General features: G+C 41.8%; 1 long non-coding RNA gene across 1 annotated transcript; it reads left to right on the top strand.

Moving 5' to 3' along the window:
* The first annotated feature begins 37299 nt into the window (after nucleotides 1-37299).
* On the top strand, nucleotides 37300-137587 carry LOC122465348. The gene is made up of 4 exons (XR_006290113.1): nucleotides 37300-37330; nucleotides 59541-59634; nucleotides 133323-133489; nucleotides 137560-137587. It is a non-coding gene; the product is annotated as an uncharacterized LOC122465348 (long non-coding RNA).
* Nucleotides 137588-144179: the final 6592 nt, after the last annotated feature.

Here is a 144179-nt window from a genome sequence, read left to right as displayed (position 1 = left end):
GCCATACCAAGATTATCTTTAATCTCTACCCCATCCTCAGTGTTAAGAGGTCCCACTTCTTTCCTTGCTTTATTTTTACTTATATGGCTGTAGAACCTTTTACTATTTATTTTAATTCCTTTTGCAAGGTCCAACTCTGCTTGTTTTTTGGCATCTCACTTTATCCCTATACTTTCTGACCTCCAAGTGGTAGCTTTCCTTGCTGATCCATACCACCATACCATAACTTGTAGGCTTTTTGCTTTCTCTTAATAATCTGTTTGACATGCTTGCTCATCCAGCTTGATCTGCAACCCTTCCCTACAAATTTCCCCCTCTTTCTTGGGATGCAGGTTTCTGATACTTTAAGTCAAAGTTGCAGAAACTAATTACAAACCTCCTTCACATTCAGATCCTTGAGTTCTTCAGTCCAGTCCACTTCCCTAACTAATTCCCTTATTTTTTTTTAGTTAGCCCTTTTGAAAAAAGGACCCTAGTTGTAGATTTATTTTTGTTTATCTTCCATTTAAATGGAATTGGCTCAAGATCTCTTGAGCCAAGGTTGTCCCCTATAACTAGTTCTTCTATGAGGTCCTCACCGCTCACCAATACCAAAACTAAAATGGCATTACCTCTTGTTGGTTCAGTGACTATTTGGTAAAGAAATTTGTCATTCATCACAGCCAGGAAAATCTGGACCTTACTATTATTGTCCTCTGATCTACATCTGGGAAGTTAAAGTCTCCAATAATCACACATTCCCAATAGTATTTATTTCATTAAAATCAGTAAGGAGGTCTCCATCTATATCCAAATCAGATCCTATGGAATCTATAGCATACCTCAAGCACTAGCCCAAGGGAACCTCTACTAGCTTTCTTCTGTAGGACCCATGGTGCTCCTTCTTCATGACTCACTTTCCAGCTAAGTCACTGTAATTCTCACCTTTGGGTAACAAAGTCCCTCCAGAGCAGCTGTCCATTTGGCATCTCTAACACTCTTGTACTACTTCTCACTAGCTGTCAGGGAAACCAGGCCCACTCTCAACACTGGATTACAGACCAGGAACCCTATAACAAGCAGTCAAGGTCTGCACTATCCTACCCCTTGCTGCTGTTTCCCCAGACTTATTCCTAAATAGTCCTGATAGGTTTTCTTTTCCCACAACTTCTCTAGGGTTGACCCTTTTTCTAGGTCTAGAAACTCAGGGCTCATTCTGCCCTATGAGGTCTCACATCCTAGTCTCTCACCTCCCAGAAAATGACTGCAGAATTTCTCCCTGCAGCCCTTTCTGCTACAAACTACCTGTCTTTATAAGCCAGCCTACTCTGGCCCAGCTGAGCCTCTTGTTCAGTTAAACTTTGGTTTAACTCCAGGTGCATTTGGATACTCTAATTAGCCCCTTAGGCCCATATTAACCCCTTAAGGGCCTGTATGGAGTACATACCCCATCACAGGAGAATAAAAAGAAAGACTTCAGATAGCTGAGATAAGTCATTGATTGTGGCATCAATAATTAGCTATTTCTGGGCTTATTCAGGTGAATCTTCTGAACCATATGAGGTCCACCAGCGTCTGCTGAACCTTGCAAGATGATTCATGCTATTCGCTAGGTACTATGTTTTGATTTATTCCTGACACTCTGGTATTGAATGTTAATAACTGCTAAATCATATGTTATACTTGGATTAAAAATACAAACAATACTTTCTTATACATTTTCCTTCCACTATGATTATTTTATTATTTGTAGAGTTTTGCATGCTGCAGAATTTAATAGATTTTTTTTTACCTTCCTGCATTTCTTCTACTGTTTCACTCCCTTTCTGCAGCATTGTGCTGTTCCAGATTTTAATAGCACTCCACCTACTCTGTGCCATTTTTAATGTCAGCTTTTTATTTGATAAGTATTATTAGAAGATTTGTTATGCCCTGATTTTAGCTTATTATGAAAAAAGAAAACTGGCTTTACTACAGGGTATCTTTTAAATATATTGTCACTTTTCATTTACTCTTCAATATGAGGCTACATCTAAACCAGGGTAGAACAATACTTGTTGCACTCAATTGTTTAAATAAATAGTCACTAGCTCCATTTAAAGGCCATGTTCTAAAACCAGACAAATTGTGATTAAACACTATTTTACCATATTTATGTCTAGTCTGTACTGCCCAGGAAGCTGTATAAGGAACAGCATTAGTAGGAACCTGCCACTAGGTGAGCTGGCCCTTTAAGGGGGCGAAAGCTCAGCCTTACCTGTGCCTGGTTTAGCTCACCTCTCCAGGTGAAAGAAATGAGTACAAGAGGCATGTGATAGTGGGAACATGTGACAGAGCCAGGCCTGCTGGGAGATATAGGGGCAACCTGCCCTCACTCAGATAAGAGGGTTACAAGAGTGCAAGCTGTTCCACACAGTGATTATCTTTTTACCTCTAGGTACAGGGGCTGGGGAGTAGAAGATAGCTAGGAAGGCTGGGGTGGTATCAAGCGTGCTGAGAGGAAAGCCTCAATAGGGACAAGATTCAGAACACTGTCCCAAAGTCTGTTAGCTAGTTAAGATTTGTGTTGTTTTGAACTTTATATTAATAAACTAGTCTCTGAAACAAGAATGGTTATTGAGAACATGTCCTTAATTAACTGGGACAAGAAGGGGAAATTGAGTCTGTAGCAGAGTCTGAAGCTAAACCAGCTAAGCCCTGCTACAGAGCTATTTGCAAACTGGGTTTAACAATAAGTATGTAAATATGGCTTTACCCCAAAGAAGATGATGCCTCTAACATAAAGTAAAAGAGAAGAAAGGGGGGAAAAATAGGGTGACTTCATCACCAAGTAGTCTGCAAAAGGAACAAAACACTTATCCTAAATACTGGCATAATTTAAAACCCAACACCATAATGCCAACTTTAGGTTTACTATTCAAAGGGAAATTTATTATCCTTTTTCCTTTACTGGCCATTCCTGAGAAAGGTCTGAATCAAGAAGATCAACATATTGCAATACTGAGCAATAGTGTAACATGCAGAATACCATACCTTCTACCTATCCAGTACGTTTAAATTCTTTGCAGGTACAATTTCAACAAAGTATGATAATGAGTAGCCTAGAATAGCTAGTAAATACATCGGACTTCTATATCCCTATTTCTCCAAACTGTTTGCTAAGGGAAATGGAGAATCATTATTCCCATTTTACAGATGGTGCTGAGAAATACAAGCAAACATTTCCAAACTGGAGTGCTGAAAGTTAGCATATACATTTAAGTGGCCTGCTTGTCACAGTTGCTGAACACCCACAGCTACCTTTAGAAACACAGGGTTGGACTCTTTTTAAGGTTTATTTTTACATAAGTAGTTTGTGGCAAGCAGGGTGTGAATCTACCCCACACTAATCCCATTTCAAAGAGGAATAGTTCAAATGCACGAACAAACTATAAATGCACAATTAGTTTGTGGCAAGCTAGCATGGGTAGATTAAAACCCTAGCTTGCAGCAAATGAAATGTTTGTGTAGACAACTCCTTAGTTTATAATTTCATGCTGGTGAGCTCTATTGACTTCATTGTCTTACTCCTGGTGTGCTTCAAAGCACTAGAGCGCTTGGTCATACAGCACGTTACTCGATGTGGAGAGAATTTTGAGTCCTGACTCAGCCAGCTTTTGCCGAGGCTGGAGCACATGCGACCAAGTACTTGCGCTGACCACATTGTTGAAAATGGCTTCCAGAGAAACTTGAAAACAGGCGCTGTTTTCATTGATCTAACAGCAGCATATGATACAGTATGGCACACTGACTTGCTCATGAAGGTATCATGGGTCTTGCTACCTTGGGTCAAAGGTGTCATTGAACTGATAGGCAGTTCAGAGTCCATATGGGGGAGAAGACGAGTGCTTGGAGATGACACAGCAGTGGGTTACCCCAGGGCTCTGTGCTTTCTCCAACTGCATCCAGCCTTTACATCAATGCCCTGCCAACAACGGAGTCACGAAAGTTCATTTATGCAGATGACCTCTGTAGCAGTACCCAGGCCCATGACATTTCACGAACTTGATGCCACCTTAAACCGGGACATGACAAAGTTAGTTCGCTAATGTAAGACTTGGCGCCTCCAGCCAAGTGTCATAAAAACAGTCTCCAGTTTGTTCCATCTTCATCACACCAGCACAACCTGAGAACTGAATGTTTATCTGAATGGTCAGAAGGTGAAGCATGAAATAGAACTGATCTATCTAGGTGTGACCTTAGACCACACACTGAGTTACCATCTGCACATGAAGAAGACAACAGCTAAAGTTAAGATGTGCAACAATCTTCTTAGCAAACTGGCAGGTTCATCACGAAGTGCTCGTGCTCCGACTCTGCGGATGTCAGCTCTTGCTGCCTTGTATTCGGTGGCAAAGTCTTGCGCACCAGTTTGGAGTTGAATGTCACACACCAAACTGGTGGATACGCAGTTACATGCTGCCATGCATGTCATCTGTGGCACCCTGCATCTGACTTCACTCCCATGGCTTCCAGTTCTGAGCAATATTGCTCTTCCTCATATCAGACGAGAGGTTGCTACTGGCAAATTACTGGAGAAAGTATGTGCTAACCCAAGCCTGCTGCTGCACAATTACCGTTTTAAACCATCAGCTGCACATTTGCCGTCACGTCGCCCATTATGGTCTCATCTGCCACACCAGAATGTTAGCGCAGAAATACTCTGGCGAGAAGAATGGATATCTGTTATAATCCACAACCAGTCCCTTGTCGTTGACCCTGCAATTTTCCCACCTGATTTTGACCTTCCCCGTCTCCAGTGGTCCCTGTTGAACAGGTTCCGGACTGGGCAAGGTCTCTGTGCAGTCAACCAGAATTGCTGGGGCCTTCGTGACAGCCTTTGTGCAGCTGTGGTGCAACACATGATGACGCACATTGTCGATGAATGCCTGCTAACTAGGTTCAGCGGTGGCCTAGAAGAACTGCATCATGCCACTTAAAATGCCATCGCTTGGCTAGACGACTATGCACACACTAAATAAATAACTCCTGGTTTACAGAGGGGCAAATAAGAGCAGACTCAAGCCTCAAAGTTAGTTTTATTAAATGGAAAACAATGTTGCTTGTAAAGTTATGTCAGCTATGTATTGAATGAATATTCAGTTACATCTGCATATGTATTCTTTAGCACAATATGCTGTATAAACTGTTGCTTTATTTTTCTATACTTGTCTTCAACCCAGTTCCTGAGTGCCAAAACCCAGTTTTTCCTCCTTTATATTTATCTCCTGCTTGTCCTAGAGGACAGTGTTGAATTAGAAACAGAATTATGCTATTTACTTGTATCCTCTGGGGACTGAACTATCAACCACTCACTGCATTCAGAAATCTTTACAGCTGTGAGTCAGTGATGACCTTTTCTAAGATGGACTAAGGGCTCCAGCAGGGAATGAATTTGTCCTTGAATTGTGAACCAAACTTTTTTCACTTTGATCCTTTGTGACATTTCTCATGAGGATTATAGTTTTATTTGTGACATGCTGTGGCAATGAAATTTTATGAAGCTTTAATAAAATACAATACTTGCATCTACTAATTATTATTTTCATCTCGTAATATACCTCCTGTGAAGACTATACAAATGGAGTTAATTGTTTCCTATTGCATTGAGCCCAACCCTTTTGCTTCCTCTGGGAGTTTCACCTAAGCAAGGATTGAGTAACAGCTGCATAAGGAACTGAGAAAATAGTCCATAATCTACTGGAGAAAAAAATGCTAACAATTATAAAGATCATCATTGCAATCTGGCTTGTTTGGATCTGTCTTTCTAGACATGATTACAGTCTCACCGGTGTGAAAGCTCAACTCAAGGAGAAGTGGGTGTGGGTGGCAACAAGGAGCTGATTTCAGTGCCCTGATCCTCAGGGCTAGATCTAGCCTTGCTGGTAGGCATCTCGGAATTGTGCCTTCACTTATGTAGGGTGCTTAATGGATCCTTCACCAATGGAGGATTGGTGTAGTAGAACATTGCCCCAGTGTGACCCCTCTCTTCCCAGCATACTCTGTACACCAGCTGCAGTACTACTACACACTTAGGGGAATTCTGATGCCGGGGGAATTCATTGCTGAGGATTTGCGGACAGATTATGGCCCCTTTTAAAATGACCGATAGGCCTGATGCATAGTTGTTTCCATTGATAATTAATTCCTTCCTCAGGGCAAGATTGTGCCATCCTCACTCACTTTGTGAGTATCCCCACTGAAATATACAGGCCTATTTATGGATCACAGAATCGCAGGACTGGAAGGGACCTCAGTAGGTCATCTCGTCCAGTGCCCTGCACTCAAGGCAGGACTATGTAATAACTAGAACCTGTCCTTAAAAACCTCCAATGATGGAGATTCCACAACTTCCCTAAGCAATTTGTTCCGGTGAAGTATGTTAAGGCTCCATGTAAAAAGTTGCACAAAGGAAGCAATTTGTAACGCACAACATGTTTTGTTGGTCCTGCAAAACCCAGGAACTATGCTGTGTGTTCTTCCGAGTAATTTACTGGCTCTTTATCTATTAATTCTTTATTATATGTAAACACAAAGTTCTCTGTTAAATGAGTAAAATGGTACTCAATATGAATGAAAGTATTAGAATCTGACCCACTGAAATCAATGGAACTGCTTACAGAATCAGATATTTGTTCAACATGGTTTTACTGACAGATGGTAAAATCTGAACCTGCAGTAAATTAATGAGCTCATTCACCAACACCTTAAAAAGATATTGTCATTTTAAGAATCATAGAATATTAGGGTTGGAAGGGACCTCAGGAGGCCATCTAGTCCAACCCCCTGCTCAAAGCAGGACCAATCCCCAACTAAATCATCCCAGCCAGGGCTTTGTCAAGCCTGACCTTAAAAACTTCAAAGGAAGCAGATTCCACCACCTCCCTAGGTAGCGCATTCCAGTGCTTCACCACCCTCCTAGTGAAAAAGTTTTTCCTAATATCCAACCTAAACTTCCCCCACTGCAACTTGAGACCATTACTCCTTGTTCTGTCATCTGGTACTACTGAGAACAGTCTAGATCCATCCTCTTTGGAACCCCCTTTCAGGTAGTTGAAAGCAGCTATCAAATCCCCCCTCATTCTTCTCTTCTGCAGACTAAATGACATAGGAAGTGAAGTGAGAAATCTGGGAGCTAGGCACTGCAGGTATGCATTACCATAGCAGTTGAATAAAACAGCTGTGATTTAAAAAGCCTTTATCACACCATCTGTGGACAAGACCACTAGGAGTAATTTGCCCATGAAACTACTTAATGCATAAAGCTTGCATTTATTCATGTTAATAGGTAACTGTGCATGCAAAATGGATAATTCTATAAATCAGTAGATCTACTATTAATAGCTTGGCACATGTAAATGAAAGGTTGGTACACTTAAGACCTGGGTGTGAAAGCTTTGCAAATACAATTCTATGCACACATTTCCAAATGTGACCCACATAGTCTATAGAATATAATTTGTATTGACTTACTCTAGAAATGTCCAAACTTTGTCCAATTTCAGGTCATGCACCCATAATAAAGAAAAGCTGCAAGCTTTTGTAAAGTTTACCCAGCTCAAGATTGTATTGGCAATTGGCCAGTTGCCTGAGCGCTGGACCTAATTTGCATAAATGAGTAAATCATACACATCTTTATCTGTAAAATAGAGGCATGGAGTGTGGAGATTATACTTTTCAGCATGCAATTATCTCTCTTGATCTTAATGCCCAGGCCTCTATTCCTTTCCTGCAGGCTTACTGAAACTGAAAAGTGTTCTTATTTTTTTTTTTAGCAACAAATAACATTCTTCAGACCAGTCCCCTTTTGCTGAAATTAACTGATCTTTTTTTGGAAGAGGGGTTCTTAATGTGAATTAGAATGACTTATTGTCAGAGTATTTCTACACGAGTTATTCTGCTGGAGCCTGTTGGTAAGAAATGAGATATAAGAGACAGTGGATTTCTAGTCAATTACAGATCAGGAAGTAGACTTTAGCACTTGAAGTATCTTCTTAATAACATGACATTGAATTTATACATGGAAATAAAGAGGAAAAAATCCCCATACGCTAAATGGTCATTTATAGCATGGGTATTAAAGCATTGATAGCCAGTCTGTAAACTGCATCAAGTGTTGTCAACAAATCTTTACAAAATTTCTTCATATAGATTGATGTAATAAGCCTGAGTTTAAAATGCAATAATGTATTCAAATGTTGTAAAATGGGCTGTTCATATTCAGCCGGTATAGAGTGCTACTTTATTGACATTATATCCAGAGTGAGATGAAAGACACACTACTATTAAAGAAGAAAATTCACATTTTTAGAGGCTGTTTCTGCAAGAACATATAGCTTCCAGGCATTCAACTTCTTAGGATTATTATACTCACCTTCTTATTGTATCTGACCCCTTCTGTACTGAGCTGTCATTAGTGATCATCAGAAGGCAACACAGAATATTAATGAGAACTTTCCATACCATTCTGAATGTGTCAGTGTTTTTCCAGTGACAGCATAATAGTCTAAGAACAATTTGCAAATGTATTCCTAAAACAGAACAGCACATTTTCTTATCTGTCTCCACACAGGACAATATAAAGAATCAAAAGTGTTTGATTTCATTGACTTTTCAAAGTAAAAGATAGAACCTTGGATAACGGAATGCAAATTACCGAAAGTTGATGAATTATTGGTGAGACAAGAGTTGAAGAAAGGTGTCTACTTTTAGTCTGTCAAGCTTGGAACAACAAATGCTATAATTCATATATATACTTCATATGCTTATTCTAATGATTTAGCATAAATTACCTGTTATGATTTGTGATACTGTTGTTCCTGAAGATTTTTTTCCTGAATGCATGCATACAAAATATCATTAGTTGCTAGTAAAACAAATTTTCTACCTGAAAGAATGAGATATACTATGTTAAACCTAAGAGGTGTGAAATATAGTTGTTTTCCTTGCTGTTTTCCTGCTTGGTAGACGATTCCTTCATTCTCCAGAGAAACTGGTCACCCAAATTGACATGGCAATTTTTTGACTGGGAACTGAGGACAACTTATTTGAGCCCAGCATGACATTTCAATGCTCATTAGTTTAAAAAAAAAAAAGATAATCTGAAATGAAATCACCTAATGTTCGGCATTAGCAAAACTTTGATGGTTATTGGCAATATGTCTTTATTCATTTTATTCTCTTCTTAGTTCTAGATAAATTAAGACACCTATTGAAAATAACTTGAATATAAAGCAGGTTCACACACATTTATACCACAGACAGCAAACTAGGAACATCATTATCCTCATGTGAATTGTCTAGCAAAAACCCTGCAGTCTGGAAAACCCCCTAACGAGCTCTCTTGATAGTTCTTAGGACAGCATGGAGCCACCTACTATGTCTGGGAGTAAAGGACACATAACCTTGTATTACTGCATTTTTGAGGTCAGCATTGGGCCCAATGAAATATTTTAAATTTTCACAGTTGCAAGAAACTATTGGAGCATGATCAGACATAGCAGAGGTCAGACAATAATTATTTAATTACATTAGATGTTGAGATTCAGCAAGTTTAAGCTTTATAACCATTAAAACACAAACAGTCAACATCACATGCAGAATACATAAAATAAATACCGTTAAATCAAACTGAGTTCTCAAGCAGCATTTATTTTTACTTTGCCTGTGTTTACATTTTGATTATTATTGGTGGAAATATGTTTTTGCTGGTTTGTGTGTGTGGTGAAATCGACATTTACTAATAAAAATCTAATCCTTGAAAACCCAATCATAACCTATCCAGCTTTCATATTAAAATGACTACAGATTATTATGAAGGATGAACTTGTCATAATAGCAGTCAATTGGGCTCTAAGGGCCAAATTTAATAAAAACATAAGTGGTATGATCTATTACTTATTTTAAATACAGATTGTCCCACCTACCGGCAAAAAGGAATCCAGCTAATCTGCATATGCAGGGATCTCTTGATCCTGCTAGTTTTGGTGGTGTTAGTGTAGGTTTTGAAGCTCAAACACTTGTAAAAAGTGTTTATATAGGGTGATTGTCTTAATTTGTGGAGGACTCAATGACAATGAAATCCTTTGGAAAGCAGCAAGTGAAGACTCTCTGTTAAAGTGGACTATAGCTGGTTAACATTACTTAATGCAAATTGCAGGTGGTGGTCTCCTAGAAGATTCCAGACTAGAGTAAACCTGCATGGAATTCTGGACCCAACCTGCCCAGAAAAGAATACCCTGATCAGACTTACCTGGAGCACTGTAACTTTGTACCAAACCAATGTAGGCAGAAAAATCTGGGAGTCTTAGGTTGTAGGTTTTTCACTGCTGCTCCTTTTCACTGAGTGTTGGTTTAAGCCTGGTTTAAGTAGATAAAATCTAGTATGTAACAATTCCACTGGAGTCTTCTGAGTTGTAGACTGTGGGATATGCCTATATTCAAACAATTCTGCAATGCAATGTGGCAGGAGTCTTCCATCCTTTTTGTCTAATGCTCATTTCAGTGTTTGCACAAAATGCTCTGCCAATTCATATGATGCTCAGTGATAGGAAGCCAACCTAATATGTTTTACACAATTTTGCCATAGAAATGTCTAAATCCTCAGAAATAAATTGTGGATGAATATCTGAAATTAGCTTCTCAGGTAACCATAGACGGCAAACATATTTTGAAGCAAATTAATTGTTTTTACAGAAGAGGTTAAGTGCACTCTGGACACTGAGATTACGCATCAACCACTACTAAGTACATTCTCTTTTTCTTCCTGCAAAGTCAATGTGAAGCCACTGCCACGTTTTCAAATTATAGACTACAGCCATGCATGATATGGTGCTGTTTCTGGCACATTTCAATGGCTGTTACAGGATTCACGGTAGCTACTTTCCATTTGTATATCTTTCTCTAAATCTGGCCACCAAAAATAACTTCTGGCCACCCCTTTCCTTTTTTACTTCTCTTTGGTGCCTCTCATGTAATTCCACTAGCATCCTTTTTGTGTAAACACTTTGGTTTGTTACTTACAGTCCCCATAGTAAACAACCTTTCTCCATGGATGGCCATATTTCAGAAAATTGAAGTTAGGTTGATCTTTGTTTATGTGATTTGGCCACCCTGGAAGAATATAGGGCATCACCGTAACCAAAATGAGGTTTTTCCTTGTTTTAAGGCTAATTTCTTAACTGTAATACGGAGGTCATTTAGGAAAGTGACTCTGTACACAGACTTTTCCTCTGTATGTTCCCTTTGTAAAGGGGCAAATGGGACAGTGCACCTGCATTAGTTTTTCTGGTGGTCTATAATCAAAGTAATACTGGCAGGCAGCTAAGTTCAAAGCCCATTTCTGTAGCCTAGCTGCTGCTAGCCGTGGAACACCCAGCTGTGGGCCCTGTATTTTTACAAGTGGTTTATGATCATTGGTGTGAATAAGCTTTTTTCCCCACACAAGCACTCACAGAATTCAACAACCTCCAAAATGACGTCTAAAGCCTCTTTTTCTATTTGTGAAGTGTTTCTTTCAGCATTTTCTTCCAGAACATTATCAAAGGCTTTCATTTTTTATCCATAGCCCCAGCTCCTACAGGAGAGAACTCACAGGCTAGTGTTATGAGAGGCTCTGGATTAAAATGTATCAATAGGCTGGAACTGCTCAGTTTCTTTTGCTTCCTAATGACACTTATTATCCTTTTCTGTTCAAACCCACTTCATATTTTTTCCATAACACAGCAGACATCAGACTGACTAATTTGGAATGAATATTCCATAATTAACATTGCCAGAAATGATCTAAACTCTGAGACTTCTGTGGTATGGGGGCATTCTCTGTGGCATTGTGTCTTCTCTTGTAGTGGTTGTGCCTCTGATGCATCTATACAATGTCACAAGTAAGAGACCTGATTTTGAAAAAAAGCACATTTGTTTTTGTGAACCTGAAAACCTTATTTTTTTGCAATCTCTTTAGAACATCTTCTAGGTCTTTTTTAAGTTTCTCTAAATTCTCCCCATTTACTAATACATTATCCAAATAACAGACAACCCCATTTACCCCCTGCAGTACCTGATCCATTATTTTTGGAAACACAGCACTGCACTGGCTACCTCCTCGATTTTTCATACCTAATTACACTCTTGTGTTTGTTCACTGCCATAAATTGTTTTGAATCTAGCTCCAAACAGCACCTGCTGCTAGACTTGGGACAGTTCTAGTTTGTTAAACTTCACTCCCCTGGCCAGTTTTCCAAATAAAGCTTGCAATTTAAGAATTGGATGTTTGTCCACTTCCAGCAGGGGTTTATGATGACTGTAGCATTTCTCCCCTACCCCACCCCCAATACTTACCTTTTGGCATACACACAATTGGTACAGCTCATCCACTGAACTCCACGGGTAAAATTATGCCCTGCTTTTGCAGTTTATCCAATTGCTCTGCCACAGGCTTTTGCAGAGCATATTGCACAACTCTACCCTTCTGGAATTTAGGAATGGCCTTGACAGAGACAGCCAGAGACTGCCTTTTACCAAACCTATGTCTGTACTAAATACAGCTTTGTACTGTTTCAATTCCCTCACAATTTAAGCTTTTATAGCAAGTGACTGCCTATCGGAGGGGGCCCATTTTTTTCAGTTACAATTAACTCTAATGGTAAAAAGATACATTTATACGTTACACTGATGGAGCCTGACACTTGTATGTGCCACTTATTGTAATTCTGTAAAAGAGCATTACTTCTCTTACTCGTGGCTCAAACTGTTTTTTTGTAAAGTCCCTCAGAAATCATGGATACTGCCACCCCTATATCTATTTTCATTTGCAATATCACATCATTTACCTTTCCATTAACAAAGTAAGGGATTATATATCTGATAATTTTCTACCACATACATTTCTGTGAAATGGTATATCTCAAACAGCCTTTCATCCAGGAGACAACTTGCTTCCAAGCCTGACTCCACAGTCACAGAACTGGATTTGTGCTGGAAATGGCCCACCTTGATTATCATACACATTGTAAGGAGAGTGATCACGTTAGATAAGCTATTACCAGCAGGAGAGTGGGGTGGGGGGAGAGAAAACCTTTTGTAGTGGTAAACACCCATTTTTTCATGCTTTGTCTGTATAAAAAGATCTTCTATACTTTCCACAGCTATGCATCCGATGAAGTGAGCTGTAGCTCACGAAAGCTTATGCTCAAACAAATTGGTTAGTCTCTAAGGTGCCACAAGTACTCCTTTTCTTTTTGCGAATACAGACTAACACGGCTGTTACTCTGAGAACTAGTTCTGTGGCTCCAACTTGTAGGCACTGACAGCTTCTTCTCAGCGTAACCTTTGATGTGCCCTGATGTGCTGCAGCAAGCCCAGGTGGCATCTTCCTCTCTGATCAGATTTCTTCAGCAGCATCTTATTAAAGACATACTGCTCCTGGCAGTGTGATGTCCTTAAACAGTAGAAACATGGCTCCCTCCATTTTGTTTGGATCCTGTCAGAGATGAAACCTGCTTCATCATCCTTTTCATCTCTGTTGAGAGCCTTCTTCCCAGGCCTGGCACAATGCATCCAGTTTATTTTCAAATGTTGGTGCATTTTCTCTTTGCGCTGTTGTTTGAATCCACAATCTCTGCCACTCCCTCTGGTGTCAGTTCCTTGTTATATTCTAAATTCAACAGCCTCTCTCTTAATTCAGGGTGTTTTACTCCAAAACCAAATTGATCTCTGAGAGCATCTTTCAGAGAATTACCAAAACGCAAGTAGCAGACAGTTGTTTTCAGGCCAGAAATTCAGAGATACTTTCTCCTTCTGTACGGTTTCTTACATTAAACTTACATTGTTCTGTTAAAAAATTAGTGGTAGGCACATAATGCTTCTTTAGAATCTGTTATGTCCTTCTATTCCAGCTCACCAGGTTCTTATGGAAAATATAAATTTTTTTTTTAAACATTGTTAGGAAAACAGCCCTTTCTTATCAGTATCTTCAATAGTGTGTGCATAAAAATAGTGCTTAAGTCTGAGTATATGTTGCAAAATCTTCCTCTTTTTTAATTGAATTGGAAACTGCTCATATTACTATATGCAGCCATTTTTCTTTACTCTCTTTATATTCTTTTTTTAATCCCACCTTTGTTACCAGATTTTCTCTGTTATGTTTCATAGCATACAAACAGAGAAATTAGATAAAAACATAAAATACTCTTTCTGGAAGGTTGCAACATAGCACTACTTTATTTCTTGGAATTCAGAGCACATTAAACCCCCAAAACAGAGAGAAATAAAACAGGCCGCTCCCTAAAACAGAGGAACAATTCACCCCACCTTTCTTTAAAATGGCTTCTTTCAGGCAGTCTCTGATCATTGCACACTTTGCTACAGTCTCCCTAGCCTGCAAGCAGGTCAAAACACCCACACTCTCCTCAGCTCTTAAAATGACAGCTTGCAATTCCAACACAGCTCTCAATACACCTCACTTTCCATCCTTTTTCTATTTAGTCTCTTTAGATTGTAAACTCTTCAGGACAAGGATTGGCTTATACTACTAGGATTGCCACCTGTCCAGGTTTTCCCAGGATTGGCCCTCTTTTGAGGTAGCTGTCCTGGGAAATCTGTAAGGGTGCCCCATACACAGTACTAGTTCTCCAGTTTTTTGTTCTCAGGATCATCCTGTGAGTTCCTTTTTTAATATCTCAGATGCGTCAGCCCTATGTACTATGTGTTTGTATAGTTCTTGGTAAAATACAGCCTTGATGTCAGTTGAGGCATGCAGGTGCTACTGTAATATACAAACAATGTATATGTAGGTAATATGCAAATATTTATGCAATTGACAAATGTGTATGCTAAGCAAGGCAAATTTTAGCAATTTGGTACTTACGTTTCAATGTTTTAACAAACTGGAGTAATTTTGGATTTATATCTATAAACACACACAGCTTTGCCAGTGTAATTCAGTGGGTGCTGACACTATGCTTTCAACCTTTTAAAAATGTGTATTTTAAAGAATGACACTTTGTTCAATCCCACAGATACCCGGGAGTCACTTGGTGCACTGTATTGGTCCACTGCACATACTCAGCACTGTGTTAACAGAGAACTGCTGGATCTAGGGTTCTACCAGGAATTTTAGAGGAAGGTTTTGTTTAATCAGCTGTCACAATAAACTTTATACTGGTGATGTGCCTACATAGCCCCATATGGGTGCCTGCCAAAGTAGAGGAATAAAGACAGATATTGAATGAAGAAAATTATTTTTTAAAACATTTCATAGATAAACTTCAAACTTGCAAATGACCTTTTCCTCTAATTCGAGACATGGCAAATTATCACAAGTAATTCAGCTTGTCCCTGAAGCCAAAACATGATCAGTTTTGTCTGATACTTTATAGAGCAGTTCCTATGCTTAGTTTATTGATGCAATACTCCTTAAAATCCATGAAAAAATGAGAAGGCCCAAAACACTATTATTGTGAAATTAAATCTTTAGGTCCAATACTTGGGTCTGGCCAAGCTCTTCTCAGCATAAAGCTCAAGGGCTGGATGCCTCATTGCCTCAGGGTTGTTCTAAGTTATATGTGTGTGCTATGTAGTGTTGTTGTAGCCTGTCAGTCCCAGGATATTAGAGAGAAAAAGTGGGTGAGGTAATATCTTTCATTGGACCAACTTCTGTTGGTGAGAGAGACAAGCTTTCAAGCTTACACAGAGCTTGAAAATGACCTGAAAAAGAACTCTGTGTAAGTTCAAAAGCTTGTCTCTCTCACCAACAGAAGCTAATCCCACCATGTCTCTCTAATGTGCATGCTATGGCATCTAAAAGGAACACACTTCCAGGGAAAGTGAAACTGGTCCAGAGTCTGTCCACTGTCAAGTCTCACTGCAGGACTCTCCTCTTTTACAAAACTTTCCCACTATATCCAAATTAAAGGGATAGGTCTGGTTATTTGGGGATTCTATGTATAAGTTATGAATTCTGGTTGATATTATGAAGTTGTTACTATGAAAACGGTTCCTGAGATAAGCTATAACACATTTCTCCCAGATCAGATAGAGTGGAGAGTCATTAACCTTAATTACTGTGTTCTGGACCAAACAACTGGTATGTTAAGGTTGCTGGCTAGATCAGGGAGAAACTGTTTCCTCCAGCTTGTCTGCAGGGAGCTGGGGAAGCAGAGAGTGGAAAAAAAAAAAGCAGCAGCTAAGTAAAGGAACCAGGTGACAGTAGAGACACACAAAAACTTGACAGGTTTCAGAGTAACAGCCGTGTTAGTCTGTATTCGCAAAAAGAAAAGGAGTACTTGTGGCACCTTAAAGTCTAACCAATTTATTTGAGCATAAGCTTTCGTGAGCTACAGCTCACTTCATCGGTATGCATCCGATGAAGTGAGCTGTAGCTCACGAAAGCTTATGCTCAAATAAATTGGTTAGTCTCTAAGGTGCCACAAGTACTCCTTTTCTTTTTACAAAAACTTGAGGGACTCACTGAGATAGGAACAAATTTTGGGCAGGAAAGCGGAAGCATTAGACAAGCTTTCATAGAAGTGGGAGACCGGTTTGGCTGGGCTGCAGTTAATGTCAGAGAAAGCTAGTTGAGCTGCAAAGACTCAGTGGTTCAGAAGACCATGCTGGAGAAAGACCCTGGACACCCTAGAGAACTCTGTCCAAGCCCAAACTTCTTCAGAGGAGTGTGGAACCTTAGGCTGGGGAAATGCATACAGATGTCTTTTATTTTGTCCAGATCGGTGTATCTCTCATGCTGCTAAACAAATAGTAACGGTGTTTTAGAATCCTTTGGAAAAATGTATCTGTGTGTCTGTTTGCTTTCACTATCACATGCCCCTGAGGAGGCACTGCAAACCAGAAGCTCATACCTAGGGTGGGATACTGGGGAACACACAAGAGCTTTTGGAGAGGCTTAGGGGAGATGGCATTAGTTTCAGGACCTAGGCAACTGTATCAGGTGTCCCCACTGCCAAAGGGAATGTCCAACAGGAGAACTCAGCCACCTCTGTAACAAGAGAAGAACAATTAGAAGGAATATATATGTTTGTGTGGATGTGTGTTACATCCACAAAGCCTAAGTTAAAAGAATGCTAACTTTGCAAAGTTAAGCACTCGAATTAGGAAATTCCAGAAAATTAAGTTTGCCCATGCAGTCTAAGTTTGGCATCTTTATGAGTTTGTATTATGATACAGTCTGTAATTACTTGACCACATACCATTTTACCATTTCAATTTTTCATTTTGTCTTCATTGGTCTATGGGTGGCCCAAGGTCGTCTTCGTTGCACGCTATTCAAACCTTGCTCTGAATACAGAATTATTAATTTCCTCATGATTTTTCTATAGTGCTCATCACTATAGTATCTGAGAGCTTCACAAAGATTAGTGAATTTATCTTTCTGACACCTTTGTGAGATGAGACTTATCCCCATTTTACAGCGGGGGAACTTGGGTACACATTTATTTCTTTGGAACATTGACATCAGTTGCAGCTGTGAGTACTCAGCACTTAAGACATCAATTCAGACATCCAGAAAATGAGGAACACACATTAGTGACTAGCTGCAAAAACTTTGGTTTAAGTGACTTGCACAGCATCACATAGGAACTCTTTTGCAGAAGTGGGGATAGAATCCAGTTCTCCAGGGCAGCATTCAATTATCTTAACCATGAGGCCATCTTCTCTATTCCTGCAGTCCCTGGCCTCATTTGTTACACACTTTCCAACTTCTGCAGCAAATGAGGCAGAAGTCCTACAGACAACATCGTTCAACTACACAACCCTGATTTATTCCCACTTTTGGGAATTCACACTTTTACACCAATCAGACTTGGGGTGGGAGTGTTTTAGGTGGAATAAACACTTTAGTATTTTGTACCACCATCTCTCAACTCCATTTTTCTTTGCCACTCCAGTGGGGAGTGGGAGCCTTCTCAGATACCAGATGGCTAGATACCATAATGCTGTGCTCATTTAGTATTTTTCCTCTTAAAAAAATAAAACCTCAATGCACATGTACATCTCATCAATAGCAGTGGGAGTTACACATATTTCATGTGTGTAGACTAATTCCCTTATTTTAGATTTAAGGTAAAAATATGAATACTTTAACAAAATAAAATACAACCTACAAAATATAACAAAATACATTCTCTTTGTATTTATTATGCAAGTTGCATATTACTAATGCATCAGTCTCACTGCAGCTAGATGACTATTTAGAGGCCATTTGCAAATGTTGCTCTTTCAGCAGTTCAGTGACATAAGTGTGGGATTCGTTATGATGGTGTATAAGAAGCAGCAGTGACAGACTATTCTGATGAGATGATTCATTATCTCACATCCAGTACTTGCATCCAAGTGGAGTCCTATGGTGATAGTGTTAAATGGCATTGCTACTGTTTTGATGTACTAATCTGCTGTCCAAGCTGCTGAAAGTTGTTTTCTTTAAGCAAGGTAATAATCATAAGTCCATGCAAAAAGAAAAATCCACAATTATGATTATTGGAAGCTGCACAGCAATTACATGCAGATATTTTACAGTGAATGAATTATGGGAGTGACTCTTGATATAGAAGTAAGTTTCAAGGTTAGCTCACAAATCAGTTGGACTTTAAAAAGTGATTTAACAGAGATCTCTTAATGAACTGATTCTGAATCTTAAACATTAATTTCTTGGGATTTGTAAAATGTTAGAGGGTAAAGTTTAAGGGTGGAATTTTCAAAGGGGATTTACATGCTCAGCTCCCTTTAACTTTAATGGAGATTGGTCGTCTAGCTCCATTAGGCAGATTAGAAAATCATTCTTATATTTTAAATATTCTAGAGGCAGCTGGGGATAAGGTAAGCACACCTGACTTTAAAATTAATTTAAGAAAAAAGTACATATAAATAGGACATATTGAACTGTGCCCATCTCTCCCCACCTTCCTTATGTCCCTCTTTTTCTTAGGCCTAGATTGTGCCTTTAGTCACAACCTATAGATGAGTCACCCCAGAAGGAGCCCAGGGAAGGAGTTATGACATACAGTCACAATTCTTTCCCTTGCTTCCCAGAGGTAAATGATCTGCTCGTGCCCCTGGAACAGCAGCTGATTACTTTCCCCCTTCATGAATCTGGTGCACAGATCAGCATGGTGGGGACCAGAACTCCAATGGTTTCCTGATTCTTTCTGTTCACCTATGGGGAAGGATGGAGATACTGGGCATGCAGCTCATGCTCTCCCTTCATGGCTGCAGCTGAGAGGTTATTAGGCCTCACAGGAGTGTCCCTTTTTAGCCCTACAGCATGTCTTCATAAAACTCCCAGCACAATGGTGCTTCAGTCCTGGCTGGGGATTCAGAGCTCTCCCAGAATCGATGTGATAAATAATGGTAAAAAGAAATAATAACACAAATGAGAGAAAGAGGACATTGCTATTCTCTCACCACACCATATCTGAAAATCAATATTACTTGCACCATACAATGGGAGACTCAGGCCCAGAAAGAATGAGAGAGACATAGCTAGGACGGTCCCAAGCATGGTGCAGGGCCCAGGACAACCTGCCCAGGCCCCCCCCCCCACTCATTCCCCCAAGTCCCCACCTCTTTTCGCCCCCACCCTGCCCCCTCTGCCTCCCTTCCCCCAAGCCCCCGCCACACCTCTTTCTGGCTTCCGCTGCCTCCTGCAAGCGACGCTAGGGCTGGGTCGCTCGTTGCAGCTGGTGCCAGGCTGCCCTGGATCCCACGTCCCGAAGCATGGGGTCTCCCAAAGTGCGGGGCCTGGGGCAGTTGCCTCTGTCCATCCTATGGACAGGACAGCTCTAGACATAAATAAAGATATTCAAAGATATTCAGAAAGATACTCAGATATCACTGAGCCCGTGGGTAAAAAAAAAAAAAGTATCTATGAATATTTGTATGTAGAACTCTCTAGTAAACACTGCAAGTAGAACCATCAGAAACACACACACAGAGAAAAAAATATGGAGGTACATACTGAGGCAGACTAAAGGCCATTAAAAGGGAAAAGTGATACCTTGATAAAGACAGCAAAATAAAATGTGTGCTGTTGTGAAACAAAGCCAACTCAAAGATACAGTTTCATGTATGAAGAAAAACATACAGTACATGAGCGAAGCTGTGTTTGACAGGAAAGGGGCCTACGTGAAGTTCTCTTTCAGATTTTATCTGGAAACGTTTTCAGAGACAAATACGACTACACAAGTTCCTCAGAATCATAAATGAGTCAAATTAAAATGACATCCAGGTCAGCAAGGCAAAACGCACATCAGCAGTTTTACCATGTGAAGTCTCAAGAGCCACTCTATTGCTGCCAGCATAGCTGCCTAAAGACTCTGCCAAGGAGCCAGATGCTGCTAGAAGATGTGGACCTTCCATAGTTGGCATGTAGCTGTTGAAAGAGCAGTAATGGACCTTATGGTCCATTCATCCAATCCATACTTTTTTAACTTGCTGGCAAGAATACTGTGGGAGACGGTATCAAAGGCTTTGCTAAAGTCAAGATATCATGTCCACTGTTTTCCCCATATCCACAGAACCAGTTATCTCATCATAGAAGGCAATCAGGTTGGTCAGGCATGACTTGCCTTTGGTGAATCCATGTTGACTGTTCCTGATCACCTTCCTCTCCTCCAAGTGCTTCAGAATGGATTCCTCGAGGACCTGCTCTGTGATTTTTCCAGGGACACTTCAGTATTTTAGAGGGGAGATTTTCAAAGGCACAAAGGGGAGTTAGGTTCCCGACAAGTTAATGAGACTTATTCAAAATCTCCTCCAAAGGGTGTGAACTTTGGCTTTTTTGTGCCACAAACCTATGCACTCAAAAGTGCTATTATGACTGCCCAAGAATTTTGTAGGCCCATGTTTAAAAATTAATTTCCAATCTTGGAACTGACTAAAGCGCCATCAATATTTGCTGTTCTCCAGATAGGAAGGAACTACCATATTTACAGAACATAATTATAGGAAGCCACCGCAATTACTACAAGTACCTGAATACTAAATGTTGAGTTTTTAATTTTGTGAATCTTTGGAAATTGGGAACAGCCCCAATTACCAGGTGTTTTTAAAAGGCACATTAACTAACTGCTTGAATGGTACCAAAGGTCTTGTATGTGGTACATGGGCAACATATATACAACATTGTTCTCACATACAAGCCTGAGAAGCTGGCACTTCAGAGGATGCTGCCAAGACCAAATGCAGTTCCACTACAATTACATTTGAGAGACAGACACCAATTTTTCATGTTTGATTTTTTTGCTCGTGAAAACGACGGTATTTACCCCCTGGCCTATTTAAATATATTCTTACACTAATAGTTAAGATCTAAAGGGGAAAGATAATCAGTCAGCTGGCCTCTCTGGGGTGCTAGGCTCACCAGGTGTTTGTGGCCTGGGGGACAGTGTTGCTTCTCTCTGCCTTCCCTGACATGTGCAAGACTTAGGCCTTTATGGCTGATAGGGCCAAGGTTACCCCTTCCTCAAAACCCATATGTGGGCTGAACCCATATAGAGCTGGCTGGAACATTTCAAGCACTGAACATTTTTGAAGAAAAACAGGGATAATTTTTTGGAAAAATGTTCATTTCTTACCTTCTCTGGGTCTCTAGTGCCATGATGGCACCTATGCTGCCTGTCGCTATCTGCCTCCTTCATCATTTGTATACACTAGGGGACAACTGATTGCTGCAGAACATACTAGAGCCCTCATCAGGAGGCCAAAGAAGATATGGACCCCCAGAGATGGGTAAATAGTCACCACTGCCCAGGGGATAAGTTGTATGCAGGCAGAAGATGGCTAGACGTTTTGCTTATCCATCCATCCACCTACCCATCCATTCCTATTACTAAGTCATCTGTAAGCCTATATTGAGATGCAAAAAGGATACAGACCAAAAAAACAGACAAAGCTGGAAGGAAGAACAAAGACCTGCTTGCACTGAGGAATGATTCTTTTTCTTCTGTGTCTTTTGTTAAAGTGTCATGAAACAGCACTGAAAATATATTTAAATATATATAAATTATTTTGTTCGGTTATGTTATATTTGATCATGTATGAACAATTAAATTGGTCTAATGAGGGCTAAATGTATTCACTGGTTGCATGCAACTTCACGGGCAACTCTATATTCCATCAAGGAATTTGTACAAGGTCTAAAATAGGATGAAATTTTGCACCCTGTATTTGTTTGGCAAGTTTCAAAAGGCTTTGCAAAAAGGTACCATTTAATAGGAGCAATTTCTGTCAGCCAGACTGCAGATTGCTGACATTTTGCCCAGCTATAAGAGCAGAAATGTTACCATATCAATGACTGCAGAATTATGCAAAACCTTCTACTGCAGTGCTGTTCACCTGAAAACTTTTAAAAAAGTAATTAGATTTTCTGATCTTAATCACTAAAAGAATCTTTCAGGCATCAATATCAAACAACCAAGAAATCTAAAGTCATTTTAGTCAGTATTGGTTTATAGTCCCACAGGATACTGCTATGACAGTATCCAAGCAATGATTCCTCCGACTCAGTCTAATCACAGGGAAAGAAACTGAGACATTAGCAAGAAAGCAGATTGAAGCTAGTGCTTGCCCTGCAACTTTGATATTTTTTTTTACAAACTTGCATTTTAAAGTAATGCAGCTTTGATCTCATGCCTTACAGAGCCACGGCTAGTAAATATATATCTGACTTTTTATAATATGTACCACTTTTTTCCCCCTTAGGATTTCAGCATGACCACTGGAGATAAGTATGTGTGTGCAGAAAGGGCTCCAAGATTCTGCCATCATAAATCATATTTAGGCATAGTTTTTGTACAGGACTATAATTTGAGGCATGCCTTGTGTGGCTGAAATGTATATCTTCCAAATAAAGGGAAATCCATTCAGCTCTGCTCTAAAAACTAATCTGACTTTATGGCAACAGCAGAGTCCATTACGTAATTCATTTTACGTAATCACAGTGGAAGTAGTGACAGAGTTTGAAATTTGGCTGGCAGACCTTTAAACAGTTCAAAAAAGAGAACAGTAGAACTGAATGAAACACTGAAAATTTCTACTAAAAAGTATTACAACCATACTTTCAGCATGGAGGGATTTACTTTTACCGGGAGGGCTATTTTATTTATTCTTGATGGATTGATAGAGTGCCTTTTTCATAAGCCTTGATGCACCACAGAATTAATTACTCTTTGCCAGAATCTGTTTCTATCTCGCTGTTTTGTGGGGGCAGCACAATGCAGCTGGTGAAGATGGCAGCTCTGGCTTCCTAATGAATGTCTTGGCAAGGAGACATTCATGTTGGGTGGGTGGAATAGAGCCATTGTAGCAGCTCCCTGTGCCATCTTCCTCCCAGCTGCAGCCACTAGCTGTGCGGCTGGGGAAAAGGAGGTGTGACCAGGGCAAACAATCTCCAGAGGATCACAACGGCCATAAAGGCACTGGGATGTCTAGGAGCTGGGTGTAAACTGGAGCAACCTGAGGCTCCTTTTGAGCATGTGAGTGCGTGTGTGAGAATAAGGCATAATGGTGCTTTAAAATCCCCCTTTCTCCCTAGCATCACATTTCCAAGTGCAGCCTGGATGCAGCCCAGGATTTAAGCATGTATTATAGGTATCGACCATGAAGAAACCTAAGTAGGCACATTAGAAAATGACCTAGCGCTTAATACGTGGGAGACGTGTTCCCCAATGGAAGCATGCAGCCAGGAGTAAAGGGCTGAGGATAGGGATGGGAATGGGAAGAGCTCTGGGGAGTTAACTCACCTTCCACTTTAGAAGAGTTAAACAGTAACGGAGATAGTTACAATGGAACAAAATGCTGCTGTAAAATGCACTAAATTGCATCAGTCCTAATACTTTTTGTCTTAAATAAAAGACCCCTAAAGGCATGGAACTTTCACGAGAGGTTACCACTGTGCTTTGCCAACCTGGCTTGTCTTCCTAAATAAGTCCTTGAAACACCAATGTTTTTAAATTGGAGCAAAATAAAAGAAAACCAGCGTGGGGCCAATTTGTAGTGAAGCAACATAGCTCCTTTGACTTCAGTGAAGGCGCACTGATTTACACCAGCTAGGAATCTGGTCCACTGTATATTAGGAAAACCTCCTGTAGTCTATTCTCCACAAATATGCTGTTGGAAGAGAATGGAAAAGAAACTAAACTTTTTAAAAACCATTTCAAATGTGACATTTTCAGGTAACTTGGTAATCTCTTGTAAAAAGCCCTTTTCTAATACTTCTTAAGGGAATTTCAAATTAGCTAGACATTCTGTACTACCTGTGGAATATAAGCAGCTCACAGAAATAAGGAAAATGAACTCAAATAACCCTGAGAAGACTAGAGGAAAAAGTGCAGGGCACATAATGTACTGAGCTAGTTTATAAATCTTCAGAAGTTACTCAAGTATAAGAAAAAAAGATTGTTGATCATTTTGACAGCCATCTACCAGCTTTGAATAAATACACTAGTTGAGGTTATATAATTATATATTCTATAGTACATTTGGGGACGGGTGGAGGGCGGCGGGGCTTGTTTCTCTCAGAGAATGAAAGGCACCAAGATACCCTGGGTAAAATCCCAGCTCTAAGTCATTGGCAAACTCACATTGATTTCAGTGGAGACTGAATTTACCCTGTGGTCACATTACCAATATTTCTTCAGAAATCACACCTACATTTGGACCATTTTACTCTTTGAGCAGCAGAAAATATGAGCACTGTACCCCTTTTCAAAATATGAGAATCTCACTTCTAACTACCATTATCTCCTGCAAACCAATAAGGCAGATTTATCATAAGCTAATATACGTGCCTCATCATAGATGATAAATGCTCAGTGTAAAACAATTCCATGCATCGTTTTCCCCTTAATGTTAATTCTGTTCCATTGGAATTGTTGGATGGATGTTTCATAAATGAAAGCTTTCTGATAAACTTTGCTAACATACACACTGTGATGACAAGGCAGTCTATAGCAACTTTTTAATATATCAGGACTGTAAGTACTTGATAGAAAAATGCAATTATTTTTTTCAAAGAAAAAATACAAGACTCATCTTTCGCCTCTGTTCTCTTGAGACGGGGTCTGAGTGGATGCTAGCTATATTCTGCTAGCTTACTGTTAGTGGTGGCTCAAGTAGTTTTTTTTTCCAAAATAAATACTAAAATTAAAGGAAATCAAATCCACAATTTTAGGCAGTAATAACACACAAGCTAACCATACATCACATGCTTTACTACACAAACACTACCATGCCCAATGCGTTCATTTATATTCTCAAAGTCGCACTCAAATGCGCAGTTAGAACTTCAGTCAGACTAATACACTGTCTATAGTGTAGTGGTAAAGTCTATGATGTATTTGTACATGAAAGAAAATGAGACTGAGGTTGTGCATTTCAGTGGATAGGGAAAACATTTTTTAAAACGTCAGATTTTTTTTGTGGGAATGGATTTCCATTTTCTGGCCAGCTCTGTTCGCTGAACTCCTAGCAGACTTTGTGTTTGGCAGTTTGGGCTTGAGGTCTCCTTGTCATGGCATCTTTTTAGTAATACAGATACAAGAAAGAATTGGTGGGGACAAGGAGAGGGGAGATCTAAATCTCAAGGCGTCAGAAAGTAGAAACTTGCAGTACAGAAGAAGTAGCTGATGGATCTGAGCAGTTCCATTAGCTTCCTTTGGCAAAGATCAGTTAGGTTTTGTTTAGCATTTTTTCCTTAAATGTAACATTTTAATTGTGCCCTTATCCCTGAAATGTTCAGAAAGTGTGTGTGTGTGTGTGTATATATGTTTAACTAGGGGGAGGCAAACATTTTAAAAGGAAGCATTTCTAAAGGTTTCTCCTGATAAAGTCAGTAAGTATTTTTCTAAAAAAAACTTATGTTAAAAATTATTTGGTCTTCTGGGGAGTTGTTGTGGCAAAGTTGGAGACTAAACTAAATCATTAAAGCACGAAATGCAGGCATTTCAATCCTTTTCTAAATAGCAACACAAACTTACCTATGGAGTTGGTACAGATACATCCATTATCTGGGTGGTGATACTCCTATTATTCAAAGGTAGAGCGTGTAGTAAAATGAGTCCCTGAAATATAAACCCTTGGTATCAGAGGCCCGGTAGGAGGCCTGAACTAAAGTAATGGTCAAGACCTTGCTAACATAAAGCAAAGTTACGCTGTGAGCCAAAGCCAGGCCCTGCTCACAGAAGTTGGCAAGAAGGCGGCTACTAAAAGCACGTATACACATATAAGAACTAATAAAATGAACGTGTGCCAGGATGGCACCAGAACACCCCGATACGAACACATCCCACAGAGATAACAAGGAACATGCAGACCCATCCTAAAGACAGGGTTAAAAGGACAATATGATGGATAGACTTGTTTGTTCGAACCAACCTGTACCAGGGGAGAGGCAGCATCCTAATGCATAGAGGGGCTGTACCTCAATACGTCAGGAGTGATGTGTAACCTGTTTGTACCTGGGTATTAGAATGCACCTCTGAGTCATTGTCTTTGTCTGGCCTAGGGGGCAGTGGAGAGTCCTGCCACTGACTGAGCTGGTCCATTGTCAGGGGGCACATATTCGTAGTATGTCCTGCAGAGTCTGTGGGAAACTATTACTGTGCTTCGTTTGACAATAAACCTGGCCAGGTGCCTTTGTATCTTGTCAGAGTCTGTGGTCATTAGGAGTTCTCTCGGGGTTTGCTGTGTCAGCTATCTGTGTAGAGCTGGGGCAGCACACAGAGGGAACACGCGCACGCAGCCGACTGTTATTTTAACCCATATTCTCTGGCACAAATGTTCTATATGTACCTCAGCGGTGAACAGAGCAAGCCTAAGTAAATAAATAAATAAAACCGACGCTGAGCATCTGTCCCCAGAAAAGTAACCCAGAATGCGACTCTGTTCTCCCATTACTGCACCAATGAAAATGAGAGGTGAATGTGACCTTATGCCTCCAAGAAGTGTCTCACCACACAACGTAGAAAAGTTTTCTAGAAGCAAGTGTTGCATGAGTGTTTTGGTTGGTTTTTCTTTTCCTCTCTTTTGGGACTAATTGTCAGGTAGTAGGAAAAAAAGCAATAGCAGGAAAACCAATTTTTATTTGCTTGTAGTAGGCTACTGTAAGTAGCTCAACTGAGTTAATTGGAGGTTGTACTGATGTTAGAAGACAATCAGAATTTGGACCCTAATATTTACTGACCGTCCAGTCATCCGCCTTCTGAATTCCCCTTTTTTTTTATTTCAGTTGTTAATTTTTCCTTATTTCTAGAGAGAGGCCAAAACTAGAATGATTTTTCAACCACCTTGAACTTTGAAAGATTTGTTCAGATCCAAGTACTACTTATCCAATCTCTGGTTTTGCTTTTCCAAAGACACAGTCAGTAACCACTCCCAGTTTGTCCATTTGTATTCATTCCATTTTTCTTCTGTTTAGCTTTCAAAAAGTCTCCATTTACTGCAGCTCTGAGGTTTTAATATATTTGTGAACAATTTCATTATAGTAAAAATTGATTACAAGTTCCAGCAAGATATAAAACCTGAAAAAAAGAAATATGGAGCTGTAAATATATATGGTGTTTGCAAACAAAGCAGAAGCTACAATAAGGGTTTTAAACAATACACTATATATTAAACAGTTAATGATCAAGACATAACCCCCTGAAACCTGGATTCCCTCCTCCAATACTGCCTCAACAGCTGCTGTCTTTCATAGGGAGCCTCTTCACCCAAATTATCCTTCTGCCATTTCTACGCTCTACCCCTTGACTCTTTCCCCATCACCTTCTTTGACTTTGACATGTGGTTCTCCCTTTCCTCACAATACCCCACCCCCATCGTTGGTGACTTCAACTTCTATGCTGGTGTACGATATGACCCATTAGAGTCCCATCTACCTCTCATTTCATCTTCAATCATGGATCAACTCTCCCACTCGCTTGACTTCATCTTCACTGAACAGTGCTACTTCTCCCAACATCTGAATGCCTTTGCTCTGACCACCACCTCATCTGTCAGCATCACCCACTGCCCCAGGCCACTTGCTCCTTTGTACATCTTTTCCATGACCTCCAATCCATCGATATCCAGGACTTTTCTATCACTCTCAGTGACCCCATCCATCCTCTCTCCCATAACCATCTCCATGCTTTCTTTCATGCAGCCTTTTACAGAAGAAATGTCCTCTATCAACTTAACTATAAGGTCACCACCCTCTCCTTTCAAATCTCTCCTCACCTCAAAACCTACTTCTACCTACAAGGCACTGCCAAAGAATAACTAGGCTGAGAGACAAAGAAATAGGTTGTTCATTTGAAAAAGTAATTGTATGTTTTATTCTCTCTCCCCACCCTTTGTCTACTTCGTTTGTTCTAAGGGCATGTCTACACTTGGAGCAAGGGGTGTGATTCCCAGTTGGTATAGACATACTCATGCTAGCTCCCACCTATCTAGTGGGCTAAAGGTAGTAATGTAGCCATGGTAGCACAGGCTGCCTTGACTACAAACCACCTGGACCCCCTGGGTACATACTCAGGGTGGCGAGCCTGTGCCACTGCTGGCTGCTGCCTATGCTCCTGCAGCTACACTATTATTTTTAGCGCATTCCCTCAATGAGAGAGAGCGAGAGAGCAAGTATGTTTGCACAAATTGGCAATCATAACCCTAGCTCCAAGGGTAGGAATAGCGTTAGATTGTGAGCTCTTCAGGCCAGGGACTGTTTTCCTGTACATCTAGCACACTGTGGGTGCTACCAGAATGCAAATATAATATAATCCATTGATAATATTTATTGCGATGCAGAACAATTATACACTTACTTTGAAGGGTTATTTTTAGAATGCTGGACGCACAGTTAATTTTCCGAATAGCTGTTGATGCTGTAGCAGGAAAGCCTCACTAAATACATGCACCTGAGTCTTGTCTTTCTTTCAATTTATAAGTGGCTATTCATAATACAAATAAGACATATTTGGCCCCATATATCACTATATATTTCTTGGTTGTTTCAATCACTAGGGCTTCTTTGTGTGTGCTGTGATAAACCCAGGGCAGTTGGGTACAGCAGAGTATTGGGATCCAGAAAGTGCTAAAGGATCCCCCACAGCCTAAGAGGGGGGTCTACAGGCCCTGGACACCAAATAATTACGGGGGACAACTAATGAAATAACAAGGACAGGAGTGCGGTCAAACGAAGGGAACCAGACAGGGACACCAAGCAGAGAACCCCGGACAGTGCCCACTGCTCCTCGAAGGCATCAAGGGAGTCAGTGGACGCTGCCCAGAAGAACTCTGCCTGGAGATGTGAACGGACGGAGGATCGGAAATAGGCCCCACAGTCACAGAAGACTCCATCTGCCAACTTCCTCACCCTGGTTTTATAGATGGCCACTTTAGCCAGGGCCAGGAAGATGTTGACTAGGAGGTCCCATGACTTATTGGGGCCACGGATAAGGAGTGCATAGATAAGGAGGTGAGGGGAAAAGTGCAACCAAAATCTTAACAAAATATTTATGAGGAGCAGGAATAGGGGCTGCAGCCTGGCACACTCCAGATATGTGTGCCAGGGTTTCCCTCACGCCGCAAAAGGGACAGGTGTCTGGGATAGGGGTGAACTGCGCCAAGTACATGCCCGTGCGCACGGCCCCATGAAGGAGCTGCCAACTGATATCCCCGGCAGGCCTCGGGACCAGAGTGGAATATAGGCTGGCCCACTGGGGCTCCTCACCCTCCAGAGGTGGCAGGAGGTCCCACCATTTTGTATCGGGGCGGGACACGAGGGTGAGGACATGAAGGATGTGGAGCAGGAGCATGTATAGATGTTTCCTTGGCGCAGTCTGGAAGCAGACTGGCTGCAGCTCATGCAGCTGGCTCACGGTGAAGGGGCAGGGGAGTCGGTTGGGTCCACGGGACAGGGGCCCAATGAAAAGGTCCAGCGGGCCTGGGGTGGAGGGTGGGTGGGGCGAGCCCTCATGCAGGACCCGTTCGAGGTAAACCCGAGCAGCGGGCGGCAAGGTGCCCTCACCTCCTGAAGTTCGCACTGGGGAGTACGAGGTCTGGAGAGCCCCATGCACTGAACAAGCTTCAAGGGATCCAGCCAGTCTCCCCGGTTGTAGTCCAGGTCTCTGACTCTTGTGACTTCTGACACGACCAACCTTTGGCTCTCCGAGAGGGAAGACCTCGTGGATGGAGATAAAGGAGCTGCCGGTCTTATCGGAGCCCTCAGAAGCGGAGCAGGAAGGCGTGCGCCAGTATGATCCACGCCAGACTACCTGCACCATAAGGGAGCCTCTGCAGGGCCTGGAGGCAGAAGATATGGACCTGAGTGTGCAGACACTTCAGGCCCTGCCCTCCCTCCTCCAGGGGCAGATGGAGAACCCCTGCAGGGACTCAGTGCAATCCTGACCAAAAGAACTCCAGAATCGATGTCCTGAGGTTGGCTAGGAAACCAGGGGCTGGGACCAGGGTGTTGAGCCAGTACCAGAGCATGGACAGGACTAGTTGATTAAGCACCAGTGCTCTCCGTCGAAGGGAGAGGCACCGGAGCAGTCCTGTCCATTTCCAGAGCCACTCTATCACCCTGCCCCCTAAATCTTGCCAGTTCTCCGGCAGAGAGGAATGCGTGGCAGAAAGGTAAATGCCGAGATAGAGCAGCGGACCCGCGCTCCACCGGGTGGCCTGAAGCGTGGGTGGGAGGGAGCTCGGTTGCCAGCTGTCCCCGACCACCAGGCCAGAGCTCTTGACCTAGTTGACCCGGGCGGAGGAAGCTGCCGAATAGATGGCCTGACAAGCCTCCAGCCGCGCCAAGTCACCCGGGTCCTGGACCACGAGGAGCACGTCGTCGGCATACGCTGACAGGACCAGCCGCAGATCCGGCTCCCGCAGCACCAACCCCATCAACCTCCAACAGAGGAGACAGAGGAAGGGCTCAGTTGCCAGAGCATACAGCTGGCCTGAAAGGGGGCACCCCTGCCATACTCCTCGCCCGAAGCTGACCGATACGGTCAGGGTCCAGTTGAGCCTGACCAGACACTCTGCGGAGGCATAAGGCACCCAGAGAAAACCCACAAACTGGGGTCCAAAGCCAAATGCTCACAGAGTGCTCAGGACATACCCGTGGTCCACCCTGTTGAACACCTTCTCCTGATCAAAGGACAGGAGGGTGAATGACAGACCATCCCTATACCCGAGTTCCAAGAGGTCCTGGACCAGATACAGGTTGTGAAGGATGCTGCGGCCCGGGACGGTGTACGTCTGGTCTGGACGGACCATGTCCGCCAGCACAGACCCTAGCCACAGTGAGATGGCTTTTGCTATGACTTTGTAGTCCGTGCTGAGGAGCGAGACGGGACGCCAATTTTGTAAATCGCTGAGGTCCTCCTTTTTCAGCAATAAGGCGAGCACGGCTCACCTGCACGAAAGAGGGAGGACCACGCTCTGCAAAGACTCAGCCCAGATGGTGACTAAGTCTGGACTGAGGACATCCCAGAACACGCGGTGGAACTCCACGGTCAGCCCGTCCATGCCCGGAGATTTATTGGTGGGCATGCGGCAAAGGGCTTCCGAGAACTCGGCCAGAGTGAGAGGCAGTTCTAGCCGGTCTCGGTCGCCCGCGCTGACCGTCGGGAGTTCGTCCCAGAGCACTCTGCAAGCGTTAGGATCGGTCGGATCCGGGGAGAAAAGGCCTGCGTAGAAGGCCCTGGCCCTCCCGCACATCTCCGCCAGATCCGTGAGGCGGGTGCCGTCCTCAGCGAGGAGACAGGTGACGTGCGTAGGAGTAGCGGGAGCCACGATCCAGGCGTAGAAGTAGCGGGAGCCACGATCCATCTCCCGAAGGAGGCGGATGCGGGATCGAACAAAAGCACCCCGGGCCCGATGGTCCTCGAGGGCCGGAGCTCCTCCCGCTTCTCCCGGAACACCCCGCAGAGGGATGGATCTTCGGGGCTAGCGGGCAGATGCCTCTCCAGCTCTAAGACCTCCCATTCCAACTGCCCTATCGCCGCATCCCTCCGTCGGCTGGCGCCCCGGGTGTAGTCACGGCAGAAGAGCCGGGCGTGCACCTTCCCTAGGTTCCACCACCGCCGTGCCGAGGGAAAGGCACGCCGCTGCCCTCGCCAGGCCAACCAGAACTCCCAGAAGGACGCCACGAAGCCCATGTCCTCCAACAGGCTGTTATTAAAATGCCAATAGGCCGGCCCCGGCCTCTCTGCACAGAGAGAGACCGTCACGGTGGCCAGGTGATGATCGGAGAATGGGGCCGGCCGCATGCTGGAGGAGTGAGCCTGTGAAAGATGGAAACGTAATAAATAGATGCAATCCAACCGGGAGTAGCGCAACCGACGGGCCTCCACCCAGACAAAAGTGAACGTCGAGATGTCGGCCGGGTGGTGGTCACGCCAGACGACCATCACTCCCTGGTGGACGACTATCTCCCGGAGGACGTCCGCGGTGGTCGGGCACTGCTCGGTCCCCGAGCGGTCCCGCTCCTCGAGGGTCGTATTAAAGTTCCTGCCCAGGACCAGGCACTCGTGAGGATCCAAAGTGCTGAGGAAGGCGGACGCCTGCTGAAAGAAACGCAGCCGCTCTGGGCCCGATGTCGGGGCATAGACGTTGACAAGATTCACCACGAGCCCCTCCAAACGGACCCGGAGGTGCAGCAGGCAGCCCGGCACAGCCTCGGCGACCCCCAGCACCTCGGGCCGTAGGTCAGGGGAGAACAGGGTCGCCACTCCAGCCGTACGAACTGTGAGATGGCTAAAGTAGACCCTGTCCCCCCATTCCAGCCACCAGCTAGCTTCAGCGGCCTGATCCGTATGGGTCTCCTGCAGGAAAATCACAGAGTACCCCCCCTCCCGAAGGAAGGGGAGCACCTGGCACCTGCGGAGACCCATCCTACAGCCCCGGGTGTTTAACGTGATGATGGTAAGAGGTTCCATGAGGAGGGCTGGGGGGGGATCCTCGCCGGCAGGGATGCTCGCGGTTCCCAACGGGCCACGCAACGATCCGTGACCTACCCCGTAGGTAATTAGGGAGTCACGGAAGAGGTGGACCCGCTGATAAGTCACAGCGGCCTGCTTCCCGGTCCTTTTACCCTCCCCCATAAGGGCCCTCGCGGCCCGGAGGATGAGATGGAAATCCCCCCATCGCTGCAGGGCGAGCTACACCTTATTACGGGAGCCCCGGACGTCCTCAAGGAACTCCCGCAGCTCCTCTCGCAGCATATGGGAGGCCGAGGTCACCAGCCCCTGGCTGTCCTCCGGAGGGACTACTGACACAGCCCCATGGCCCACCGAAACAGGCAGGCAAGGGGCAGACCCCCGACGTGGCGCCCGATGGGCTGGCGCCACGCAGCCCCCCTCAAACCCTGGCTCGATTGGGGGCGGCAGAGGGAAGGTAGCAGCCCCTAGTGAGTCGGGACTGGGGAATACAGAAGCCACTCCCTGGGGCCATCCTCTAGGAGCGAGGAGATGACGGCCCCAGGGGCGGCAATGATAGCACGGGAGGTGGGGGGGACAGGGGCGGGGTTGACAACAGGGGCAGGGCAGGGATCCAGAGTAGGGGCAAGGCAGGGCTTGGGTGCAGAGCCAAGGAGAGGGGCAAAGGCAGGATCCTGGGCCCCAGGAGCCAAGCCGTTGGAAAATGGCCCCTCTCGATCAGGCTCTGGGAGGTGGGGGTGGGGCAGGGGGCCCTCCATGATGCTGGGCTCTGGCACCACGGCCGGCATAGTAGCCACAGCACCGTCAGTGAGGTCCCCGTCTGGGAAGGAGGTCAGTTGCCCCACGCCCTCGAGGGGCAACCCGTAGGGCTCGGGTCCCAGCCGCAGTGCACCAGCGGTCGCCTCGGTGGGCTTGGGGGCTAACCGCAGGGTGCCACCCACAGCTGGGCAGATGGAGGAGCCCTGGGAACCCTCGGAGGCGGGAGCAAAGGTAGCGGTTAGGGGAAGGGGACATGGGGAAGGCGGGGCCGGGGTGAGGTAGCTCAGATCGAGGCCCGCTAGCAGTGGGTCATCCTCCCCCTGGGTGACTGGGGTCAGACCCAGGGCCTCGATCTCCTCATAAATGGAGGGGAGCTTTCCTTCCGCCACCCTGGAGGTCTCCCAACTAGTGCCCGAAGCGACACTCGCCCCGAGGCTCACAGGGTTCCGGATGGTAACGGGGCAGGTGGGGCTCCATCGGGGTCCTTCGAGGGAAGGGACTCTGAGGGAGGGACGGCACTGCCCTCCCGTGCTGCCACGTTTTCCCCAGCCGGCACCAGGGGATGGTGTGCACCCACGGGCAAGGCAGAGGGCTCGGCATCGGCGCCCCCCCTTCTGGTCTTCCGTGGAGCTTCTGCATGGGTAGAAAGGGGCGGAGCTCGAGCCTTCCGTTTGCACCGCTTCCCCTGGACTAGGACCCAGCCCTCCATGGCATCATCGGGGGTCTGGCTAACAAGGGTCGGGTCAGGGGGCAAGAACGATGGCTCAGGGACCGTGGGAGGCAGCGGTGGGGCGGAATAAGGGAGGGAAGAGTCCCCCTGGGGCGGGCCCTCTCCCACGCTTGGCGGTATCCCTGCCACACCCTCCTCTAGGGGCCCCGTTGAGTTGCAGGCAGCAGAGGCGGGGCTCTCCAGCTCGTCTGGGCATGCTGGGGGGAGCGCCCCTTGGGCCCGAGCGGGAGCAGTGACGGACTGAGTGGGAGGAGGGGCGGCTTCGGGCGCCGGGCAGCCAGGGGCGCCGGCGATGACGGGGCCAGCGCCCTGCTGGGGCTCAGGGGTCCCGGATGCCTCTCCTTGCCGGGCCAAGGGGCAGTCCCTCCGGACGTGCCCCATCGCCCGGCAGAGGTAGCACCGGGCCTCCCCCGTGGAATAATGCACCCGGTAGTGGGCCCCCTGGTAGGGGATCAAAAAGGACCCCTCAAGCGCCTCTCCGTCACGCGCCGGCGGCGGCAGTTGCAGCTGCACTTGCCGGCGGAACGAGAGGACGTGACTGAGGGCGGGGTCCTTGCAGCCTTGTTTTGAAGGCTCAAAACAGAGATGGGCTTCCCCAGGGTAGAGAGGGCAGGTAACAGGGCAGCATTGGGAAGGAAGGGAGGGACGGAAGTCAGGACCAGGAGGATGCCCAGGTCGTCCAGCGGCTCGAGGGGGACGAACACGCCCCCCACCGGCAGGCCCTTCTCCACCGCCTCCTGGGCGGTGGCCTCCGATGCCAGGAAGAAGACCACCTTCCCGTACATTTTGGAGGCCGCCACAATGGCCGTGGGTGCCACCGCCCTCGCCAACGCCCACACGTAGGTCTCCACGTGGGGCGAGGTGGGCACCAGGAGGCAACGGACGCCGTGCTTCCTGGTCATGGTGGGAAAGGGGCCCCGGCCGCTATAGCTGGTAGCGGAGGCGGCGGGCGGGAGAGATGATGTAACGGTAGGTGGGGAGGCTGCCGCCACCTGGGCGTACACCCTGGGGGCTGGGGGAGGGACACCCGCAGAGCTGGTGGAAGGAGCAGCGGGGTGGGAGGCCGCGGCCGGTGGTGGGGCCGCGGCAGTGAGGGCCGTCCCTGCCATGGAGGGCCTGGACTTTTTAGCAGGGCCCTTCCCCTTCTTCCTACCCTGGCCCTTCCCGCCGGCTGGGGGGGCTCCCCCAGAATCTAAGGGGAGGAGGGACGTGGCAGCAACGGAGGTCACCCCGATGCGCGCCGCTTCCGGCACCCCGGCGGGGGCGGTGACAGGTGGTTTGGCAGCGGCAGCTGAGGTAGAGGCTTGGGGGGGTGACGGAGGGGCAGGCGGGGGAGGGGTAACTGGGGCTGCTGGAGGGGCCCCAGCCGTTGTATCCCCCGCCAAATGAGCGGGGAGGGAGGGAAGGACACCAGAAAGAGGAGGGGAAAGGGGAGGCAGGTCAACCACTCCTCCCCACTAGGCTGCAGGCAGGGGAGGAGGGCACCAAAGGGGATGGGCTGGACAGGGGGGCTTTCAAGGGCTTGTGGGGAACAGTCACCGACTCAGAGTAGAAAACTGGCTCCTCTAGCTGCACTAGGGGAAGGGGGTCACAACAACATTCGGGGAGTGCAGTGAGATCGGGGCAAACTCAAACAGGGGAAGGGCACAAGCGCATGGGAGGGGGCATGGGCGCACTGAATAAGGAGCCAATCAGGGCAGGGGTATCACAGGGGGAGGGGGGAGAACCAGGCTGGAGGCAGGACAGGGAACCTAGGGGCTGACTTCAGAGGCAAGGGTGGGGCAAACAAGCAAAGGCTGCAGAGGGAGAAGGGCAGGGCAGGCAAACAAACTGAAGGGGAAGGGCAAAAAGGCTGCAAGGGGAAAAATGGGCCAGGGAGCCAGGGACAAAGCTAGGGGGTACTGAAGGGGGTCAGTCCAGGATGGGGCGGGGGGCACGTGCGCTTGCAAAAAAGGTCAGTGCGGGCTGGCTGCTGCTGCAGGCCCAAAAGGTGGTGAAAGGGGGCAGCAGGCTGAGCAAGCAGCAGAGTCCCAGAAGCAGGAGCTTGAGGCAGCTGGTAAATGTCCACTGGGGGTGGTGGAGGGGGCAGCGCCGACGGTGGGGGTGGGGGGGGCACACTGATGGACTAGGGGGCAGGCTCCACGCCACACCCCCTGTGTCCCCACAAACACAGTCAGGACCCCACCACAAGAGCACAGTCCGAAAGTTACTCAGCTTTCAAGCCCCCTCCACAGTGGTCTACAGAGTCCTTGTGCGCTCCCCCAGCAGCAGATGGCCTCGTCCCCTCCTCCTTCGGGGTCCGGTAGCTCTCAGGCAGCAGCAGCTCCAGGCAGCAGCCCGGTGGCCAGGCTGGCAGAGAGGACCCCTCACAGGTGGTGTTGATGGTGGTGGTTGTGTCCACAGCAGCGGTAGCAGCAACGGCTGGGGTAGGGGTCCCTCACTCCCCCCCCCCCCCAAGGGGCTGTAGTTGGAACAGTAGCAACAGCACCCACGGGTGGGTGGGTGGGGGAGTCCAGCAGCTAGCCAGCAACCAGGTAGTGGAGAAGGGGGGTGGGTGGATGGCGTCCGGCCCGGCCAGGGGAGCAGCTGGAGCAGGGCCCAAGGCCGAGCAGCAGCCTTCCTCCTTCCTCCAGGCCAGTCGGGTTCAGGAGAGGGCAGATCTACTGGCCACTGGATGAACAGTTTTCTGTTCCCTAACTGACCAGAGTAGGGGCTGCTCCAAGCTAATGAGAACACCTGACTCCAATTAACCTGCAAAGAGTCAGGTGAGGCCATTAAGCTAATGTGAGCACCTGACTCTAATTAAGGCCTCTCTGATAATATAAAAGGGCTCACTCCAGCCAGGCACAGGAGTGGAAATGCTGCTGAAGGGCTGGTTAATGAAGATACCCTATAGTCATTGGTAAGGGAGCCCTAAGGTAAGGGTGAAGAAGGGAGAAGCAGGAGAGCTGTGGGGAAGTGGCCCAGGAAGATGTAGCAACTCGGTAGTAAAAGGTTGGTTGCCAACAGCTGCTACCATTAGAGTCCCTAGGCTGGAATCTGGAGTAGAGGGTGGGCCCAGCTTCCCCCCCACCACCCCCAACCCACCACTACAGAAACATCTCCTGGGAGAGGAAAACAGGCCGCTGTCAGCACAGGAGGCTAAACTGTTTTGGCATTAGCCTGTAGGAGCAATAGAGACTGTGGGAACTCTCTCACCAACCTCTATTGTTGGCTTATGATGAAAAGTGCTCAGTAGACTGTATCCCTGGCCCTAGAGACAGAAGGGCTACATGGAGGGTTGTAGTGAGCCTCTGAAGCTAGCATAAACTGCGTGGAAGAGGGGGACCCATGGAGACAAGGTCAGAGCTCTGCCACAATGCCTTTCAAAACTCTGTGAATTGCCCATAATGCAATTCTGATCCTGCATTGTTTAATGACATTTTCTATTAGTAAATCTAACCAATCATATAGATAAAAATAATTATTGCCTGTTAAATGCAAATCTCATGGTTATGAATGAGTATTTAATGTAACATCATAATATATTCACATCTGTTTATAACAATTTCTTTTTGTGCAATTTCCTATATATTTTTCCAGGCATTTTGAGCATAGTGCCACTTTTTAACTTTTAACCACTATTAATTTCTTGTCATTATAATCCAATTCTTGGGCAACTTAGCATTCCTTTGACAAACTCTGAAACACAATAAACTGAAATGTAGGCCACTTAAAAGCTGTCCAGTACTGAACATGGCTTTTCTTTCCCTTTATCTCTACTGTGTACAGCTAAATTTTATTTTATTAGCACCAAAGCATCACACATCCTACGTCTGTTTATTATCACGTACTTGACAACTTTAAAATGACATTTATTGTTATTCTTTAGAAGCCATCCAGAAAATTTGTTCGCAAGCTGCCAGACACCACTAGTTGATGCCAGTGCTTATGTGGTCTTTGATAATGCCAGTATTATGCACTCTATAGATTCAGTGTGTTCTTTTAATATTCACATGACATAACCAGGCTGCCTAAGAATAAGAACTGACGAAGATGCTGATTTATTAGGCATTAAGATGCTTCATCCTGTCTGCTTATATTTTATTAATTATTTTCCCATCATTTTGTTTTATGTGCAATACCTTATTCTGTTGATAGAACATAATGTGGCAATAACTCAACAGTTGCTATATTTGTAAGATTACATTGTATACTGGAAATGGTAAATGCTTGTCTTAGTGGATAGGGGATTGAAGTTCTTAATCTTTCCCACTAAGCAAGGCTTAGCAAACCTAGGAAATCAAGGCCTTTCAGTTCAAATCTTAGACTTGTGTGGATTCCCCTTTTTCCTTGGTCAGTTCTCAAGCTATGTAGGCAGTCAGCGGATCCATTTATATGCACTGTTTAACAATAGTAGTTTTATTCTCCGTTCAAGCCCTTTATGGAACTGCTAAACTATCTATTTGACCTCGTATTTAGCTGTGACTCTGAGTACCTTTTCCAGACCTGAAGAATAGCTCTTTGTAGCTCGTCTCCCTCACCAACAGAAGTTGGTCCAATAAAGGATATTGCCTCACCGACATAGGCTTGATTGCAGAATTAGTCAACTGAGTAGCTGATAAATGGAGATACAGGTTACAACCTAGTAAAATATCTAATAGAGAAATGTTCAGTATCTTCCTTATGGGCAAGCTTGGGCCCTTAATAGCAGAAATAATGATAAATTGTCATTTTGGGAGAGACAAGCTGTAGAAGAAAACAGCAACAAACACTTACAGAAAAAAAAGTAAGCTGCCCAGTAACTATTTTGCTCAATTTGTCCCACTCTTTTAAAATGCAATTAAAAAATAAACAAACAAACCCCCTATATGTGTTGACGACAGAATAGACGGCTAAAACACTTTACATACCATTACACAGTTATGTCTGTGTGAGCTGTAGGAAGGATTTTTAGCCTTCTTATTTCTATTTAGCATTCTTAGCCTTGTTTTTTTTAGGAAGAAATTTTCCTCCCTGGGATTCTTAAAATGAAATTCAGTAACTGTCAAAGATCTCCATCTCTCCTTTAAAACAAACCTCATTAGAGATGTAAATAAGCATGACACACAATAGTCTTAAAATCTATTAGACAACACAACCAATTTTCCTTGCCAGGACATTTAGTTGTGCCGATCTGAGATTAATCATTTGTCTGTTGTAGACACTAATTCAAAATAAGAGAAAATATCCTTCAGAATGTCTTAGAAATATAAAATATGAATAAAAGGCTTGACTCATAGAGTGGATTCTGTATAATCACTGCAGATTACCCACGCTGACAAATATCTTTGCTTTTGTTGAGTAAGGGAGTAAATTCTAACATATACATTTATAGTTTCTGTAATTTATCACATAATAAATGCCAGCAACAAGCCATGTTTATCCACAAAGCTGGACTGACAAGTCCCCTTCCATTTGCATGTGTTATACAAACATTTTTATAAAAAACGAGGAGTCCTTGTGGCACCTTAGAGACTAACACATTTATTTGGGCATAAAGACTCCTCTTTGTTTTTGCTGATACAGACTAACATGGCTACTACTCTGAAACCTGTAAACGTTTTTATGGTTGTAATAGATTTCCACTCTTTGCTTGAGCCTGAGTTACTGTATACTCTCACTAAAGGCCCAGATTGTGTCACTTAGTCTTTGCCTGAGTTGGGAATTTTTATGTTACTTAGGAGGATGCAAAGTTCTCCCTGCAGCTCACCTGGCTATCTCCTCAGGCTGGTGCATGGTGCGAGCGGGGAGACTGGCCCCTTTGGAGTGACTTGAACCCTGAGGGTAGCAGGAGGAAGCAACTTCTATCCTCCCTTTAGCACGACTGCTGCTATGTCTGGCCCCGTAATTGGTGTATACAAGTGAAGACATTTACTTTCTTCCTACTACTACACACCCACACTAGGGCCAGTCTGTGCAGGCTTTTGCTTCCAGCACATCTGTGCCAATCTATTTTTGACTATTAAGACTCAATATCATAAAATATAACTGGTAGCATTTAGTGAACTTTCGCTTTAGCAGTTCTGCCTTTTGGGGGATAGAAGCTGATTTTCCTTATCTTCACATGTGCACATTCTGAGTATATTCCTTTTCCTCTGACTGGGTGGTATGCAGTGAAACCAGGATAAGAAGGCTGCTGCCTTCAGGGCACAAGAAGGAGCAGATTTGTATTAAGGTAGTTCTCCCACCCTATGTGATGGAAGCTGCTGCGTCTATCGTGAAAAGAGTGATAATGAATGGTACATTTCAAATGAAGATTTATAAATAAATACCTGATATAGCTGAAATTGTAGCTTTCCTTCTACAAATGTCTCAGAAAGATATATGTACGAACTCAACCCACTGTGATCATGGCCAAAGTATTCATTTTTCATTTCTTATATATAAATACCATGAAACCTGAACTTTCATCCATAGAGGTTGAAATTCTCCCTTGCACAGAGAGCCAGGGAAGAGCTTATGTACTACATAAATTCCATTTTGAGTAATTTAGTGGTACATAGGCCTTGTTCTGGCCTTATGCACAGAGATGAATTCCACCTACATTGCTTGCCAATTCTTGTGTCAAACCTGCCCCTTTCTGAGACTTCCTGACTTCTCAGTGGGTTAGGGAAATTATAAGTATCCTTTGCTGTGGCAATTGCTGTTAATTTGCAAAGGAAATCATCTAAAGCTATGAGGTGAAATCCTAGCCCAATTAAGTGGAATACTTATACTCCCACTGAGTTCATTAGGGCCAGGATTTCACTGATGGTGTAATTTTCCCTCATCAGAACTAATGATTATTACATATGGAAGAGCAAATGTGTTAATGGGAGCAGGAAATCTTTAGATGTGATGTAAGTTGCACCACAATAATTAGTGTAGGAAAGGTTCAAACAGTTCTGTCAGGTGAAGGCAAAATAGCAAGGTAAAGAAATAGATCAAGCCATACATGGGACACAACTTCAGGGAAGAGTATGAGCTACAGGTGATGCTAACAGAACTCAGTATATAGTAAACAACAATGCAGCAAAATGCTCACAATGGAAATAAACTGTAATAATCACCAAAGCAGAAAAGACTCAAACAGATGTTAACAGGAAGTAAAATTCACACTCTGTAGTGAATAACTGCAAATAAAATGACTCACCCACCAAATAATGGAAATAACAATTGCAGTTTATAGTGCACAACAGTGTGGGAGTGAGTCACAAACCTCTTGAACCAGAGGAGAGAAGCATAACATACAGTCAGGGGGCAGAGAAAGCAATGGATGAGATACTTAAAAGATTCTAGAAACAGAATTAATAAAAATATCACCATTTATAGAATAGAAAGGCAAAAATATAAATTCTAGTATATTTCTTACTGCTTCAAGTGTTGTCTCAACCAGACTGTGTGAAAAGACCTTATTTTGACAAATTCATATATATTTGCATGACTCTCCTATTGCTCATGATGGGTAAATCAGGAGCAACAGCATTTTATTCCCCAGAGTTACACTGAATAAGGCCTGAAGTCAGACTTACACTGAATAAGACCCAATAGCTAAGTGGCATGTACCATCCTGGATGCCCTTGAAAACTCACAAACATTTGCTGAACCTTCTTGTGGTTGATGTAAATAGCAGACACATTGGAAAGAGCAGATATAGAGTAGAAGGTCCCTGAAAAGCACCTGTTGAAGAAGTTACAAAGAAGCCAGTGAAAGCCTCAATAACCATATATCCATGGAGTTGACTGCTGATGGGCTGTTTTTGTCTTTTTTTTTAGTCCATTCCATTTTTCTGTCTTCCTGATTAGCTTATGTGTTTTTGTAAGGATTCCTCTATTTTCTCTCTGACATTCTGCACTTGGGTAGAAAGTATGGTCCTGTGATTACAGTGTTAGCCTGGGACTCTGGAGACCCGATTTCAATTTTCTGCTCTAAGACAGTCGTCTTATGTGACTTCAAGCAAGTCAGTCTCCGTGCCTCAGTTCCTCATCTGTAAAATGGGAGTTCCTTACCTCGCAGAGGTGTGACAATAAATAAATTAAAAATTGAGAAAGGCTCAGATACTGCAGTAATGAGGGCCATGTAAGTATCTAAGATAGATGGCTATTCTTACTACCGGGGATCACTGGTGCACTCAACAACAGCTATAATATTCTTCATCCTGGCCTGTATTCCCTCATCACAATAATAAATCAATATAGAGGTGCATTATACTGACGCACAGTCTACACTTGCTGAATCAGAAGCTTTGTTTCTGTATATTTAGTGGTAATTTATAGGAAAGATTGACTGGCTGTGATGGAAAGGATGATGTCATGCTGCGTACTTCTGGAATGATTTTGAGGGCTGTGTTTCTACTGTCTAATAGCTGATAAAATTTCATTTGGAATTCAGCAAGTCATATACCTTACACAAGCATACATTCCACAGTGTAGAACAGAAACAGGTGTGGTCACGGTTAATTAGGGGCTCACTCACACTTATTTTCTAAACTATCTCTTGTATGTAATTAAGGCTAAGGATCTGTCTAAATGGGAAGGTTTTACTTTGTCACCTAAGGTGTGAATTAAAACCAATAGAGTTATGCTGGTAAAAACCAACCACCTCTCCCCCTTAGACACTCACATACCGATATAATGGTGTGTTGTTTTGTTGTTTGGGGGGTTGGTTTGATTGCTTTTTTTGGTATAGCTTATATCCCTTTGTCAAGGTTCCTTCCCCACTCTGAACTCTAGGGTACAGATGTGGGGACCTGCATGAAAGACCCCCTAAGCTTATTCTTACCAGCTTAGGTTAAAAACTTCCCCCAGGTACAAACTTTGCCTTGTCCTTGAACAGTGTGCTGCCACCACCAAGCCCTTTAAACAAAGAACAGAGTGTGGTAAACCCAGGACAAACAGCTACGGGGGGGGGGGGGGGAATAATTAGTCCCAGGGGGCTAAAAGGCCCCTCCCTATCCACTGAGGAGAGAGAACCTGGGCCAATAAGGTTCAGCTGGAAAAGGGGTTGCTAGGGAACCAATTAGGTTCAGCTGACTCCAACCACTTGAGACCTTTTTAAAACCCTCCCCTGCATGGAAGGAGGGGGGGGAGTAAGGGGAACATGGAAGCTTCCAGTAGGCTGTTTGCAGCAAGACACCAAACTTTCCCAGCAGGGAGGCTGCACTCCCTCCCCAGAAGGGAAGGACAACAAGCACAAGGGACTGACTGAGGAGAGGAGTAGCAGGACCCTGTGCCACCTATAAGGATTTGCCTTGCCCCAAACCTGAGTCTCCAAGGCTAAAAAGGACTGAGCCTGCTGAGGCGAACAAGGTATTTTGCCACACTTGGTGTCAGCAGGGGATGCGGAGAGTGAGTAAAGCTCTGTGGCAAGCCATCTCACGACAGGGTAAATCACTCCTCGCCCCCCCAAAAAAATGGAGGACGTAGTGAAGGCATTGATACAGGCCACTGTGGCCCAACACGAGGCTACCAGGGTACAGATGGCTGCCCAGCAAGAGTCAGTACATCTCCAAAGGAGATGAACCAATTACTGATGAACCAGTTGGCCCAAGATCGAGCCACTCTGAATGAAGTAGTGAACTAGTTAAAAGCCCTGACCACGCTGATGCATGGGCTCCAGGGGGGCCAGCTGCTGTGGGAAAGCAACTATTTACAGAAGATGACCACGGACAACGATATAGAGGCATATCTCCTTGCCTTCGAGAGGATGGCACTGTGGGAGGCCTGGCCCCAAGACCAGTGGGCAGGTATCCTGGCTCCATTCCTGGGGAGCCCCAGAAGGCCTATTTCAACATGACCACTGTCATAAATATAAAGGGGAAGGGTAAACCCCTTTAAAATCCCTCCTGGCCAGAGGAAAACTCCTCTCACCTGTAAAGGGTTAAGAAGCTAAAGGTAACCTCACTGGCACCTGACCAAAATGACCAATAAGGAGACAAGATACTTTCAAAAGCTGGGAGGAGGGAGAGAAACAAAGGGTCTGTGTGTCTGTCGGTATGCTGCTTTGCCGGGGATAGAACAGGAATGGAGTCTTAGAACTTTTAGTAAGTAATCTAGCTAGGTATGCATTAGATTATGATTTCTTTAAATGGCTGAGAAAAGAATTGTGCTGAATAGAATGACTATTTCTGTCTGTGTGTCTTTTTTGTAACTTAAGTTTTTGCCTAGAGGGATTCTCTATGTTTTGAATCTAATTACCCTGTAAGGTATCTACCATCCTGATTTTACAGGGGTGATTCCTTTACTCCTATTTACTTCTATTTCTATTAAAAGTCTTCTTGTAAGAAAACTGAATGCTTTTTCATTGTTCTCAGATCCAAGGGTTAGGGTTTGGGTCTGTGGTCACCTATGCAAATTGGTGAGGATTTTTACCAAACCTTTCCCAGGAAGTGGGGTGCAAGGGTTGGGAGGATTTTTGGGGGAAAGACGTGTCCAAACTACATTTCCCAGTAAACCCAGTTAGAGTTTGGTGGTGGCAGTGGTTATTCCAAGGACAAAAGATAAAATTAATTTGTACTTTGGGGAAGTTTTAACCTAAGCTGGTAAAAGTAAGCTTAGGAGGTTTTCATGCAGGTCCCCACATCTGTACCCTAGAGTTCAGAGTGGGGGAGGAACCTTGACAACCACAGAGACAGCTATGGATTACCCCCACTGAAGGCAGAAATCCTGAAAAGGTCAGGTGTGATGCCAGCCATACGAGCCCAGCGCTTCCACGAGTGGAAATAATGGGACAGCAAACCGCCGAGGTCCCAACTATTTGATTTAATCCACCTCGCCCAGAAGTGGCTCCGGCCCGAGACCTGTGGGCCAGAGAAGGTAGTGGAAATCCTCGTGTTGGACAGGTACATGAGGGGGTTGCCCCCTGACATACGAGGGTGGGTCCACCAAAATGATCATTCCTCCTATGATGAACTAGTTGCCCTTGTAGAGAGACACCTAGCAGCCCAAGAACTTTCTCAGACCACCGGGAAAGGAAGGCGCCAGAATTGGAGACAAGTCTCTGCGTCAAGGCCCCGGTTTGCCCTAGCGCTAGGCTGGACTATGGAGGGGAGGAAGGAGGGAGAAGAGCAGCCAGAGGTCCTGGAGAGACTTGAGGACTGGGGGAGAAAGGCTCAGGGGATAAAGCCCTGTAGCCCGAAAAATCAGGGGCTGCCCCGAGCAGGATACCAATGTTATGCATGATTGGGGCAAATCGCTGCCCAATGCCCAAATTTAGAAGAGCCCATGCAATGTGAACTGGGAGATATAGGGGGACCATGTGATCTAATAAGTCTATTAGGGGTTGCGATGGTCCCTCATAGACACACTAGACCAATTAAGATGAATGGTATAGAGACCACTGCGTTAGTAGACTCGGGAAGTGCAATCACTCTGGTCTTGGGAAAGCTGGTTGGGCAGGACCAACTATCCCAGGCCAAACACTCAGGAATATCCTGTGTGCACGGGGATGTCAGTTACTACCTGACCATCCCCGTAAAAATAGAAATTCTCAGAAACCCCACTAAGGTGACGGTGGGAGTAGTTCTGAAACTCCCCTATCCAGTCCTTATCGGACGAGACTTCCTGGGATTTGATAGCCTACTATCTGGGGAGAAGGTGGAAGAAAATAATGAACTCTGGACCCAGGGGGTGGCCCAGATAGATAACCCACCCCCCGGCCTTCCATGAATTTGACCAGGATTTGTTCTCCCCGCCAGGAAAGCCCTGGAAGACTCGGAGGGAATGGAGGGTGGATAAAAGAAGGGGAACAAGGATCTTGACCCAGTACCAGAAATCTATGCTTGTAGAGGAAAGAGGTGGCTCAACAGACAGCAGGCGATCAATGACCCAATTGCCAGACCTAGTTCCCCGGGGGTTTTCTCCAAGGGGGAGACAGAGGTAGATCCCCCTGAGTTTGGACAAATGGGGACCTCACTCAGGAATTTTGGTCAGGATCAGGCCAATGATCCAATATACAGCAATATTTGTAAAGAAGTAGTCTAGGTAAATGGAGTCCCTGTGGACGGGAGAATTAAGGGCCCAGGGCCATATTATGTGATTAAGGGTGATCTGCTATACAGAGTAGTCTGGGTCCAAGAGCAAGTCTTAGAACAACTCTTGGTCCCACAGAAGCATCAGAGGGGCGTGATGGATCTGGCCTACAGCCATCTGTTTGGTGGCCATCTAAGGGTAGATAAGACCCTTGATTGGATTCTGCAGAGGTTTTTTTGGCCTGGCATTTATGCGGCGGTCTGGCAATATTGTACCTCCAGTCCAGAATGTCAGATACATGGGCCCTGACCACACCTAAGGGCCCATGTACCTCTACCAATTATTGAAATCCCATTCGAGCGAATAGCTATGGACCTAGTAGGGCCATTGGAGAAGTCAGCCTGGGGTCATCAGTGCATTCTGGTAGTACTAGATTATGCCACCCGATATTCCGAGGCTGTACCCCTACGGAACACTATGTCCAAGACCATAGCCAAAGAATTAGTCTGGATTTTTTCCAGAGTAGGGATACCTAAAGAGATCCTGACTGACGAAGGGACCCCCTTTGTGTCTAAGTTAATGAAGGACCTACGTACAGTGCTCCATATATGGACCCTCAGGACGTCAGTCTATCATCCCCAGACCGATGGTCTTGTCGAATGCTTCAATAGAACATTGAAGAACATGCTATGGAAAGTGGTTAGCTGCGATGGGAAAGACTGGGATGCCCTACTGCCTTACTCGCTGTTTGCTGTACAGGAGGTTCCCCACGCTTCCACTGGATTCTCCCCATTTGAGCTGTTATATGGTCGCCACCCCAGGGGCATATTGGACATGGCCAAAGAGGGCTGGGAAGAACAGCCGAACCCTGGGAGAAACGTCGCTGAACATGCGTTGCAAATGAAAGACAGGATAGCCCAAGTCTCCCCCCCCCCTTGTGCACGAACACCTGGAAAAGGCCCAAGAGGCCCAACAAACATACTACAATCACTAAGCAATGACCTGGAAGTTCCAGGTGGGAGACCGGGTAATGGTGCTCACACCCACGGCAGAGAGCAAGCTCCTGGCCAGGTGGCAGGGGCCACTGAGATAATAGAAGCCGTAGGAGAAGTCGACTATAAGGTCCGACAGCCGGGTCGCCAGAAGCTAGAGCAGATCTACCATATAAATCTGCTGAAACCATTGCAGGATAGAGAAGCGTATGTGGTTGCGCTAGGGGCACCATCCCCTAAAAGCAACCAGCCCGACCAAGTGGGAATATCCCCGGAGTTGACTCCAGAGCAATGATCTGAAGTAATCAGCCTGATTAAATGCAACCAGGATGTGTTCTTGGAAAAGCCAGGCAGGACTACTGAGGTTCACCATCACATCCTCACAGAGCCTGGAGTGAAGGTGAACGTCAAGCCATACTGGATCCCAGAGGCCAAAAGAGAGGAGATCAGGACAGAGGTCAAGAAAATGCTGGCCTTAGGAGGCATTGAAGAATCGCATAGCCTATGGTCAAGTCCAGTGGTTTTAGTGCCTAAGCCGGATGGCAGTGTGAGGTTCTGCAATGACTTCCGAAAGCTGAATGAGGTGTCCCAGTTTGATGCATACCCTATACCCCAGCTAGATGAGCTAATTGACAGATTGGGAAAAGCACGGTTTGTGTCTACCCTTGACCTGACCAAGGGCTATTGGCAGATCGGCCAAGGCTGACAAAGAGAAGATGGCCTTTGCAACTCCAGAGGGACTATTTCAGTACACCATCCTTCCCTTTGGGTTGCATGGGGCTCCTGCTACTTTCCAAAGGCTCATGGACAAACTGTTGTGACCACATGGCAAGTAAGCGGAAACCTACCTCAATGATATCCTCATATATAGCCCCAACTGGGGGACACACTAGGAGAAGGTGGAGGCAGTTCTGGATACCCTGAGGAAGGTGGGGCTGACGGCAAACCCCTCCAAATGTTAACTCAGGCTAGCTGAAGCCAAATACCTCGGGTATACAGTGGGGAGGGGCGTGGTGAGGCCCTATACTGAAGTGGTTCCGACCACTCTGAAAAAAACAGGTCAGAGCATTCCTGGGACTAGCGGGGTACTATAGACAGTTCATTCCCCACTTTGCCATCAGGGCATGTCCATTAACAGACCTAATGAAAGCTCGGGGCCCAGACATAGTAAGATGGACGACTGCAGTTGAAGACGCTTTTTCAGATCTCTGGACGGCCCTCTGCACAGACCCCATACTCGTGGCCCCAGACTGGGGGAAGGCGTTTATCCTACAAACCAACGCCTCTGATGTAGGGTTGGGGAGCAGTACTTTCACAAATGGTCGGGGATGGCGAACACCCTGTCCTCTTCCTCAATAGGAAGCTCCTGCCTAGGGAACGGAAATATGCCGTTGTCGAAAAAGAATGCCTGGCAGTAAAATGGGCAGTAGAAAGCCTCTGCTACTATCTACTGGGATGGAGGTTTACCCTTGTTACAGACCATGCCCCTCTGCAGTGGATGCACCAAAACAAAGACAAAAATGCAAGAGTAAGGAGATGGTTCCTGTCACTTCAACCCTTCCACTTCAGAGTACAACATAGGTCTGGAATCCAACATGGCAATGTGGATGGCCTGTCGAGATTGCACTGTTTGCCGACCCAAGTAGCCGAACCCCATAGTGTTGGGGGGGGGAAGGCAATATGTGGTAAACCGAGGGCAAACAGCTACAAAGGTTCAGCTGACTCCAACCACTTGAGACCTTTTTAAACCCTCCCCTTCATGGAAGGCGGGGGGGAGTGAGAGAAGCAGGGAAGCTGCCAGTAGGCTGTTTGCACCAAGACACCAAACCTTCCCAGTAGGGAGGCTGCGCTCCCTCCCCAGAAGGGAAGGAAAACAAGCACAAGGGACTGACTGAGGAGAGGAGTAGCAGGACCCTGTGCCACCTATAAGGAAAGACCACTTGGAGACATCTTCCCCCAAAATATCCCCCCAAGCCCTACACCCCCTTTCCTGGGGAAGGCTTGATGATAATCCTCACCAATTGGTACAGGTAAACACAGACCCAAACCCTTGGATCTTAAGAACAATGAAAAATCAGTCAGGTTCTTAAAAGAAGAATTTTAATTAAAGAAAAGGTAAAAGAATCACCTCTGTAAAATCAGGATGGTAAATACCTTACAGGGTAATCCGATTCAAAACATAGAGAAACCCTCTAGGCAAAACCTTAAGTTACAAAAAAGACACAAACAGGAGTATACATTCCCTCCAGCACAGCTTATTTTACAAGCCATTAAACAAAAGAAAATCTAACACATTTTCTAGCTAGATTACTTACTAACTTTACAGGAGTGGTAAGGCTTGCATCCCTGATCTGTTCCTGGCAAAAGCATCACACAGACAGACAACCCTTTGTTTCCGCCCCCCTGCTCCGGATTTGAAAGTACCTTGTCCCCTCATTGCTCATTTTGGGTTAGGTGCCAGCGAGGTTACCTTAGCTTCTTAACCCTTTACAGATGAAAGGGTTTTGCCTCTGACCAGGAGGGATTTTATAGCACTGTATACAGAAAGGTGGTTAACCTTCCCTTTATATTTTGACAGTCTTATACTGGAATAAGAGTGTCCCAATGGGGGTTATACCAGTCTCACATCAATACAGTTATACAGATATAATAACAGGCAAAACTTTCCCATATAGACAAATTTAAGTCCACAGTTACCTTCTCCTGTGTGCTCCAGAATGAGTGTTCCAAGAATCAATATTCAGGATATTTAGTATATTTTTTCTGCATATAAATATGTGCCTATTTGCTTGTGTGACCATCCTCTAACAAATAGGTTCTGCATCTAAAACGTTAAAGAGACTCAGGCAATGACAAAAGTTTTCTGCTGTAGGCAAGAGCATCCAAAAGACCCCGCCAAACTAACACCACAACATTTCTTGCAATATTTTCCCAATATTCAATTAAACTGAATTTTTAAGACAATGTTTACAGGTATCAGATAGTGACTTGGAATAACATTACATCCAAAACATACTGGAATGATTATGGAGAGAGGTTTTGTTACTGGAGTAATCTGAACTGCTTGATCTTTCAGAACCCTAAAATGGAGATTCTGACTGTTTAGCTATCTCAGAACGCTTTGGTTTTCACTGTAGGCTTCACTTTGATATATTTTCCTACAGTAAAAACAAAGCGTTCTGAGATAGTTTAACTGTCATTTTAGGGTTCTGATTTGGATTAGTAGATCTTACAGATCTCTTCTGAAATTGGTGTTTCATTGTGCTAGGCCCTATACAAAAACATAGTAAAAAAAAAAATAGACCTGGAAGAGTAAAGAGTTTACAGTCCAAACATAAGTAAGAGAGTATGAAAGGAATGTGGCATTTTATCCCCATTTTACAGAAAAGAAACCGAGTCGGAGATTAAGCTCAAATTCATGAAGGGACTTAGGCGTTATGATGCCCAGGTTTGTAGTGCCTAATTTTTAGATGCTTAGAAAATCACAGGAACAACACTGCAACACACAAAGCCTGAGTTAGGTACCTCGGATCCTGTATGTTGAGCGGGGAGAGATAGATGCCTTAGAATGCAACCCCCAAAGCCAGCACACTAGGTGGCTCTATGCTAGCCAATGGGAGACACTCACCAGAAGGGTACGTGCTAAGACCCACTCCTCTCATGGAGATAGGCACCTATGTCCAGGCTGCAAGGAGGTGCCTATCTCTGCTTGTGATCCATGAACCAGAGACTATAGGTGTTCAGCCACCTACGTTACATGTGGGGACCTGATCCGGTAGGTGTGTTCTGAGACCACCTACCAGATCAGCCTCCTTTGGTGAGTTCACACATAACAGTGGTGCAGGGAGGAGAGAAGCTCCCTTAGAACCTTTAGCCTAATGGGCAAGGTATTCACCCAGTATGTGGGAGATCTCCTGTTCGTGTCACCCCTCTGTCCGAGGGGAGAAGGGATTTGAACATGTCTCAGCCATCTCTGAGGTGAGTGCCCTATTCGCTGGGTATAGAATATTCTGATGTGGGTCTCCCTCTGCTTCGTCTATTGAAGTTGTTCTGCTTTAATTAAATAATTGAATAATTAAATATTAATTGGGCCATTGAAAAAGTTAGAATGACTCTACAGCCAAGTGGTTAGGACACACACTTGAGAAGTGGCAGATCCTTATTCAAATCCCTGCTCTCCCTAGGAGGAGGGGGACTTGCACTGGTTGAACTCACTGAGTACCCTATCCACCAGGCTAAAGATTGTAAGGGAGATCCTTCTCCCTCAACTGCTGTTTTGTGGGAACTTGCCTGAGCAATTTACGCAGCCAAACACCTATCTTTTCTGGTTTGCAGATCGCTCTCCAGTTAGGCATCTGGGTGCCTAGAGTGAGGCTGCAGAGTGCATACCCATAGGCAAAATCTTAGGCATCAAGTCAGTTTAGGTGCCTAAGGGGCTAGGCAGCAGTTTAGCAGGAGTTTTGTGGATCACAGTGGTGCCTAGAAAAGGAATTTAGGCCCCTAAGTATCACTGAGGAACCCCCTCCCCCCCCCCCCCCCCCCCCCCGAGGACAAACAAGAACTCTGTAGGCAGAGCCAGGAACTTAAGCATGAACCACACTTTCTCTTATCTTCTGAAATTGCCTTAAAATATGTTTTCACAAAGACCAATACTTTGCATACTGAAATAATCTAACGTTTGTGCAGTGACTTTTTTCACCCATTATTTGTCTGACTCTGTTCCTTTAATTTAAATATGCAGTAAAACTTTTCTAAATGCTGTGTGTGTTTTTGTTTGTTTTGGCAATATTGTTGATAGGTACAGTTTCTTATATTGTTGAGGCTTTCAAAGAGCCATTAAAATTTCCCATGCAATATAAACAATGTGTAATAACAATAATGGTGAGTGGTTCCAAGATGGGCTAGTCCCCACTTGTAACGTTCCTGAGCTGACTATCCTCTTGTCTTGAAGGAATGATATCTCTTGATACAGGCTGCTTTATGAACAGGAATAGCATTTCTTGAATTTGACTGCATTTTGGAAATTGGTTTGCATCAACGTCTAACCCGCATTAGATCAAACACATTGGATTTCTCCTACTTCATTTTTTTAAAAATGCCTAGTCATACTGAAACTGAGAGTAATGCTGCTGATGCATTTTATCTCTTCCTTTTTTGTACTGTCATTATGTATACATTGTGGGACAAATAACTAATATTTCATTTATCAGCAAAATCATTGACTAAATGCTAGTCCCCTCAAATTCCACTGCTAGAAATGTGGCAGTCAATACAAATATTTTTTTCACATTTAAAAGCTTGATTGAATTTTAGATACTAGTATTTTATTTTTGTATCTTTATGCTATACACGATGTGAGACAAGATTCAAAATGAGTCAAAAACCACCTCAGTTCCTTCACTATCACAATGGAGTATATGGGCAAAAAAAAACCAGCTGATCAAATCTGTACAGCCAGTTCTTTTTTGTTCCTCCCCCATGCATGTCTTCCTCCTTCCTCCACTCTCTGCCTTCTCCCACTTTTTCCTCCCCCTGACTCTTCCCTTTCTGTAGTAGTGTGGGCTGGGCTTCAGAGAATAGACAGATGCTGCTGGTCAAAGTTGACCTGAGTGGAGCTTCAAAAGCGAAACTCTTGTTATCAGTCCACTCCCCTCCACTCTGTGACTGGCTTCCTCTTTGAAGATAAAACAATAGGACTGGCAGTTCCCTTTATGAAGTCCCAGTGTCACCAGTCAGATGATTGAATTGACACAGGTGACTTTTTTTCTTTTAAGACCTCCTGAACCTCCTTGATCAGCTGGAAAGAGATGGGAGTGATAAGTGTGAGGAAAGGAGGAGAAAATAAAAGGTCTGAAAGGGAACGTATAAATGTCTATATATTCCTCACCTAGAGCTGACTGAAAAATAAAAACCTGAATTTTATAGGTAATTTTGAAGGTTTTTTCCTTTTTAAAATTTGGAATAGAACCCTCCCCTCTTTTTTTTTTTTTTTTCAAATATTTGCACTGAATTTGTCAATTATTTTTGGAAAATTTTACAAAAAAACTTTTTCAAAATATTTATCATACTATATATTGATTGAAAATGGTTTTCAATAGCTGTAAAATTTTGTTGACCATTTTGTTAATAGTCTGATAAAAAATTAGAAAAAATGAAAAAAAGTAATGAAACTTAATGAAAAATGAAACAGTTCAGCAATTTTTACTTTTTTTGCACAAAAAATATTTGGTTAAAATTCATTTTTTTTAATGGCAAAGCTGTGTGTTTAAAATTTTGAGCAGTTCTACCTTCACCAATCAGGTGGCTAAAATGGCTTTGAGGCAACCTTGATTTTTTTGTGATGATTTTATTTAAAAGCCCTAGCCACATAGACTAGCAAATTGATACATTTTAAATGCTTTTTTTATATATCATAGGTTTTGTATTTGATGCATAATTAAGTATAAATGTTATAATAAAAATTGTTTGACTACAACAGAGTAACATTACAACGGCAGTTGTTGTAGACCCAACTTGAGTATTCATTGGGTAATAAATAGTTGGGTTAAGACACTACTTTAGTCAATCAGAACACAGCTTTCAACCAAGCCATTTTAAAAATATGGAGATAATACAGAATAACATTTACTGTCATGAATGATCTAGTTAAGGTTGAGATGAAGGGTCTATTCTAACCTCCCATTTTCAGTTGCTCATAACTTTTTGAGGCTTCCCATGTTTGCTTTCAGGTCTATGCAACCAACAGAGCAGCATGTCTCGAAAGCGTGTGTTGGGAAGATAAGCAAGCTATAATGCTGCTGTAGGTACTGTTCTTAAAGAGGGCATGGTCTGTTTATTAAAGATTATGTTTAGTCCCCCAGCTGGCTAGCATATATTGAATGGAATTGTCCTAAGCAGAAGGCCTACACAACTCCTATGCGTAACTTACACCCTATTTTGAAGAGGGCAAAATTTCACCCATGTTGTAGTCAGTAGAGCAGATTAGCTTGGCATTCAACTTCTTCTTCTTAGGCTCAGAAAACTATCTCACTCAAGGAATCTGTTCCCTGTCCTATCCCAGGTCATATAAGTGTACTTAAGTGACATAAACATGTTTTTATTACTGTTAACCTCTATAAGCACTGTACAACCATTAAAGCTAAGGGAGAAAGAGATGGAGTCTCAGTCCAGCTTGACTTTCAGATCCTAGCCTGAATTTTCAGCATTTAAAGCTAGAAAATAAAATCTTTTTTTTTACCTTTAAATTGAGCAAATTGGATAAAGAAACCATTATACCATGTTTTGGGCCCATGTTTAAGATACGAGAACCTTGCTTTAACACCCCTTAGTGTTACAAGCAAAGCTGTGGGACTCATCCATGATTAATCATGGACAACATTAACTTTATCAGCCAATAATCTTGCAATGAACAGCAAAAGAAACAGAACTGAGATCCTGTCATCTTGTGCCCTGCACCCTAAACAAAGCCACTGGGTTTGATAATGTAGATGTCTGTTTCCTTCAAGTTGAATAACTTATTGTACAATAAAAATGAGGAGTACTTGTGGCACATTAGAGACCAACACAATTATTTGGGCATAAGCTTTCATGGGCTAAAACCCACTTCATCAGATGCATGCAATGGAAAATACAGTAGGAAAATGTATATACACAGAGTACTTGAAAAAATGGGTGTTGCCATACCAACTCTAACGAGACTAATCAATTAAGGTGGGCTGTTATCAGCAGGAGGAAAAAAAACTTTTGTAGTGATAATCAGGATGGCCCATTTCAAACATTTGACAAGAAGGTGTGAGTAACAGTAGGGGAAAAATTAGCATGGGGAAATAGTTTTTAGTTTGTGTAATGACTCATCCACTCCCAGTCTTTATTCAAGCCTAATTTAGTGGTGTCCAGTTTGCAAATTAATTCCAGTTCTGGAGTCCGTTTTTGAAGTTTTTTTGTTGAAGAATTGTGACTTTTAGGTCTGTAATTGAGTGTCCAGGGACGTTGAAGTGTTCTCCGACTGGTTTTTAAATGTTAATTCTTGAGTCTGATTTGTGTCATTTATTCTTTTGCATAGAGACTGTCCGGTTTGGCTAATGTACATGGCAGAGGGGAATTGCTGGCACATGATGGCATATATCACACTGGTAGATGTGCAGGTGAATGAGCCCTTGATGTGGCTAATGTGATTAGGTCCTATGATGATGTCCCTTGAATAGATATGTGGACAGAGTTGGCAATGGGCTTTGTTGCAAGGATAGATTCTTGGGTTAGTGTTTTTGTTGTGTGGCGAGTGGTTGCTGGTGAGTATTTGCTTCAGGTTGGGGGGCTGTCTGTGAGCGAGGACTGGCCTGTCTCCCAAAATCTGTGAGAGAGGGATCATCCTTCAGGATAGGTTGTAGATCCTTGATGATGCGCTGGAGAGGTTTTAGTTGGGGGCTGAAGGTGATGGCTATACATGTACAATATATACAATTATGTACAATATATCAATTATGTATGCAAAATAAACATTACTGGTGAAAATGAAAGCAAAGTCAGATTTGTTTATCCTATATGAAAATATTAGCTTAAATGGACCCTAAGAAACTGGATGGACTACTTTCTAATAACCTGTACTATATTTTGGAACTTCTTTATTTCTTTTGACAGCAATTCCTTTTTGAAAAGGTTTGTGGTTTTGAAGATGATTGCATTTACGTTATACCTGTTTCTCTTTTATAAACTATTAGCTTCACCTTGGGACTTGACTATAATCAAGAAGGGGGGAAAAGGGCATTAGAGCAAAATGGTAAATGATAAATAGTAAATCTCACTCTCTTTTCAGGCTGAGCCACACTGTGAAGGTGCTATTTTATGGGGGTGGGAAGAAACAGATGAAGTCAACACATCTGTTTTTCATTTGAGCAAGATATGAAAAAATGTATGAAACAAAGAAAAAATAATGCATTATTTTCTCCCTTGCAAAGTGTAATGCACAGAAACACAGTTCCAACCATCAGCTCCAAAATAGAATGTAATGGAATCTCATTAATGTTAGTCCAGGCAAAAAGACAGAGAGGAGAAATTTGTTTCAAACTTGAAATACAAAACAGCATTGTACTTTGCTATATTCAATCACATGAAATCACATAAAAGGATATAGGGAAGGCCAGTAATAACGTGGGAAGGAGGAGAAGTTGCATGTGGAGAAGGATATGGTTGCATGTAAGGCAAACATAATAGATCTGAATTCTGTTTTAAGCCTCAAGTATTTTTGCCTTTGGTGTTCTTTTCCATTCTACATTGTGGTCTGCAGATAGCACTGAGCTATCTGAAAAGGATAAGAAAGCATGCAAGCCAGCCTGAAGGAAATTTATTGGACTGAATCCTCAGGTGTGCTGGAACCACTGTTTAGAGCAGCCTAAAATTCACCTTGTTCAGGATCAGATAACAAAGGCTTAAAATTGTGATAACTGAGAACGCTAATCCTGGTAAGAGCTAAAGAGAGGTCAGCAGTGATGTGTATTTTTTTAAAGTTTTGAAAATTTTCCCCACTGTAGACAGGAGGTTCATTTATTGCTACTTGTTATGACACCTGAAGGAAAACCACAAAATTCTCCATGGGTCTGGCTGTTATGGTTCTACAAGCACACAGGGGATTAAAGAGGAGAAATCTCCTCCAATACTCTACTTGTTCTGTTGTGTAAGACATGCCAGGATCACAGCTGCAGCATGGCTAGGAGTGCAGGGGCTGCACACCTGATACTCCTCCCATACACAAGGCTCCCTCTTATCACTCATAGGACAGCAGAGAAAGCTAGGAACATGAGGGAATAGGCTACAGACCAAAAATGTGGAGTAAATTAGTCTCTTCACTCCTTCACCACAAGAGGGGAGTCCAATAAGGAATGCTCTCTCATGCAAAAATTCCTTTCCAGCGACCCTCTTAGAATGCTTAGGTAGTATGTAGCTAAACCACTCCATCTAGCCCTAGAAATATGGGCCAGATTCTCAGCTGACATAAACTGGCAAAGTTCTACTGAAGTCCATAGAGCAATGCTGATTTACACCAGTCTAGGAGCTGGTCCATATAATTAGCTCTCATTTCTGACCAAGTTCAATAGAATACCTTTTTGTAAAACTTGCTTATTTTGCTAAAAGATCTGATAGATATGTAGTCAAGTGCACCCAGAATTTATGGATCACAAGCTGGATTTAGCAAGCATCACTGGTTGCTGCGTTTAGGCTGGGATTCTCAAAGGAGTCTAAGGGCTTGTTTATATGGAAAAACGTAGGAAAGTTAAGACAAACCAACTAAATGTGTGAAGTTAATGTGCAGAAATTAAAGCAAACTAAGGCCACTTTACCTGTGACTGGGAGCATCCACAAAGGGGTTTAATGCACTAATGCACTTTATCTTTATATCTTTAATTCATTTTCACTTTCCTGGGTGTCCCGTGTATAAACAGCTCTTTTGTTTCCTTTCAAAACCCAGCCTTAAATTTGGGTGTTCAGGTTTGTTTTCTGAAAACATCTTGCAGACTCCAGCTTTATATGGGATTAGATATTTTTAAAGAAACATTTTTTAAAAAAAGACATTTGGTTTCTGGCATATATCTTATATTTATTCACTCAGTTTGGTGAGAAAACCCTGCATTCTTCCTTTCAGGGTCTTAGAGTGAAGAACTTTCAAAGAGCTGGGCTGAAGGAATCCTAGAATTACAGAAATGTAGGGACCTCAAGAAGCCATCAAGTCCACCCACCCTTTGCTGAGGCAGGACCAAATAAATCTATACCATCCCTGGCAGGTGTTTGTCCAATCAGTACTTTAAAACCCTTCAATGGTGGAGATTCCACAACCTCCCATGGAAGCCTATTCCAGAGCCTAACCACTATTTTATAGTTAGAAAGTTTTTCCTAATATCTAACATAAATCTTCCTTGCTGCAGGTTAAACCCATTACCTCTTGTCCTACCTTCAGTGGACAATTGATCATAGTCCTATTAATAACAGCCTTTAACATAACATAAGATCGGCCACGCTGGTGCAGGCCAATGGTCAGTCTAGATCAGTATCCTGTCCACCGACAGTGGCCAGTGCCAGATGCCTTAAAGAGAATGAACAGAACAGGGAAATTATCAAGTGATAGATCCTGTCATCTAGTCCCAGCATCTGGCAGTCAGAGGCTTAGGGACACTCAGAGTATGGGGTTGCATTCCTGACCATCTTGGCTAGTAGACATTGATGGACCTATCCTACATGAAATTGTCTAACTCTTTTTTTGAACCAAGTTATCATTTTGGCCTTTACAACATCCCCTGGTAACAAGTCCCACAGGTTGCCTCTATGTTGCGTAAAGGAAGTACTTCCTTTTTTTTGTTTTTAAATGTGCTGCCTATTCATTTCTTTGGATGACCCCTGGTTCTTTTGTTATGTGAAGGGGTAAATAACACTTCCCTGCTCACTTTCTCCACACCCATCATGATTTTATAGACCTCGATCATATCCCTCCTTAGTCGTCTCTCTTCCAAGCTGAACAGCCCCAATCTTTTTAATCCCTCATATGGAACCTGTTCCATACCTTAATCATTTTTGTTGCCCTTCTCTGTACCTTTTCCAATTCTAATATATCTTTTTTAAATGGGGCAACCAGAACTGCACACAGTATTCAAGGTACAGGGTGAACTATGGATTTATATTGTGGCATTATGATATTCTCTGTCTTATCTCTCCCTTTCCTAATGGTTCCTAACATTCTAGCTTTTTTAACTGCCACTGCATGTTGAGAGGATATTTTCAGAGAACTGTCCACAATGACTCCAAGATCTTTCTTGAGTGGTAAAAGCTAATTTAGACCTCCATAATTTTTTATGTAGAGTTGGGAATATGTTTTCCAATGTGCATTGTTTTGTATTTATCAACATTGAACTTCATCTGCCATTTTGTTGCACAGTCAGTTTAGTAAAATCTCATTGTAACTCTTCATAGTCTGCTTTGGACTTACCTGTTTTAAGTAATTTGACATCATCTGCAAATTTTGCCACCTCGCTGTTTACCCCTTTTTTCCAGATCATTTATGATTGTTGAACAGAACTGATCCCCGTAAAGATCACTGGGGCACACTGCTATTTATCTGTCTTCATTCTGAAAACTGACCAATTATTTCTTTGTTTCCTGTTTTTAGCCATCCATGAGAGGACCCTTCCTATTATCCCACAATTGCAGACTTTGCTTATGAGTCTTTGAGGGATCTTGTAAAAGGCTTTCTGAAATTCAAGGTATGCTACATCCACTGGATCACCCTTGTCCACGTGTTTGTTTGACCCTCTCAAATAATTCTAATAGATTTTTGAGGCATGATTTCCCTTTACAAAAGCTTCCATTACACATTGTGTTCATCTATGTGTCTGATAATTCTGTTCTTCACTACTGTTTCAACCAATTTACCAGGTACTGAAGTTTTGGCTTACTGGCCTGAAATTGCCAGGATCATCTCTGGAGCCTTTTAAAGAAATTGCTGTGACATTAATTAAAAAAGTTCAACTTGAAACACATTTTTTCTGAATTACTCAGTGTTTCAACTGACCCAAACAAAGCATTTGGGGTTTTCAATACGTGATTTTTTTGAGATGATGATGTTTCATCCCAATTCAAATCAGGAGAAAACGTTGAACTCTCAAATATTTGAGGGAAGGAAATCCATTTCCCACTCAGCTCTACTTCCAGTCATGAGGATCAGAGTTTATGTATGAAGTATGCTATTGTACAGCAGGGACTATGAAACCAGATTATTCTCTGTACACCAGTGTAAGGATAGTGATGTATTTACATTGGTGAAAATGCATTTGGTCAACAGAACAGTCTCTGGATTGTAGATTTCTAAAATAAGTTATATTTGTTCAGTATCTGGTGACCATTAAGCAGACACAATCCAGTCACCATTCAACACGTGTAGATGATATTTAGAAATGTATAAGTCAGGTTCATTTTAGTCACCAATATTCAATTCAGTTACTATCAAATAAGATGGGAAGAAAACAACTATTTAAAGTCCTCATCCAGTTTGTCATGGGAAAATAAAAAGAAAACTGATCCCTTGATCTTGGATTAGTGTGGTGGGAATGGGCCAGAGGAACTGAAAGTGATGAGAGAAGAAATATTGTTGGCTATATTTTTAACAGCATATGTTTATGGTAAACCTGTTAGAACCAGAAATGGTTCAGACAGATGCTATGAACATTTCCCTAGATGGCTGCTGCCTGCTTGCTGAATCCTGACCTCTAGCACCCTCCCTATTCTAGTGCTGGATCCCCCCTAGCACATAGAAAACCCAGTTGTATTGAATGGGTGTGATGGTTTTGTGACAAGTGCCCCCTGGGGGCTAGGCTGAGATTTGTAAAATCTTTTATTTGTGGTATCAGATGGGTCGTAAGGGGGATGCCTCTAGAAGATGGTTTTTTTTTTAAATTGTTTTTCTGGAAGTCTGAAGGAAATATATTCGTGATTCACAAATAAAGATATACTAGTATGTGGTTTACTAATTTTAACTCACGCAGCGAATATATCTAAGTTGCTTTGTATACTGTACCTAAAGTAGATAACATTCAAGACAGAACACAATTTGGTATTGCGTAACAAAATAAGTTCATCTGGTGGAAAACATGCCAAAGATCATTAGCAAGGGCTATGTTATGACAATCCAAGTGACTGGATATTGGAATGCATAGTATATATTATAAATCTATCTAAAGCAGTGACTCTCAATCTTTCCAGACTACTGTGCCCCTTTCAGGAGTCTGAGTTGTCTTGCATACCCCCAAGCTTCACCTCACTAAAAAACTACATGCTTACAGGTTTCAGAGTAGCAGCCGTGTTAGTCTGTATTCACAAAAAGAAAAGGAGTACTTGTGGCACCTTAGAGACTAACAAATTTATTTGAGCATAAGCTTTTGTGAGCTACAGTTCACTTCATTGAATGCATTCAGTGGAAAATACAGTGGGGAGATTTATATACATAGAGAACATGAAACAATGGGTGTTACCATACACACTGTAATGAGAGTGATCACTTAAGGTGAGCTATTACCAGCAGGAGAGTAGGGGTGCGGGGGGGAGCCTTTTGTAGTGATGATCAAGGTGGGCCATTTGCAGCAGTTGACAAGAACATCTGAGGAACAGTGGGTTACAAAATCAGACAGAAGAATACAAAAGTGACGCAGCACACTATTACTGAAAAAATGCTTACTTTCTCATATTTACCACATAATTATAAAATAAATCATTTGGAATATAAATATTGTACTTACATTTCAGTGTATAGTATATAGAGAAGTATAAACAAGTCATTGTCTGTATGAAATTTTACTTTGTACTCACTTTGCTAGTGCTTTTTATGTAGCTGTTGTAAAACTAGACAAATATCTAAATGAGTTGATGTACATCCTGGAAGACCTTGGCGTACTCCCGTGTACCCTTGGTTGAGAACCACTGATCTAAAGCACAGAAAGAAAAACAAGTATTTTAATCTTACACGTAATCTAGTTCATAATTAATATTAAGCTGGTCACAATGTTTTGTCAATTTCTTGACCAAAATTCATTTTCCGCAAAACTGAAACTTTACACCAGGAAAACAAAAATGAAATATTTTGGGGGGGCTTGGTTTGACCTGAAATCAAAATATTTCAATTTGCTGAACAGACCGAAAACTTTGTTTTCATAAAGCAATACCATTTCCTCTCTGATTCTGCCTTGTGTCATCCTGGGAGTCACATGATTGAGCATATCATGGGAGACATAGACTAGCCAGGAGTCCCAGCCCATAAGGAAGAATGCGGGTATGAGATACCAAAACGACAACTCTTTTAAGCAATGCAGACCCACAGGGAAATGCAGTTTAATGCTGAACTGCCTCAAATCAAAAGATTTCAGGTGAGTACAACAAACCAAAATGAACCATTTTGATGTGGGAATATTGAATTTTTTTGTTTTGATAGAAAATGCTGAAACCGTGTTTTGCCAATTCCAAGTAGAATTTTTTTCCCCAGAACATTTCAGAACTGATTTGGGATGAAAAATAAAAAGATGATGGAATTTCCTGAGGGATGGAAACTCTGGTTTTTGCTCAGCTCTAATGAAATGTAAACTAATAGTCATCTCACCCCAGCCTCCAGAAAGCTACAGTGGCAGGTTTAATCTAAATACACAGTGATTGGGCTTGGAGGCCATCCAAATCAATGAGAGTTTGTCATCACTTGTCCTGCAGTCCTGGGTGCCTTACAATGTTTTGCTACTGTAGCTCCCAGCCTGGAATGCTCATAGTCAGCAACCAGCATGCAGGTCATACCTTAAATGTCTGTGTGCTATACAGCCAGCCCTGGTTCAGCAACTCTGACCCCAGCAGCCTGTCTACTGCTCACACTGCCACACTCGGACTTCCAGCAGTCTTGGTTACAGCCAGCAAGGTGACCCCAAAACGTTCCCAGTCCAGAATTTTCCCAAAACCATATATTCTGCAATGTCCAGTCCTCTCCTGGACAGTTCAGAGAAATAATAAAGTTTCTTTGTTGCTCTAAAGACTCAAAAGCACACCACAGCGCATAAACTTAACTGGGGCAAATACACCCTTTTAGACACTGCACAACCAATTTAAACTGAGTTGGTTTATAGTAAAAATAAAACAAATTTATTAACAATAGGGCACAGGTTAAGTGATCCCAAGTAAAAGGAATAAAATCAGAAATGGTTACAAGCAAATAAAAGTAAAAACATGAATCTCAAAGTCTAAAACTTAATCTACCAAGATACAGGCTTTGTTCAAGATGATCTTTTTATACACACAAAGCATGAAAAAAATGGGTGTTTACCACTACAAAAGGTTTTCTCTCCCCCCCCCCCCACCCCACTCTCCTGCTGGTAATAGCTTATCTAAAGTGATCACTCTCCTTACAATGTGTATGATAATCAAGGTGGGCCATTTCCAGCACAAATCCAGGGTTTAACAAGAACGTCGGGGGGGGGGGGGGTAGGAAAAAACAAGGGGAAATAGGTTACCTTGCATAATGACTTAGCCACTCCCAGTCTCTATTCAAGCCTAAGTCATTATGCAAGGTAACCTATTTCCCCTTGTTTTTTCCTACCCCCCCCCCCAACCTCCTCAGACGTTCTTGTTAAACCCTGGATTTGTGCTGGAAATGGCCCACCTTGATTATCATAAGCTATTACCAACAGGAGAGTGGGTCTGTCAGGGGGGGGTGGGGGGGAGGGAGGAAAACCTGGATTTGTGCTGGAAATGGCCCAACTTGATCATCATACACATTGTAAGGAGAGTGATCACTTTAGATAAGCTAATACCAGCAGGAGAGTGGGGTGGGAGAGAGAAAACCTTTTGTAGTGGTAAATGCCCATTTTTTCATGCTTTGTGTGTATAAAAAGATCTTCTATACTTTCCACAGTATGCATCCGATGAAGTGAGCTGTAGCTCACGAAAGCTTATGCTCAAATAAATTGGTTAGTCTCTAAGGTGCCACAAGAACTCCTTTTCTTTTTGCGAATACAGACTAACACGGCTGTTACTCTGAAACCTGTTCAAGATGGTTTCTCTCACCAGTCATTCTTCTTTCCAGCCTCCTCTTTCCCTCTGTCAGGACCTTCCACAGACACACAAGAAGCTGGCTTCCCTTGTCTTCCTAGATGAAAGATCTTTGTCTAAGCAGGTTTCTCACCTACATCCATTTCCTAGAGACTTCAAATCCTCTCCTGCCCCCCAGATTGAAAGACCGATCTTTCTCAGCTTGCAAGAGCACTATTCCCATGTGTCAGTCTAGTGATGGATGCCAAAAATTGCTTCTGTCCTTGGTTATATTCTAAAGTTCAATGACCTTGCATGAAGAAGCAGGATGACCTCCTGCTGTTCTTCCCTTCCTGTGGGCTTCCCAATCCCCTGCTGATTTCTTTGTAAATGGGGTTTCGATCATTTTTGGTCACACCTTGCATAATTTCATTGGAGACAGACAGACAGCTGCCTTCTCTCCTGTCTGGGAGGCAACCTGTTTTTCCCTGTTTGGTTAGAGACTTTAAAGCATAATATCATTAAGTAGCCACATTTCCTCATATTGTATTAAGCCATACATTTCACAATGATATTCATCACAAGTGTGCTATTAGTTTTCAGAAAATACCTCACTCTATATACTTTTATAATATAGTAATATTGTATACAAACAATTGTTTCAATTGTTTATCAGCTGAGGTTCAAACACCCTGTCTTTATAGGCCAGTAAACCTGCACAATGTATTCTTTGAAAAGTAAAACCCAGGCCTAGCTTTTCTCTCCTGCTGAGTGTAGATGCCATGCTGTCTCCTCCCCTACTTGTTTGCTTGAAAGCTTTGCTTACCTGATATGTAAAAATGGACCTTCATTGTCTCTGCCTGATGACCAGAAGCAAGTACACTTTCCTTCATCTAGGGCAGACCGGTTTACCAACTCCCCCTTACATGCCTGGTTTAAACACACTTTAGTAATAATTGCAGCATATATCCATAACTCTTAACACATACATAAATCATGCAAGAATCACTGATCAGTGCGTTATTCATTTTCATATGATACCTCAAGGCAGATTTTGCACAAAGATTATTACAATGCAGTGTAGGGTGTGAATACCAAGATGCTTAGGATCACAGTGTATTAGGAGGTAGAGAATCATAGCAACTCTCTGTGGCTATAGAGGCAGGGGCAGGTTGCTTCCATGTATGCTTTGTAGAAACAAGTGATTGAAATATAGTTAAATAATGTAGACTCTGAAGCCATTAGGAGCGTTCCCAAAAGTCCATGTCACAACACTGTGTCTAAAATAATTAACAGGAAACAGGCAAAGACATGCATGCATACAACTGCTGATTTATTTGCTTGATTAGCCATGATTGTGGTCAGAAAGGGGTCTGAGCGTCCTAGCAGTCAAGGCAATTAGTAGACGGAGATGGACAAGTGTGTATGTGTTCACCCTTTACAAATAGCACTGCTTTTAGATGGAATTGTGGCCTGATCCAAAGCCAATTAAATTCAATGGGGCCATTTCCATTGCAGTTATTTGGTTTTGGATCAGGTCCTCAATGACTGTGATGATGATTTGCCTGCTAAAAGATAATGTGACATGAAACAGAGATCAGTAAATTCGGTTCATTTAATAAGAACATAACTGCCATCATGGGTCAGACCATTGTCCATCTTGCACAGTATCCTGTCTCTGACACTGACTCCTACCAGAGCTTCAACGGGAATGTACAGAGCAGGACAAGTATGGAGTGTTGCACCCCTGTCTTCCACGCCCAGCTTCTGGTAGTCTGAGGTTTAGGGACAATGCATGGGGTTGCATTCCTAATCATCTTGGCGAATAGCCACTGATGGACCTATCCTCCATGAATTTATCCAGTTCTTTATTGAACCTTGTTATATTTTTGGCTATCACAACTGTTATATTGGGACCCATTAGAGAAGGAGACAGAGATAGGGGAGGTGACTGAATCACAGCTGTTTGCTGTGGTGATTGTATTGTTCTGGCAGCAAAACAAACTGAAAAGAAAGTGAGGCTTTGCAACTGAGTGCAGAGTGACCAAACCATTTCAAGGCACAGGACATCCCATGGCAAAAACAAGTTAGTTCTGTATTGTGTAGAAAAGTACTTCTTGTTTGTGTTAAACTTGCTGCCTATTAATTTCATTGGCTGACCCCTGATTTTTGTATTGTGGGAAAGGTGAAATAAAACTTGTCAATTCAACTTTTTCCACACCATTCAAGAATTTATATCCTTCTGTAATGTCCCCCATTAGCTGTCTCTTTTTTTTTAAGCTGAGTGGCTCTAATATTTTTAGTCTCTCCTCATATAGAAGTTTTTCCATACCTGTGATTATCTTTGTGCCCTTCCGTGCACCTTTACGAATCTATTATATCCTTTTTGAGCTGGGGTGACCAGAACTGGACACGCTATTCAAGGTGTGGCACACCATGATTGTATACAGTGGTGTTATGATATTTTTGTCTTATATTTGTATCCCTTCCCTAATTGTTTCTAACATATTAGCTTTTTTGACTGCTGCTGCACACTGAGAGGATGTATTCAGAGAACTATCCATGGTGACTCCAAGATTTTTCTTGGGTGGCAATAGCTAATTTAGAACTCATCACTTTATATGAATAGTTGGGGTTATGTTTTCCAATGTGCACTACTTTGCACTTATCAACACTGACTGGGCAGCAAAAAGGCAGGTAAAATTCACTCAGTTTTGTGGGATTCCTTTGTAACTCTTCACATTCTACTTTACTATCTTAAATAATTTTGTATCATCTGTGAACTTTGCCACTTCACTTTTCCCTCCCTTTACCAGATAATTAATGAATATGTTGAACAGCATGGGTCCCAACAGATATACTTTGGGGGAACTGCTGTTCAGCTCTCTCTCCATTTTGAAAACTGACCATTTATTCCTACCCTTTCAACCATGAGTTACCAAGCCATGAGAGGATCTTTCCTCTGATCCCATGACTGCTTAGTCTGCTTCAGAGACTTTGTGAGGGACACTGTCAAAGGCTTTCTGAAAATCCAAGTCCACTATACTGACTGGATCACATTTATCCACAGGTTGTTAACTCCCTTGTAAGAACATAAGAATGGCCATACTCAGTCAGACCAGTTGTCCGTCTAGCCCAGTATCCCATCTTCTGACAGTGGCCAACATCAGATGCTTCAAAGGGAATGAACCAAACAGAGCAATTATTGTGTGATCCATATCCAGTCCCAACCTCTAGCAATCAGAGCCTAAGGGACACCCAGAAAGCATTCTGATAAATTGGTGAAGCATGGCTTACCTTTACAAAAGCTATGCTGATTCTTCCCCGACATATTGTGTTTATCTATGTGTCTGATAATTCTGTTCCTTATTATAGTTTCTACCAATTTGCCCGGTACTGAAGTAGGCTCAGCAGCCTGTAATTGCCAGGATCTCCTCTGGAACCCTTTTAAAAATCAGCATTACATTAGCTACCTTCCAGCTATAGAGGCTGATTTAAGCAATGGATTACATATTACAGTTAGTACCTCTACAATTTGATATGTGAGTTCCTTCTGAACTCTTGGGTGAATACCATCTGGTCCTGGTGACTTATTCTGTTTAGTTTATCAATTTGTTTTAAAATCTCTCCTATGGACACATCAGTTTGGGATTGCACTTCCGATTTGTCATCCAAAAAGAATAGCTCTGATATAGGTATCTCCCCCACATCTTCTACAGTGAAGACTGATGCACTGAAGAATTCATTTAGCTTCTTTGAAATGGCCTGGTCTTCCCTGAGTGTTCCTTTCAGTGTTCCTTGGTCATCACACAGCGTTTTTTGACTGACTTCCTGCTTCTGATATACTTAAGATTTACTGTTAGTTTTTGCATCTTAAGCAAGTTGCTTCTCAAATTCTGTCTTGGCTTGCCTTATTATATTTTTACATTTTACTTGCCAGAGTTTGTGCTCCTTCCTATTTTCCTCATTAGGATTTTACTTCCAAATGTTAAAGGACTCCTTTTCACCTCTAATGACCTCCATTATTCTGCTGTTTGCTATGGTGGCATTTTTTGGTCCTTTTATTGTCTTTTCTGATTTGGGGTATTCATTTATTCTGGAGCTTCTATTATGGTGTTTCTAAGTAGTGTCCATGCTGAAAACATTTCACTCTTAACTGCTCTTTTTTAATTTCCATCTAACTAGCATCCTCATGATAGTATGTTTTCCCTCTTTACACATAAGTGCCACTGTGGTGGTCTTTTTCATATTTTCCCTCCTACAAGGATGCTAAATTTAATTACATTATGGTTACTATTATTGAGCAGTTCAACTATAGTTACCTCTTGGAACAGATCCTGTGCTCCACTTAGGACTAATTTAAGCATTGCCTCTCCCCTGGTGGGTTCCAGGAATAGCTGCTCCAAGAAGCAGTAATTTATGGTCTCTAGAAATTTTATCTCTGCATTACATCCTGAGGTGACATTTACCCACTCAACAGGAGGATAATTGAAATCCCCCATTATTATTGCATTTTCTGACTTTGTAGCCTCTCATACCTCCCTTAGCATTTCATAATCACTGTCACCATTGTGGCCAGGTGTTCTGCAGAATATTCCTACTGCTATACTCTTACTGTTCAAGCACAGGGACTAATCATAGGAACTCTGTGGTACAGTTTGATTCATTTAAGATTTTCACCTTACTTGGCTGTGCTTTTTAAATATATAATGCCACTGCCCCACCAGCATGACCTACTCTGTCATTCCTATATATTTTGTAACCTGGTGTTATGGTTTCCCATTGATTTTCATCATTCCACCAAGTTTCTGTGGTACCTATACCAATAGCCTCATTTAATGCCAGGCACTCTAGTTTACCCATCTTAGTATTTTGACTTCTAGCACTTGTATATAACACTTGTACATTTTGTCAATATTCAGTTGCTTGCCTTTGTGTGATGTTTAAATGGGACTCTTTTACATTTGACTGTTCTTCACCAGCTCCTACCTTTACCAACTTTTTCCTATCCTCTATATCAGTGATTCTCAAAGCCGGTCCGCTGCTTGTTCAGGGAAAGCCCCTGGCGGGCCGGACTGGTTTGTTTACCTGCCGCATCCGCAGGTTCGGCCGATCACGGCTCCCACTGGCCGCGGTTTACTGCTCCAGGCCAATGGGGGCTCCAGGAAGGGTAGCCAGCATGTCCCTTGGCCTGTGCCACTTCCCGCAGCCCCCATTGGCCTGGAGCGGCAAACTGCAGCCAGTGGGAGCCATGATCGGCTGAATCTGTGGATGTGGCAGGTAAACAAACCGGTCCGGCCCACAAGGGGCTTTCCCTGAACAAGCGGTGGACCAGCTTTGAGAACCACTGCTCTATATTATATTCCAGGATATAGATTTCCCCTTTTAATAAATTCATCCCAAAGGGATGTCAACCTGAACCATGTGCTTGTTGGCTGTCCCCCAGCCCTTAGGTTAAAAAATCCTTTACAACTTTTTTAATTTTATGTGCCAGCAGTCTGGTTCCATTTTGGTTAAAGTACAGCCAATCCTTCTGGTGTAGCCTACTCCTTTTCCAAAATGTTCTCCAGTTCCTAATAAACCTACAAATGTCCTTTCTACACCATTATCTCATGCATGCATTGGAAACCCTGCAGTTCTGCCTGTCTAACTGACCCTGCTCATGGATCTGGAAGCATTTCAGAGAATGCTACCATGATGGTCCTGGACTTTAATCTGTTACCTAGCAGCCTGTATTTGGCCTCTAGCCCTCTCCCCTACCTTTCCCTATGTCCATGGTACCTACTTTTACCACTGGCTACTCCCCAGCACTACCTATAAGACTATCAAAATGTCTTGAGAGATCTGCTTCCTTCACACCCAGCAGAAAAATCACCATGAGGTTCTCCCAGACATCACAGACCCAACTATCTATGTTTCTAATAATCAAATCCCCCAACTACTATTACCTGTGTCTTCCTAATAACTGGGGTCCCAGAGGGATATTCTCCATGTGAGAGCATATCATGACATCAGTAATGCTGCAATATCACTGATACATCACACTGCTATAAAACTAGAGTCCTTACCAGCTTACTAGCTGAAGCACCATAAACACTAACTTTTTATGACGTTTCACTCTTTCATTTGATGATAAATGTCATCTTTATAGGATATGGGTTTTTTGAGGGAAGATCAACCCTTTCTTATCTAGACTGTAAGCTCTTCATGGGAGGGAACGTCTCTTGCTATGCATTTGTACAGGACCTAGCACAACTTGGTTTTGATCTTGGTGGAGCTGTCTAAACACTATAATATAGATACTCCTACTAATAAAGTATATGTAGTATGGAATTTGGACAAGAAACTTACTTTTAGCAGTCTATCCTTCACACATCTTTGCAACAAAATCAGACTATGTACGAAGCATTCCACCTGATTAAAAACTGAAGTGCCAACAAATAGCATGGGATGGTTCAAGCTATGTTCCATACCTGTGATTTACAAATTAGGATCACATATTCCAGATTGCTTTCAAAATAACTAATAAACTCTCTACAGCTTTGAACTAACATTTATCTGACTTCAAATTTTGTATTCGTCAAAATGTTATGTTTTTAATGTCTGTTAAGAGAAAAATGATTGTAGTCTTCAGTCTTCATAGAGCACAATTTGAGATTAACATTTTTCAAAACACAGCTGTGATATTTTTGAACATACTTAAATCAAATCCAATTCTTCCTGATAAACTACATTAACAGAAACCATCCATTATTTATTGTTTTGTTTATCTAACAATTAGGTGTTGATATGGAATATCATTTACGGTGCTTTTCCCTTTGTGCACTCATCTTTTAAGTTTTTTATATCATCTGAATTCTCAGTATGAAGTCCAGTTTGTTTATTTTTTTATAGTTTTTTATAGTTTCTAATAGTCCCTTTAGTTTTCTCCAAACATTCATTGAATAAGCATTAGAGATTCAGCTCTCCACTCTGTTCTGTGAGAAAGGTTTAGTAGTGACATAAATGACTTACTGCCTCCCATGCACAGTGTTTCTAGTGGGCTTGTGGACATCAAAGATATGGTACAGAACATATCATAAATATTTTTGATAGCATTACATGCAATTTTCATGGGTGGTATCAACTGCAGACTGACCTCAAGAAAGTAATTCAGATGTCTTTAAATGGTAAACAAGGTATTTCATTTCTGATCATGCTGCAAAAGGAGTTCTGATTCAGTCTCATCCTTTGGCTGAATTATATCATTGTTCTTGCTGTTCTGGTTTTCATTCCAGTTGTCTAAGGCCAGGCACATCTTATGACGTGAAAAATTATTTTGAAGTTTTGACCTACATATGTTTAATGATTATTGTGCAGCACCTTAAGTACTATTTATATGGTGTGTTATATAAAATCACATCTGGCACTAACTGGCACCTGTTGGCAGTCTCAAGTCTGAATGGTTCAAGAGACTGAAGAGCATTCTCCTCCCATAAGGAGGCGTATAGAGTGAATAGCTCTGCTGGGGAAAATTGTTGAAAGTAATGTTTAAGTGAAAAAATAAGAGATTTTCATCACACATTTCTGGGTGTTTTTTGCTATTTTCCAACGAGCCCTTTTGGAAAAGGCAGTGTGGGTACTTTTGCACTGATGCTACCCGAGCTGAATCACTTCAGTGACTCAACAAAAGACTTCCATCTTAACGGATTTCTATTAGAATACTTTTCATCAGTGCCTTATTGACTTAGGTCCAGAGTCTGTAATGCTAAGAAGCACTTTCGCATTTGAGCAGCATCACTGTACAGTCAACATGAATAAGGATTGCAGGTTCTGACCCAACATTTAAAATATTTTAAAAATTTTCTTTGCGGCAGAATATTTTACTTGGAGCGGCTAAAATCCTATTTTCTTAGATTCAACAAATGCATAATTAGATTTGACTCCAAGATAAACTGAACTGCAAGTAGATTTGTCTTTCATTTTGAGAGCCCAGTTTCATTTAACCCTTTCACCATGTTGTGTATATTAAATAAAATTCTAAATCTCATGTATACTTTGTACTTTAGTACCTAGCTTAAGACTAGCATCCTGCAAGTTCTACTCAAGTGAAAACTGAGCTTCTCGAAGTGTTTTATAAACATTAATGAATTAATTTTCACAGCACTCCACTGAGAGAGGTCGTATTTAAAGATGGAGAAACTGAGGCACACAAGTGCCTATGCTCACACAGGAAATCTGTCCAGAGAGCTGGGAATAAAACTTTGGGAGCAAATCCTGGCTTCACTGAAGTCAATAGGCATTTTGCAATTGACTTCAATGAGGCCAGGATTTCACCCTGATCTCTTGTCTTAACCAATGCCCTGTCCTTCCTTGCTATCCTCCTTTGAAATACATTCAATTAGTCATCAAGAAGTAGTCAAGATATTTGTTACAAATTGTAACAAACTATTTGTTACAAATGTGCATTATTAATGTGTAGCCCTCTTGGGGTAAGTTAATTGTTTGTGAACTAATCCTAGCTTTCTTCTGCATTGACAGGAGTTTTGCTATTGAATAAAATGGAGACAAGATTTCATCCATTATTTATAAGTATTACCAGTTAGGGCATTTGGAGCTACTATGTGGTGGCCCAGTGCCTTGTCACTGCTCATCAACCTTCTCTTCCATACTGCTAAGATGGCTCTCCCAAGAGCCATGTTGACAATTTCCTTGCCACCTGCTGCATCAAAATCCCCTCATTCTGGAGGAAAAATCAGGATAGGATAATGCTGACAAGCTCATCATTATCAGATCCTGCAAAATCCCTGAGCCCATCACCATCTTTACTGGCTACACTCTCCCCTGCCGATGGCATGTCTCCTTCCACATCCACAGAAATCAGACCCCACAGACTTTGAGTGAAAGGGTTTCTTCCTCGATCAAAAGGGAAGGCAGGAGCAGGCTGCCTAACGGGTTCTCGCTCCCTTTTGCACATTCTGCTCAGTTTGCTCACCAGATTTTACTCCTCTCAGCTAATTTTTAGTGGAGGGGAGAATATGGACCTCAGTCCTGGAATCTATTGCCGTAGCAAGCATGTCTAGTAGTGACAGCAAATAAACAGATTCACCCATACAATTAGGGGTTTCCTTTTTCACTAATTTGCTTTTGGGTTTTTTCCAACACTTGTTTCCTAAAGATCATGACTGTGCAGTGAATACACATTATGGCTTTCTTCCATAATTGTTCACTTGGTTAGACCACTGATTCCACATCTACTCTATTTTCTTCAGTTGCTTTTCTATCAAAATGACAATGTTCCTGCATAATGAACTGAACCCCCTTTAGGGCTATTTAAAGCAGCATTTGCTATTTATTAAATAGGTTGATTCCTCCTAAACCCACTGAATTTTGATAGAAATGTCACTTTTTGTCAAGTTCTCTTTTCCTATAAAATCGTAGATGTAATGCTGCCAAGTATTTTGGTGAAGGGAATTAATCACAGTCCATACCAATTCTTTCAGTTGCAGGCTCCCTGTTCTCATATGTATGGACGCAGTTTAGAAAGACTCTTATCTTTTGCAATAAGATATTTTCAGACATGTTCAGCATGGCTATTTCTTCTGGCAGGGGATCAACAAACATACTCAAAAGAATCAAATCAAAAGGCAGTGCTGAGGCCTTTGAATTTCTGCTCTGATGCAGTGCAGGCAAAGATGAGCATTCAGCATTCAATTCTGCTTCAGAATTCAATATGCCAACTGTCACACTTGCTACAAAGTACAATGTCAATGCTCCTTTAATTGATATGCATGAGAAAAAAACAACCTCTTTCAATGTTCTCTGAGGTGAATTAAGAAATATTGTGAAAATCAATTTGAGCAATTTCTTCCATGTGGCTGTATTTCCCTTTATATATAATGTTGTGGTGTAAGGTACAATTATCTTTCCTACCACTAGAAGAGATTGAGTGAGCAGGTTTGTTTTGTTTTAAATATTTTCATACATATAAGGCTACTTGTAGGGTTACCTGCCAGCTCTTTACAAATGATCCATGCATCAAATTAAAATATAACATGGTGCACTTTTTTTCTTTCATGAGATTATTGGGATGGAAAGAGGCACCAAAATATCAGAGCAACATGGGCTCAAGTAGAATGAGGGCCCCTTGCATAAACTTGAAAAAAGCCACTGCAATGTGTGCTCAGTACCCCTGAAAACAAGGCTCCTGAGGGGGAGATTATCCAAGAGTTTTAGGTACCTAGACATGCAGATAAGTGCCTAATCTGTGTGTTGGGGGGAGGGAATCCTGGGTGCAGAGTGAATTGAGCTGCTAGTTGTTTTGCTGGAAGGGAGAGAAAGCTAAGGCAAGGAGCAAACTGAAGTACTAGTGCTTTTCCCGAATAGAATCCCGTACACCCCTCTCACATGGCCACCCTCCCCCTCGCTCCCTCAACCCACTGAAGTCTCCCTGTGACCCTTCAATGCTTGTCCCCTACTAGAGTCCAGAGTTCTAATTGCTTCAGAAATCTATCCAAGAAACTTTGTTTGAAATGTTAGTAATTATGGGATAATAATACTCCTTTCCTCATGGAGGTGTGAAGGGAGTGAATCATTAATATTTGTGAGGCATTCTGATACTATGGCAACAAACTCGAAAGAAAAACTTATCAATACAGACCTAAATAACTGGCTCAAAATGAGTGTAGAGAGAGAAGTGTATGTCTGGGGTAACTGTCTACAGCATTCAGGAAGGGGTAAAGATTCATGTTTTTCTGCAAATTACTGTTAGAAATTCTGGTACTTTGCTTATTAATAAACACAATCAAACCTTGTTTAAATATTTTCCACTGTCTAGAGGGATTACACCCTGTTTTATTATGCTTAGAATTACAAAAACAAGTCCTTCAAACCTGTGTTACCATGGCGTCACTATTTTTTTGTGGCTGGCTTGATGAGAGCGAGCATGACTAGCCTACTCAAGCAGCAAATCATACCCCCAGTGCCAAGTGTAGACATAGCATTAATGTGCACGTCTTTATTAATCCACCATTGTCTTAGGAGTCTTTTCTTTTTTCCAACACTTAAATATTGATATCTTGACCAGCTCTAATATTAGTTGAGTTTTAATGCCCATATGAATCAACTCTAGGATACTGCACATAATAGTTCAGTTTCCATGTTCATCTGTTTTCATGGAACTGGATGGAGAACAACATCATGTGCATTGATAGGGTAGGATTTTCAAAACAACAAGACTAAGGGTATATCTACACTACACATGCAACAGCACCGCAGGTCCTGTGCTGCAGCTGTGCCACCATAGCCTTTTAGGTAATCCACCCCCAAGAGGCAGTAGCTAGATCGACAGAAGAATTATTTCATTTAACCTAGTGGTGTCTATACCAGGGCTTAGGCTGGCTCAATTACAGTGCTCATGGGTGTGAATTTTCACACCTCTGAACAATGTAGCTAGATACACCTAAAATTTAGGTGTAGGCCAGGCCTAAATAATTTAGCAGCACAAGTCAATGGGACTAAGGCACTTAGAATGGGCTTTCCAAAGACACCTATCTGACCAGAACAGGGGTGGAGGGGTGGGAATCAATGTTTTTTAAAAAAAATCTTTGTCAGATTTTCAAAATCCAGTATAGTAGCTTCCAGCTCCATAACTGTTGAAGAATAATGGAGGAGAAATTTCATGAAAGTGGTGTTGGTTTATTCCCCATGTTTTCATCGAATTCAAAATTGTAATAAATGTTTGGTCAAACTTTTGAAATTCAAAAAAAATATATATATGCAGTATAGTCTACTGAATAGCCTTCACCTGGGAAAAACATTTGATCACTTTTCATCTGGGATGGCTTTTTTATTTTTAAGCAAGTTTATTGTCTGAAAATGGATAAGGGAGGATCTTTCTGCCCTTTATTTCTCGAGGGGGGTTTTGAAGGAAGTTGTGAAGCTGGAGTAAGCATTGCAAAGAATGTTAGCAAAATCTATTGCAGCAGATTGTTGAGAAATTCACAAACCTTTTTAAAAATCTGAAAAGATACTTCATGTGCATAAAAACATAAGAAAAATATGAGGAGCTAGCCCAACATGTCAATATTGTTGTGTTAAGTCATGATGGATACGATTTAAAGGTTAAGAGCCACCAGAAAAAATTAAAAATAAATTAATTGCTTGGACAAATTTGTTTGTTTTGCTCATTCATGCTCTCTGGGTTTGCAAAAGTGGGATATTTCTTAAAATGTACATGGAGGATACTAAATAGATGACCAGTACATGTATTGTAGGACCTGAGCATCCATCCCTGGAGACATGTATGTGCAATTCTCATTGGGTATACCTATACTTCATTGCAAACCTGGGCTTAGATTCAGGTTTAAGCTCAACCTCTGTTTATACAAACAAATATTTCTGACCTGGGTCAATAAAGCCTCAGAATCTTAGCCCATGGTCCCATTCAGGGGTCCAAGCCAGATTCCCACTGTGACTTGGGTCCAAACCCTGTCAATTTGCAGTGTAAATACAGTTCAAGCCAGTTTGCTCAGTGCAGTGTGGATGCTTTAGATCAATGGTGGGCAACCTGCAGGCTGCATGTTGCCCATCAGGGTAATCTGAGTGTGAGCTGCAAGATATTTTGCTGATGTTAAAGGACCGCAGGTACGGCCCGCAGCTCCCAGTGCCCGCAGTTCGCTGTTCCCAGCCAATGGGAGCTGCAGGAAATGGCAGCCAGCACGTCTCTGTGGCCTGGCAATGGCTAGCTGTGGCCACTGGGAGCTGCAGAGGGCCGTGCCTGCAGACGGTCAATGTCAGCAAAATGTCCCGCGGCCTGCAATCAGATTACTCTGATGGGCCACGTGTGGCCCGGGGGCTGCAGGTTGCCCACCACTGCTTTAGAAGGTTGTGGGACCTCGGTCACCAACTGTAAATAGTTTTACTATGCAATATGGATGTGCAAGCATGCTTGGAAACACTGAGTTCACAAGCACAGGTCAGTGTAGACATACCCATCGAGGCCAGTGGTAAATTTGCTTATAGACTTCAAGCAGATGAGTGGAAAACTCGTTTAACAGTATTCCAGCTAATTTCAAGTATTGAGCCCAATATATTCTGTATGTAGGAGACATCAAGTGTATGTTCTGAAAACAGCTGGATACTTTTTCAAAACTGCGGAGCTCATTTATAAAGTTTGACATACTGGAATGTACCCCCAGCATGCAGGATGAAGGATTGTAAATAATAAAAATAAGCATACATGGCGACTTCTAGTGGGAACTGTCATCTTGAAAAGGAGGTCACAGCAGGGAGATCAGGATATTGCAATTTAATAAACATGCCTTCTCTTTCTGCAGCTTTGACTTTCATCCCCATTCCTGAAATCTAATTCAAACCATGGCCAGAAGTTCTCCCCAAATGACTGTAGAACAAGAGCCTGTGTGTGAGGTGCTGTTCAGGACACCCAGAATTGTGAGCCAGTGTGTTGTCCCTCTGCCTTAGCAAGAGTGCGAGCAGTTCTGCCACTAAGCTGTATATCAAGCTGAAATGCCAGTCTCTGCCTTGCCAGCAAACTCTTCAAGACTCTGGCAGTCTAAACCTTGTCCTGCAGGTAACAAAACCTAGTTTCCAAGTTCCCCAGCAGTGTCCAGTCCCTCTCACTGGACACTCACCAAAATTATTAGGTTTTCTGCTCTCAAAGAGACATAACACACATCAATCTGTTAAGTTAGCGGAAGCCTCTGCCTGTAATCAGGCCAGTCAGACAGGGGATTATACATTCCCTTGTTGCAGGCACACTGGGTTGATGCACTGCCCCTCAAAACACATTTTTAAGAATGCATTTCCAGCACCCATATAAAACTCTTTATACATAACCTGTACATAAATCAGACAATGATCTGTGGGACCAGTGTGTCACATAAGATTCCTTACAAGATGCCTTTTAGATACATATTATGATAGCTTGTTGGGGGTAGTGAGTGTAGCAGGCCCCCTGCCAGTTGGAATTAAGGGGCTTTTTAGGTCACATGCTCCTTACAGAAAGTAACTAGTGTAGGGGGTATAAGCCACCACACGGCATGGATACCACACAGCATGGTGTGGCACAGATGTGAATAATAATGATGTACAAGGCAGCTTTCACGCCACTAGTCAGGTATTTTGAAGAAGCTTTTCTAGCCTACAAACATTAGATACATCTTCTGGACTTGCCAAGGTACACAGGCAGTTATAGTCAGCAATGGGATTGTTAACAGGATATTGTGTGTGTGGGGGGGTCCATATTCACGCTCAGTCACTTTCCTGTAAAGTCTGCCTAGTTTACAAACCAAAAGAAAGAAAAGACTTTTCTAACTGCCAGCCCTGCAAATTTCCCCTATGATCTGAGAATCAGGCCATATTCCCTCTATCTTTGACAACAGCAGCAACAAAAATAATATTGATAATTAAGGATACGATTCAGTCATGGAGGTCAAGGAAGTCATGGATTCTGTTACTTTAGCAGACCTCCATGACTTCACTTCACCTGTGAGCGGCAGGGGCAGAGCCAGGGTGATACACCCCCTCACAGCTGCAGCTGGGGATGGGTCCTCCTCCCCCCACTGCTGCAGCCAGGGCTGGAATCAGGGCTGTACGCCCTGGACCCATGGTTTCAGCTGTGGCTACGGGCCTCCCCCCACTCCTTGCAGCTGCGGCAAGAACCAGAGCTGTGCCCTCCCTCACCGCACAGCTGCTGCCAGGGCCGGAGCCAGGGCTGTCTGCCCCCGTCTTGTGGCTTCAGCCAGGGCCAGAGCTAGGACTATGCACACACACACACCCCCACAGCTTTGGCTGGAGCTTGGGCTGTGTCCCTCTCCCTCATTCCCCACAGCTTCAGTCAATGCAGGAGCTGGGGCTGTGCCGTACCCCCCCCCCACCACGAGGCGTCACCTGGGCCCAGAGTCACTGCTGTATGCCCCCACCTGTGGCAGGACTTTGGCAGGGCAGAAGCCAGGGCTGTGTGCCCCTTCCTATGGCAGTGGGGCTGGAGCTGTCAGTCCACCCCCATGGGGTTCCAGCTGTCATTCCTTCCTCCTTCTCCCCGCAGCACTCTTCCTCCATTATTTTTAGTAAAAGTCTCAGACAGCACCTCCCATGAATTTTTACTAAAATAACTGACAAAATCTTAACCTTACTGATAATCTATTTGTAGATTCTGCAGTCAAAGTTTGCCTGACAGTCTAGTTGATGATGCATGATGATCTGGCTCATTCCTGCACTGATGAATGGGGTGTACAGTGCTAGGAGTAGTAAAATATTTTTTGTTTAATAAAGTGAGCACTACTGGTGATGCCATAAGGAGCAAATCAAGTATACTGGCAATTATTTACATAATCACTTTTCTGTATGCAACCTCATTTTAGGGAGCAGAGTAAAATCATACAGCTGCTCTTACCAAGTTGTCAGCTTAGAAAGGAGTTCATAACAGGATAGATAAGGAGAAGCCCATTAAAAAGTGGGATTTTGTTGTTCTTTTCATCCCTGTCATGTTTGGTTTGATGTTGTTCAGTTCTAAACATCAGAGCTTTACCAAGTGTACAAATAAGACGCAACATTGATATTTTTTTCATCAAACTAGCCCAGCTATACTCACTCTTTACATAGTGTGAGGGAGAGACAGAGCAGGTTGACTTAAAGATTAATTAGTTAATTGATCTCTACTACCTCAATCTTCTCCATTCCCTATCACTCTTGCCCTTCACCTGCACAAGTATATCTCTGTAAGAAATATATTTTCCTGCAGCCAAAACTGTGATCTCATCAGATCTCACAATCTAATTGAGGTTGCACTGGGTCAGAAGTTGATTGGGAAGCCCAAAGACACTGCAGTAAATGCTGTTGCTGATACAGTAGGTGGCACTGTACCCTCTGTGGCATGTCTGAAAAGCTCTTCAGTGGCTTCCTGACACATTAATACCTATTTTCTTTCAAAAAGACCAGCCACCTAAACTCTCTCTGTTCTCAGGATGAGGGAAACTGCACTACTATTTCAAGCTCAAATATTTAACATGTGACATCCCCATAAATAAAACACACTCCGGTATTCTGCAATAGTGATCTAAAAATGTCTAACACTATGATAAGATATAGGCCAAATTCTCTCAGTTAGGAACATAACTGACAAGGGGAAACAGTTTACACCAATTCTGGGGCTGGCTGGACTGGTCTGATAGCAGTGTACATTAGAGCAGTGCCAAGGGGTTGTTCCAGTGCTGGGGGACCATGTCTCTTTTCCCCTGGGTCTGCCCCTGCATTCAGAGACAGATGTGTGTATGGTGAATTTCAAAGGGATCTCGGGTGGCCAATGAAGCTGGATTTCCAAGTACTTTGCACATCTAGAGCAGAGAAAAACACTTGGAGTATGGCCCTGTGATACTATGGATCCTTATAGAACACTGTAGCATTTATTTAAAATGGCAGCTGCAGAGTTAGTTTACCTTGTGAAGATTAAAATAATTGGCAGTTCGGAGTGATGTTTTGTAGAGGTGGACAACAGCTGTAAGTTCACATTTTTCTGTTTGACCAGCATCTATGATATTCTCAAACTTGTGAATTGTTCAGTAGTCACACTCTTCATGATTTGATTAGCAGGCTTTGTGCTGAGAGTTGCCATTCTTTCTACCTGGTGCCTCAGGCTAGGATTTGTCCAAGGCTTCATGTATAAGTTATATAATCAGCAGCACAGTCTTGAGCAATTTTTTAAAGGAATACACCACTAAACAGCAAAAATCCCACTGTGGGAGTCACCCAGCAGTTAGTTACACCAATAGAGTATCTACTGTATGTGTATTAGTTTTCATTTTAAAATGTTCATGTTGATGAGTAATAAGACAATTTAGGGTTATGTAACAATGAAATATACTGCAACTTTTCTGTGCAAGTGCTAAGCCCATGCGATTTATGGGTTGTTTTTCTCTATTTACTGAACTAGGAAAGCTCTGCTGCAATGCAGCAGCTGGATTTCAGGGTGAGGGCTTGCTTTTTACCTTATCATCTAGTTTGCATTGCCTGAGGCATAAGGAAGTCACACAGTGAATTTATCTCAGATACCATTAGCATCTGGGACCTACCTGATTTCCAATGTATTCTACTTCAGTAGTTTGCTGAAGAAATCAAAGTGTTTAGTACCATTCCTGTAAAAGTATGTGTAGGTAAACATCATATGATTTAGGAGTAGTATGGTAGCATCTAGAAATCTATTTTGCTAGTCACTGCCCAGACAAAGAAGATAGTTTCCCCCCTTCCCCGCCCCCACAACACTTTACAGTCTGAACATGTGGTTCTCAACATTTTCAATGCCAGGAAACGCTTTTCCATTTCTGGACACCTCTTTCCATTTACAAATATAGGAAGGGCAGGTTGGACAACATGAACTCCTGATTCTTGTTCAAAACCCCAGAGTTAAGACAAGACAAGACAAAACAGAGTGGGGTGATTTATTGTGGAATTATGATTATGTAAATTCAGCCTAACAGTCGGACAGTTAATTGCTTTCTTGCTGAAGACACTATGGAGAATATATAAATCAGGCTATCCAAGTTGATTCCTCTGTTTGCTTGTCCATTGAGAAAGAAATAGCTCCGTTCGTATCTTTTTCTTTAATTTAATTAAAACAGGAGCCATCACAAACACAAGCTGGACCAGAGATAGAATACAAAGAGACGATCAATAGAAATATGGGCAGGAAACAATAAAATATTGTTAGGCCACCAAAATCCAGGCTAAATACTTCTAAGGACAAATAACTGAAACACAGACCCGTGAGTGGAAGGGAACTATTAGGAAGCAATAAGGCTGATGGAGATCTAGCTGATACCTGACCTCAGATTAGACAAAGCTTGCAGTAAAGGATAATTGCCTTGGACTAAGCTGGAACAACTTTGGGTTCAGTTACCATCTGTACCATAAATGTAATGTGTAAATTTAGGCAAGTCACTTAATTTCTTTGCACAACAGCTCCCCATCTGTAAAATTGATTTAATACTCCTCAAGTTGGTCAGGAACAGGGAAATATATAGTGACATTTTGAAATTTCAATAAATGTTGACCAAAAATTGAGAGAATGGGTAGGGAGATTATAATTCTCTCCACCACCACCACCCCCCCCGCACCCCAGGTTTGTTTGTGAGGCAAGTCATTAAATATGACTTGCCTCAAAAGGGTGCTGTGAGTATAAACCCATAATTACCTTGGAGGCACTCAGCCTAGATTTTAAAGGTACTTAAGTGTTCCTCAGCTCAGTGCTGCAACATCTAACCTCAAGGTACCCAGCTGCCTCGTGGAATTTTCAGACCTGAGCAAGGTACCCAGGCTCCCTCTATAATGCATGGGGAGAGTTATGGAACTGAGAAAGGGATCCTCAGAAGCCTGCAATCTGAGTGGGGAGTAGCCAGGAGGAAAATGCTGAGAGAGGAAGGGAGGGGCTTAGGCACCTAAGCCGCTGACCTGGTGTACCTGACTGATGGGCTAGAGATAGGCACCTCCTTCTGCTCAGCATCCTTAGCTATGAACCCTCTCCTGGAGGTAGGGAGCTAAGCCCTGTCAACTGCTTAGGTAGCCTGTGCCCTAGCAGCCAAAACCACGTCTCTTTCTTTCTCTTGTTCATGCTCAATACCTCTCTTACCCTTACCCTACATCCCCCTATGCTCCCGTGCAGGCACTGTCCCCTCCCCTATCAGTGGCCTGTATCCAGCCCTCCTGATGTGGGATCTGACAGGTAATAGGTCTTAGACGTCTGGCCCTGCTAGCGAGGTAGGTGTTCCCCTGCCTACTTTGAGAATCCCACTTTGGGGCCTTTAGGGTTTCAGCTTGAGCTATGGCTCTGAGCACTAGACAGCTGTGGGGTGGCCGTGCTTAGGCTGCATTGAAAGTGCCGACCAGTGGGAACTTAGGCACTTAGGGTACTTAAGCATCATTGATGTCCACATGATAGAGTTAGGAGCCTAAATCCCTTTGAGGATGTAAGCAGTGTCAGGATGAGCTCCACCCTCACATCTGGTGGTGAGGTGTGGCAAGTTGTGGAAAAGAACTTCAGGGGCCAATCTCATTTGCATAGGCACACCCACCCCGCCTAGAATGAGGCCATAGCTGCCCAAATGGTCACTTTGGCTGCTGTGGGATCCCCAGTGTCTCTGTTATTGGGGCAGGAAGAATAAATTGTTATTACCCTGATTATGGGAACTGTGCTTGGAACTGTACTTGGCCTTTTGTTATGATGGAGGGACTCACCATCAACTAAGTAGCACTCGCTAGGCAAGGGTCATGGGTTCCAAAACTCTGAATTGAGAGACGCTGGGGACAAGTATTAATACTTGGTGGCATGGGCCCCTGGGTGAGGGCCTTACATGCTAATTGCACTTCCTCATCTCTCCACTGTGGAATATCAGAGCTAATTTTGATTCCATTAGGAGTCTAGTTACAGGCTGCTGAGCTCACTTTGGGCTAATGGTGCACCAGCACTGAGGCTCCCCTACTACAAGCTGAATTCACTAAAGAGCTGAACTGACTAAGAGCTGAAATCACTGAGTGTTGTGTTAAGTAGTGGGGGAGTCTGAAGATATATTGTGGAGCAGTTTGCGGGACGGCTGGAGTGCCTTGTGGACAGGCTGGTGGAGCAGTTCATAGGACGGCGGGAGCTGCTTGTGGGACGTGGAGCAGAGCAGTTTGTGGACCGGCTGGTGGAGCAGAGCTGAGCGAAGCAGTTCGTGGGGAAGCTGGCGGAGCGAAGGCCTATGGAGCTGTGGGGCGGTCAGCTTCAGATCATGTAAGGTGCCCCTTACCTCTCCCCCGCCCCCAATCTCCACCCAGGTTGGGAGGTAAAGCTCTGCAGATAAACTTTCGAACTCTGGGGCTGCCCTGACCAGGGACAGAGACTTTTGGGTCATTGGACTTTTGGGACTTTGGGTGATTTGGGGTTGCTGGACTCAAGAACCAAAGGGAAAGGACATGCCCCAGTTTGCTTGGGGTGGTTTTTTTTTGCTCATGGGTTGTGTTACAAATCCTGTTGGTGGTGTTTCCCCAACATAATGCCACATTGTTTCTCTCTGTTATTAAAAGGCTTTTTGCTACACTCAGACTATGTGCTTGCGAGAGGGGAAGTATTGCCTCTTGGAGGCGCCCAGCGGGGGTGGTATATATTTGTCCCAGGTCACTGGGTGGGGGCTCGAGCCGGTTTGAATTGTGTTATTGGAATGAATCCCCTAGATATTGAACCCGGCCCTTGTTGCTGCCAACTCTGACGGGCAGAAGAATATAAGCCTCATGTACTATGATGTTGTCAAGGTTCCTCCCCCACTCTGAACGCTAGGGTACAGATGTGGGGACCTGCATGAAAACCTCCTAAGCTTATCTTTACCAGCTTAGGTCAAAAAGTTCCCCAAGGTACAAAATATTCCACCCTTTGTCCTTGGATTGGCCGCTACCACCACCAAACAAATACTGGTTACTGGGGAAGAGCTGTTTGGAAACGTCTTTCCCCCCAAATACTTCCCAAAACCTTGCACCCCACTTCCTGGACAAGGTTTGGTAAAAAGCCTCACCAATTTGCCTAGGTGACTACAGACCCAGACCCTTGGATCTTAAGAACAATGAACAATCCTCCCAACACTTGCACCCCCCCGCCCTTTCCTGGGAAATGTTGGATAAAAAGCCTCACCAATTTGCATAGGTGACCACAGACCCAAACCCTTGGATCTGAGAACAATGAAAAAGCATTCAGTTTTCTTACAAGAAGACTTTTAATAGAGATAGGAGTAAATAGAAGTAAAGAAATCCCCTCTGTAAAATCAGGATAGTAGATACCTTACAGGGTAATTAGATTCAAAACATAGAGAATCCCTCTAGGCAAAAACTTAAGTTACAAAAAAGATACACAGACAGAAATAGTTATTCTATTCAGCACAATTCTTTTCTCAGCCATTTAAAGAAATCATAATCTAACACGTATCTAGCTAGATTACTTACTAAAAGTTCTAGGACTCCATTCCTGGTCTATCCCTGGTAAAGGCAGCATAAAGACAGACACATAAACCCTTTCTTTCTCTCCCTCCTCCCAGCTTTTGAAAGTATCTTGTCTCCTCATTGGTCATTTTGGTCAGGTGCCAGCAAGGTTACCTTTAGCTTCTTAACCCTTTACAGGTGAGAGGATTTTTCCTCTGGCCAGGAGGGATTTTAAAGGGGTTTACCCTTCCCTTTATATTTATGACAGATGTTGAGGACTATATAAGTACTAACGTATATAGATAGAGAATGATACAGAAACCAAAAAAGGCAATGTGATTTTGGACTTCAAATATAGTCACTACTGATGTACCAGAATTAGAGAGTTGTATCTAGTATGACCACACATAATATGAAATACTGCTTTCAGTTCTGGGCATCTCTGTACCAGGAAGATACTGATATCTTAGATGATGATCAGAGATGAGCAACTAGAAATTGTAAGGTGCTGTAGAGACTGATGAATGAGGCTAAAATGAATAAATATAGCTTGCAAAGATAAGTACGTTTGGTGGGGAAAGATATGCTAATTGTCTTACTACTTAATTAGTATTTGAAGGAGATAAGGACTGAAGAAGAAGAAGAATTGTTTAAGATATTCAAGGTGATATACCTGAGAAGAATGGGACAAAATTAAACTAAGGAACATATAGGGTGAACAACAAAACTATTGGCTAAGACTGAGATCTATTATCCTGGGCAGAGTCTCCCAGAGCTAATGACAGTAACCCCATTGTCTGAGCCACTTAAAACGTGACTGGATCAAACTCTAGAAAACATATTTATGGGAATATTACTACACTGGCAGAAGAATAGACTTGACAATCAAAATTCCATCTGGAATGGTAATGAGTTCGTGACTGATTCTTGCATCTGAGGTTGCCATATGTCTGATTTTGACCTGGAGTCCTAAAATATTTCACCATGAATACATGTCTAACTTGAAGATACATCAAAAGACGGAATCAGCTGCAGTGAATTTTGTATTAATTGTTGCTACTGCATGTTAGGATATAGATATTCAGGCCTGCCTGTAAAGGCCTATACTTTAAGAATTTAAGTATATGTTTATCATTTAGCTAGTAATAGAGATATACAAGAAAGAATCTGTGTAAGGGCCTTCTCTCACTGTGACAGTCTGAGGCCCTGTTCTTAGGCCAATGCCTTTGACTAAGCAGCAGAGGCACCCATAAGCTGGGAAGCAAACGGTCACAGCCTCACATTCCAAACTAGTCAATATGGGGCTGTTAGCAAGGTCATCCGATCTATCACCTCCAGAGAAAGGGAAGAGCCTAGAAGATGTAAAAGGAAATTTAGTTTGATAGTTTTCTGTCTGGTAAGAATTCACTTATCAATAGACACAGCTGGGAAACCCTTATGTCTTTATAGATGTAGTTGTGATATCCTCACTTCTGTATTGTTTTGTCATTATAGTTCCCACTTTGCTATTGTTTGTTTGCATGGTCTCTGTCTGATTCTGTGATTGTTTCTGTCTGCTGTATAATTAATTTTGCTGGGTGTAAACTAATTAAGGTGGTGGGATATAACTGGTTAGCTAATCATGTTACAATATGTTAGAGTTGGTTAGGTAAATTTCAGTAGAATGATTGGTTAAGGTATAGCTAAGAATATTACTATATAAATTAGGGGCAAACAGGAAGTAAGTTGGGATTCGAAAATAAGGAAAAAGGAACTTGGATTTAAGCTTGCTGGAAGTTCACCCCAATAAACATCGAATTGTTTGCACCTTTGGACTTCAGGTACCGTTGCTCTCTGTTCATGCGAGAAGGACCAGGGAAGTGGGAGAATGAAGGAATAAACTCTAACACTGCATGTGCCAGATAAGTAGTATCTAGTTAATTGTAATTTATTTTTGTGGCTTATAACAAGTTAATACATTTTAATTCTGCCTGTTGAAGTGATACTGTTTATTATAACATTTCACTGATCATTCCATCTAAAATATATTGTGATGACTGGCCACACGTTGGGACAAAGATTTGGCAGTCTATCTGAACCGTGACTTGGGGCTAGGTCTGATAATTTTAGAGGTATTTGTCATTCCATTTGCTTCCAGTTAAACTGTGTTTGTGTTTTAAGCCACTAGCTACTTGTCTATCAGATGCCATGGGCAATCAGCAGAAGAAAAGGGCGGTGGGGAGAAACAAACAAAAAAAACACCTATGTTTTTCATTCATATATATATGAATGAAACAGTACAGGAATTAGAAAGTGAATATTTTAGCAGAGATAAGCAACTTGGCTCTAAGTTGTATTATGATGCCTGTCTACCTAAAGGGAAAAGTCTGGATGTAGAAATCTCTTGGCAACTTCCAGTCCTTTTAGAGTTGCCACCTTGATATATATGACATGACAATCTGCATAATTTAGCATGGTTACTATATACACTGTATTCTTTTGAAGGTATAAAAGATTCTATTACTTCATATATTATATTCTTATCCCTGAAGAGTGAAGCTACTGCCTGAAGCAGCCAACTACTCCACTGACACCCATATACAGTGAATATAAAAACATTCTGGTAACATTTAGACCGCACACAGATTTTCATTACAATGGTTTCAGATGTGTCTAGCTCTAATGGCCTTACTTTAGGGGCACTGCGGTTAATATGAGAGCTGGTCAGAAAATGGGGTTATTTACATGGAAAGTTTTGACTCTTCAGTGAAAAATCAAAAACCAAAATATTTTGGACAAACCCCCCAAATGATTCAGTTTGGAAATGCTGCTGCAGTTCCTCATGGGAGTTGTAATTTGGGTACCTCTTGCTCCCATTCTCCTGTAAAAGCTGATTTCCTTTGTCAGACTAAGTCACAGTTTTGGGGTAACTCCATGGTCTGCTCAGGAACGCTCATTCAGGTCTCGGGCCTCTAGCCTTCATATCTCTATGGGCAGGGACCCACATCCCCTCTGTTTCCACACAGGGGTTTTAGGTTGCAGTCCTCTGTAATTCACTACAATATCCCCAGCAAGCCAGTCTGCCTAAAAACCAACATCTGCACTTTGCTTTCTTTCTGAGGACAATTACAAATGATTTACTAGTCACCCCATAGCTCTTTGAAAGCAAGCACAATTATTAAGCATACCAAGAAAAGAGAAACCAAAAAAGGGATTTACATGCACAGTAAACGTACCTGAAATCACCTATGTTCCACATGGGTCCATAATAGGACAAAATTATTGGGCCCCTGTAACGGGTTGTGCTCACCACCATGGCGCCTCCTTCTGGTTGCTCTAGGAATTAGGTCTGTCCATCAGCAGGGCACCCTCCTCTTGTGGTGTCTCACTCTCTCTCACTGCTTCTCCACTGTCTGTGCCTGTGTCACTCCTGGACTGTGGCATCCTCTGGGCTGTGCCCCAGCTCTGTTGTCTCCCTGCCTTCTGGGGGAATCGGCAGTCCTTCACCCGGCCTCTCACCTCAGTGGCGAATTGCAGCCCTGAGTCCAGCCCCTCGCTCAGGGGCAAACTGCAGTCCTTTAGCTGGCCACTTCCTTCAGTGGCCAATGGGGCAAAAAGGGGGGCCCAGGCCCACCCGGTACTCTGGGCCCCAACCCAGGGACCCTATTGCTGGAAGCCGCTCACTGCCTCTCCTTTCCCTCTCTGCCACTACCTGCTTTCCCTGGGCCACTTCCCCGTGGCCTCCACACCTACTCAGCCCCTGTATCGAGGCCTCAGTCTGGGAGCCAGCCTACCTGGAGCTCTGCTTGCTTCCCTGACCTGCCCAGCACTGCTCTGTCCCGTTGCAGGTACTTCTCACTATAGGAAGTCAATCCTTCTCTCTCATGCTCCAGGGAGAGACTGCTCGTCTTTGCCCTTCAGCCCTTCTTACAGGGCCCCGCCTGGCCCTGATTAGCTGCTTCTAAGCCTTCCTCTGATTGGCTGGGTTCTGCACGGCCACTCCAAGGGCTGCTATTAACGCTTTGCCAGCCAGTGAGAGGCAACTTCGACAAAAGTTCCTGACCATTTGCTAATCAAAAGGAAGACTCTGAATTCAAGGCTGTTTAAACTCAGCCTTTTATACCCAAAGTCTTGCTTTATTTCCCAGCCTCCTGAAAACAACTGTTTCTTGGTTACAAGTTCCAGGTTTCAGATCAAGAACAAGAACAATGTGTGGGGCAGTTCAGCTGTTCCTTTATACTATTTGAACTCTGACCTTTGAACTCTGACTTCCTGAGACAGGCAATATCAGTATTGTCTTACCTCCAAGGTGCTCAGGTTTCCAAGGCTGGGTATCTGAATAGCCTGCCTTGGGATTTGTCATTAATCACCCTATGTAATTCCAGGAACACACACAGGGTTATGAATATTGCCATAGGCTCATGTGTCAGCCCCACCTCCATATAATGGTCTGTGAAGATATGCCTGTGTCAAAGACTCATGTCCAATGATGGGTCTCCCCTCTCGATGAAGAGAGTGTATCATGGGAGTCTCTACCCATGGCGCATCCTGGAGGATGTAGTCTTGCTAGGGAACCCAACCAATAGATGAGAATGGAGACATGAAGAAACTGAACAACAATTTCCATAAGGCACTGTGCCAACACAGCTGAACTGAAACATTTGAGGCTTTGTCCAAAAACATTTGCGGGTTTGGACATTCATTTTTCACCAACAACAAACATTTCCATGGAAAGCAGACTATTTTTCTGGTTGATGGAAAAATTTTGTCCAGTCCTAATTAATATGCATTACGCATGCCACACACCAAGTGTATAATCAGTGAAATGTTCTGTCTGTGGTTTGCAGATAACACAAGTAGCTTGCTACCTGCACTATAATTCGACTCAGGTTGCAAAATCATTTCAGTAAAAATTTTCCATTCCATCACAAAAATCCAACACTGGGGGATATAATATAAGTTACTCCTTTTGAAATGTCTTTGCTGCTGAAAGAAGCAAAACCTCAGGCAAAGTGTAATTGTGGGTAGCGAAAAAAACTGGGAACCTGCCAGGCCACACTTGGGTCCCAGTAGGTCTGAGCCATTGACTCTGTGTGATCATAGGCAAGCAATTTAAATTACCTATGCCTCAGTCACATTACTAACCTATAAAATACAGATAACACAGTCTACGACCGCAGGGCACATGCATTGTAAATAATGTAGATAGGAAAATATAAAGCGTAACCATCACACATGTAGACATATATTTTTTGGACTCCTGGGAAGCTGGGTAGTAAAATTACCTTAAATCCTAATGTTACTTTCTTTGACCAAAGCCCAGTATGTTCTTGATAAAGGAACTGATAGCAGGTAGGAACAGACGTTTCTTAAGACAAAGCAGTTATAATAAAATTGTGAGGAAAATAAATTCATTTGGAAATCAGCTGCTCACTAAAACTGAAGGCATGCTAAATCGATTGGCTATAATTTAGATACAGTGATTTCCCTTAATTTAAAAAAAAAATGTGTTCTGTTTTTGGTAACTCATGTGAAGGCCATAGAGAAGTTTTTAAAGTAAGGGTGGGGGGAAAGCCTTCAGGTGCAGAGGAGCACATGATTGGGACAGAGATATCCCTTAGGGGAGGATTTCTTAAAGGGATGTTCTGTATCCTATTAAGAAAGGAGGATAGAAGTTGATAAAGTACAGGCAGGAAGTGAAAAGCAACAATCAAACAATAAAGAGCCCTATTCAATTACATCACATGGAGGCAGACAATTAAATATTACAAATTTTTTACATGCTTGTATTTAAATGTTAGAAGTCTAAATACTAAGATGGGTGACCATGAGTGCCTGGTATTAAATTAGGCTATTGATATAATAGGCATCACAGAAACTTGGTGGAATGATGATAGTCAATTGGACAAAGTACATAGGAATGACAGAGTATGTTCTCTTGATGGACCTATCCTCCATGAACATATCTAGTTCTTTTTTGAACCCTGTTAATGTATTGGCCTTCACAGCTGTGAAGACTTGGTGACCCCTAGTTCTTGTGTTATGAGAAAGAGTCAAGGACACGTCCTTATTTACTTTCTCCAGACCATTAATGATTTTATAGACCTCTATCATATACCCCCTTAGTCACCTCTTTTCCAAGCTGAAAAGTCCCAGTCTTATTAATCTCTCCTCATATGGAAGTTGTTCCATACCCCTAATAATTTTTGTTGCCCTTTTCTGTACCTTTTCCAATTTCAATATATCTTTCAGACACATAGATGAACATGAAAGTGTGTAAGTGGTCTGCTAATGATTGACAGAGGTCTGTACATGTTTTCAAATCCAATTCTTTTTCTTGGAGAGCTTGACTTGTGTGGTAAAAGTGTTGTAAAATTTCATTCAACATGGTCCACATGAATACAAACTCTAGTTCTTGCATCTTGTTTGCAATGTTTTCTGCCTCTCGTATAGTTTCTCCCTTTTGCGATTGGTCTTCAGCTATACTTTCTAATGCATCCACAATCTTTGCACTTGTTGCCACTGCATGTGCCTCCCAGTGAGTATTAAAGAGATTTCAACACACAATCATTGCCCAAATATGTTTTAAGAACTGCCCATCGGTGTGTTGAGGTAGAGAAAAATGTATAAAGTAACTGGACTGTTGAGAAAAAACTTACTGCCACCGGACAACAATCAACAGCATAGCGGCCAACAAGATTGAGAGAGTGTGCAGCCCAACGTATGAATATGGCACATTTGTTCTTGTTCTAAAAGCTTCTTCTGCATTTCTTGATAACACCCTGACATGTTGGCAGCGTTGTCATAAGATTGACCTCTGCACTTTGAGAAATCTATTTTGCAAATTTGGCACAGACAATGCAGTACTTGATTTGCCATTTCTTCACCAGTGTGGCTTTTCAAATTGAGGAATGTTACAAATCGTTCAACTGGTTTTCCATCTGTGGGAGACACATATCTTAGTACACTACTCAATTGATCAGTATGCGAAAGATCAGATGTAGAGTTGACAGATAAACTGAAGTACCCAGCAGTACTTATTTCATCCACAATAGCTGAATGAACTTTGTCATTCATTAGACCAATGAGTTCATCACATATTGTCTTGGATAAGTATGATGGGTTACCTTTGCCAGCATTCCCATATTTTGAGATATGGCCTGCTAAAAATGGGTCAAACTGAGCCACAATACATGACAGGATCTGATTTCCTCGCATTATTTCGATCTACGTTAGTAGGACGCCCTCCTGGTTTAGGTGGGGATAAGTAATAAAAAGAGAAGAGGAAAAACTGGGGAAGAGTGTGTAGTGGAGTGTAAAGAAATCTAACAAAGTTCTGATTTGTCCCATGATGACTACTTTGATGCTTTTTTTGAAATATCAAATTTTTTCCAAAAAAAAATCTCATTTTTTTGGTGCCCCCTGCTTTGCTAGTTCCCTAAGAATGTGATTAGTCTGCCTATTGGGTAATCCAGCCCTGGACTCAGATCTCAGTCAGGGCCACTGGGGTGGGGAAAGTGAGAGCTTGGCCCTGGCCAGGGTCGAGCTCTCAGCCTCATCCGGGACTGTGGCGGAGCTCTCGGCCCTGGAGCCCTACCCCCGTTCTGCCCCTTCCGCCCACAGCCTCATCCATGGCCCCACCCCATTCCACCCCTTCCCTGCGGCCCCACCACTGTTCCGCTCATGGCCCCATCCCCGTTCTTCTCCTTACCTCGCAGTCCCACCCCATTCCGCCCCCACTCCACCTCTTCCCCCCAAGGCCTTGTCCCCCCATGCCTTCCTCCCCTCCCCGCACTGTGGCCCTTAGACCAGAAAAGCTCTGTGCCTCCGCTGCAGCCCCGGGGCTGCAGTGGGGAATGAGAGCTCCTCCAGCCCTGGGGCCATGGTGGGGGGATATTTTTCCAAGGGCCTCAAATCCTCCACTGTCCCTCCCCAGAGGCATGAGGTTTGTGGAGGCTTAGCCTCCTCCAGCCTCCATTATGTGCCGCCCATGCATGCAGGAGTGCATCAGGGAAAGTCCCTTCCACCGCAGAGGCATCCGTTCCAACCCCGCACCCCCCCCCGGAGTGAACACACACACACACCGGAAGCGTACAATGAATATAGGAAAGGGAAATATTTCATGACAGAGGGATGAATGGAGAAAAACAGTGGGGAAACATGGGGAGCAGTAAAACACAGTTGCATTCAACACATGGCCCCACAAGCCCAGTGGTACCACAGTCTGAAAGAGCAGACACCCAGCAATGCGTCTGCACTCAGAGTTCAGAAGTCCCTGGCACAGTTCTAGTCCAGTGGTAAGTCTTGGGTGCTCCTGGTCATCTTCAGCGCCAGTAAACTTTTCCCAACAAACCCCTCCCAGGGTCCTCTTCTGCTGCTCTCTGCAAACCCACACAGAACGACAACCTCCCCACTTAACTAGCTACAGCCTCCCTCCTTATTCACAATGCAAAGTCACAAGCCCCAGTAGTCACAACTGCGTACAGATCTGGGCAGCAGTGGCACTGGGTCCAGCTCTGGTTTGTCCTTCTTGGGGGATTTCTCCCTGCCACAGTGCTCCTCTTGGCTCCTGGTCTGGGGTGTCCCCAATTGGCTACTCTGTCCCTCCCAGGCTTTGTGCAGGTTCTTGGCTGCTTCACTCTGTGAGGGCCTGATTGCTGAAGCCCTGCTGGCTGGAGCTCCAAATACACATCCTGTCTCTCTCCCTCTGTCCATGCTCCCTCCCACCCCAACCCCAAAAAAGCACTTCCTCCTCCTGGAACCATCAGCACTTCCTCCCCTCAGGACAAAGATTTAAAGGGGCCATGCTCTCTAAACCCCATAGGAGTTTCATGAAGTTCATGATTCTCCTTGTGGGAGAAGGGGTTTGCCATGCAGAGTCAATTTTGGAGTCAAGACGGGGGCCTTATTGTAGCCAGTTCTAAATTCCTCTTTAGTTTCCAAGTTGAACATTTTAAAAAAAAAATCCCGTAGAAATTGCACTTTTCATAATGACTTGCCATGTTGTGATGTGTGACATTCTGTGTTGGATAGTACTATTTGTGAGGATGATGTTGACATCCCCTGAGTGGGATACTCATGCTATGACATTTTTTTGTGTTCCTCTACATGTTCTTGTCGATGTGTTTGCAATTGGTATATGGCTTGCTAGACTCCAACCTAAACTGCAGCAAGTTGAAAAGAAATGTGACTTTGAATGTTCACAGTTGGCACAGTACATATGGTGTTAACATTTTCCAGTATAGCTCAGTGGAATGTTTGGACCTATGTTGAACATGAAGTCTCTTTTCTCACCAAATTCATCCTTTAGTAGAATCATGGGACCACCACATCATCCAGTCTGACCTCCTACATCTCACAGGCCATGTGCAACTGCACATTCAACACAACAACCCAAAATTAGACCAAAGTATTATAACCCAGACAAACCATGGAAGTACTGAATGACTTCATCTATCTAGGTAGTAAATTGTCGTCAATGGTTGTAGCCAGCTAGACATCCTAACGAGAATTGGTTTAGCAACCTCAGCCACGAAGGACATGTATCGGGTCAGGAGCCAAAAGAAGGTGAAATTATATTTAGAAGTAGGGTTTATCAAACCTATGTACTTCTGATCCTCTTATATGGATTTGAAACATGGGCGTTGCTTAACCAAGACATCAGGAAGCTGGAGGTGTTTCACATGCATCATTGCCGGTGACTACTGTACAGTAATAGGGAAGTATTATTCAGAACTGGCCTTGAGAGGATTAAAGTCCTCATTGGTCACCAGCAGCTGGCACTTTTTTGGTCATATAGCCCACTTCAGAGTCCCCACACATTGAGCCCTGAAGACTGGATTTCAGGTCAGGAGGTGACATTGCCCAGACGGTTTTCCCTAATAAACCTGGCTTCACCAGATCGGTAATAACCCTTGTGAGCTTTTAGACACCTGGAACAAAGCCATACAATGTGGCCATGAAAATTCAGTGCTATGGTCCCTCACTGACTAAGCTAATGTGTGCCACAGACAGAGAATACTAGGGCTGAGGTGCAACAGTGAGGCCCCTGCAAGGGCAGGAAACTGATTAAGTAAGATACCCATATGACCTGGGCAAGCTACCTACACCCCTCTCTCCCACTGTAGAGCAAGGTGAAAAGCCCCCAGTGCTACTCTGACCTGGGGGAAAAATCCTTCCCAACTTCACATATGGCAATCAGTTAGACCCTGAGCATGTGAGCAAGAACCAGCCAAACCAATCACCTAAGAGAGAATTCTTAGTACCAACTCAGAGCACTGGCCCACTCCATCCAGTGTTCCGTCTGCAGCTGTGGCCATCTCTGATGCTTCAGAGGAAGGAGACAAAACAACAAAAACAATCCAAAACACCAGAATATACTTGGGGGAAAATCCCTTTCTGAACTCTGCAGGTGCCTAGCTAAAGCCCTGAAACATGAGATTTTAGGGACTCTGTCATGGCCTGGCTGACCCTTTATGGGAAGCTGGGCTCAGTCTTCTCCGTGACTTAACAGCTATTCTTCAGCCTGACTGATGAACTGGCAGCATAAGGGCTAATTAGTGACCTTAATTAGAAAGACTAACCCTAGTTGTGGTGGTGAAGCTGGGAGAGCACTCCTTAATTAGAGCTGGGGAGTCAGTAGAGGAAGGGAGGAACAAGGGAAATTCCCCTTTGGGCATAGTCTGAGGAAGTCAGGGTGTGGTACCCACAGGGAGCAGCGTAGGCTCATGTGAGGGTGACAGGAAAGCACAGAGTTAAGAGCCTGCAACAGGAAAAAGAGACCCACAGAGAGCACAGCAGGCTTCTTGGGGGAGCCCTGAGTTAGGGCCTCTAAGGATAAGGGAATAGAAGAGAAGCCCATGAGGGGTGGGAGACCAGTTTGTGGTATTTGGACTCCCAGTGAACCCCACAACTAGGGTTAGTGGGGAAAAGCCTGAGGAGTCAATACTCTGACAAGAGTGCGGGAAACAGAGAAGCTGGGAGGGGGTGGCAAAGGACATTTTGGGTACATCAACTGGGACTTGGAGTAGGGGTGTGAACTACTACACGACTTGAAGGGCTGAGCCAAAGAAGACCCAGAGATAGGGTGACCAGATGTCCCATTTTTAAAGGGACAATCCCATATTTAACCCCTCATGCAGATGTCCTGACTTTTTCTTAAAAATGGGAAAATTGTCCTGTATTTTCAGTCTCCCCCCTGCCATCCTTACTGGTGGGTCCTGGTGCTGGCTGGATCCCTGCTTGCCAGCTGCCCGCCCTCCAGTGGTGATGGGGGGTGTCCAGTGGCTGACGATGGGATATGATAGAGGTCTATAAGATCATGACTGGTGTGGAGAAAGTGCATAAGGAAGTGTTATTTACGCCTTCTCATAACACAAGAACTAGGGGTCACCAAATGAAATTAATAGGCAGCAAGTTTAAAACAAACAAAAGGAAGTATTTTTTCACACAACACACAGTCAAGTTGTGGAATTCCTCACCAGAGGATGTTGTGAAGGCCAAGATTATAACAGGGTTCAGAAAAGAACTAGATAAGTTCATGGAGGATAAGTCCGTCAATGGCTATTAGCCAGAATGGACAGGGATGGTGTCCCTAGCCTCTGTTTGCCAGAAACCAGGAATGGGTGACAGGGGATGGATCACTTGATGATTACCTGTTCTTTCATTCCCCTGGGGCACCTGTCATTGGCCATTGTAGGAAGACAGGATACTGGGCTAGATGGACCTTTGGCCTGACTCAGTATTGCCGTTCTTATGTTCACTAGGGAACTACCACACCCTCTGGCTTGAAGTGGTTTCCTTCATATACAGGGTTTACCTTTTGGTTCAATGGCTCTCAGCATCCCCACTATACAATTTGTTCCAGCACCCTTAATTAATGCAGATACTTATGATCATATTTTCTCATAGTGCCCTATCAGTAATTCTGTATGTTAACACTCCACTATGCAAACTGCCAGTCACATAATTCAATAGCTCACTTGACAGAACTCTCTGAAATCATGATGAAGAAAGATGAGTTTCATGGGGTCTCTTCTAAGGTGAGGCAAAAAAAGTCTTCATCCTTGATATACTTTCAGTGGAAAGAACAGCATTGTGGCTCAAAGAAGGATGATCTAAAATTCCATTGATAGCTGAATAAATATAGAGACAGTGAGCAATCTCTTTTTTGAAAAAGCTAAGTAGAAGACCTGGAGGGGTTGAGTTAAACTTAGTTTGAAAGTCACTGGTTGATTGACTCAATATCATTTCTAGCTGAGTGACTAAAAAGGAATCCTGTTCTACCCGCTGGAGTGAATCACAATGTTTTTAAACTGGCAGCTGAATGGTCGCATTAAGATTTTTGTAAAACTTTAGACAGGGAAAACTGACAAGTGAAACTGGTGTTTGCTTGCAATTTTAATCTTCTTTGAGACAAAACAAATGCTTATTTATAGAAACTCTAGGTTTCTATAAATACTCTAAATACTCCTTTTCTTTTTGCGAATACAGACTAACACGGCTGCTACTCTGAAACCTCTAGGTTAAATTGATTCTCATTATTTTATTTCTGACCTTGACTTTGTTGGAATTGCTGCTACTGTAAAAACCAGAATATTCAGTGCTGCTACAGTGCCAAAGCAACCCTGGATGTCTCATTATAATTTAAATGCCCTAATAAGTTGTACAGAAAAAAAAGAAAAAAAAAAAACCCAAACAGGAGATGACAGGAGAACAAAAACCAGATGACCCAGGGTGGAAATGTTCTGCAGACTTTCTAATTTGTAAGCAAACTAGTTTTTACCAATGGTTAAAAAATGTAGCAGGAGGAATCAGCAGTTTATTCAAATACATTAGCATATAATTTAATGAACCTTCTTTAGTGCCTTGGACATATAGTACACACACTATGTCCAGTGCAGTGAAAATCAGACACACTCCTGACACTACTGGGAACAGCCTGTCTATCCACTGGCATTAACAACATTTGCGGTAGAAACACAACACCCTACCCATAGACAGAGATATGACACAAAAGGAGCCAGTAACAAAAATAGTAGGTGAGCAAAAATTATAGTTGAGCAAACATGGATGCACTTTATTTTTAACATTTCTGCACTTGATTTTCCACTGCAGACTAGCTCTGCTTGGGCACAGTGAAGGCAGAATTCTGTCAGGGAGCCAGAGATACATTCTTGATTCTCAGCTACCTGGAAGCTAATGATGTGCAGCTGTCAATGGAGAATTAGGCAGCCTTATTCCATCAGACCCTTCCTATCAATGCCCCTGCCCCTCCACCACTCCGATATGCCAAGATCAGCCTGGGTTGGTAGGACAGGGAGTGCTGTCTAGCACAGAACTTGAAAGAGGTGGTGTAGGAGATGATGAAGTCCTCTCTTCCAGTTTTACACCGGCAGAGATTCCCCCTACACAAAGGGAATTATCGAGCATAACTCTCCAGCCAGTTTAAGTGCACTTTCTGCTGCTTATGTGGTACAAAGAAGTTTAAGCAGTCTGGAGAATCCAGCCCTATGATCTATTATCTCAGATCTAGTCTATAATTGATAATGCTGGACACGTATATTTAAGGCAGAGCAATCATAGAGTCAAGCAAACATAGTACAGGCAAGCTTTTCAAACAGGTGTTGGCAGGATGGATGTCTATGCACATCATTGCCTTCAGTTGGATTACTTGCATATTTACAGTAGTTGAGCAAATAATGCAGGATTAGGGCCGTAGTTCTAACACTGTGTCTCACTCCAGCCCTGCAGTCCTATTCATGTACTTTCCATTTCAGCAGGGTATTTACACGTGTGCCTAATTTAAGTACTGAGTTCAAAGTTAGGTACATGCTTAAGTACTTAGCTGAATCCAGGCTGTAATCATGCACCTTTCACTGAATGACTGGCAGTCACTAAATTATGTACACTATTTTATTTGGGAACATTAAGTAAGGACAAATGATTACCAGATGCAGCGAAGCTTTTTTCCACTTGTTAGTCAGGCTGTGCCTGGCCCTTGTGTGGTTGCACAGTGGGACAGGGTACAAGAAGCCTTACTCATTGAAACATCAACCCAAGGGCCAGGCAATACTGTAGTCCCCGCAGAGGAGTGTCCAGATGGGTATCTCTTCCTCCAGCCCCCAGGGATTGCAAGACAAAAGTGGTCATGGTGAGACAGAAAAGAGACAAGATCATGCTCCCACTGCACTGCTCAGCAAAACTGGTAAGAAGATGAGAGGAAGCTTACTGTGCTGTACTAATGGTTATTGTAGCATGTGTACCCCACTGTATTCTAGGGAGCACCCCCTCGGGCTGTGCAGTTCTGCACTACCCACGCAGGCCTGTGCCTATACATTACAATCGGACCCTAACACTTCAACCAACAGCTCCACATGTCAAAGTCTACTATATTAATCAACTGTGATACTGTTAAAGTTATTTGAGCAAATTAATTTTACATCTTATTTTGTAGACAGTTTACAAGTTGGCCATAAAAATGGTTGTGGATGAGATTTGCCATACAGGTTCTTTTCAGCACAGCATAGCTGTTCCAATTTATGTGCAGCATTTCATTAAACTCAATTGTTAAAATGAGGAAAATGTGTGTGACATTTCTAAATAGAATTACAGACACTTTTATTCTATGCTTGAACAATAAAATGGTTAGGTTTAAACGTTACAGTCACTTAATCTTTACTTTAGTGCCTTCTGCCATCATTTTAAACTTACATATGAGATAAAATCTGTTAACATGTAAAGTCAGTTAATGAACATGATTGCTAGAACAATGTTTTCATTAAAAAACATTTTGGATTAGTATGTAAACTACTAATTGTGGCATGACATTGCACATATAGATACATTCTCAAGGCATGTGCTTTTTGATTTAATTAACCATTTGGGGGGCACAGAAGCAGCATATAAGGAAAATTTAACACATTGTATGCAACCCCCCCTCCCATAAAAAAACAACCAATGAAAAAAACTCACTTTACCTCTTTTTCCTCTTTTGGACCCATTCCTGAAATGACACCCAAACTTGTAGGAATGGGGCCTAATTGTGTGAAATGACTTATTAGAACCTCAGGAAAGTGGGCCTGATCCAATCCCGCTGAAGACAATGGGAGTCCTGAGTTAAGCATAGCATGGATAGTTGCTAATCACCTTTTTCTTACCCAACACAGAACTTGCATTCTCTTCAGAGCTGTCCTTTGACACCTGACTATGATTGTAGGAATTAAAGTTACCCATAGTGTTGTATGGGGGGAATCATGTATTGAGCCTTATCAGCAGAAACACATTTCTACAGCACTTGGAGCACTAGCAAGTAACACCTATCTGTAGAATTCTCAAAAACAAGTGTTTATTGTTACTTTAAAAGTCTACAGTATCTTTTCTTCTGTTATGATAGCAAATTGGCAGCAGCTATTACATGGTGTCAAAGAAACCTAAAAGTAAGAAGAGTACAATAAACCTAAAAAAATGGACCAACTAAAGTCTCCAGGAAAATTAGCATTAGAAGGAAATACAGCAGAAAATTGGAGAAAGTGGAAGCAAGAATTTGACCAAAGAGAATTTGGTGTGTGAATTTGACCAAAGAGATTGAAGTGTTCTCCGACTGGTTTTTGAATGTTATAATTCTTGACGTCTGATTTGTGTCCATTTATTCTTTTACGTAGAGACTGTCCAGTTTGACCAATGTACATGGCTGAGGGGCATTGCTGGCACATGATGGCATATATCACATTGGTAGATGTGCAGGTGAACAAGCCTCTGATAGTGTGGCTGATGTGATTAGGCCCTATGATGGTGTCTCCTGAATAGATATATGGACACAGTTGGCAACGGGCTTTGTTGCAAGGATAGGTTCTCGGGTTAGTGGTTCTGTTGCGTGGTGTGTGGTTGCTGGTGAGTATTTGCTTCAGGCTGGGGGGCTGTCTGTAAGCAAGGACTGGCCTGTCTCCCAAGATCTGTGAGAGTGATGGGTCGTCCTTCAGGGTAGGCTGTGGATCCTTGATGATGCATTAGAAAGGTTTTAGTTGGGGGCTGAAGGTGATGGCTAGTGGTGTTCTGTTATTTTCTTTGTTGGGCCTGTCCTGTAGTAGTTGACTTCTGGGTACTCTTCTGGCTCTGTCAATCTGTTTCTTCACTTCAGCAGGTGGGTATTGTAGTTGTAAGAATGCTTGATAGAGATCTTGTAGGTGTTTGTCTTGGTCTGAGGGGTTGGAGCAAATGCAGTTGTATTGTAGAGCTTGGCTGTCGACAATGGATCGTGTGGTGTGGTGTGGTCTGGATGAAAGCTGGAGGCATGTAGGTAGGAATAGCGGTCATCAAGGATCTACAACCTATCCTGAAGGAGGACTGATCACTTCCACAGATCTTGGGAGACAGGCCAGTCCTTGCTTACAGACAGCCCCCCAACCTGAAGCAAATACTCAGCCCCCCAACCTGAAGCAAAGCCTAATCACATCAGCCACACTATCAGAGGCTTGTTCACCTGCACATCTACCAATGTGATATATGCCATCATGTGCCAGCAATGCCCCTCAGCCATGTACATTGGTCAAACTGGACAGTCTCTGCGTAAAAGAATAAATGGACACAAATCAGACGTCAAGAACTCTAACATTCAAAAAACAGTCGGAGAACACTTCAGTCTCTTTGGTCACTCGATTACAGACCTAAAAGTGTCAATTCTTCAACAAAAAAACTTCAAAAACAGACTCCAACGAGAGACTGCTGAATTGGAATTAATTTGCAAACTGGATACAATTAATTTAGGCTTGAATAGAGACTGGGAGTGGATGGGTCATTACACAAAGTAAAACTATTTCCCCATATTTATTCCCACCTTCCCACCCCCCACTGTTCCTCAGCTGTTCTTGTCAACTGCTGGAAATGGCCCACCTTGATTATCACTACAAAAGGCTCCCTTCCTCCCCCCCCCCCCCCCCCCCCCCCCGCTCTCCTGCTGCTAATAGCTCATCTTAAGTGATCACTCTCATTACAGTGTGTATGGTAACACCCATTGTTTCATGTTCTCTATGAATATAAATCTCCCCACTGTATTTTCCACTGAATCCATCTGATGAAGTGAGCTGTAGCTCATGAAAGCTTATGCTCAAATAAATTTGTTAGTCTCTAAGGTGCCACAAGTACTCCTTTTCTTTTTGCGAGTACAGACTAACACGGCTGATACTCTGAAACCTATACAGATATTATCAGTTATTCCCTTTTGAGGACTTCTCTATAGAACAATCTATAGTAAAAAGACATTTAGATTCTGATAACAAACAAAAAACAAATTGATAGTTACCACTCAAATCTTCCACACCTCATTGTACCTCATTTCTGCAGTTCTAATATGTGAGCACCAGGCAGAGTTTAATTGCAGAAAGATTTACGTGTTTTAATTTTTTAAAATCTATAATATAGAGCTAACCATTCAAGATTATGTCAGAACAAACTAATTTCACAGAAACTCAATAATTGATTTATTAAAGCTCTTTTTGTTGTGCATACAGTTTCTCTCATACATGTCCCAGGTGTTTAGATAATGCAATTCCAGCTGCTTAATTGAATTTGATTTTCACAGTTCTGCCAACTAACATTGCAAAACTAACATAGTAAGCCACTATAGTACTTAAAAGTTTCTCAAGCCTAAAGCTAAAATATGCTGTCTGGGAGCTCACCGCTCTGTGGCTTCTGCTGCATTCCCAATCTAATAAATATTTGATCACAAGTGGCTTTTTTGTGTGTGTTTGTTGTTGTTTTCTTTTAAATAGCAATTCTTGCAGTTTGTATCATATCATATCAATGAAAGTTTGTTTATTCAAGCCTACTGAATGGGAGAAATAATTTTGAAAGGCAGATTCAGTTGTTTGTTATAATGACTAATATCAAACACTACTCAATTTATATTCATTTACATTTTGACAATATTTGGGCCCAATTTTCCAATTTAATGATGAGTATAAAAGTGTTGTTGATCTTTTAGAGAGGCATGAAAGGAGCCATAACAGACCCATGAATTGACTCAAGGTATCCACATATGTGAAATCTGTAATAAATTGAGGACACAATATGCACAACAACCACTGAACCCACAAAAGGTTCCGGATCATCTTTGGTCCTGATTTCAGAAAAGGAAAGATTGGTGGACTACCTACTCAGGATATTTAGAAACTTCTTTTGCACAACATATCAAGTAAAAATACAGTAATACATTATAAATTGCCATTTCCTCATGATAGAATTTCAGATGACAGATAATGACTCATAATTCGTGAGTGGCTCTTTCCAGAAATTGTCCTTGAACCAATATATCAAAGATAGCACACTCTGCTTTGGCTCTGCACATATCAAATGTGTTAGCAGAACAGTCAATGCAGATAGCAAAAAACTTGATAAAACTCCTGTTGACTACAAGAGATCCACATTTAGTATTGTTAGAACACTGGAAAGTTTTACGTTAGAAATCTCAAAGTTCTATTATGAAGATTACCCTTTCAGAGACTGGAGGGCAGGAGGACAAAAATGTTAGTGCCAATATCTGCTAAACTTTGTGAGTCACAGACAGTTAACTCTGGAAATATTTACAAAAGGTTATGTGACAAAACTAGAACAAAAAAATACAACAAGCATGCCAATCAGTTACCCCCCATTGCAAGTGGAAAAGAATGTTGTATTTCAAACATACAGTGCTTTTACGTAGGCAGGTTGCGAGCCACATCTGCTACCCCAAGACCATACAGCATCATAATCACTCAGAGGGTCAGCCTTATAAGAGTCGCTGGCTGTTTCTTAAGACTATGCATAAAGCTACTGACAAATACTTGTGTACTGACAATAGCAATACTTGCACACCTTGTCATTTACAGTGGAAAACAGTATGAGGTAACAAAGGCTCCAGTTGGCAGATCCACCTCAACAGCTGAGCAGGCCACTGCAGAAAGAATTGATTTGCGAACAAGACGTGGCCTTTTGATGTTCTGAAACAATACTTGCTAACAAATATTGATTACTTCACCTCCATCCTAGGTATTTCCCTTTGTGTGTTTTACTAAATGACTGTATTAACTTTGGACTGCTATTTTGTTTAAAACACTTTGCATTTGATTTTTTTAAAGAGGGTTTAACAATAGCAACTAGAGTCAGTGGAAATTGACTCCTTCCATGTGACAGATGTATAAACTTTAGAAAACTTACCTTATGTCATATGACTGATGAAGAAATAATTATCAGATCCAGGACTGCTAAGCATCTCATCTTAATTACACAATGTTATCTTGGCTATAAATTGCATTAGATACTTAACTATAATAATTATTGCTCATATACATATAGTTAAATTGATATGCAAATTTGCAAGCAGGAAGGGTTTTTTCCAAAATTCCCAAGACAAATTAGCAGGGTTTTTCTTTTCTTCCAGAGCAAGGAGCAACTATTAAGATTAGATGGCCAAACCAGAGATGATCATTGTCCTATGGCAGAGGACATTGGTAGTTCTTGGTGCTTCCCATTGTCATTTTCAAAGTTTCTATTCTGCTTTCCCTAAAACTATAAGTGAGGGTGTCATCCAATGCTGATGAAAATGAGAAAGAAATATTAACTTTTAAACAAGCTCCCAGTCCTGTGTAAGTTTAAGCTCAGAACAGAATCCTTTAGTTATGATGAGACTCATAACATTTTTATACAATGATTATACAATGATAAAAGTGATTTTGCAGTTCTTTGTAGCATTTAAAAAAGTTCAGAAAAATAACAATGAAAAAACAATAATCAGAATAGAGAAAAGAGAGGCTTCTATTAAACAGCCCTGGTTTTAGTATCTGTTACAGGAACATTGTTTTCAATGGAAAAGTTGCCAGGGTATAGAGAAGGAGAAAAATCTTGAATAAAGGCATGGAATTGTGACATCTATAGCCCCTAGAAATGTATCATTACTTTTCTCAGCAATGAAGATGAATCTTTGACATAATGCAATTGCTCTAATTTTGGTTTTGTTATTTAAATAGGGATTTATAACCTTTACAAAAAGAGTTGATTGAAGACAGAATGGAACACTGAAGTAACTCAATCCTGAACCCAATTACCTCTCCACTTTTTGCCTAAATTGGTTAAAGTGTGATTTCTCATTTGACAAGATACTAACTACCCTCGTCAGCTAACCTTCTAGCTTACATATTGACCAATCTATTGTCTTTAGATGCTGGTTATTTTTTTTTGCATCAATTACTCATCAATCTCTCTGCTTGAAGTCACTTTGTTTACAAGTTAAATAGTTGATTCTTCAATGCTATTGCCTACAACACAATTCTCTCCATGAATGATAAGCATATTTCACAGCGTATGAGTATATGTTCTCCAAATAACTCCAAGATGTGGCAGATGCTTGAAATGGTTAAGTATTTAAAAAATCTGCACACTTTGTAGAACTACCACCATCATTCCTCTCTCATATACTTACTCCCCCACACAATAAGGGTAATGGCATTAGGTGAGATTTAAAATACATGCATGTGCCACATGGTAAGGCAATGGCATTTTGGTGAAATGGGAGTTCGTGAAACTGGCAAAATGACAAAATTAGTGAGAGATATTCAGACTTAACTTTAGTCATTTGTCATCAGATACCACAGTTATATATATTCCCTGTTCTAAACATAAGAGAAGAGTATATAAGATATCTCTGAGCTGTTACTGTTAGGACATGGTGACTTGTTAACAATTTCTTTCTTTCTTCAGTCTGATTCCATACTATCAGAGCTGGCTGAAAGGGGTTGTGCCAAAAAAATAAATTTTTCACAAAAATAAAAAGTGTAAAGATTTTCATTGAAAACAGATTTTTTCCCCAACAACTCTTCCTATCCAAAAATGTTAAAAAATGTGGAAAATTAACAAAGGAAAATATTTACATGTCAATTTTTTGTTAGAAAAAAAATTAAATTGAACTTTCATTAACCCTTTATTTAGTTGCCACATGTTGAGTTTCTTTATTTTTTAGCTTATTTATTTTTGTATTTCTTTATTAAGTTACAGCATGAAAGTCAATGCGGCTTTTGTCCTGGGTGTGATAATTCAGACGTGATCTTTGCACTCCGGCAAATTCAGGAGAAATGTCATGAGCAGAATCAAGACTTATATGTAATTTTTGTCAATCTTACTAAGGCCTTTAACTCTGTAAATCAAGATGGCCTGTGGACAGTCCTCAAGTTCAGTTGCCCCAATAAGTTTGTCAACATTATTAATCTTTTCATGCAGGAATGAAGGTTTGTGTCCTTGACGAAGACTGCTTCTCAGCTACCTTTGTTGTCACCAATAGAATAAACAAGGTGGTGTACTTGCCCTGATATTATTTAGCATCATGTTTACAGCTATTGTAATGGATGCATTCAAAGACATTGATTGCAGCATATATATGTAATGCTGTAAGGATGATGGTGTCTTGAATCAGCATTGCCAGCATGCAAAGACAATAATTCACAAATTACTGTTTGCTGATTGTGCTTTATTGTGCACACAGCAAAACATTTTGGTGTAATGATGAGCGTAAAGAAAACAAAAGACATGGTCTATGGAGAATTGCAGACTGGAACTCATTCTAGGGCCAGACCAAGAAAATGATACGAAGACACTCCCTAGGTCAACCTTCAATCTTGCAATGTGGACCTCAACTTCTGGGAGCTATTAGCTCATGACAAGATCCAGTGGAGGCAGCTCTGCCTCCTTGGACTGAGAGATTTTGAGTGCTTGTATTGTATTGCTGCAATCAACTAGAGACATGCAAGGCGTAAAGATAAAAGCAGTTCACATCCATCTACAATTGGCTTTACCTGGGGCACTTACAGATGGGGCTGCAGGTCCAAAATTGGTCTTTGGTCTCATCTCAGGACCCCAATAAGTGTCTGTAGCTCACCGATTGAACTTGACATGCAACTCCAACATCATCATTTAGTTGCTACTTGTTGAGATTCTTTAGTTTTCACTACTATTTTGTTCTCATTTTTCTTAAATAAAGGTTGCTTTTGTTCACTACTTATTTCCTTCTCCTGGTGTCATACCTGTATTAGTTAGTCAAAGGTGCCAATTATTATGGCAATTTAAAAGATATATAAATTTCCCACAAAATTGTTTTCTTTGTTCAGTGAAAAACCACAACACCTGCCCCCTTCCCCTGAAATTTGCAGTTTTCAAATATCCTGGGACTAACACAGCTACAACACTGAAGACAGTTTTTTAAAAAAATATTTTCAGTAAAAATGTTCAGTTTTTGAAAATCAAATAGTGCAGATTGCCACCAAAAACAAACACATACAATTACCAAAACAGTTTCAAATTTCAGTTATTATATTTAACAACAAAAAATTTGGACTAAATTAAAAAAACACACCCTCTACTTTCATGGTCTTCTGCCTAGGCTAATTTAAAGTTTCAAATGTTCCTTATAGATATGAAACTAGTGGATGGAATTCAGCTACAATTATGCTGCACTGTGAGAAAAAAGTGCTAATGTACCATTAAAAAAAAAAAAACAAAACACTCCACCAGCCTCATAGCCAAACTTCAGGCCTGAAGTTGATGCCAGTTAATGCTCATCTGGCTGGAGTATGCCTGATTGCAAAGAATATTCACATGTACACACTGTGTATATATAAATGAATAAAAAGAAAAAAAAACAACTTTGTGGTAGCATTATACTTTCAGTGCATCTTACCTGTGTTTATGTGTGTGTGTGTGTGTGTGTATATACACACACACACACACATATAGGTGCTACAAAGGTTTTTTTTTCTTTGTATTATTGTATTTATTTATTTTTCACTCGGGCCTGATTTTTAAAAAGGCAGTCATGCAATTGTGCAGAAATATACACACTTAATATGCATGAACTTACACTTTTTTTTTTTTTTTTTTTGCAGATTTTCGGTATTTGAGAGCTCAAATGTCAAGTTAACAGCATAACTGGTCAGAAGTATATTTATAGCTCTGTTCTATGCATGTAATCATGGTGACCTAGTACCTGACCTTTTGAAAAATGATGATCTAGGTGCACCTATCAACATTTCTAAGGAAGTGTGTATAATCACAAACAAAAGTAAAATGATAAACTCATATCTCTAATTCCTCATCCCCAATTGCCTCCTTCATTGTTTCAGAGATTCAACCCTCCGAATGCATCCTATTAGCCAAAAGTTTGAATAAATAGATGAATCTTGCAACATAGGCCTGTTACAAAACCTACAAAATCTATTACAAAATGACTATTTGTAGACTGCAGATTTCACTTAGCCCAATTCCACTTTTAACTCAATCTTTTTGTGGATCAGCCCTTCCAGCTCACAGACCATTTTTGTTTTGCTTCCTAAACTACCTCCAATTTTTCTACTAATGAATTTCCAAAATTGTACATAATGCTCCATGTGCAATGGCACCAGAGCTGTACACAGAGGAACTACTTCTTTCATGTTAATGATGTGATTCCTTTGACAAAAGAAGCCCAGAAATGCATTGGCCATGTCTTCTGCCTAACTGCATGGCACACTCACGAATAATATGCTGTCCACTGTAACCTGGGGTCTGTTTCAATATGGCTGCTTTCTCACTACCAATGAATAGCTGTGTTTTGGATTACTTTTCTTCAAATGTCCCAGCTAAAAGTGATTTGTTTCTAATCTCTCTACTTCCCTCTGCATTATTTCTTTGCCTTGACTGGTGTATAGAGTATTATCTACTAATGTCTTAACCAATTATTTACTTTCTCTCTGAGATCATTCATTCATGATATAGTGAGGCAATCATACTACTCTTCCTTGAGATTATCTATGAACGTGTGGCATGAATCCAGAAGTGGTCTAGGTTTACCAATTTCATAAACATTGGAACCTATTGGCTCCTTTATCACTTATGCCATGTGATCACATAAGTGCTTTAGTTATTTTCAAGAGTTATATTTTGTGCCTTTTGAATTTCATTGAGCAAATTTGCCATTTCCATTAGTATTAAAGTACAAGCGACAAACCACGTCTGAATGTGTGTGGAGCTCACAATCAAAGTAGATCTGACGCACATTCCATATCACACCCCAGTGTAACCTTTCATTACAAATTAACATAAGTGCTAGTTTTCGTTATCATCATCTTAAGTAGGATACATTTACTGAGGAGAAAAAAAAATGACAAGATAACCCTCGAGGTGTTAAAGAATCCTCTACATTGGTTAGCAGGATATGTAGGGCATATAAGAAAGCTGTTTGGCAGGGATTGCAAAATGGTTTAAACAAGTCAACCCTCCTTCATCACCAGCTCCAGAACAGTGTAAAATGCTTGTGTGCCCAAGGGAACCCCTTCCTAAAACATAATAATAAGTTTTGATGTACCAAGTATATCAGGAACAAGTTAAGAATCACTAAAGACAAGTTAGATGTCTTCAGGTCAGCAAGACCTGATGAAATACATCCTAGAATACTTAAGGAACTGGCTGAAGAGATCTCTGAGCCATTAATGATTATCTCTGAAAACTCATGGAAGATGGTAGAGATCCAAGAGGCCTGGAAAAGGACAAATAGAGTACCTAGCTATAAAAAAGAGGGGAAAGGACAATCCAGAGGATTATACATTCAGTACTTGGAAAGATAATGGAGCAAATAATCAGTCTGCAAACATGTAGAAGATAATAAGGTGATAACTACAAGTCAACATGGATTTGTTAAGAACAAATAATGTCAATCCAATCTAATTGCAAATAATAAGGGAATACTGACAATTTAACAAATCATGCTCAGAATTTGCCCCATTAGATATTAAATGAGAACTCTGATGGATTATGTACCCTGCTGTTCTTATCTAGAGAGAAAGCAAAGCACAGATGCTGGCCTGTTTAGGCAGTCTGGCTTGCTTGGGATACCATAGTGTAGTCAGGGAACTCTGCAGCCTGAAAAATCCTGGTCAGGATGTAGAGAGACATGGGTCTCTGCCCAAGAGAGGTGATGGCTGAGGTGCTGGGAGCCTAGAGTGGGTCCCCTCGAGGGACCTTGGAGGGGGAACACAAGTGCACTTGCCCTGACCTGTGATACACATTGCCTAAGTTTCATTTGGCTATGTTCCTCTTAAGAGCCAAATGTCACAAACACTGTTATTCCGCAATCTGATGACCCCACAACATGGGAAATCTAATTCTGCCTGTGTTGTCATCACGAAAAGCTCACTACTCCTGTCTCCCTCAGATCCTCAAGACCTGTCATGTAGAAGTTGGAAGCCGATCCCAAACTGGACTCCAAACAATACTTTAAGTCCACTACAAGAAAATAAAACAGTTTTATCATAGCTGCCAACAATCTGTTGAAAAATTTAGATCACATTCGTGATATCTGAATTTGATCCAAAATTTCTTGTGCTTCATTTTAAAGAGCTGAAAATTGGCAGGCTAAGCTTCCCATTTGGGAATGAGAGGTGGTATGGGATTGTCTTTGAAATGTGGAATCTGCTCTGCCTTCTCAGGTTCCTAAGTCACTGTTGCAGTAACAGCTGATGTATATTGTACTGACACCTTAATGTAACTGAACTTCTGATTAAATGTGAATAAAAGAGCTGAGGCAAAGACAACAGGATAATTCTGGCATTAAAAAAAAACTAGAAAACAAAACATAGTTACTGCTAGACTCACTCCATAATCCAGTAAACAGTGATATTGACAAAAGACTGTAATGCTGGCAGACCAGGTGACAGCTCATGCCAAGGCCCACAGCTCACTAAACACTGACAAATGCATAGCTGGAAACCAGTCTGGCTTATCTGTGTGTTAGTATCGTTAAAATAGATATTAGTGTTAGAAGAATGTGTTTAGTGTTTGAACTGTATGTAATGCTTGTAGGATGGTGCATGTATTAATCCTACTTATAATATCTGTATCCAATGCTATAAGGTAACACTTCAGTGTTTGCTCTATAACTGTAAAATGTATTTTCAGAAACTCTGTAACTCACCAAATGGGACAAAAACTTCACCTAATGCAAAATGCTTGAGTCCTACAAAAGGTATTATCGCCTGCTCATCAGGAAGGACTACTGAATCCAAAAGGGCCATTATGGAACAACTTTGTCAATTGCTCTTGCCCCCCACCCATGAAGAGGTTAGTGCAGAAGCCCTCATCCCATCAGGTTGGACTCTAGGGAAATGGTCTTAAAAATCCTTGACCAGAAGGAATTGGGGTATTTTTATGGTGTTTGGAAACTAAGGGGCAAAGATTCCTAAACATAAGCAAGAGATCCCCAGGATTAACCTGGGTTAGCCCTAATGGACATATAGAGCTGGCATATTTCAGCAGCTCTATCACCATCTGAAACCTAAAACTGCAACTTATTTGTGTGTGTATGTTTATTTGTTTTAACCTTGTAAATAACTCTCCTTTCTTTTTTCTAGTTAATAAATCTTTAGTTAGTTAGAAGGGAGGGATATAGCAAGTTCCCATATCTATAACTTATGTCTACATCCTCCTCATAATTGTTTTTTTCTGCTACATAATCATCCCCCACAACTGGCTTCCCTTGTCTCTGGTGCCTTTTGTCAGCAACACTTCCTATATTGTGATGACCTGCCTTTTGGTGAGTGGCAACTCGGCCCTCTAGTCAGGTCACCAATCTGTTTTGACTCCTTCAGGGGTAACAAAATCCAAAGAAGTATGAAGAATTCCACATCCTTGGGAAGAGTCTTCAGCCCAGGTCCGATCCGTTTGGATGGCTCATCCTTACCTCATGGCCCTTGGCATCTCTATCCTCTCCTCACTCCTGAGAGGAGGGGGAGGAAAGGAGGTTGGTAGGGGAGCCCAGGCTTTCCTACTCCACCAAGTTCCAGCCCAGGGCTCTCTGAGAGGCAACAATATCAGTGCCTTGAGGCTGCCTCCCTGGGCCACTTTCTACCGTTCACCTTTCCCCAGTCTCAAAGTCTTACATATGACAGCAAAAATATTAACAATAATAAAAATAATTTGAATCTTCAGCCCTTCAGGGCTGTGCTGCTAACCCCTTCCTGGAGCGAAGGCTTCTGCAGCACCATTGTTCAACTCTCAGGATAGGTTTGTTTCCTGCCCTGTGTGTCTCTTATTTAAGCTCCTTCCTCCAGCTAGAGTAGTCTCTGCTGGTGCAGGCGGACGGGCAAGGCAGAGTCACCTAGGCCCAGAACTGCTCCATAACCCCTCTAGGTCTAGCAAGGGCACCCCAGTGCAGGGTCAAATAGGAGGTACTGTGAGAAGAAGTTCTATTGCATGTTAGTGAGCAAGTCTGACTCAATCTAACAAAATAATTGAGCCTATGGAAGTCTGCGTTAGTGTGGTATACATGCCAAAGTCTCCAGAAGAAGGTAAATATTTTACCACTTCAGAATTCAGCCCCTTGTCTTCTTACTTGTTCATAAAATGGCTAGCACACATGGGGTGCAATATAGAATAATAAATTCCTTTTTCTTGCTGAAAAAAATAAAGTAGATTTCATTAACTAACTTGGTAACATGAGAAATGAGGGCAGAGACTGATGGCAAAATGTATTTTTTAGGAAATAAATGCCACCAGGAAGTGTATTAGACCTGGGCATGGCTATTGGTCATTACCATGTTAAAAGTAATGACCATATGTTATTATCATTACACTAAGTATTTCAATTCAGTTTTTAAAAGGGACTTAAAAACAAAAATAAAACAGTACCTTTGGGCTATTTTCTTCTCCTCTCCTTTTTTTTTACTTCAGAGGCAGCTGGTCCAACCCCCCTTGCCAATGATGAGTGGTTCATAGACTGCAGTCTGCCCCAGGGAGCGGGGGCTAGATGGTGACTGGCAGTGGCCACTGAGGCAGGGTAGGGTAGAGGGTTGGGGGGTCCCCTGGGTTGGGGAGACTCAGATTGTTGGTTACTGCTGGGGCGGAACCCTGACAAGGAGGGCACCGGGGTCTGGGAGGGACATGGGGGCCAGTGGCAGGCCTGTAGAGTTGCTTCTGTCCGGAAGAGCTCATTCCCAGGAGGACCGACAGGAGGTGCCGCACCGATGAGTCGTCACCCCGCGACAGACCGTTTTGCAAGACCGTTTTGGCTGTAATGCTAATTTGAAACAAGCTTGCAGAGGATTATTCAATTTGTTCAGTTTCTTTGAACTTGTTGAATATGATGTACTTTATGCAAGCAATTCATATTGTCAAAATATTGCAAAATAAAATTAGATTTGTAGTGCATAAAAATTGGTGCCTACTTTGCATGAACAAAATACAGTTCCGAACTGGTAGTATAGTATGTGTTCAAAAATCCAAGCAGCTGTTCTGGGGGTAATTACTTGATTGGTTACCCATATTTTGAGGCATGACTTAGACACCGATGTTTGAAAATGCAGCTCAAACATTAGGAGTGAAATCCTTGCTCCATTGAAGTCAGTGTGGCCAGGATTTCAGCCTAGGTTGCTAGATGGTTCAATGCAAGTAGTCACAGAATTTTTAAAAGGAATTTTGATAATTCCACATCTATCATCTGACAATCTAAATCTACCATTTAGAAAGCTTGTCAATGTGGAATTATCAAAATTCCCTTTAAAAATTTTGTGCGTGTGTGTGTGTATATATATATATAAATAAATTTAGTTTACAGTGTTTACCAGTTCATTTCAGGTTAGTTTAAGAAGACAGTGAAAGGTTATTACATTTATTAGTCTCTGTTCTTTCCTCAAAATTGACTCTTTATTACATTCAGTGATTCATTTTCACTGTTGTTTTCATTTCATGTCTTTGAATTTTATTTTTTGCTTCAGGGCAAAGCATAAGGGCAAAGTAATCATAAGATAAAATAAAGACTTTTCTCTCACATCTCCTTTCAGTTGAGATTAAACAATCTGTGTTGATTGACAGAATAATTTTTTCCCATTATGAATTCTTTTTCTTTCTTTCTTTGCTCTTCAGGGTGCAACCTGATGGTAAGTCAGGGTACATTCCATACCATGAATAAAATAATGGCTTTCTTGAGAATAATTGTAGCCAAAAGCAAACTGATTGAACTTTGTAAATGAGTAAGTATTATTATAAAGGATTTCTTCCCGCTGTTGAACAGAATACCCTTTCTGGAAAATACATAACATAATATACTTTTTAGTCCTACATCTTAAGTGGAATTTTCAAAAGATATAGTTAGGCTTAAAATTTTACACATGTATGTTGATTATTGAGGAATTCTCTCTCTTAGGTAAACAGACTTTCATATTTGATCATTTCACTCTATGGGTTTATCCTCTCACAGATTTTAACTTTCAACCCTACCTTTTTCTATGATCAAAGAACAATACCAGCTCCTATTAGATACAACTTCACAACTATCCCAAGAAGTTTAACAATCGTTGTGAAATACAGCACAAATAATACTTAGTGGGACAGTGTTTGCTCTACAACTAATTTTATATTACAAATATAGATATTGTGACAAAGTTCCTCCTCTACCTTGGTGGGTCTTGCGCTTATTGGCAGATTTGCTCGCCTTGGAGCTTCACGGCAGCCCTCAGTTTGGCCATTTTCATGAACCCACAGTCCAGGTCAACTCCTCCTCTGTCTGAGCAGGAGTTAGGAGGTTTGGGGGGAACCCGGGCCCACCCTCTACTCCGGGTTCCAGCCCAGGGCCCTGTGGAATGCAGCTGTCTAGAGTGCCTCCTGGAACAGCTGCATGACAGCTACAACTCCCTGGGCTACTTCCCCATGGCCTCCTCCCAACACCTTCTCTATTCTCACCACAGGACCTTCCTCCTGGTGTCTGATAATGCTTGTACTCCTCAGTCCTCCAACAGTACGCATTCTCACTCTCAGCTCCTAGCGCCTCTTGCTCCCAGCTCCTTACACACGCACCACAAACTGAAGCGAGCTCCTTTTTAAACCCAGGTGCCCTGATTAGCCTGCCTTAATTGATTCTAGCAGCTTCTTGATTGGCTTCAGGTGTTCTAATCAGCCTGTCTGTCTTAATTGTCTCCAGAAGGTTCCTGATTGTTCTGGAACCTTCCCTCTTACCTTACCCAGGGAAAAGGGACCTACTTAACCTGGGGCTAATATATCTGCCTTCTATTACTCTCCTGTAGCTATCTGGCTCGACCCTGTCACAATATATAGGGTCATATCCTCAGCTTGTGTAAACTGGCATGTCTCCATGGGAATCAATGGAGTTTCCGCAATTTAAAACACCCGTGGATCTGATTCTAAATCTGAAAGTCTAAATACAACCCCCAAATGAACATTAACTCCTAAAACCTAGACATAATTGACAGTTCTGTATCACAGAAAGTGTGATGTTATCCTGTAGTGGCTAAACCTCAGAAAGGGTATGGGACATGCTGTTACTGATAGGTAGAAGCCGGTGGCTTCAGAACTAGAAGAAGAACCTTCCATTCTGTTTTCTGGATATGTGTATGATTTATCTAGCAACTGTGCTGTTGTCTGTATCACATGGATTTGCTAGAACTCAAACATGTTTTTTAAAAATGTAATCCTGTCTGTAACCTGAACCCAAACCCTATCCTCAGCCACAAAATAAACAAAAGGCAGTTGGGGAGTGGAAGGCAAGGGAGAGAGAGAAAAGGAAAAAACACAAAAAGCAAAATAACACCTTTAAATCTAAAAGAAAATAAATTTTGCTTTCCAACATAACATAGATATTCAGAGCTTGATCCATAGCCCATTGAGGTCAATGGAACTCCCTCATTTGACTTTAAAAGGAGTTGGATCAGCCTTAAATTCCACTATAAAGGCTCAGATTCACAATCTATGCATTGCTTTATCCTGGGGTTAACCAGCTGTACCAAGCCCGGCATGCAATCATTATTATATAACATTGTCTCCAAGGAAGTTTTTCCTACTATTGATTTAGAGATTGTCTACACTTAAAATACTACAGTGGCACAGTTACTGTACTGCAGCTGCATCACTAGAGCGCTTTAATGTAGACACTACCTATGCCAACAGGAGGGGTTCTCCTGTCAGCGTAAGTAATTCACCTCCCTGAGAGGCGGTAGCTAGGTGAACAGAAGAAGAATTCTATTGCCGACCTAGGTCAGTCTGCACGGGGACTTAGGTCACCTTAGCTATGCCTCTCAGGGGGGTGGATTTTTCACACCCCTGAGCGATGTAGTTATGCCAATCTAATTTTCTAGTGTACACCAGACCCTAGAGGAGTGGCATGTGTGTGAACCTGCCATAGAATTCGACTTCTCTTTTCATTTGACTCTAGAGCTCAGGAGAGGTGATTAAATGCCATCCATCAAATAATGGATCTGGTGAATTTCACAGCAGTTTTTTTTTAATACATTATTTGACAAATAGCTTTTCCCATTATGTGCACAGTTTACAGTGCTGGGTGAATAATTCACTAGTATATATGAATTTTGTGAAACCACTTTCTGTTTCCTACATCTTGTTACAACCACAGGGGGCCTCAGTTGGAACTCTTGTATAGTCAATTACGCTGATGGTAATGGAGAACAACTTTCTCCCCTCCCAAAATAATACTAATAATGTATGACAATTCCTTTTGTTAAGATCTCTAACTTCATTCAAGTGTGCAGGTAAAGCCTTGGACTCAGGTGGAACCATTCTGACTTCAATGGGACTCCATGCAGGCAAATCCTTACATTCAATTGCAGGGATTTAATACATTACTACCTATTCCAAACACAACTGTATAGAGTTATTGAAAATATTGTGATGTTTCAATACTACATTTTCTTCTTCCTTTATATTGTCAGGACTAATTATCATGAACAAAGGAAAATATTGGAAATAAGGTATGAAAATATTTATTTTAGAATATGAAAATAGAGAATAGCATCTATAAAACATTTGAACCATCACATACATTCATACAGATGCTTCCCCGTAGGGCCTTTGCTGATGTATACATTTAAAAGGGGAAAGCACATGTTTCTAATGGTTCATGCCTGAGACATGCAAATATATAAAAACTTGTGCAAACTTAAAATCTATTGGTTTCTTTGTTAGAGGATGTTGGCAGATCTGTGTTACTGGGGCAGTCACAGTAGTAAAAGTGCTGACTAAACAGAGAATCAAGAATTAACCACCAGAAAGAAATTTTTGTGGTAAAAACTTTAAAGTTAATTAGGTAAATTTAATGTATAACACTCATTAGTTACTCTTGCTCTTTAGAAAACAAGTACAATACATTTTCCATGTCCTTATCTTTAGCTTGACTACCTGAGTAATGTGCTGCTACCACATATTAGCAAAACTGTATTCTCTTTCATTGCAATGGCATTGATATAAGCAATGGTAACATCAAAGCAAGCAGGGAAAATCAAAAACTGTAAACTAGGATTTCTTTTAAACATTCAACAAAAACTTTAAAATGGTTGTAAAGTTCAAATCTGGCACAGAGAGCCTGGAGCGTTAAAGCAGAGATGTGATCTTGTTTTCTAAACTGATTTTTTCAGACTTAATGGAGGATGATCCAGAAACTGAGTAACTGAAAGTGAAAGACAAAAAGAAATGGCAAGTAAACGTCCGAGATTAATGAGTAACCGTCTATTAGGGAGGAAGGGGAAAATAAGAACCAGAACAGGGGAGATGGATAAAAAGAACTTCTACAGGTGTCAGACAGATCATTAAGATGCAAAGATACAAAAGAGAAAAGGGTGACTTTTTAAGGCCACATATATGCATTTATTAACTTTTATTTTTTCAATGAAGCAACATGTTATAAAAATAGCTTTAAATTGTGAAATATACATTTATTGTGGATTAAAAAATTACTGTAAATATTTCTTCCATAGCTGTTAAACTGCACAGATAAGATTCTTAATAACTAGCTAGAATCCAACTAACATACAGTAATTGTCTTGTTACATCAAAATCACAGGCAAACCTATTTGGGACACTCACCTAAAGTCCTAGCAAAAGTAGCTACTTAAACAGATTTCTGTATCAAACTATAAGAAGGCTTAAATGTTCCTCTCTCCCCTTTCAGGATTTGATGGTTTTATTACATGAAATTACAGTAATTTAGAAATACCGGTAATGCAATACTACCCATACACATTAAGGTCTGTATCTTATAATAACAAAGTAGCAGTAACACACAAATAGTGGGCCAGAATCACAGATGCTTCCACAGGGATGGACATATGTGGCAATCTGGCTTTTCCATTCCAAGGAGGATTTATCCTAAAAGTGAACAGGTAGTAGAAACACTCCTGCATTCTCTCAAGGTTTCCAGCTGGATAGAGCAACTTCTGCTTACAGCTAGTGCTTCATAGGAGAATCACTGGTGCTTAATAAGCACATCTTCCCACACTGCTGCCTGGGCCACATCCTTTCCCCAGCCAGTTAAACCCACCACTGATCTCCCTGGTGAAATTTCTGCCAACAGCCTCAGCCAATGCATTCTGTATTTTAAGGGATGTCTCCTATTTAGTACCTGATGTCCCTCAAACGATATCCAGTAATGAGCTACTAAGAAGCATTTGATCATATAGAAAATGTTTCTGGTAACAACAATATAAAGGATTATATTGTCCATTGTGATTTAAATGTCTGACCATATACATGCATAAATATTGTGGAACTGAGTTCCTTAAAAATAAGCTTTGTCCCATAATTTTCATATAATTGTTTTTTATTTCACTGAAAGTCAATTGGTGTTATGTGCCCAAATCCTTTAGCTGCTTTTAAAAATCTACCCCAGAAAGGTAGATACCATTTTCTTTAGGATCCTTGATGACTTTAGGTTCTTTGGTGGAGCTGGTTTGGTGAAGGATGCAGACCTCTCCACACAAACTAAGGTGAGGGAAACTAGATCTTATGCCCTCTTTAACGCAAATTATTATGAAAAAAATACAATCGGTTGAAATTGAAGCTAGGCAGATGTACAGAATTTTGACTGAGTCAGGAAACTGGTTACAAAAGCAGTATTTTTTCTAGTATCTGAATACACATAACTGTGTAAAAAGTGCAGCGTAGTTTAATGTTTAATTAGTGGAAATGCCAGATAAGGTCAAACATTTTGAAATATCCCCAATTTGAACACTCCTATCATGAATTTTATTCTAAATGTTTTACAATATTTTAAAATACACAATTATTAGAACAATACAGAATATTATTTCTATTCCCCCAAAACAAAGGAGGCGGTGGAATTCTCAGACTGTTTTTTTCTTTTATATTTTTAAAGAAAAAATGAAATGAACAACAATCCAATAATGTTACTTTAGCTCAGAATAGCTCTTTTTTTGTTACTCTTCATATCCATATGTTTATTTTTTTAAAATTGCTTTAAAAAAAAACAAAGGGAAAATGAAGACATTGGTAAATCTATTATTGTTGGTTAGAATGGAAAGTTATGATGTTTTCAATTCATCCAGAAAAGAAAATCAAAAGCATCCAGGGATATAGAGCTAAAGGAAAACTCATCTCAAGGACTTTAGAACAAGGTAATGGTTAGACTAAAGGGACATGATGTGCAAACTCTCATTAAATAATTAAGAAGCTGTTTTCAAAATCAGTGACATTTAAAGAGAGCAATAAAATCTTTCCTGTTACACTCTAGCTCCAAAACAAATGACTGATTTAAAGACATTGCGGGGTCTCTTTCCAGCTGATAGGACAGCTGAGTGGGAGTAATTGAGAAGGATTCTTTTCAATGCATTAGTGTGGGTGCAGACGAAAATGGCTGGTAGTTACTGGCTCAAAGGCAGATGGGGGAATAGTAGGAAAGTTTAGGACAGTCAAAAGGATATTGGTACATGAGGAAGAGAGGGATGAAGCTACAGGAATCTCCAAAAAGGGTTTTAGGCAGTTGGTGACAAATGAGTGTGTTGGAGGGAGGGAAATTTTTGTCTGGAACATTTCTACTTGATTCTGTTGAAAACTTGAGGGCCTCAGATCTCTTGAAATTTTTCCTTAACACTTTTTGATACTCTCTTTCTTTATCCTACTACCTTTAATTTAGTGATGGATACAAATAAATATGAATCAGCCAGTGACTTAATGCTACCAATCTGACACTTTCACAAACACTGACACATTTACAGAAACCAATATTTAAAACTTAGATATCTTAAGATAGGAACTTAAACCCATATTTTGGCACCTAAATAATGTGAATTAGATTCTTGTTAAAGATATCCAGAAAATGGAATACAATTCATGAAAAATATTTTAATTTTATTTTTGGTTTTAATCAAAATGTTGTTTTTCTTGACATTTTCTGACTGGCTCTGATTTTCATGTTTTCACACTGCTAAGTTCCACCAGAGAATGGATCCACCTTGAGAAGAGGCCTATTATTCCAAAGGAACCTGTTAAAATAGCCTGGCAATTTTCTGGAGCAATTGCTGTACAAGTTTACTCATTAGATAATATGAAATTGACTGTATTATAAGCAGAGCTTATAGTTACCTAACTGCTTTAATTATGGTTGACCAACATTTTCCGTTATCAGACCCTCTTTCAGTTGCTTATAAGTAGGCAAACTTTAATCGTTTGTGCTGAAATTTTCCATGCCTGGTGTCTGATTCAGGCTGAATATATATAATGTATACAAATTTTAGCAGAAACAATTTAGCTGTTTACAGAACCAGGTTAGGGAAAAATATATTTTTTGCCCATGTTAAAAAAATTGTATACTTCATTCACTGAGACGCTCTATTGCCTCTGTGTTGTGAAGCAGGAACTTAAAATTTAGCAGGGAGGTTATTTGTGTGTGAAGGATGTATCTCTGGCTGATCCTAGGAAAAAGTTGTCTAAATTTGGCCAAGTTATGGACCTCTGAAAAATCTCAGTTTGCATATGTTCAGTAGAGACTTGTTAGAGTTTGGCAACTAAATTCTCTAAAGATTCTTGAGCTGGCTGGAAATTGATCTGGAACTTTTTCTGTTGGAAAATGCTGATTTGTTGAAAGTGAAACATTCTGTGGGATTCTATATAGTGTAAAAAATGTAATGGTATTTCACCATTCACCTCATTTCTACTTTTAAAAATATTTAGAACATTGAACACAAGACTTGACAAGCTGAAGACTGTTGCTGATCCTGTTTTGTGCCTTTCTTTGGATTAAAGTGTTCTTTCCAACAATAGCTAACTTGCCACATTTGAACTCTGAAATGTACACCAGTATTTGAGCAATGGCAATTTGCCATACTTTGCCATTTCAGGGGTTCAGAAGACCATTTCCAAGCTCTCTACTTGGAGTGAATTTTACCTGTGATTCACATCTTCAGGTTTGACAAAACAGCATGAAGTAAATGGACAATTTTCATATCTAAAAATGATAGTTCATTCCTTGTCCTTCCTTGTCTTCCCCATATTAAATTTGGTGACCAAGTATGATGATTGTCTCCTCCAAAATATCTCAAAGGTGGATCTTCTATATGTCCCGATGGCCAAATCTTATATCCACTCCTTAATCATCTCCCACCATGGCTACTGCAGTCTCTCCTGTCAAGTTTTTGATGCTAGCCATGCTTTCTTCCATGCTGTCTCTTGAACATCTTGTCCAAAGCTGTTCGGTAGGCCCCCTCTTCTGCCTCATTCAAATTTATTCCTAAGGACTTACTTAAATAATGTCTACAATATGTGAGGGGGCAGTAAACATTTTTTTAAAAAGGGCACAAACACCAAGAGGAGTGCAAACCTTACCATCTTGAGTGATTGCATGTTCTTATATTCTTATTTCCTCCTTGCTCAACTCTTCTCTTCCCACATTTCTGTCTCTTTATGCACCTCACTTGTTGTGTTATATAAATTTAAGCCTGCAAACTCTTCTGGGTGGGAATTGCCTCTGTACTTGTTTCTGTGACATGCCTAATTTACCACTGGGCCTTTGACAAACAAATAATGATGAAAAATGATAATGGGCTACCAAAAAAGTTGCAGAATTTTTGAATGGCAAATCATGTCTTGAAGCTTCTATTGATTTCCTCATGCACAAGTGCCATGTCACTTCCAATTAAAACAAATCTTACTATCTAAGATGTATGGGACGACTTGTAGGAAGTGATGATTCTATTAGTCATGAAAATGAAATGACACTGCTGCTGGGATAAAGCAACCAGTCAGGAGGCCTCTCAGTATGTACATACTAGGTCTCCATGACCCATGCCTCTGATGGTTGATACAGCACTATTTTTACTGCTTTAGCAAAGGAATTGTTAACTTCAGGATATATTTGGGATGTGTATTAATCCAGGATATAGACACACACATTGTGATTTATTTGAAAGGTATAGTTCATATTACTGCTTACAAAATTAAAACCTTAACAGTAAAGTAAAAAGAAGACTTCTCCTTACTTCTGCCTATTGTTGTGCTTACTCTGTTATTCTATAGTTACCTAACTGTATTGCTTTCCTGAAGATTAATGATCACTTTCAGGTAAAATGCCACTGACATCTGTAATCCATGAAAAAGTTCGTGTTGTAATGGTCTTGGAATCTGAACAATATATATTTTAAAATAATTAATGGTATTAAATATACATTGGATAGAGGACTGTCCTGCATATATATGTGGGGAGAGAAGTGGTGAGGTGATGGTATCTTAGAAAAAACAATAATTTAATTTGAAATGTCCAGGGATTGAGGCTAAAAAAGAAGAGCAGCTACTATGCATTTGTATTTTCATATGCCTATTTATTATGCATGAGCAGCATGGTATACAGAATATAATTTACAGCATGGGAAATTTTAAAATATTCCAACTCATAATAAGCACAAAAACTGGATTCACTTTTGCCTTTAATACTTAAATTTCCACTGACACAGCAGACTTTCCCAACCATGTCAATTTTTAAATACCCACACTGAGGTGACAGACCTGTGCAGGTCACGCTGTGACATGTGCATGAAATAAGATTTGTAATTATCTGCTTTTGTGGACTGAGAGAGAATGAATTACTTTACGCCAAAGACATTACAAGTGTTCTCTCTAACTTTTTAAACTGCTCAAATTCCTTTGGCTTCTCTACCTGTTAAAGTGCTATATGTAAGCATTTTCACTTTTTAGCTAGGCAAAATCTGAAATGAAGCCCCACCTTTTGTTGTCATGCTCAATGTCTTCCTGAGTTTAAAAGCTGCTTATAGTTCCTTCTCACTTCCTGGTTTCTCAATAGGAACACACAGTTCCTTCCTGACTCCCTAGACTGGAGGGAAGGCTCTTTCCGTTCTAGACTGCTGAGAGACACGTATCTTTGCCCTGTTTTTTCCCCAAAGTATGATAGGTTTGGGTTAGCCGAGCTCCTGTTTTACTCCTTCACTCTCTCCACATAGCACTGGGGCCTCAGAGTCTCTCTTTCTTCAACTTTCTATATTAACTCAGCATTCTTCTCTTCTTCCTCATTCCCTGCTTAGCCTTGGCAGCTAATTCTTTCCCTTGCAATGAAGGTAAGGGCAATATTTGGCACTGTTGAGCAATTTTTTCAGAGAACTGTGGCCCTGGAATTCCTTTCTCTGCTTGGGTAGTGCTGACCAGTGAGCGGATATTGCCAGGGCCTATGGAGAATGTGCTGATTCAGTACATCCTGTCAACACTGTTTGCTGGCAAGGCTTCTATGGATCCTCTGACAGACCTAAGGGTGCCCCTTCCTGACAGAAACCATGTGGAAGGACAAGTGGCAACACCCTAGGTCTCCTTCAGGGTGTATAGCGCTCCTTTACAAGGGACTAAAATGGTAAAGTGATGATATAGAGTCACCATAGAGTCACAAACTATAGAGTCACAAAGTGGCCAGAAGGGATCACCACATCATCTAGTCTGACCTCCTGTATATCACAGGCCACCAGCACCACTCAGTACCCCCACACTAAATTCAACAACTGAAATTAGACCAAAGTATTATAATCCACAGAAGACCAGACGATTATGTGTCACAGGCAGAGAATAGGAGGAACCGAGGTGCATAGTGCCCCCACAATGGCAGGGAAATGATTAAGCGAGATATACCCAGATAATCCTGGCAAGTGACCCAGACCCGTACGCTGTGAAGAAACATAAAAACCCTCTCAAGTCACTGCCAATCAGACCTGTGGGAAAATTTCTTCCCAACCTCACATGTGGTGATTAGTTATACTCTGAGTGAGCAACAGCCAGGCAGGCAATTACCCGTGTGAGAGAATTCTAGGTGCCAGTTCAGAGCCCGTGCCTTTCCTGGCCTTGGTCACATCGCTAGCCATGGCCATCCCTGAAGCTTCAGAGCAAGGAGATTTTAAAAACAATAACAAAACTCATAATACAGTGGGGGAAAAATACCTTCATACCCCTGTAGGTGGCCAGCTGAAACTCTGAAGCAAGATCTTTTAGAAACTACATTTTGCCCTCTGAAATATTCACTTCTTTGAGTTAATAAGTCACCAAATGATATAGACATCTGTTTATCATCAAATTTTGTTATGTGAGTATTGTGGGAGTTATCATTACATTTGAATTAATAAAACAGGTTTCCAAATCAAACATGCAGAGCAGCAAAGTCTTCATCAAGCAAGTACAAATTAAATGCTACTGGAGACTCACCGCCAAGGCAGACCAAAGTATACTCCCACTAGGTGTAATATTCTTTACTTGCAGAGAAGTGTCCCTGAAAAAAGGTGAGGTAAATGAAATATCTTTTCAGATGACCAATTTCTGATCTCTATATTTTTGTGGACTGTCTTGGAGAATCCTACATATGAAATTTCCTATTAGAATCATCACAAGTTTGTTGTGATCCCCTCTATTTTTCAGAGAATCTATAGCCAGTTCTTCATGTTTACTCCTTTTGTAAAAAGTGATCTTTACATTTCTAGGGACAAATTCTTTGAGAGCACTCCTTCAAAATTCCACCTCTAAGAAGGAGCTGATGGTTTAAAAAACTGTTTGCATGTGCACATTTATCTCTTATACACTTACAAATTGCCACTTGAACAACGTTTCATATTTTGTCCTGGATTGTGTGACAGCCGAGTAGGGTTCCAAATATCCAACCCTTTTACAATTGCAAAGAAAGAGCAAATATAAGCTATACGCTTTGTCTTATGAGTACCTTGGCAACAGGGGTTTCGTTAGCAGTAGCAGTTGTTTATTTAAGCTTTGAAGAGGGCATTTTAAAAAATGCAATTGTTTGTTTACTGCTAGGTTGACTGCTAGCTTTCATATGGTACTATATATGTTGCAATACAGTGGAAACTCAGCATGAGATTTTGTTAATGTGCTAAATTCCTGGTGTGGATATAACAGGCTATCTTTCAAGACAACCTCTATGGCAATATAAATTGTATTCATTCACAATGTTTCCTGAAATGCACTGAAGTTGAATTTTTTTAACAGCAGTTCATGCTGATAGTTGGGCGTTGGAATTCAGCGTAATGAAAATCAGTGAAATTAAAAAAGCAAAATAAAAGCCAAGCAGTTTAAAGGAAACAGCAATTTCCTACTACACAAATCATAAGAAAATTACTGCATTTCTTAAAAATGTTCCATCTCTTCAAAATGTAAGAAATGAAGAGCAATTGCCAGTTTCCGCATGTTGTAGCCCAGTCAAAGAGCAGGTACCTTTTCCAGGAAGTTAAAAGTTTTGTAGGTAGAAAAGGTAGATGGCACTGGTAGAGATGTTAGTATAATTTTGTGATTGCACAAATATATACCTAGCAAAGAGACACTACATTAAATGATGCGGACTGTTAAAATTAGGGCTACCAAGCAATTTAAAAAATAATTGTGACTGTGTGATTAAAAAAATTAATCACGATTAATAGTGCTGTCAAACAATAATAGAATATCATTTATTTAAATATTTTTGGATGTTTTCTACATTTTCAAATATATTGATTTCAATTACAACACAGAGTACAAAGTGTACAATGCTCACTTTATAGTTTTTATTACAAATATTTGTACTGTAAAAAACAAAAGAAATAGTATTTTTCAATTCACCCAATACAAGTATTGTAGTGCAATCTTTTTATCATAAAAGTTGAACTTACAAATGTAGAATTATGTACAAAAATAACTGCATTCAAAAACAAAACAATATAAAACTTTAGAGACTACAAGTCCATTCAGTCCTACTTCTTGTTCAGCCAATTACTCAGACAAACAAGTTTGTTTACATTTGCAGGAGATAATGCTGCCTGCTTCTTGTTTACAAATGTCACCTGAAAGTGAGAACAGGCATTTGCATGGCACTGTTGTAGCCGGCATTGGAAGATATTTACGAGCCAGATGTGTTGAAGATTCCTATGTCCCTTCATACTTCATCCAGAGGACGTGTGTCCATGCTGATGATAGGTTCTGCTCGATAACAATCCAAAACAGTGCAGACTGACGTATGTTCATTTTCATCATCTGAGTCAGGTGCCACCAGCAGAAGGTTTATTTTCTTTTTTGGTGGTTCGGGTTCGGTAGTGTCTGCATTGGAGTGTTGCTCTTTTAAGACTTCTGAAAGCTTGTTCCACATCTCATCCCTCTCAGATTTTGGAAGGCACTTCAAATTCGTAAACCTTGGGTCAAGTGCTGTAGCTATCTTTAGAAATCTCACATTGGTACCTTCTTTATGTTTTGTCAAATCTGCAGTGAAACTGTTCTTAAAGGGAATATGTGCTTGGTCATCATCTGAGATTGCTATAACATGAAATATATGGCAGAAGACAGGTAAAATAGAGCAGGAGACATACAATCCTCCTTCTCTCCCCCACCCCCCCAAGGAGTTCAGTCACAAATGTAATGAATGCATTATATTTTTAAACCAGCATCATCAGTATGGAAGTATGTCCTCTGGAATGGTAGCCAAAGCATGAAAGGGCATATGAAAGTTTAGCATATCTGGCACATAAATACCTTGCAATGCCAGCTACAAAAGTGCCATGTGAACACCTGTTCTCACTTTCAGGTGACATTGTAAATAAGAGGAGGGCAGCAGTGTCTCCCATAAATGAAAACTTGTTTGTCTCAGCGATTGGCTGAACAAGAAATATGACTGAGTAGACTTGTAGGCTGTAAAGTTTTACATTGTTTTGTTTTTCAGTGCAGTTATTTAACAAAAAAAAATCTACATTTGTAAGTTTCACTTTCACGCTAAAGAGATTGCACTACAGTACTTGTATTAGCTGAATTCAAAAATATTATTTCTTTATAATTTTTACAGTACAAATATTTGTAATCAAAAATAATAATTTAAAGTGAGCACTGTACACTTTATATTCTGTTGTAATTGGAATCAATATAACTGAAAATGTAGAAAAAGTGGAAGTTTGGACAAATGACCAGGGAAGAGTATAAAAATATTGCTCTGGCATGCAGGAGTGAAATCAAGAAGGCCAAATCACACCTGGAGTTGCAGCTAGCAAGAGATGTTAAGAGTAACAAGAAGGGTTTCTTCAGGTATGTTAGCAACAAGAAGAAAGTCAAGGAAAGTGTGGGCCCCTTACTGCATGAGGGAGGTAACCTAGTGACAGAGGATGTGGAAAAAGCTGATGTACTCAATGCTTTTCTTGCCTCTGTCTTCCCGAACAAGGTCAGCTCCCAGAGTACTGCGCTGGGTAGCATAGCACGGGGAGGAGGTGACCAGCCCTGTGTGGAGAAAGAAGTGGTTCGGGACTATTTAGAAAAGCTGGACGAGCACAAGTCCATGGGGCTGGATGCGCTGCATCTGAGAGTGCTAAAGGAGTTGGCTGATGTGATTGCAGAGCCATTGACCATTATCTTTGAAAACTCATGGCGTTCGGGGGAAGTCCCGGACGACTAGAAAAAGGCTAATGTAGTGCCCATCTTTAAAAAAGGGAAGAAGGAGGATCCTGGGAACCAAAGGCCAGTCAGCCTCACCTCAGTCCCTGGAAAAATCATGGAGCAGGTCCTCAAGGAATCAATTCTGAAGCACTTAGAGGAGAGGAAAGTGATCAGGAACAGTCAGCATGGATTCACCAAGGGAAAGTCATGCCTGACTAATCTAATTGCCTTCCATGACGAGATAACTGGCTCTGTGGATGAGGGGAAAGCAGTGGACATGTTGTTCCTTGACTTTAGCAAAGCTTTTGACATGGTCTCCCACAGTATTCTTGCCAGCAAGTTAAAGAAGTATGGGCTGGATGAATGGATTATAAGGTGGATAGAAAGCTGGCTAGATTGTCAGGCTCAACAGGGTAATGATCAATGACTCCATGTCTAGTTGGCAGCCGGTATCTAGTGGAGTGCCCCAAGGGTCAGTCCTGGGGCCGGTTTTGTTCAATATCTTCATAAATGATCTGGAGGATGGTGTGGCTTGCACCCTCAGCTAGTTTACAGATGACACTAAACTGGGAGGTGAGGTAGATACACTGGAGGGTAGGGACAGGATACAGAGGGACCTAGACAAATTAGAGGATTGGGCCAAAAGAAATCTGATGAGGTTCAACAAGGACAAGTGCAGAGTCCTGCACTTAGGACGGAAGAATCCAATGCACCGCTACAGACTAGGAACCGAATGGCTAGGCAGCAGTTCTGCAGAAAAGGACCTAGGGGTGACAGTGAACGAGAAGCTGGATATGAGTCAATCGTGTGCCGTTGTTGCCAAGAAGGCCAATGGCATTTTGGGATGTATAAGTAGGGGTATTGCCAGCAGATCGAGGGATGTGATCGTTCCCCTTTATTCGATATTGGTGAGCCTCATCTCGAGTACTGTGTCCAGTTTTGGGCCCCACACAACAAGAAGGATGTGGAAAAATTGGAAAACGTCCAGCGGAGGGCAACAAAAATGATTAGGGGACTGGAACACATGACTTATGAGGAGAGGCTGAGGGAACTGGGATTGTTTTGTCTGCGGAACAGAAGAATGAGGGGGGATTTGATAGCCGCTTTCAACTACCTTAAAGGGGGTTCCAAAGAGGATGGATCTAGACTGTTCTCAGTGGTAACAGATGACAGAACAAGGAGTAATGATCTCAAGTTGCAGTGGGGGAGCTTTAGGTTGGATATTAGGAAAAAGTTTTTCACTAGGAGGGTGGTGAAACACTGGAATGGGTTACCTAGGGAGGTGGTGGAATCTCCTTCCTTTGCGGTTTTTAAGGTCAGGCTTGACAAAGCCCTGGCTGGGATGATTTAGTTGGGGATTGGTCCTGCTTTGAGCAGGGGGTTGGACTAGATGACTCCTGAGGTCCCTTCTAACACTGATATTCTATGATTCTATGAAAAACACCCAAAATATGTAATAAATTTCAGTTGGTATTCTATTGTTTAACAGTGCGATTAAAACTGTGATTAATTGCAATTCATTTTTTTTAGTTAATTGCATGAGTTAACTGTGATTGATCAACAGCCCTACTTAAAATACATACAAAAAAAATGTACGCAAGCCAATAGGATAATAACAAAAAAGGAGGTGAAGATGAGCACAGAAAGCAGAAATACTCTACTTTATATGGGAACCAATTAAGATCTAAAGGTTAGGTTATGCAACCCTTGATCAAACTGGTGAGAGTATACAGAGAAGTGAGAGGAATAACTAGTTTTTACTAAAAACAATGAGGAGTCCTTGTGGCACCTTAGAGACTAACAAATTTATCTGGGCATAAGCTTTCACGGGCTAAAACCCACTTCATCAGTTGCATGGAGTGAAAAATACAGTAAGCAGTGTGTATATCTATATATATATTACAGCACATGGAAAGATGGGGGTTTACTAAAAGGCCAGCAAATTCCTTAATGCTGGGGAGAGAAATTCAGACTAATTGGGCTGCAGTTTGAATATTACTTATTTAGTCTGGCCTCAAGTTAGGTTGTTAAATCTATACATAAATACCTAAATACATGTGTCCTAGTTTTCAAATGTGTTGAGTACCTGTTTCTCCCTTTGAAGTCAGTGGGATTTGTAGGTGCTTAGCACCTCTGAATATCAGACCTCTTATTTAGGTGCCTGTTACCACTGGTCAGTGTGTTATGTGTCTCCCTCTGTGCCCGCTCCACAGAGAATGTGAGTCTGTTACTGCGCCTATATTCAGCAGCTGGCTCTTTAGCTCAGGCTGTAGCAACATCTGCTTTTAGCTCTGGAGAGCTTTGGTTTGATCCTTGGTGTTGGCTAAGATAGTAGCGATCGCACTTATTGGTAGTAATCAAGGTTAGAAAACGTTGGCTTTAATGGAGAATATGAAACACAGACCCACAGCAGAATCCCGGATATTGACAAAATTGGGTGGCGTTGTCTATTCTTATGTGTAGACTAAGAATGCAGGTAACCCCAGGAACAATAAAACAGGTTTCACCATAATTTCTGTATGATCTGTGCTATATACATTATGATATCGTCCCAGGCATTCAAATGCACAAGTACAATTTTGAGTTGAAATTCTAAATAAGTCAGTGAAATGTGCCTATGTGATTCTTTAAACAAAAGAAAAAAATATGAGGTTTATAGTGCAGTAAGTAGGCAGATGTCCCTGAGTAGGCATAACTATTATTCAAGCACTATGATAGCAGTTAGAAAATATATGCAGTGTGATCTAATGTCTGGCTACCGAGTGCCGATGATGTGTCCACAACTGTAAAAGAAATATGCTAAGGGGCATTAAAGAGAGTCTTCCAAATTAAAGCGTAGAACATGTGGTGCAGAATGCCTCACATTTTCCTTTGGGCATCTGTGCAGTACACTAATAATCAATATTTTCCATTGTGCATTTTCACCATCATTTAAATGATCTCTAAATTTGGTGAATATATTGTAAATGGAAAATATAGTGATTCCTGTAGATAAGGCTGCTACTTATTTCCATATATTAGTGTCTACTTTCACTGGTGAGTGCATAAATTGGATTAAAAAATACCACATATATGGAAGTTGTGGTCAGATTAACAACAGTGCAAGAGAACGAGAATAGTAATGCTGGAAAGAGACTGGCATGGAAACCCTTATAAATCTATTCTCTATGCTCAGGATTAGCCACAAACTATTGGATGGGATGCAAGAATTACTAGGTGAAATTCTATGGCTGTGTCATTCAGTTTAGACTAGGTGATCAATAGATTAAATAATTTTTTAATCCAGGAGGAGATAATTTGATCATCTAGTCTCACCTATTTATAACACTGGCCATTACATTTCACCCACTTACTCCTCTATTGAGACCAGTAAATTATGTTTCATTAAAGCCTACCTTCCAGATGGGCATCCAGTTATGATCTGAAGACTTTAAGAGGTGGAAAATCTACCACTTCCCTTGCTAGTTTGGTTCACTTACAAACCTTTGTGCCTTATTCTAGTTTGGATTTGTCTGGCTTTAACATCCAGCCATTAGTTCTTGTTATGTCTTTTGCTACTAGATTTGAGCCCTTTGCCACCTATGTTTTCTCCCCATGAAGCTACTTGTACACTGTGATCAACTCACCTCTCAATATTGATTTTGATAAGCGCTTTTCTGCATCCTCTCCAATTTTTAAATCATGTTTTTTTTAATTGCAGACTCCGGTATTCTAGCACTAGTTTCTCTAATGCTACATGCAAGAGGTGAAATCAGTTTCCTGCTCTAATTCATTACTTCCATTTATAGATCTAAGCATTACATTGGCTTTTTCTGCCACACTATACCATTGGGAGCTCATGTTCAGTTGTTTGTCCATTATGGGTATATCGTCTCTGCACACTGAGCCAGGGCTGTGTCTCAGTTTTGAGCCCAAGCCCCAGCTTCCCTCCACACAATATCAATCTGACTATGGTTAGCAAGCACTCAGGACCTGGATCCAAGGGCCCTGCTGGGAGGGGGAGGATAGGTCAGAGCCCAAGTCCCACCATGACTCAGGTCCTGCAATTTTGCAGTGTGAATGCAGATGAAGATGCAGACCCAAGCTAGAAGATCTATGTAGTTCAGTATGGCTGCATTACCACAGCTGTGATATCTAGGATCAACAATTATAAACAGAGGTTTACAGTGCATGGTGGCTGCTCCAGCATGAGCTTAGAAATAACCAGTTCACAAGCCCTGATGCCAAAAATCTGGGCTTAATATGTAGAGTAGACATCCTTTTCAGAGTCACTACTTTCCAGGATACAATTCCCCATTCTGTAGAACTGGCCTGTGGAACCTCACTACCAACTAAACTTATGAAAAAAATGAAATCAGATTTATTGGACAAGGCATATTTTCCATATAAACATATGAGCTGACATTAATTATATTTCCAGCCTTTAATTCTTTATTGATTTACTCATATATCAGCTTTTGCATTATTTTGTCCAGGCCAGATGTCAGACTAACTGGTCTATAGCTACTTGGGTCACCCTACTTGCCTGTTTCGAGTTTTGGCATAACATTAACACTCTTCCAGAATTTCTTCAGTATTCCAAGTTTTATTAAAACTTAGCAGCAGCAGGTCACAGATATCCTCAGCTAACTGTTTGGTGAAAATTATAGCAGCCAGCTGATTTAAACATTTGTATTCCCAGTAGATGTTACTTAACATCTTTCTTAATTGCTAATGGACTGGGAAGTAGTTAATCATCCTCGTGTGACAGGAACACATCATCCTGCTTTTTTTCTATATACAAAAACAGAAACATTTATTGAATGCTTCTGTGTTTTCTGCATCATTAGTAACAATTTGACCACCTCTATCTAGTAAAGGTCCTATGTCATTCTTAGGATTTATTTTGTTCCTGAGATATATATATATATATATAAAATGTTATATATAATATATATATAAAATATATAATGTTTATATATATATATATACATAAACATCTTATTGTTTTCCTTCATCTTGCTATCCAGGAGTTTCCTGGATGTCTTTAGCTTTCCTTATCAATTTATTACACTTCGTTAGTTCTAATGTTTTGTGGTGTTAAAGAAATGAGACCCTATAAAGCTCTTTAGTACTAAAAAGGCTTGATTGTTGTTGTTTTTTTATATCCCAGTTAAGGGGGAAATGAGGCAGGACTCACATGTGACACTACACCTGAGCACAAGGTGGCATACTGGGGAAACCTTCATGCTGCAAGAGTCATATATTGTTTTATTATTTCTAATTGCTGCCTTCACTTCCCCTCTTAACCAGATGGACTTTTAAATCAGTTTCCCTCTATTTATAGTGCATATATGGTAGTGATATCACTCACGTAATTAACTTTGTCACCATGTAACTGTAAGAGGATTGTTACCCCAAGGGGAGTAAGGTAATGCCTCAGAGAGAAAATACTCGAGAAATGGTAGGGGGAAAGATAGAAAAGGAAAGCCCCTTTTCTCAGAAGAGCAGACTCGGCTCCCTTCTGTGTCTGTTACCAGTGGATTCAGCTTACAGTAAGTGTGTCCCTCCCTCCCTGTGTGATGTAATAAAAATGAAGGAAAGACAAGGCAATATGGTACAAACAAAGGTAAGTATATTAAGGGTAAAGGTACAGAGAACTGGAAAAATGGAGGGAAGAAACTCAAACTTAATCATACAGTGATTCAGTGACTGGCTTTAGAAGCTTGAAGCTCAGACCCACAAAACCTCCCTTGGTATTCAAAAAAAACCAATAAATAAAACCCCAATACAGAAACCTTTTCCTATGATTTAGGCACAGTGGACACAGCATACAGGGGCGAAGCCCAGGACCTTCTACTATCCGGCTGATGTGGAGCCTTTGAGGAGGACTACTGGGGAGTCCCAACGACTGTTGGATTTCATTGCAGACAGGGAGACCCTCCAGGATGATGGATACCAGGAAAGCAGGACCCTCCAGAGGTAAAATGGATTCAATTCGCTGTGGTGGGGATAGTGAGGACAGGCCTCTCCTTCCTCAACCTCGCTGTGGGATAGATGGTACTCTTCTCTCTAGCGCTGGAGCATTAGGAAGACCCGACTGGGCTCGTGCTGCCGCTGGAATGGACAGACAGCACAGGTGCTGAGCAAGTTTTTATATAGCCTTTTTGGAGGGAAAAACTGGTTCAGTCCGGTTTGAGCCAGGGAAATCCAGGGTCTTTACAGTAAACAAGTCTGCTTACAGAGATGGAGTCCAAGAGTCACAGATGATATACTCCATATTGGATTTCATTAAAGCCAGTGATTTACATAACCTTTACCTTAACATACTATTAAAACAGCTAATTAAACACATTTAAACAATACCAACACAACATTTCTTACTAACAGGATTTTTGACTTTCTGCCATCTGTACTCCTCTAACTAATCCATCTTTGATAGGACTACATCTTAACTTTCCGAACTCCTCAGAAATTTTCAGATAGATGCCATTTTTATTTTAAAAACCACTAGCCACTGAACCATTCCCTTCTTTCACCCAGCTGTGGATATGAAAAATAGGAGCAACAACATTCTTTATAACTCTCTAAAACATTTTTGAACATGAGTTTATTGAAATTAGTATACAAAGAGTACCAGAGATATTCCAGCTGCCATTAGCAGGGACATGCACATGAATAACTTTAGTCATGTGAGTAGTCCATAATGTCAAATGGGGCTACTTACCTAAATGTATTTATTCTTAAGTTTGTTCCAGGATTGGGTCCTTAAGAAAGTAACATGAAAGGAATAGACTATTTTATACTGTTGTATCTAGCCAACGATATGTTTTTTAAAAAGTCGTCGTCGTCGTAGTAGTATATAAACCAGTTTTTCACTGGTGGCACATCATGAGCCTTCTAAAATGCAGTTAATGCACCATTGAGGCATTTAATTTCCTTCTGAGACATAAAAATATGGAAGAAAAAAATCAAATGGAGAAATTCATTTTATGGGTAAAAATAGTCACATTCGGTAGAGACACCCAAGAGAACCATCCTTGAATCTTTTGGAGAATTTTCATTCTGTTTCCTCTAAAACATGTTAAAAGTTATTTTTGTAAAATCTGACAATCAAAATGTATTATGACATGATTTTTTATAAAGGTTTTGATGGCACTAGTTTGGGACGAGTTCCATAACTGACTCATGGCTTGGCTATTTGTGTAGTGTAGCAATTTAAATGTGTGGCCACAAAATCTTCTTTCATTCTATGATAAGGGAAGGTGGTATTCCCACTCCCTTTGTCTGTATCAGTTCATAAGACTGGAACATTAATGTTAATGGTCACTAATTACAGAGCCAACCATTATTAACTCTGCAGAAATATAGTAGTTAATAGTGCAATAATTACTAGTATAAACCTAGGAACTCACTTATTTACACACAGACTCAGGTCCACATTCCTGATAGTACGTCAGCATATGCTTAACTTTAGACACAGGCTTAAATCCCTTGACTTCAGTGGGCCATAAGCACATACTTAAGTGCTGTCCTGAATTGGGTTGCTTTCCTGAATCATCCACTAAAAATGGATTCCTGTTTTTCTGCAAAGGCTATCAGTGCTAAGCCACCATTGAAAAGGATTACTTTAATTTACAAAGAGGAAGAACATCCAGAAAGAAAGCAGCTTTTTCTTTTTCTGTCTTCATGAAATAGTGGTCTGTATCACTGCCTTCTATATGCTCAACTTTTCATCCTCCATGTGCTTTCAATCATATTTCAGGTTCTCATCTTGCAAACACTTATTGCCTAGTATATATTGTTTAGTAACATGAGCAGTCCAATTTAACTTATTTATTCATGTGTTTTTTTCCCCTTCTTTGTTCTGACAACTCATTTGCCATATTTTAGAATTTCCTTAAGGTTTGATTCACAAGTGATCTTTGTTATGCAGAAGAAGACCTGCACCTGGTTTTCTATAACCTGTTCTCTTTACCGTTCATTCAAACAATGCAAATTGGCAAATTAGAGTGTGCTATGCATTGGAAGGAACATAGACTGTGTAGCGCTTATATAGATTCTGGAAAAAGAATTTCTGCTGTAGTTGATCAGGAAAAATTAGAAATGAAAGATTCACTGATTCCAAGGCCAGAAGAGAATATTGTGAACATGTAGTCTGAACTCCTATATAACACAGGCCATAGGACTTACCCAAAATAATTCCTAGAGCATATCTTTTAGAAGAGAACATCCAATCTTGATTTAAAAATAGTCAGTGATGGAGAATCCACCATGACCCTTGGTAAGTTGTTCCAAAGGTTAGCTATCCTCACCGTTAATCTTCACTCCTTATTTTCAGACTGAATTTGTCTAGCTTCATCTTCCAGGATTTGGATCATGTTATACCCTTCTCTCCTAGACTGAAGAATTGATTATTATATATTTGTTTCCCATAACATCACATTCATTAAATTATGATCTAGATGTAATCTATTGCTAGTAAAATAATTTATCGACTTGTAGTTACCTCACAAATCCCTGCCAGCTCACTGATTTGCATATCTGCAGTATCACATATGGAACTAGTATAGTATTTCCAGAAATTATGACATGGATAGTGACAGTGAATTTAGATTTGTAATGTTGTGGTGTTATTTCTGGAAAGCTCTGGCTCATAAAGTAACCAGAGAGTAAATCTGATAATTATAGTCAGACACCTGTGGTACCATTTCACAGCACTATGGAGGAATTTTGTCACATGATTACCATTAATGCCAATAGTGAATGTTGATTGATTCCCCAACACTCTGCTGAATATAAACCGTATATTTAAATTTGTAACAATCTTTGCAGGATATTTGCAGCATCTCTAATCCAAGAATATCTATTTGTACCACTTAACTACACTGTGATGCCAATAAATATTTCAAAAAGCATTATATACACTTTTCACTATCAGATTTATGTGCCTTACATAGAATTTTCCAATGAATATATAAGCATGGCTATGAATTAATGTTATCATCCTCACTACTATGAGCTTGATTTAGCTGAGGCTGATATTGCCGAACATTTACACATTCCTTTGCTTAATCCATTTATATATGTTAATATAGATTTCTTTAAATTACTGATAACATTCATTCCATGTCTCTGATTATTCATGTCTCCTAAGCAAGTATTCATTTAGTTTTAGAATATCAGTGTCAGCATAACTAAGTTTTTCTCATACTCAAGCATGCTTTTGGTATCTCAATTTATGCAGATTACCTTGATTTTTTTTCATAGATTCATCTACTCTTGAAGGCTAGAGTTAAGTCAGTTTCTTCAATTTTAGTTTTGGAAGGCCTCTGAGATTAACATTAGGAAATAAAATGGTGTGATAAAAACCAATGCTTAGATGTGCAGACTGAGCTAAGTAACTGACATTATTAAGACTGACATGAACTAGGTTTCTAAATGTAGCTCTCTAATATGGTTTCCCTGGTACTTAATGATCTCACTGAGGTCTTTCATTGCAATGATATGCAGAGCCAACACTACTCAGCAATTCCTGGAAACTTGGAAGGGTTCCATACTTTCCTATATTTAATACTGTAATCATATCTCAGGGTCTCATATTTGGTTTGGAATTTAAGGAGTAAAGATTAGAATCTTTTTGTGGGCTGGCAGTTATTTCTTTCGGGCTGAGATCAAAGTTCACTATTGCTCTAACTATGATTAATCCTTATTTATTAATCATCATTTACATAGTGCAGTGTAAACGTTGTACAAATAACTTTACGAAGGTGGGGCTCTATTCTCCTCTACATCCAATCTCTGCTACTTGATTTTATGCAAGCCTGTCACCAGAATGAGTTAGCGCATCTTAGTATCTGCTTTATATTACTCCTATTAACTAGGACAAAGAAATGGGAGTTATTTATAGTTTAAAGCAAGCAAAATATACGCACAAATGAGTTCAGTCTATGGTTCCAAAAGGTGACAGAGATGCTGTAATCTGTCAGCACCCAATGTCTTTTCCTGGCAACCCAGAATGACTCTGAAAATCTCTGCTTTTCTTTTCTTAGCTCTAGCCCATCTAAGATCAAAACAGCAAAGAAATGAAAAATCACATGTCAACTGTCTTTAAGTACCTCTGCCAGCATTCAAACCAATAAAACGAGGCCTCCTGGATATACTTTTCCATGGGTGGATGGGGCAATCGACAAAGCTTTTGTGCTATAACAGACTACTTAATTTTGATAGTCCTCCTCTGAATTCACAAAGTTCAGAGCAAGAATTTTTACAATTATAAAACAAACATATATTTTACCTTTTTAGCGCAGAATCCAGATTAATGCATGCAGCAATTTACAAGCATTTTATAGTGTCTCAACACTAAACACATTCTTACAAGTCTATCACCTATCTTGAACAATATTAACACATAGGTGAGCTGATCTGGTTTCCAGCAATGAATTTGTCAGTGCTCAGCTGACACCTACAGACTTGCTAAGAGCTGGTGCCTGGTTTACCAGCGTCACAACAGTATTTTTTGTTCAAAAATAAGAGATGGAACCTTTTGCGTATTGCTGTACCACACAGCACCCACTTATATTACCTAAATAAATGCTTTTATTATAAAGCAAGAGAAGATTCAAAGGATCCATGAATACTCCAACTAAATGACAATATGTAAAGCACACATCCAGAGATAATTAACCCTTGTACCTTATAGTCATTGGCAAGCCTTACTGGGGATATAAACAGCTTTTATTCAATTTTGCATGTTGCCAGGTTCAATGATTGCCAGTAAAACCCATCATTTACCCATAATCTCCCCAGATTTAGCATAGGAAATAATACGATTATAGCATTGATCCATGGCAAATAGTGACATATAATGGTGGTCATTGTAATTCTTCTGTAAATATGTTTTGGAGGATATGATTTTAGTATTCAAAACAGCAGAAAAGCACAACAGTCCTTACTTTCATTTCTCTCACTCCCTGCCCTTTCAAAATCCAACCCTACTATAATACAGAATATTAAATTACTCAACCCTTATATTCTTGTAAATATAAATCTCTTTACTGTTTCCCTGAAAAGCGTAAATCCTGACATTAGCAATCTCCTGGAGTACAGCAGTATTTCTTGATTTAAATTAAAGAGACGAAATGGCAGAAGATAAGACTTGGCTGTATGTCTGGCTATTGCTGTCCCTATTTACTATTCTCATGTTTTGAATGTTGTTCATAGGGAATTAGAAAAATGCTGCCTCACACACACTCAGAGAGAGATTCAGCACATAAATTGCAGCCCCTGGGCACAGGAGCTAAAGTGGCTTTAATTCACTTTTTGTGCCCTTTAGATCAGGGGGTGCTCTCAGAGCTGAAAGGGCTCCTAGCATAATAGAGACAGCCCAGGGCGGGGGGGGGGGGGGCGGTCTGTTTAAATGATGGCACCCTCCCTGAGCTGTCCTACATCACTGTGTTTTGCATCCCTGCCCATGCCACACCCCCTCAAACTCTCAGCCTTGCACACATCCTAGGCCAGGGCTTGTAAAAGGGTCCTTGTAAGGCTGTCTTCCACAGTGCCTGTGCTGGTGACATTCTCTCAGGGGCAAATACAGGGCTTTTACGTCCCCTCATGCTGTCCTGGACCTTTTATCTAGTGTAAAGGAGCCAGAGCAGTGATGAAGATCACAAGCCAAATACTTTATCTACCTGATTCTGTAGATCACATTTGCAAATAAGTCTCAGCCCACACACTGAAATCTCTCCTGTTTGTATGAGTACTCAAAACCCACTTTTGCACTTGCAATTTGCGTGGACAGTCATCTAACTTCCTAATTTCTGCAAACAAACATACAACTGCAAATGATGTTTTAGAAACCGCTTTTGAAAATGTGGTTCCTATTCATTTAATTTGGTAATTTGGTCTTCTCTGTCCTTTGTGTGCCTTCCCCACTTTTAAAGCAGAACTTGATAGTATGTGTAAAGCAAGCTGATTCTGGGAATAGTTTGACTTGTGTGTTGCACAGTGAGGATACACTTCTCTTATTCACTTCCACCAGAGACTGAAAAAGAAAGAGATTGTTCTCATTTTTTTAACCTGCACACGTTTTTACCTCATTGACAAGTTGCTCTTCCTCTTGCCTTATTCTCATCTTTAGCCTGATTCTCTTTCTCTCACTCCATAAGCAATGACTACTGAAATAACTTGCTCTGTACCAGAGTGTCCATTTACTTTCATTTCAAAATGGCTCCACCTATGTAAAAGCAATTGTCTTTGACATATTAGTTCACGTACATGCATTTGTTATGAAAATTCCCTGCTTATTTATGTCAGGTTAAAATTATAGATATCTGAGGTTCATTTACCAATAGCACTTGAACAATCTGAAATCTCTTACTATTAATCCACAATTGTTTTTAAAGTTTCAGTGAGAGTAAACATTTATTTATATGAACACAACCCGTAAGATAGCAAATGTTTGAATGTCAGTCATCTTGGGTAATATTGTGAGGCAGTTCTACAACCTTGTAAACTCTTACTTGGATAGAAAACATTGTTGATTTAAGGAAAATCTAACAAACAAAATAACCTGCAAAGAGGGGTTTTTTTGTTGTTGTTTTTTTAAATTTGGCTTCAGCGTCATTCCATGTCCTCATAATGGTTTTGGGTACATTTTCCCTGTAGGCTGAATTCTGCAGGCTTTTACTAGTTGAGCAGTACCATGTACTATAATATGCATTCCAAACTGTTTATGTTTGTGCTAAAATTTTTAAAATAGGTCATAAATGTGTGGCAACATTACCTTTAGTAGGAGAAATATAGGGTTTTATAAGGACTTTGACAATGAAAAACAAAGAGCTACCAAAACAATTTGGACTAAGTCCAGAGTCAACAGAAGAGTGTCAGTGGAAAAATAAGCTTCTTTTCTGTCATTTAGTTTTTTTAAAATTAATTTCTACTAACAATTCCAATCATGTCTAATTCTTCGTAACAGTGCGCAGGCAGGCAGTAACTCTTAAGCCAAACTTACCAATAGGAACAAAATCTGCAGAAAACTAAGCTGCAGAACAAATACAATAATCAAAAATGAAACACATGAGCACTACAGATACACCTCTTCAATACAAATGTTAAAGCAGCAAATTGTCAAACAAGTCTTAGATAAAACATGAACCTTCTGAAGGGCTGGGACTAAGGAAACATAGGTTGATTCAGGAGACTAGTAATAGAATAAGGAGCTGTTCACCCCTTGGTCAGCTGCTTACATTAATCTCAGGTCAGTAGCAATTGAAAGCTTTTGGTTCCCCATCGTGAAATATGTTTGTGATTCCACCCACCACCACCACCAGCAGTTCTTAGTGGTCAGACGGCCACATCACAAAAACCATTAATGCACTTGGCACCCGTGTTTACATTCTCAGCTGAGAAAGCAAAGACTGAATAGCCTAGAAACTAGAAGATCACATTTTCAAGAATTTATGTAGGCACAAAACTAAATGTATGTACATATCCTGGGGCACAACTGGGGATGAATAGGCACAGACTTTTCCAAATGAATGTCTGGATGTGTACAGAGTATGTTCACACTGAAAGATAGACATATACTGGAAAAAGCTTCAGGGAAAGGTGTGGACAAGCTCTTTTCAGAATTCCACTGGACCTATTTAAGAACACTCAAGTAAAACATGGTTTTTGTATACATAAACAAGGTGCGACACATTGAGACAATCTCCAATAAATTCTTCACTGACTGCTGAGCCACTCATTCAAAAGAGAGCACCTGAAGCAGCAAGCACACACACAATCGCCTCTACTTGAGCATGAGATAGAGAGGAGGAGCGGACTGGGGTAGAAGTAGAGTTCTACAGTGTTTTGTTGGGTGAGTGGTAGGGTAAGGACTAAGAAGCTGTGCTGAACCTATTTGCTGTGAGACAAATAAGGGAGAGGTAGTAGTAAGGAGCATAGGGGACACCACTGGAATCAACTAGTCACCTGTAGCTGGACTGTTATTCCTGATTCATAAAAAAAGTTACTGGGGGAGAGGAGAGGAGGTGTGTGTGTGTGTGTGAGAGAGAGAGAGAGAGGGAATAAACTCAACAATGATGGCAACAGAGCTGCCCAGCCCTCTTCCTGGTGGACCAATCCTTCCAGCCTCATGGATCCTGAACTACTCATCCCTGTAAAACCTTTAATATTTGTAGTCATCACTTTAATTTCTTTATCTATTTTCAAACATACTGCAGTGCTGGAACTTGTTGCCCTAACACAATCTCTCCTAAATTGGTCTCCATGGCAACCATCAGAGAGGTGCCCATTTAAGCCAGTTGTGGGGAACAGAAAGCAAAGTAATACAAAAGGGAAAGTACTTCTACTTTTCAAAACGTATTGTCAATCTTCAAAATAGTGCAATATTCTAATAGAAACAATTAAAAGTGTAGGAGTACTTGTGGCACCTTAGAGACTAACTAATTTATTTGAGCATAAGCTTTCGTGAGCTACAGCTCACTTCATCGGATGCATACTGTGGAAAATACAGAAGATGTTTTTATACACACAGACCATGAAAAAATGGGTATTTATCACTACAAAAGGTTTTCTCTCCCCCCACCCCACTCTCCTGCTGGTAATAGCTTATCTAAAGTGATCATTCTCCTTACAATGTGTATGATAATCAAGGTGGGCCATTTCCAGCACAAATCCAGGTTTTCTCCCCTCCCCCACCCCAAAACCCACTCTTCTGTTGGTAATAGCTTATCTAAAGTGATCACTCTCCTTACAATGTGTATGATAATCAAGGTGGGCCATTTCCAGCACAAATCCAGGGTTTAACAAGAACGTCTGAGGAACAGTGTGGGGGGGAAGGAATAAACAAGGGGAAATAGGTTACTTTTTATAATGAATCAACCATTCCCAGTCTCTATTCAAGCCTAAGTTAATTGTATCCAATTTGCAAATTAATTCCAATTCAGCAGTCTCTCATTGGAGTCTGTATTCGAAGTTTTTTTGTTGAAGGATAGTCACTTTGAGATCAGAAATCGAATGACCAGAGAGATTGAAGTGTTCTCCGACTGGTTTATGAATGTTATAATTCTTGACATCTGATTTGTGCCCATTTATTCTTTTACGTAGAGACTGTCCAGTTTGCCCAATGTACATGGCAGAGGGGCATTGCTGGCACATGATGGCATATATCACATTGGTAGATGTGCAGGTGAATGAGCCTCTGATAGTGTGGCTGATGTTATTAGGCCCTGTGATGGTGTCCCCTGAATAGATATGTGGGCACAGTTGGCAATGGCCTTTTCTGCAAGGATAGGTTCCTGGGTTAGTGGTTCTGTTGTGTGGTATGTGGTTGCTGGTGAGTATTTGCTTCAGGTTGGGGGGCTGTCTGTAGGCAAGGACTGGCCTATCTCCCAAGATTTGTGAGAGTGTTGGGTCGTCCTTCAGGATAGGTTGTAGATCCTTGATAATGCGTTGGAGGGGTTTTAGTTGGGGGCTGAAGGTGACGGCTAGTGGCGTTCTGTTATTTTCTTTGTTAGGCCTGTCCTGTAGTAGGTGACTTCTGGGAACTCTTCTGGCTCTATCAATCTGTTTCTTCACTTCCGCAGGTGGGTATTGTAGTTGTAAGAATGCTTGATAGAGATCTTGTAGATGTTTGTCTCTGTCTGAGGGGTTGGAGCAAATGCGGTTGTATCGCAGAGCTTGGCTGTAGACAATGGATCGTGTAGTGTGGTCAGGGTGAAAGCTGGAGGCATGTAGGTAGGAATAGCGGTCAGTAGGTTTCCGGTATAGGGTGGTGTTTATGTGACCATAGTTTATTAGCACTGTAGTGTCCAGGAAGTGGATCTCTTGTGAGGACTGGACCAGGCTGAGGTTGATGGTGGGATGGAAATTGTTGAAATCATGGTGGAATTCCTCAAGTGCTTCTTTTCCATGGGTCCAGATGATGAAGATGTCATCAATGTAGCGCAAGTAGAGTAGGACGAGAGCTGAGGAAGCGTTGTTCTAAGTCAGCCATAAAAATGTTGGCATACTGTGGGGCCATGCGGGTACCCATAGCAGTGCCGCTGATTTGAAGGTATACATTGTCCCCAAATGTAAAATAGTTATGGGTAAGGACAAAGTCACAAATTTCAGTCACCAGGTTAGCCGTGACATTATCGGTGATAGTGTTCTTGACGGCTTGTAGTCCATCTTTGTGTGGAATGTTCGTGTAGAGGGCTTCTACATCCATAGTGGCCAGGATGGTGTTATCAGTAAAATCACCGATGGATTGTAGTTTCCTCAGGAAGTCAGTGGTGTCCCGAAGGTAGCTGGGAGTGTGTGGCTGAGAGGTGCTATATTTATCGTCATTAGTACAAGTCAGATGGAAGGGATTATATCATTCATTTCCATCCTTCATCTCCATCTTTTTTATTATTATTAAATGTAAACAATTTGCACTAATGAAACACAAGGACAGGAATTAAAAGAAACAAACAAACAGAATATAGGATTCTGGCAACGTAAGCTCACTGAAATAGCACTAACAGACTAAATTCATGTAACCCCACTGCTGTCAGTCAAGCTACCGCTTGTGTATCGCCACTGGTGTCAGTCAAGTTATGCCAGGACAGATTTAGACCTTCAAGTATTGGAAGCTGTGTTGGAAATGAGATCTACAGATCAGAGGCATTTTAAAGGATGATGT

Source organism: Chelonia mydas, chromosome 4 (genome assembly GCF_015237465.2).
Source record: "Chelonia mydas isolate rCheMyd1 chromosome 4, rCheMyd1.pri.v2, whole genome shotgun sequence".
In the NCBI taxonomy this organism is placed as follows: Eukaryota; Metazoa; Chordata; order Testudines; family Cheloniidae; genus Chelonia; species Chelonia mydas.
The sequence above is the reverse complement of the archived record's forward strand: the minus strand, read 5'-3'. Positions and strand labels throughout refer to the sequence as shown.